We start from the raw sequence: 121,896 nt of genomic DNA, 5'->3' as shown, positions 1-121,896 counted from the left end.
CCGAAGCTTAACCTAGCTACAGAAATGAAACAGAATGAGTTTGGAGGTTTGCTCAGGGTGTGGAAGGCCCCACATGTTGACAATGTTTACAGTAAACGTGTTTTTTAGCTGTTTTCCCCACCCCCAAAGGTGGTGATTTTTGCTGAATAAAAGAAAGACTTGCATTTCTATAGTACCTTTCAGGATCTCAGGACGTCCCAAAACACATTACAGCCAATGAAGTACTTTTTTGAAGTGGAGTCACTGTTGTAATGTAGGGAAAGGTGGCAGCCAATTTGGGCACAGCAAGCTCCCACAAACAGCAATGTGATAATGACCAGATCATTTGTTTTTTTAGTGATGTTGGTTGAGGGATAAATATCGGCCAGGACACCGCGGAGAACTCCCCAGCTTTTCTTCAAAATAGTGGCTGTGGGATCTTTTACATCCACCTGAGAGGGCAGACGGGGCCTCGGTTTAGTGTCTCATCCCAAAGAGGGCACCTCTGACAGTGCAGCACTCCTTCAGTACTGCACTGGGAGTGTCATTCCTGGATTTTGTGCTCAGGTCTTGTGAGTGGGATTTTGAACCACACAACCTTCTAACTCAAGAAGCGAGGGTGCTACTCACTGAGCCACAGTGGCACTTTTGCAAACATTCTGGTAGCGTCCCCAAGTGGCCAGGCTGGCTATTTGACCAGGGTGTGCAGTCACACCCAACTTTGGCCTCACCCGACACCCGTCCACACCCACTATCCAGCAGGGGGCCTTTGGACTGTGATCAGGGCCAGGCAGGTCTGGCTGACTGTTCCTCTGCCTAGCCCAGAGGGTGGGGGGGCTGATAATTATCAAAAGAACCAGAGGGGAGATGAGAACATTTTTAACGCAGCGAGTTGTTGTGATCTGGAATGCACTGCCTGAAAGGGCGGTGGAAGCAGATTCAATCGTGACTTTCAAAAGGGAATTGGATAAAGACTTAAAGGGGAGAAAGTTGCAGGGCTCTGGGCAAAGAGCAGTGGGAGTGGGAATACTTGGATAGCCCATTTAAAAGAGCCGGCAAAGGCACAATGGGCTGAACGGCCTTCTTCTGTGCTGTATAATTCTATGAAGTTGACGTTATTGTCCCTAACCTGTAGGGCTCATTTAATCACTGGACAATATTTTGAACCAACTATCATCGCAAGTCACCTTTACAGTGTAAAAGTCACACCCTTGACACCCCGGTGCCGGTCTGAGTATTCTTTAGTTTTTTGCCCTGAGCTGGTTAAACACTCTTATTGGAGGTGCCATCTGGCTCTGCTCATGATGCAACTTCCTCCTCCTGATGTCACTTCCTGCCGTGAGCTGTCCCTGTTTGTAACTCTTCAAGGTTGGATGAGGAGCCAGTCATCCTGAGTCAGTGTTCCTCCATTTCAATGCTTGAGATTTGTGACCAGTTAGTCTCCCAGCCGAGCATCAAAAGGAGGAGCTCTGGAAGATTCTGGCACGGAACTGTTTCATGGAGACTGTTGCAGTGAAGTGAGTCTTTCTTTCCTTTTACACTACACCCTAGGAAAGGATAAACAGTTACATTTTGACTTAGGTTCGCAAGAGGGATTATCCAAGCCTAATTTTGCATCCAATGGATGAGACATTAAACCAAGGCGTGTCTGCCTCTGCCGGCAGATGTTGAAACCCGTAGGAAGGAACATAGGAACAGGAGGAGGCCATTCAGCCCCTCGAGCCTATTCCGCCATTCAATGAGATCCTGGCTGATCTGCATCTTAACGCCATCTACCCGCCTTGGTTCCGTAACTCATAATACCCTTGCCGAACAAAAAGATCTGACGCATCGCAGTCCTCCTTTAGCAGATCTACCAAATGCCCTTGGCTCAGTGGGCAGCACTCTCGCGTTTGAGTCAGAAAGTCGTGGGTTCAAATCCCACTCCAGAGACTTCAGAACAAAATTCATGCTGACTCTCCCAGGGCAGTGCTGAGGGAGCGCTGCACCGTCTGAGGTGCTGGCTTTCGGATGAATCGTTTAAACCGAGGCCCCGTCTGCTCTCTCGGGTGGACGTAAAAGATCCCATGGCAAACTTTCGAAGGAGAGCAGGGGAGTTATCCCCGGTGTCCTGGCCAATATTTATATCTCAACCAACATCATTAAAAACAGATTATCTGGTCATTATCACATTGCTGTTTGTGGGATCCTGCTGTGCGCAAATTGGCTGCTGTGTTTCCCACATTACAACAGTGACCACACTTCAAAAGTACTTCAATAAGTAACTGCAATCAAATCCAAATGTTTTTTATATTGTTTTAATTCAAATTAACATTCAGTTTCAGAGTAACTGTTAAGTCTGTGTGTCCCAGTTATGCTTATTATAAATCACTGGACACAGACCACAAGAATAACTTTTAACAGGTCTTTACTATTCGGAGGTCAGGGCTGAACTGCCCAGCAAATCCCTACACAACACTTATATACCGGTGTGGTCACCACCGGTATTACAGTATACAGCAGCCAAGAGAAAGTAGTACATCTCTTAAGGTAGTTCTCTTAAGGTGGAACAGGTTACATACACCACAATCCTCCCTTTTTAGCTTAACAGTTATATCCCCATTTAACATAACATAATAACATATATATATACAACTTCATTCAAAACAGTTCAAAGATTCAGTCTCTGAGGAGGCCTCCTGATTCGAGTTGGATAACGCCTTTCAGGGGTCTCTGATTCTCGTTGCTGGGGTGACTCATCTAGTTGGTCTCTTATGGATTGGACATCATCATTAGGTACATTCACTTCTGAGGTAGATGCTTCAGGTTCACTAACTTCTTCCACGGTTGTCTCTGCCATAACCATGGGTTCGACCCTTGTTCTCGATTCTACCAGTTGGTCAGCATGACGCCGTATTACATTTTCACCAATATCTACCGTGTACATCAGGGGTCCTTGTCTGGCCCGAATTGTTCCAGATTGCCATTTCTCGTTTTTATAGTCCCGGGCTGTCCTATTTCGAAACTCCGAGTGGTCTTGTTATTTATATGCTGGAACTGTTTGTTTTCAACTTCCCTCCGCACATTTGGTTTTAACAAGTCCAACCTGGACCGCAACCTCCTGTTATAGAACATCATGGCAGGACTTTGGTTTGCCACTGCATGAGTGGCATTTCGATATGCCAGTAGGAATTTGTCCACCTTGTGTTGTAGTGGAATCTGATCTTCGCTCATGGCCTTTATTGCTTTTTTGAACGTTTGTACAAATCTCTCGGCCAACCCGTTTGTAGCCGGATGATATGGGGCAGAGGTATAATGTTTCACCCCATTCTTCTTCATGAATTTCTGGAATTCTTCTGACATGAACTGCGGTCCGTTGTCTGAACATATTTGTTCTGGCAATCCATTTCTCGCAAATATCGTTCTTAGCACCGCGATCGTCTTTTCCGAGGTAGTGGTAGTCATCTTAATCACTTCTGGCCATTTAGAATGTGCGTCCACCGCAATTAAAAACATGGAGTCCATGAATGGACCAGCAAAGTCAATATGTACACATTGCCATGGGGTTGAAGGCCATTCCCATGGATGCAGCGGTGCAATCGGAGGTGCATTTTGCACTTTTTGGCACCCTGAGCAGCTTTTCGTCAGATCCTCTATCTGTTGGTCGATACCCGGCCACCACACATAAGCCCTAGCAAGGCTTTTCATCTTGACTCCCCCCAGATGACCTTCATGCAGTTCCTTTAGAACTCTCTCTCTTAACTTAGGAGGAATAATCACCCTTGTTCCATACATCAATGTTCCTTGACAGACGGACAGCTGTTCTCGTCTTGCTGAGAATGCCGATAACAGTGGATCACCATGTGCTGGCCATCCCTTCACTGTCACTTCGTAGACCCGGGACAGTGTCGGGTCGTTCCTGGTTTCTCTTTCAATACTTGCATTGGTGACTGGTAAACATTCGATGATGGTCGAGTGAAATAACTCAACAGGGTCAACCGTCGGTGCCTCCTCCTCTGTAGGTAGTGGCAGGCGCGACAGCCCATCAGCATTACCATGCTGCTTTGTACCTTTGAATTCGATCTGATATTGATGTGCCCCTAGGAAAAGGGACCATCTCTGGAGTCTCTGTGCTGTCATCACCGAAACACCCTTCTTAGGGTTAAAAATGGATACCAACGGCTGGTGGTCTGTCAGAAGCGTAAACTTTTGGCCCTGCAGGTAATGATTAAACTTCTTTACTCCCCACACAAGGCTGAGAGCCTCCCTATCTATCTGAGCATAGTTGCGCTCAGCGGAGGTCAATGATCTGGATGCGAACGCAACTGGCCTCTCCAGTGGAGAAGCATCACAAGCCAAACGAATAGGCAGCGTTGGGTTGAAGTGAGCCAACACTTCCTCTGAGGTGATCAATGCCTTGCTTTTGCGAAAGGCCCTCTTACAGTCCTCGCTCCACTTCCATGGTACTCCCTTCTGCAAAAGAGCGTTCAGCGGGTGCAGCACCGTGGATAAATTTGGCAGAAACTTATGGTAATAGTTAATCAACCCTAGGAACGACCTCAACTGGGATACATTATCCGGAGCGGGAGCCTTCACAACAGCTTCGATCTTGTCAGGAGACTTATGAAGCCCCTCCTGGTCAATGACATGACCACAGTACGAGATCCGCTTCTGAAAGAACTCACATTTCTGGCGATTAACTCGAAGTCCATATTCTTTCAATCTGGTGAGCACCAGTTCCAAATTTGCAAGGTGTTCCTCGTCATCATCTCCTGTAATCAGAATATCGTCCAGGTAACATTGTGTGCCTGGAATTCCCTGTAATACCTGCTCCATGGCCCTCTGCCAAATTGCTGGAGCCGATGCCACTCCAAAAACCAGTCTATTATACCGGTACAAGCCTCTATGCGTGTTGATCGTGAGATACTGGCGTGACTCTTCCTCAACTTCCATCTGTAAGTACGCCTGCGCCAGGTCTATCTTGGTGAAGTGTTTCCCGCCAGACAATGAAGCGAAGATATCCTCAATCCGCGGAAGCGGATACTGCACCATGTGAAGCACCGGATTAACAGTGATCTTGAAATCTCCACAGATGCGAACCTTCCCCGGTTCCCCCGGCTTGTTGCTCGATGAACGCTTCATGACGGGGACAATGGGCGTGGCCCACTCACTCCAGTCTACCTTAGAAAGTACTCCTGAACGTTCTAACCCTTCCAGCTCAGCTTCCACAGCAGGTCGTATCGCATAAGGTACCGGTCTGGCTTTGAAAAATTTCGGGTTTGCATGTTCTTCAACCTTGATGTTTGCCGTAATTCCTCTCAGTGTTCCCAGTCCCTGTTGGAACACCTCTTTAGCATCGTCCAATATTCTGGACAATCGTTTAGGTTTGACATCTTTTTTACCGGAATCTACCGTTAGTGCTTTTAAGGAATGCCAGTCCATATTTATTTTCCTAATCCACTCCCGTCCCAGTAGTGGTGGACCTCCCTCAGGTAGCACATATAAGTCCATTCCTCGGCTTTCTTTGCCCTTGTGGACCACCTTTACCTCTATCTTCCCGATGGGGTATACTCTTTGCCCCATGTATGTTTTCAATACAATCTCCGTATCCCGTAGGGGAATATGTGGGAATAACCTTTTGTAATCTTGCTTATTCATGACCGTCAATGCCGATCCAGTGTCCAATTCCATCTTCACTTGGACTCCTGCTATCTGAAGTGTGACCCAGATTGTTTGGAGGTCTGCTTCATTACCAACATTGTGTACTCTTAGACTACCCAGTTCATTACTGCTGGAGTCTGAATTTGACTTCTGTTCGTTCGAACTGTTCTCTGTCACCTTGTGTACCTTTCTGTACTTTTCCTGCGGTGACTTTTTGTTGCTGGTCTTCTTTCCTGACCGGCATACTTTAGCTATGTGACCAAGCCTGCCACATTTTCTGCATTCCTGATTTTTGAACCAGCACTGGTTCTGATCGTGCATTGTCTTTCCACAACGATAACATTTTACTGTACCCAAGACCATTTGATTGGTGCTGAGTTCCGGTGACCGTAGCTGCATTTCCGCAGTGCCTCTCGCTGCGGCTTCGTGCGATGCTGCAATAGTGACAGCTTTATCAAGCGTAAGATCATTCTCCTCAAGCAGTCGCTTTTGTGTTCCTTCTTTTAACAATCCACACACAAATTTATCTCTCAGTGCATCTGCTAGTCCTGTTCCAAACTGACAGTACTTTGATAGCTTACGCAGTTCAATTAAAAATTCAGCGTTGCTTTCGTCTTTCAGCTGCGTTCTTCTGTAAAATTTAAATCGTTCCGCTATCATCAGCAGCGTGGGGTTTAAATGATTTTTCAGGACAGTAACAATATTCGCGAAAGTCTGATCCGACGGTTTATCTGGTGACAGAAGGTGCTTCAATAGCCCGTATGTCTTCGCACCCATTGAGCTTAATAAGGTTAGTGCTTTCTCATCATCTGGTACCTTATTTGCTTTACAATAAACTTCCATGCGTTCTACATACGTGGTCCAATCTTCGATATCGCTATCAAAGGTATTAATGTTCCCATGTTTAGGCATCCTTGCAAGTTTTTAAATTTTTCTTTTTTCTCAAAATGGCGGCTTCCCGCGCTTGTCTTCTTCCCCCGCCTACTAAAATGGCGGCTTCCCGCACTTGGCGGTCTTTCCCGCGCTCGTCTTCTTCCCCCGCCGACTACAATGGCGGATTCCTGCGTTTGCCTTCTTCCCCCGCTGGCTGCAATGGCGATTGCCATGCTGCTGCCGTTCTCGCCTCCCCAGCGGTTCTCAATTCCCCGACGCTGCTTTTACTCCCCCGCGGTTCCTGTGGGCATTCACGCTTCCCCTGCTGTTGCGCCTCTCAGCCCCGCATGCAGGCCGGTCCTTTACACCGGCTGCGTTTGAGTTCTCCGCGGCTCTCGTGCCTTAAGCTGCCCCAGTCGCTGCGCCTCTCGGCCTCGATTGCAGCCCGGCCCTTTTCACCGGCCGTGGTCGAGTTCTCCGCCCTTTTTCCTCCGTTTTCCCTCCCCCACTCCACAGTCAACGCGGCCGACTTTCTGCTCGTGTCGCTGAACGGCTTACCCACCACCGTGGTAGAAGGGATAATCACTGCCTGTCGCTGATGGAGGGCTTCGTGGTCAGAATTTTTCTTTTTAACCCGGTTTCTCGATGCTTCCCGTGCGATGGTGCTCAGCAGGATGATGAGGGCGGATGCCTCTTCTCGACGCCCGTTCTGAGGACGAAGCTGCCTTGGATGTAAAACTGCCGCAGGGTAAGATCGGACTCGTCGCCACTGTTAAGTCTGTGTGTCCCAGTTATGCTTATTATAAATCACTGGACACAGACCACAAGAATAACTTTTAACAGGTCTTTACTATTCGGAGGTCAGGGCTGAACTGCCCAGCAAATCCCTACACAACACTTATATACCGGTGTGGTCACCACCGGTATTACAGTATACAGCAGCCAAGAGAAAGTAGTACATCTCTTAAGGTAGTTCTCTTAAGATGGAACAGGTTACATACACCACAGTAACAATTCCCAAAAAATTAGGAAGCAAGGTTTTACACATATTCTGAAAAATATATTTCCATTTATTAAAAAGACTTGCCTTTCTTTAGTGCTTTTCAGAACCACCAGACGTCCCAAAGTGCTTTACAGCCAATGAAGTATTTTTGAAGTGTAGTGACTGTTGTAATGTGGGAAACGCAGCAGCCAATTTGTGCACAGCAGGATCCCACAAACAGCAGTGTGATAATGACCAGATCATCTGTTTTTTTGATGTCGATTGAGGGATAGATATTGGCCAGGACACCGGGGAGAACTCCCCTGATCTTCTTCGAAATAGTGCCCTGGGATCTTTTACGTCCACCTGAGAGGTGATAATGACCAGATAATCTGCTTTTTAGTGATGTTGGTTGAGGGATAAATATTGGCCAGGACTCCCCGGCTTTTCTTCAAATCGTGGGATCCTTTACGTCCAATTGAGGGCAGACGGGGCCTTGGTTTGACATCTCATCCAAAGGACGGCACCTCTGACAGTGCCGCACTCCCTCAGTACTGCACTCCCTCAGTACTGCACTCCCTCAGTACTGCACTTTGGGAGGTCCTGAGGTCGTGAAAGGCTCTATGTAAAAGTAAGTTTGTTCTTTTTATCCAGTTGTTGGAACAAGGCGCTGTGTGGTAGACTGAGGGAGGTGCTGGGCTCGTGTCACAGTCTGTGACACACCATTTCGATTTTCCTACTCGATACTTCGCAACTCAATCCGCCACTCCCCGGGGTGTTGCCTCCTTGCAGCCACCCCAAAGCGCAGTCAGTTCCACGCCATGACACAGTGGCGGAGTGGCCAGCTCAGCATGGAAAGAGTCCATCTGAACTGTGAACTGTGCAGGTAGGTTAAGGTACAGGGGAAAACACCACCACCTTCTCAAGCCTGCCCCCCGAGACGTGAACTTTCAACCATTGTAACTGGGCTACAACTTATTGGTCTAATACAACAGTGTCTGTTCCGGCTGGCTTTTGGTTAGCTGGCTGATGAGTGTTCACACAATGATAAGCAGGACAGACAAATACAGAATGGAGAACGGTCTGAAAATGCATCTCCCAGTGATAATGACTTACAAGAAACTCTCGTTTAAATGGCACCTAAATATCTGGAATTCTCTATTAACTGGCAAAATTCTCACTCCGAAAACAACATCTCAATAACCGGAAATGTTGCCGAGTCCGAGTCCAAGTCTCCTGCCGTGGCCGAGTTAGTCAGTGGGGGTAGTTCTCCAAACTACCACTACTCGGCTTCTTGGCGCTGTCGGTAGTCGGAACGCCTCAATAACCCTGTAACAGGAGTCTGACTCTCCCGCGCTGCTGGTAGTCTCTTCTGATCCGCCATTTTACAGGGGTACTGTGTGTCTCCCACGCTGCTGGTAGTCATTGCATTGCATTACCCTCAACTGGCAGTACTGTACTTAATCAAACATCTTCCACCATCCATTTAACACAACATTCTGTAGGTGAGTACCCAATTACTGTATACTACACATTTCTCGATTTTTTAATTTTTCTTTGTTAAAAATAGCCTCGGTAGATAACCCTCTCTGTCATCCGGAATTTTTGATCAACCGGCAACACGCCGGTCCCGGATACCTAAGAGTTTCCTGTATATCCATGGTACTGGCCTCTTGTGGGCCTTGAATAATTAAGGCATTTTTTAAAAATTGTATAGCCATTCCTCAACAAGGAAGATCATATTCACTCACTAAAGGTGAGGTTTTCTGTTGAAAGGGTAATTGCTAAAATAAAAACAATCCCCCCCCAATAGCTTAATGGGGCAATGTTAGTGAGCAGGACGGCCCCAGATGTGATCCTCTGTCTGTGCCAGGCTAGGAGCACAAGAGGTGCTGCGGTGGACCTCAGTGCCTCTGGGCTCAGCCACGATGCCCAGTCCTGGTGAGGCGTTGGAGGGTGAAGCGGGGCAGGGGGAGGGTGAGGGTGCGGCAGAGAGAGCGAAGGCGAGGTGGGGGAGGGTGAGGGCAGGGTGGGTGAGGTGAGGGGGGTGCGAGGTAGAATGAGACAGGCGGGGGAGGGTGCGGCGGGGAGACCGAAGGGGTGTGGGTGTGACGGAGGACGCCAGGGAGGGCGAGTGTGCCTAGCACTGGGAGAACCGTACCCCGACAAGGTGCTGAAAAATGAACAGCAAGTAGTGCTATTAAGAAGCAAAGTCAGTGAGTGGAGGGTGGAGGCTGGGTCTAAATGATTCACTGTCACTGTGACTCCAATGATATCTCAGAGGTCAGGTGTAGCAGACTTAACACAGAACAATGACTTATATCCACGGCACTGGCCCTGTGTGGGCTATGGAATATTTATGGCTCCTTTTTTTAAATCAATTGTATATCCGTTCCTCAACAATGAAGCTCATATTCGCTCACCACAGTCTTAGTGCAAAAACACTTAAACATTTTTTATTTGGTTTAAATCCACAGATTTCCCTCATTGCAGTCCTGGCTTCCTGAAGATTCGGGTTCCGTTACCGCAACTGTGCTACCAGCTGGTGTTGAGCGGAGAAAGATTTCTTTGTGTGTGTGTACCTTTCAAAACGAGGGAAAGCAGAAGGGGCAAGTTAGGAGGGGGTGGTGAGGCTCTCGGGCCAGCTCGACACTCTTGCTCCGCGTGTTGGGAGCGATGTCTGTGGTCAGGAGTAACTCTGTGGGATGGCTACTGGATCACCTGTCGTACATCAACCAGTGGTACAGATGCTGCCACCGCAGTCCGCCTGACCCTCGCTGCCGCAGGTACGTTTTCAGGGCAGAATATTTCGACATCGAGAAGCCCCACATTGCCGACTCCGGGACTTTAGCAGTTCAGGAGCCCGGGGCCGAAGACGGCAGGCCGAAAGGCAGGAAACGCAAGAGGAAGAGTCGCGGACTGAACCGAGGAGAGGCCGAGGCGCGGGAGTACCACGAGAAGGTCAGCTTGGCGATTCGGGACGGCACCAGAAAGCTGGTGGAGCGACGCACGGAGGCGGGGGAGGGCCGCACCGAGGCGGGGGAGGGCCGCACCGAGGCGGGAGTGCCGGCCGGAGGAGACAGCGGGAAGAGAAGGATCGCCCCGGTGATTGCCGACTCCATGTTGGTGGAGCTCTGCTCCATGGCGAAGCAGATGGCGGAGGAACAACACCAGCCCGTGCAGGTGATAAGCGACGAGGCAGAGTTGGCGGCAGAGCCGGAACTGCTCGCCCGCCTGACCGAGAACGGCACGGACTGCGCCAGGATGGTGATGCTGATGGGGCAGAGGTACCTGCTCCCACCGCGTTCCAGCTTCCTCCTGTCCGACATCTCCGGCCTGGAGCCCCTCCTGGGCTACAAAAAGTACGACGTGATCGCTTTGGACCCGCCCTGGGAGAACAAGTCGGTCAAGAGGAGCAGCGGCTACAGCCACCTCTTCCCCTGGCAAATCCAAGAGCTCCCTGTGCCGGCACTCTCCGCTCCGGGCTGCCTGGTGGTGAGCTGGGTCACCAATCGGCAAAGGCACCGGCGCTTCGTCAGGGAGGAGCTGTACCCCGGCTGGTCGGTGGAGGTGCTCGCCGAGTGGCACTGGGTGAAGGTAACCCGGCGCGGAGAGTTTGTGGTTCCCTTGGACTCCGCCCACAAGAAGCCCTACGAGATCCTGGTACTGGGGAGGTATAAAGGAAGCCCAGACCGGCTGGCTGGGGATGGGGAACCCGTCCCCGAAAGCGTTCCCGTGCCCGACCGCAAGCTGATGGTCAGCGTGCCCTGCGCCCTTCACTCTCACAAGCCCCCGCTGGGCGAGGTGTTGAAGGGATTGGTCAGACCCCACGCCGAGTGCCTGGAGCTGTTTGCCCGCAACCTGCAGCCTGGATGGACCAGCTGGGGCAACGAGGTGCTCCGATTCCAGCACCTGGACTATTTCCAGGAGGTCGAGCTAGAGGAAGGAGAGGGTGGCTGCTGCTGCTCCCGGACATTGACCGTCTGATCCAATCGTTCCTCTCGTCAACTGGACCTGCGGGTCAATCGTAGGTTTTCCGAAAGTACTTTACAAAACGTGGCACTTCACGCTTTGGGGCAGAAAAGGAATTTTCACATCGACAGCTTGAAGGCCAATCGATTATTGAGGAAAAGAATAAAGTGTTTTTTTTTTTACCCCTGTTTATTTTCCCTCCCTTCCAGAGCTTTTGCAGGGAGGGAGATTTCTGTTTGAATTTTAACTTGGGCCAAAAAGATTTTTAAAAAGAGCTTGTATTTCTACAGCACCTTTCACGACCTCAGGCTGTCTGAGCATTTTACAGCCAATGAAACGCGGCAGCCAATTTACACACAGCAAGCTCCCACAAACAGCAATGTGATAATGACCAGATCATCTGTTTTAGTGATGTTGATTTGAGGGATAAATATTGGCCAGGACACCGGGGAGAACTCTCCTGCTCTTCTTCGAAATCCCATTGAGAAATAAAAACTCCACGGAAAAAGTGATCCATTGTGACTAACTAAAGCAGCTAAGGATAGTATTAGATTAAAAGAGGCTTATAATGTTGCAAAGAATAGTTGTAAGCCCGAGGATGGGGAGAGCTTTAGAAACCAGCAAAGGACGATCAAAAAATTGATTAAAAGGGAACAAAATAGAATGAGAGTAAACTAGCAAATATAAAAACAGATTGGAAGAGCTTCTACAAGTATATAAAACGAGAGTAGCAAAAGCTAGCATTCATCCCTTAGGAGACTGAGACAGGAGAAATTATATTAGGAAACAAAGAAATGGCAGAGACTTTAAACAAATATTTTGTATCTGTCTTCACAGAAGAAGACACAAAAAACATACCAAAAATAGTGGGGAGCCAAGGGGCTAATGAGAGTGAGGAACTTAAAGTAATTACTATCAGTAGAAAAAAAGTACTCGAGAAACTAATGGGACTAAAAGCCGACAAATCCCCTGGACCGGACGGCCTACATCCTAGCGTTCGAAGAGAGGTGGCTGAAGAGAGTGGATGCATTGGTTTTGATCGTTCAAAATTCTAGATTCTAGAACGGTCCCAGCGGATTGGAAGGTAGCAAATGTAACACTGCTATTCAAGAAAGGAGGGATAGAGAAAACAGGGAACTACAGGCCAGTTACCCAGACATTGGTCATCGGGAAAATGCTGGAATCCTTTATTAAGGAAGTGGTAACGGCGCACTTCGAACATCATAACATGGTTAGGCAGAGTCAACATGGTTTTATGAAAAGAAAATCGTGTTTGACAAATTTATTCAAGTTTTCTGAGGATGTAACTAGCAGGATAGATAAAGGGGAACCAGGGGATGTAGTATATTTGGAATTCCAAAAAGCATTCGATAAGATGCCACATAAAAGGTTGTTACGCAAGATAAGGGCTCATGGGGTTGGAGGTAATATAGTAGCATGGATAGATGATTGGTTAACGGACAGAAAACAGAGAGTCGGGATAAGCGGATCTTTTTCAGGTTGGCAGGCTGTAACTAGTGGGGTGCCGCAAGGATCAGTGTTGGGTTTCAGCTAATTACAATCTATATCTATGACTTAGATGAAGGGAGCGAGTGTAATGTATCCAAGTTTGCTGATGATACAAAGCTGGGGGGGACAGCAAGCTGTGAGGAGAACACCGTGTGTCTGCAAAGGGATATAGATAGACTAAGTGTGTGGGCAATAAGGTGGCAGATGGAGTATAATGTGGGGAAATGTCAGGTTATTCACTTTGGTAGGAAGAATAGAAAAACAGAATATTTTTAAATGGCGAGAAACTTAAATGTTGGTGTTCAGAGATTTAGGTGTCCTAGTACAAGAAACAGAGTTAGCATTCAGGTACAGCAAGCAATTAGGAAGGCAAATGGCATGTTGGCCTTTATTGCTAGAAGGTTGGAGTAGAAGCAGGGCTCTGGTGAGACCACACCTGGAGTACTGTGCAGTTTTGGTCTCCTTATTGAAAGAAGGATATACTTGCCTTAGAGATGGTGCAACGAAGGTTCACTCGATTGATTCCTGGGATGAGAGGATTGTCCTATGAGGAGAGATTAAGGAGCCTATACTCAATGGAGTTTAGAAGAATGAGAGGTGATCTCATTGAAACATACAAGATTCTGAGGGGGTTTGACAGGGTAGATGCTGAGAGATTGTTTCCCCTGGCTGGAGTGTTTAGAACCAGGGGGCATAGTCTCACGATAAGGGGCCAGCCTTTGAAGACTGAAATGAGGAGGAATTTTTCCACTCAGAGGGGTGTGAATCTTTGGAATTCTCTGCCCCAAAAAGCTGTGCATGCTCAGTCGTTGAGTATATTCAAGGCGGAGATCGATAGATTTTTGGACTCAAGGAATTAAGGGGTATGGGGATCAGGCGGGAAAGTGGAGTTGAGGTCAAGATCAGCCATGATCTTATTGAATGGCGGAGCAGGCTCGAGGGGCGGTATGGCCTACTCTTGCTCCTAATTCTTATGTTCTTATAGTGCCGTGGAATCTTTTATGTCCATCCGAGGGAGCAGAGGAGAGCCTTGGTTTTACGTCTCATTTGAAAGATGGCACCTCAGAGTGCAGCACTCCCTCAGCACGGCACTGGAGTGTCAGCCTAGATTTTTGTGCTCAGGTCTCCAGAGTGAGACTTGAACCCACAACCTTCTGACTCAGAGGCGAGAGAGACTACTGCCTACTGAGCCACGGCCGACACCGATACCACATACCAAGAGGGTATTTCTGCCGAGGAAGCAGGGCGGGGTTGATTTGTACTCCTAAGATGCATCACATTGCCTCCGCTCAGCAATCCCTGACCAGGGACTTGGGGAAACATCATCTGAAGCCCCTCCCTCTGGACACAAACCAGTGAGTTAACGATCGGGAGGGAAGCAGGATGTTGCTTGTGTATCTGGACTCTATGTCATGTACGTTAATTAACAAATTACATTTTTGCAAATAGCTACCCACCCCCCCGATAAACAATGATAAAATCAGTGCAGAATAGAGTTATTATCTGTTAACGAACCACATTAGGTTTAACCCTAACTTCACTCCACCCTTGCAGTAACCATGCTGTCCCATTGGAACAATGCAACTATCAAACAGCAGCAAAAGTCCCAGAACAGGGCAAGAAACAGAGGCAAAATAATTAAGATTTTATAAGATCCGGAGACAAGTTGCTTCATAACAGACAAGTCCTATAACTCGTAGCCCGACAGCAAGAGGTAGGGCTCAGCACACACGTTCATTGTTCCTTCCCTCCCCCACAAACATTTAATGCATTTTTGTGCTCATCTAAATTGTAACTACCCCAACTCCCTTAACCAACTTGCGCCAAGATGCTCTACTTCCTCATTCCAATGGGAATCATCAACACAATTTAAACTGCCTAGGGATCCTGAATCTGGTTCTCCAGCTGGCCATGAATCTGGTACTGAACCTGGGTCTCTATCTGCGATTTCCTATAAACGGATTATTGGCCTGAGGCGCCCAAGCGGCGCAAAGTTCGCCTGGGCGCTGGAATTTGCGCCGCGATCGCCACATTAGCAATCGCCGCAAATTCAGTTGAAGTGCCCCTAGAGGGAGACAGGGCACGGCTCGAGGCACGCGGCGTCCCTCTTAGGGCGCTGAAAGTGAATTTCGCAGCGCTACGTGCCACAGCGCCACACGCTGCAGTACTTCCTCCCACTGTTAAGGGGGAGGGGCCTGCAACAGTGCGAGCCCCGATTGCGAGTGCCGGCAAAAGAGCCCGGCACCAAGGAGAAGTGCTGGGCTCTCGGGAAACAGCTGGCAATGCCGCGGGGACGGAGGTGCTGGCAGGCGGCCGCCGAAAAAGCGGCCGCCCCGCACCTCCACCTTAACTTGCGCCTCTGCCGGCGCAGCAAGGCCCCGTGAACCGGGCGCGGGTAGCGAACGGCGCTACAGCAGCGTTCGCTACCAAATATCGCGATCGGGGCACGAATGGGGCGCTGCGCACACCGATGACATCATCGGTGGCGGCGCAGCGCAAAAGGCCAACGCCACCATTAGAGCCCCTGCTGAATATCGCGGGAGGCGCAGCCAGTGGCGCTACAGCCACTGACTGCCTCTTTAGGCGCCAACAGGTGGCGCTACTCACCCAATTTTTCCCCCATTGTCTCTTCTTGAAATGAAAGTAATTGTTGGCACACTCGAACTTCTTAATACACAAGGGGTGTCAGTTGTGACCAGGAGTCATCTTGTTCTCAGCATTTGCCTTTATTTAAGTTTTTGAATTTTGAGCATAGTATGAACACCTTCCATTCTGGACCCCCCCCCCCCCCCCCTCAATGTCAGCATCAAGCACTCCCAGTGTCAAACTGTACAGCACAGCAAGATCCCGCAATCTCTGAAGAGCATTCTTCGGCTGCAGACATCTCCCACACCAGTCGATCGGAGAGATTGTCAAATGAGGGTAAGCTTTATGCTGGGGTCATTGTCCATTATTGTGACTTGTCCAAATTCATTGCACAGACAGTGGAGAGTTCCATCCCATCAGACCGGCCTGGATTTGAACGCGGGTACCCCAAGCGGTGTCCAGTACCACGCACCTGCCTCCCCGTTTTAAGGCATTTAATTTTCTTGCCCTTCCGTACCCCCATCATGCAGCAGGAGGAGGGAGTGACAGGTGCATGGAGCCCATAATGGCACCAGTCTATGGGCATGGGGAAGATGGACATGCTGTAAATGGCATCTCTCAGCCGGGACAGCGTGGAGGGGAGGAGGTTGGGAGAGAAGAGCCAATTATGACAAGACGTTTCTAACAACTGACACTTTGTTACAACAAAGTTGACGGGCACTGCGTAGCTCCCGCATTAAAAAACATAAGGTATTTAGAAATTTTAATCGTGGTTTATCCTCCGCAGTGACTTTATGCAGAGTCTGGAGATAATCTCAGGGAAATTGAAACGCTAGCCTATACATTTTCACCGAGTGTGGGAAATTCTTTGGATGGATGATACATCAATGGGCAATCTGCGGGACTGACCGATCCGTGTGTGGGTGTGTGTTTGAGTGTGTGTATGTATGTACGTATAATTGTGTGTGTGCGCGTGCGTGTGTGTGTTTCAGGTTTACTCAGTGAAATTCCCAGGCTTTGCCCCGTTCTGCCTCCACACTCGGTTCTACGTTCAGAATTAGGAATCCCTTTCGAGTCAAAGCTGCTCGTGGAAAAAACCCCCCAAAGATCACATCCTGGTTCCCAGGAAACGGGGATGGGTGTGATTCCTGATTGGAACGCACGAGAAAGATTGGCCACTACCTCTCTCGGCATCTCATTCTTTTTTTTTAAACCCCAAAACACCAACTACACAAAGTCTAGAGCTCGTCCTCTGAGCTGATGAGGATAATCTTCTCGCCGGTCTTTCGGTGGCCCATAATGTGCGTGCGTGCGTGGGGCAAGACGTGCCCGTTGTGCCTGGGTGTCGCCTCGTCCTTGGTCGACTGCTGCGCGTACTGCTGATACGCCGGGGAGAAGTTGTGGATCGCATCTTGCACGATGTCGTTGGGGTTCATGGTCTCCTTCAGCCCGCTGGATATGCTCTGCATGGGAGCCGTGTTTCCTGCGGGCGAGAGAGAGAGAGAGAGACAGTCAAGCGAGATATTAAAAAAAAAAAAATCACAGGTTGACCAGTTACCGAGAGTCTCTCAGGTTTTCTTCGCCTTCCTGCTCCCTCAGAGGGTAGATATCAACACACGATGCCACACCAACCCAAATGGCCCCAGGGCCCCTTACACAATCACGAGCTGTGCCCAATTACATGGCATTAACAGCACAGAAACAGACCCAACTGGTCTAGGCTGGTGTTTATGCACCACACGAGCCTCCTCCCATCTTCATCTCACCCTGTCGGCATATCCTTCTACTCCTGTCTCCCTCGTGTATTTATCCAGCTTGCCCTTGAATGCTATTCGCTTCAACCACTCCCTGTGGTAGCGAATTCCACATTCTCACCACTCTCTGAATAAAGAAGTTTCTCCTGAATTCCCGATTGGATATTTTGGTGACTATCTTATATTTATGACCCCCTAGTTTTGGGTCGCCCCCACAAGTGGAAACATGTCTAATTTGCTGGTCTCAGCTGTGGTGGGGGGGGGAGGGAGAAAGAGGGGGTGGGGGGGGGGGGGAGGGAGAAAGAGGGGGTGGGGGGGAGGGAGAAAGAGGGGGTGGGGGGGAGGGAGAAAGAGGGGTGGGGGGGTGGGGGGGTGGGGGGGGAGAGGGGGGGGAGAAAGAGGGGGGGTAAGAAGAGGGGAGGGAAGGGGGGGGGGGGAGAGAAGAGGGGGGGGGCAGTCCATACAAGACTCCTGGAAGTACAGTGTTCCAGTGACTTCTCCAGCCAGTCCTACCCACCGAGGATAGAGGAATGAATGACAGACCACAGTATCTTGTCCTGAGGTTGTGAAAGGTGCTATAAAATGAAAGTTCTTCTTCTACCTTGTAAGCAACAATTCGGGTTCTTCTCTTCCTTTTCTCCTCTCTCAGAAGGCCTGGACTTGTGCTGGAGAGCACACTTCCTTGGGCACCTCTCTGGTATTTCAGCCAAGTGTTGCGATTCTCCGAGAGGGAGACTGGACCGTGAATGTTGGCAGGCATGTGAACAAATGTCAGCTGATCAGAGAGGAACCATGATGGACATCAAAGCCAAGCTCAATACCGTTCTCACCTGACATTGAATCTTTTTTTTCCCCCTTTCTCTCTATAAGAGAGAGAGGCAGAAATCAGAAGTGGTTGATTTTCCCCCCACATTGGCTGAGGAACAATCAGGCCAATGATAGCTGACAAATGCTGCCCCACATTGGGATCAGTTAACTAAATCTTGTGCCTTGAACTGAACCAGGTACCTTCTGCTCCGATTTCCTCATTTAGTCACCGACAAGCCAAACAGGTAACTTTCGCGCTACACATTCCTTCAGCTAGCTGCTGGAGCCGGGAGCAGTGGGCGTTCCTACCTTGTGCGGTCTCGCGCTTTTCCCTGTACACCTGGGAAGGATAGGCATAGCGAAGGGTGAAGGCCGCAAAGAGCATCTCGACGCAGATGATGAAATTCTGGTAGCCCGCAGCCACTGTCCCCGCCCTGACTTCATGGCCGTCAATAATCTGGACTTCTGGGATTACTCCACATTTCTCCAAGATCGCCAGCAGCATTCCTGAGGGAACATTGATCCAATCTACGTTAGCAGGCACAACAACTCGTGTGCCGCATTAACAGAATGAAAACATTCCTCGAACTCTAAATTTATTTCAAAACAACAGAATTTAGAGTCTCATCACATCTCTCAAACATCTCAAAGTGCTTCACATACAAGTTGCTTTGGAGTGCAGTAACCGTTATATCGGCCAACAACAGCCATTTTGTGCACAGTAATCCCCCACAAATAGCAGAAATGAGTGACCAATTAATCTGCATTTGGTTGAGGGAACGTTGACTAGGACATCTGAGGAATGTCCTGTTCTTCGAATATCCCTTTTCATCAGGTTCTTTTCTGTGGAACCTTATCAAATACCTTCTAGAAGTTCATATAGACAACATGCCCTATTCACCATACTAGTAACCGCCTCAAATAATTCAACTAGATTAGTCAGACATGATCACCCTTCACAAATCTATGCTGACTCTCTGATCAGCTGACATTTGTCCACGTGCACAGTCATTATGTCGCTAATGATAGATTCCACTAACTCCACCCCACAACTGATGTTAAACGGAGGAGGTCTATAGTTACTTAGTTTCTTCCTCCTGCCCTCCCTTCTTAAATAATAGAGTGGTATTTGCAATTTTCCAATCTAAAATGGCACAATTCCTAGATCTAGAGAACTTGGAAAAATTATGACATCTGCAATTTCCTGACTTAATTTTTTTTTTTTTTTATAAATACCCTGGGTTGGAAACCATCAGGTCATAGAGATTTGTCTATCTTAAGTCCCATTATTTTCTCCATTACTTTTTAATAAATCCACCAAGTTCCTCCCCGTCACTTATTTTTAGGTTCTCTTGTCCCTTATACCTTTTTAATCCTTCTTTACTCAACTGAGTAATTTAGTAAAGGTCTTACGGATGTTTATAATAGATATTTTGGATACCTACCTTGCCAAAAGGAGAGGAAAATTACGGATTTCACAGTCAGGAATTTCAGGACAGGATCAAATGAGCTGAGGAGTTCAGTGGTAGCGAAGTAGAAGAGGAACAATGCGTAGAGTGCAAGACTCACAGAGATATTATAAATAATGGTGATATATAGGTATCCACTTCTCACACTGTGGAATTGAAATGTGCACAATTAGCTCACAACAAGAGGATTCAATGCATCTCCAAGCATTTGCTTAATGAATTTTCAACCTAGCCCACTTTTTACTTTCTACACCCTTTTATTTAAGCTCTCGCTAGGGTGTGCTCTATTCCTCAGAGTCCAGACTTTTGTCAATGCCACTTGGAAGACAGATACTCTGAGATATGCATGGGATCTCCCTGGACAGACTCGTTCAGATTTTTCCACCCCTGGTCTCTGCTCTACAACAGGATGGCACAGATTGGGAAACTTTGCTTGAAGGGTTTTGCTTTTGTTTTCACGAAGATTTTTGTTGGGAAAGTGTAGTAAGGGTTACAGAACCAAAGCGGGTGGATGTAGTTAAGATACAGATCAGCCACGATCTAATTGAACAGGCTCGAGGGGCTGAATGGCCTACATCTGTTCCTATCTATATTAGAGGTTTGTAGAAATATCCCACAAACAGCTCAGCTGTAAAGCCTATTACCACAATGTTCTTACTCAACAGGCTGATTTGTTGAACAGTGTCCAATGGTAATCCTTATTTGGCTGACTAAAGACACTTGGAGTTATTATATTCTACCTGGATTCAGGTTGTTTCCAAGTCACAATGGCCAAACAATTGACTGAAGTTGTACTAATATTAAACATTAAATATATATAAACACACACACATACATAAATATTAGATATATAAACATATACATAAACACACATTATATATTTATTTATGCACTAGTTTTGCCTTCTGCCTTTTTTTCCCTCTCCCATCTCTCCAGGTCACGCATTGCCTGTGGCCGAGAGGGTTGGGAGGTCACCTTCTTCCAGCTTTCTTGACCATCATCACTCTTAACCAGACACCAATAGATGCGAAAAGAAAATACTGCAGATGCTGGAAATCTGAAATAAAAACAGAAAATGCTGGAGATACTCAGCAGGTCAGGCAGCATCTGTGAAGAGAGAAAGAGAGTCAACGTTTCAGGTCGATGACCCTTCGTCAGAACGGGCGGTCTTGGTTCACGACTTCTAGTGTTCTTGGATCAGTTGGCTTCGCGACAACAACCCCACCCAAGTGGCCAGGAAAATACTTGTTCTTCCACTTGTGTGGGTGTACGAGTCACCTAGTTTACAAATGTACACAAACAAGACAGAGAAGTTTGTGTAGCCCCAAATAAGAGTAGATGCCACCTTTTGCCCAGTCTGTGCTGTAGGAAAGGTTTCATAGAATCATAGAAAGTTACAGCACGGAAGGAGGCCATTTTGGCCCATCGTGTCCATGCCGGCCAACAAAGAGCTATCCAGCCTAATCCCACTTCCCAGCTCTTGGTCCATAGCCCTGCAGGTTAGAGCATCCCAAGTGCACATCCAAGTCCTTTTTAAATGTGGTTAGGATTCCTGCCTCTACCACCCTTTCAGGCAGTGAGTTCCAGACCCCCACAACCCTCTGGGTGAAGAAATTTCCCCTCTAAACTTTCCACCCATTACTTTAAATCTGTGCCCCCTGGTTTTTGACCCCTCTAAGGGAAATAGGTCCTTTCTATCCACTTTATCTAGGCCCCTCATAATTTTATACACCTCAATAAGGTCTCCCTTCAGCCTCCTCTGTTCCAAGGAAAACAGACCCAGCCTATCCAGTCTTTCCTCATAGCTAAGATTCTCTACTCCCAGCAACATCTTTGTAAATCTCCTCTGTACCCTCTCTAGTGCAATCACATCGTTCCTGTAATGTGGTGACCAGAACTGCACACAATACTCGAGCTGAGGCCTAACTAGTGTTTTATACAGTTGAAGCATAACCCCCCTGCTCTTGTATTCTATGCCACGGCTAATAAAGGCAAGCATTCCACATGCCTTCTTAACCACCTTATCTACCTGGCCTGCTACCTTCAGGGATCTATGGACATGCACTCCAAGGTCCCTTTGTTCCTCTACACTACTCAGTGTCCTACCATTTAATGTGTATTCCCTTTCCTTGTTAGCCCTCCCCAAATGCATTAAATCACACTTCTCCGAATTGAATTTCATTTGCCACTGTAATGCCCACCTGACCAATTTATTGATATCTTCCTGCAGTCTACAGCTTCTTTCTTCAGTATCAACCACACAGCCGATTTTAGTATAATCTGCAAGCTTCTTAATCATACCCCCTATATTCAAGTCTAGATCATTGATATATATCACAAAAAGCAAGGGACCTAGTACTGAGCCCTGCGGAACCCCACTGGAAACAGCCTTCCAGTCACAAAAACACCCATCAACCATTACCCTCTGCTTCCTGTCTCCGAGCCAGTTTTGAATCCAACTTGACACTTTGCCCTGGATCCCATGGGCTTTTAACTTTGTGACCAGTCTGCCATGTGGAACTTTATCAAAAGCCTTGCTAAAGTCCATATACACTACATCAAACGCAATACCCTCATCTACCCTCCTTGTTACCTCCTCAAAAAATTCAATCAAGTTTGTCAGACACAACCTTCCCTTAACAAATCCGTGCTGACTACCCTTGATTAATCCGTGTCTTTCTAAATGAAGATTTATCCTGTCCTTCAGAATTCTTTCCAATAATTTTCCCACCACCGAGGTCAGGCTGGCTGACCTGTAATTATTCGGTCTATCCTTTTCTCCCTTTTTAAACAAGGGTACCACATTAGCAGTCCTCCAGCACCACACCTGAAGCCAGAGAGGATTGAAAAATGATGGTCAGGGCCTCTGCTATTTCCTCTTTTGCTTCGCTTAACAGCCTGGGATACATTTCATCCGGGCCTGGGGATTTATCCACTTTTAAAGCTGCTAACCCCCTTAATATTTCCTCTCTCACTATGTTTATTTCATCTAATATTTCACACTCCTCCCCCGATAGCAATGTCTGCTTCGCCCCTCTCCTTTGTGAAAACAGACGCAAAGTATTGATTAAGAACCCTACCGACGTTTCCTGCCTCCACACACAGATACCCTCATGATCTCTACTCGACCATACCCTTTCTTTAGTTATCCTCTTAACTCTTAATATATTTGTAAAACATCTTTGGGTTTTCCTTCATTTTACTTGCTAAGAATTTTTCATGCTGTTTGCTTTCCTAATATCCTTTTTAATTGCACCCCTGCACTTTCTGTACTCCTCTAAAGATTCTGAAGTATTTAGCCCTCGGTATCTGTCATACGCCTCCCTTTTTTCCTTTATCCTACCCTGTATGTCCCTGGACATCCAGGGGGCTCTAGATTTGTTAGTCCCACCTTTTTTCTTTAAGGACACATTAGCAGTTTCATCAGTTACGATCTCCCAAGGGTATCTCTTGAGTAGAGGACGTCTTCTCTACGGCTCTGCAGTATCGGCCTCACCTTCTGCACAGCAGAGAACTAAGCTGCTTGGTATATAGGTAACTTAGCCAAGGAAGCTGAATTCAGCAGAGACAGTCGTTAACCCAAGAATGCTTTGACTCCCTCACTCCAGTTGACCTCAGCAAAGTACCTGAACCAGCTCCTCGCATTACAACCCCGAGGAAGGCTCACTTAAAACAAAGTTTTAACAGAACAGTACAAAGATTTAAAAGTTCCCAATAATAAAAGCTTACACTTGGAGGAGTGAAATTTTTTTTAAAAAGTAGTGCCAACTTACTCAAAGTCTCCATCGTGATATTTGCCATACACTTGCAGGATGATGGTGATGGTTGCCATGAGGGGTTTAATCACACAGAACTGCAGGGTGGCCTGGAGGAGACAGACAGCAGATTTATGGTAAGTAACAAGGATCAAACACAACAAAAACAATAGCAAAGCCATTGAAAGCCACTGCCAACATAAACCGACCGCCAATCTCCCCGTGCAAAAAGCATCCTTAAATTCACTGCAATGTAACTGACGTGGGAGGGTCAATTCCCTCCCATTCCCCCAAAGGCGGCGAGTTCTCAATCTCACGAGCACCATCAAGAAGGTAGCACCAAGCAGATGAAGGGCACTTCCCTACAAGGAATGAAGAACATCCTAGCAGGTAACTGGAGCTCCCTCCCTCAGTTGTACAGAGCCTTGGTCAGACCTGTCCCGGAGCGCCCCGTCCCGTCCCAGAAAGGATATATTGGCCTTGGAGGGTGTACAGTACAGATTCACCAGAATGATACTGGGACTTAGAGGGTTAAACGATCAGGACAGGTTGCATTAACTTGGCTCGTGTTTAGAAGTTTGAGCAGTGATCTAATCGAGGTGTTCAAACTGATTAAGAGATTCGATAGAGTAGATACAGAAAAGCTATTTCCATTTGTGGGGGAATCCAGAACAAGGGGCCACAATCTTAAAATTAGTGTTCGGCCATTCAGGGGTGAAATTAGGAAGCACTTTTTCCACACAAAGGGCAGTGGAAATCTGGAGCGCTCTCTCATAAAAGGTTGTGGATTCTGGGGGTCAATTGATATTTTCAAGACTGGGATAAGGGTATCAAGGGATGGGGAACACAGGTGCATAAATGGAGTTAAGGCACAGATCATCCATGATGTAACTGACTGCAGAACAGGCTCAAGGGGCTGAATGGCCTACCCCTGTTCCAATGTTCCAAAGGAAGTCAATGGAGGGAGGTACAATAGCAAAATACCGCGGGTGCTGGAAATCTGAAATAACAACAGAAAATGCTGCAAACACTCGGCAGGTCAGGCAGCATCTGTGGAGAGAGAAACAGAGTTAACGTTTCAGGTCGATGACCCTTCGTCAGAACTGGAAAAAGTTAGAGAAGTAACACGTTTTTAAGCAAGTGTAGGGGGGCAGGGAAAGGGAGGAGGGGAGGAAAAAACAAAAGGGAAGGTCTGTGATTGGCTGGAAGGTAGGAGAGATTAAGAGACAAAAAGGATGATGGCACGAGGCAAAAGGAGATGGTAACGGGACAAGTTAAGAAACAAAAGATGACTCTAGATGAGGTGTAAATGGCGATGGCAGAATGATCGACAGCCGCCATGTGAGAGAGAGAAAAGGGGGAAAAAAGAAAAAAATTATATAGGGGCCGAGGTTATGGTCTGAAATTGTTGAACTCGATGTTGAGTCCAGAGGCTGTAAAGTGCCTAATCGAAAGATGAGGTGCTGTTCCTCGAGCTTACGTTGAGCTTCGTTGGAACAATGCAAGAGGCCGAGGACAGAGAGATCAGAGTGGGAATGGAGCGGAGAATTAAAGTGACAGGCGACCGGAAGCTCGGGGTCACCCTTACGGACTGAACGGAGGTGTTCCGCAAAGAGGTCGCCCAATCTGCGTTTGGTCTCCCCAATGTAGAGGAGACCACATCGTGAGCAGCGAATACAGTATACTAAATTGCAAGTATAAGTAAATCGCTGTTTCACCTGGAAGGAGTGAGAGGTGATTGGCCAATTGGGCTGTTCAAAAGCAACTGATTGAAACGAAGTGGATAAGCCTTTTGTTGGGAATGAGGTTGGTGGTTGTGAAAGGTCATTGACCTGAAACATTAACTCTGTTTCTCACTCCACAGTTGTTGCTTGACCTGTTGAGTGATTCCAGCATTTTGATGTTTCCATTAGTATTTATAAGGATGTGTAGAGACGGAAATGATCAAATAGACCACAGAACACTATGCTCCTAGGGCATGAAGCAAATGTTGCCTGTGCAGGATGGCAGACTGAGGCTGAATAGTGGAGGTGTGACAATGGATTAATATTCTGCAGTCTTGTTCGATAATAGAACTTTCGCTCAATATTAAATGGGCAGGAATGAGTTAATGATAAGGTTGTCACAGTACAGTACGTTCGCCACTAGCCACATGTCGCTAATTGAGAAATGTAAATAAATAGTAAATAAAAAAATGATTAATAGACACAGTCATTGAACATGTGATCTCGATATATATTTGCACGCGTGTGAACTTTAACCATTTTATGCATTTGTTGGCAAGGCGAAAAGTTGAGTGGGTCTTGATCAGTGAGTGCTTCATTTCTTTGGCTACTGAATGGTGGTAGATGTTGGTTAAGTAAATATACACACATGATGTACATTTACCTGTATTGTGCACATGCTGTTTTCTACTAAAGGTTTTGCTAATTAATGTGGCTAAAACAGGTGTCGCCATAGCCACATTGGTGGCTAGTCAAGCGATTTCAATTGGACAATATTGAGTTGGCTCCCTTCCGACATCGTGTCGATTTAAAAATTTGCATCCTTGTGTTCAAATCCCTCAGTGACTTCGCCCCTCCGTATCTCTAAACTCCTCCAGCCCTACAACCCTCAAGAGATCTCTGCACTCCTTCAATTCTGGGCTCTTGCGCATCCCTGATGTTCATCACTCTACTACTGGCAGCCCTGCCTTGAGCTGCCTGGGCCCTAAGCTCTGGAAGTACCTCCTTAAACCACTACGCATCCCCGCCTCTCTCCTCCTTTAAGACGCTCCTTAAAAACCCACCTCTTCAACCAAGCTTTTGGTCACCTGTCCTAATATCTCCTTGTGGGGCTCGGTGTCGAATTTTGACTGTCCTGTGAAGCGCCTTGGGACGTTATACTACATTAAAGGCGCTATATTATTGCAAGTTGTTGTTGTAGACTGTCTGTGGAAGGATTGGGGTCGATGAACCGAACGGCCTTTTACCAGTTCACGGTTTAGGGGTACAGTTTTGTTGCTCCTTCACAGGCTCTTCACTGGGTTAAACCTGGCTGAACAAGCGACGCAGGTGACAATAGAGCTTAGAAACATAGAAGATAGGAGCAGGAGTAGGCCATTCGGCCCTTCGAGCCTGCTCCGCCATTCAATGAGATCATGGCTGATCATCCAAGTTCAGTACCCTGTCCCTGCCTTCTCCCCATATCCCTTGATCCCTTTAGCCTCAAGAAATATATCCAATTCTTTCTTAATATAATTAATGAACTGGCCTCCACCGCCCTCTGTGGCAGAGAATTCCACAGGTTCACCACTCTCTGGGTGAAGAAATTCCTCCTCATTTCAGTCCTAAATGGCTTACCCCTTATCCTTAGACTATGACCCCTGGTTCTGGACTCCCCAGCCATCAGAAACATCCTTCCTGCATCTAGTCTGTCCAGACCTGACAGAATTTTATAGGTTTCGATGAGATCCCCTCTCAATCTTCTAAACTCCAGTGAGTATAAGCCCAATTGACCCAATCTCTCCTCATACGTCATTCCTGCCATCCCAGGTAGCAGCCTGGTGAATCTTCGCTGCACTCCCTCCATGGCAAGAACGTCCTTCCTCAGGTAAGGTGACCAAAACTGCACACAATACTCAAGGTGCGGTCTCACCAAGGCCCTGTACAACTGTAGCAAGACATCCTTGTTCCTGTACTCGAACCCTCTTGCTACGAAGGCCAACATACCATTTGCCCTCTTAACCGCCTGCTGCACCTGCATGCTTACCTTCAGCGACTGGTGCACAATAACACCCAGGTCTCTTTGCACTTCCCCTTCTCCCAATCCATTGCCATTCAAATAATAATCTGCCTTCCTGTTTTTGCCACCAAAGTGGATAACCTCACATTTATCCACATTATAGTGCATTTGCCATGTTTCTGCCCAATCACCCAACCTGTCCAAATCGTACTGGAGTTTCACGACATCCTCCTCACAGCTTACCCTCCCACCCAGCTTTGTGTCGTCTGCAAATTTGGAGATATCACATCCAATTCCCTCGTCCAGATCATTAATATATATTGTGAACAGCTGGGGTCCTAGGACCGATCCTTGCGATACCCCACTAGTCACTGCCTGCCACTCGGAAAACGACCCGTTTGCTACCCAACCGTCACCAGAGGCACAAACCCGACGCTCAGACCTCTCGCAATCTCACCTGTTTACAAAACCGCAAAAATCCAATGGAGTAGGTCATACCCATCAGACAGCACGTTCCGTACATACAACTTGACCTGGGGGATAAGACAGAAACGTCAATAGAGGGAGCACTACAGCTGCAAGTAAATTATAATCCGAAAAAAAACTATGGATTTATGAGTTAATTATGTAGCTGCTTGTGCAAATAACTGTCATTTCAGAGTGCCAAAAGTGCAAATGGTTGGCATTGGATTACGACACTGTGGGAAAGAGCATATAAAACATATAATGAAGTAGTTATACAGTGAAATCCCCTTCTTGTGATCACCCAGTGTTTGGATAATACTTGACTACACCCATTTGCATTAACTCAATGTATTTCCCTTCAGTTGTCCTGCAATCCCCAACTTCAGATAGTTTCCAACCTATTGGCCAGTACTGTTGGGTGGAGTTCACTGGCACTTTAAACAGCAGAGCACTAAACTGTGCAAAGATGCCCCCAACAAACTGCTCGGCCTCCCCCCTCCAATGTGTTGGCTCAGCTGTTTCAGAAACATAGAAGATAGCAGGAGTAGGCCATTCGGCCCCTCGAGCCCGCTCCGCCATTCAATGCGATCATGGCTGATCATCCAAATTCAGTACCCGGTCCCTGCTTTCTCCCCATATCCCTTGATCCCCTTAGCCTTAAGAAATATATCCAACTCCTTCTTGAATATATTTAATGAATTGGCCTCAACTGCCTTCTGTGGTAGAGAATTCCACAGGTTCACCACTCTCTGGGTGAAGAAATTCCTCCTCATCTCAGTCCTAAATGACTTACCCCTTATTCTTAGACTGTGACCCCCTGGTTCTGGACTCCCCCGCCATTGGGAACATCCTTCTTGCATCTAGTCTGTCTAGTCCTGTTAGAATTTTATAAGTTTTAATGAGATCCCGTCTCATTCTTCTAAACTCTAGCGAATATAAGCCTAATCGACCCAATCTCTCTTCATACGTCATCAGTCTGGTGAATCTTCGCTACACTCTCTCCATGGCAAGAACATCCTACCTCAGATAAGCCGACCAAAACTGCACACAATACTCCAGATGTGGTCTCACCAAGGCCCTGTACAACTGCAGCAAGACATCCTTGCTCCTGTACTCGAATCCTCTCATTATGAAGGCCAGCATACCATTTGCCTTCTTAACTGCCTGCTGCACCTGTACGTTAATGGTTTTCTTAAAAAAAAAATGAATGGATTTTTGTTTTGATCGTTGGCTTTCAAACCGTCCTGTGCAGGATGCACTGAAAAGTCCAGCTAATGGTCAGTTCAGATCAGTGGTGTTTGGATAACGGCACCCTGTCGTAATTTAAATGTGAAGCCGTCGAAGTCTGTGACATTTGTGCAAATGTGTAGGTCGATGCGCATAAAAAGACAGAAACAACTCACTTAATGGGTTTCCCTCTGATTTCTGACATGATTGCACTTTCTCCGCCCAGGTACTCGTAGCACAAGCTGAGGAAGTTGTAAATCACGAAGGCTGCAAGGAAGACCACACAGATTAGTGCAAGTACTCTACAAACAATTGTCCTTTTTAACTACTTTTATTTGTTGTTTCTTCCTGCTTCAAACCTGTGGCATGCACCATGGCCATTCCTGCCATCCATCAGGAGATCCACTCCCCAGGTCAGTCGGTGTACGAGAGTACAGTGGGTATATGTACTACCAACGCACTCCCCTATTGTAGTGTATGTACCCGTCTACCTTTAAGGGAACTATTGAATGTAACCGTTCACCTTTAAGAGGACTACTTTTGGGTGGCACTATTTGTTTGGCTTCTGTATACTGTAATACCGATAGTGACCACACCAGTATATAAGTGTTGTGGCATGATTGCTGGGGCAGATTCGCCCGGACCTTCGAATAGTAAAGACCTGTTTGTTTGTTACTTCTGAAGTCTGTGTATTTATTAACTGCACAACCCACAGACTTTACAGTGGCGACGAGTCCGATCGTACCCTGCGGCAAGACTACCAAAAGCAACGAAGAGCGTCGAAGAGAGACAACCGCCCTCGTCGTGCTACCAAAAGAAAACACGAGGCTGCAACAACAGAAAGCAGGAAAACTAACAACAAAAGCTGTATCAGCAACAGGCACTGACTACCCTTCTGCCACGGTGCGGAGTGAGCCGACCAGCAAGAAACAAGGCGGCCGAAGAGACTGTGAGTAGGGGAAGGTGTAGAAGTATCCGGAGGATAAGGGCAGAGCACTCGACCTCGGTCGAGGGGGAGCTGTGCCGGCCAAAAGTCGGGTCCAACGGCGTCGGGTGACAGCTGGACCGCGATCGGCGGGAAAAATCCGGGCAGCGACCGCAGCCACGAAGCGCTGAGCCTGCGAGTAGGCGCGGGAAGAGAAACCCAGCCGCAGCCGGGGAGGGAAACACCGGTCTGCGAGAGGGCTGGGGAGGCGAACGGGAACCGTGCGGGTGAGAGCCGGGTGCGGAGAGAGAGACTGCGAGGAGCCAGTCCAGCGGCTGAGCTGTTCTCCACCAACGGGGTACTCAGAGCCGGCAAAACCGAACGTGCGGGAGTGGGAGAGAGACACAGCCGAAAACGGGGTGAGAGACTGCGCGAGAGCCAGTCCAGCGGCTGAACTGTCCTCCGTTAACGGGGTGTACCCAGCGCCGGTAGAGCCGTGCGGGCGGGAGGAAAAGACAGAGCCGAGTAAGGGGAGCTGTGCGGAAGCCAGCCCAGCGGCTGAACCTGTCCGCTGTGGGGAAAGCGTACCCCTTCCACCAGGGAAGAAACGCGGGAAGCCGCCATTAGGCGGGGAAGACGATTGAAGTGGGCGGGGCGAGAAGGAAAGAGCGGGAAACCGCCATTTTCGCGGGAAAACCGCCATCTTAGAAATAAACAAATAAATAAGAATACTTGAAGAAATACTTGTGTTGTACCCAAGGAAAGAAAGATGCCTAAGCGGGCGGACATCAACGAGTTCAATTCGGAGATAGAAGACTGGGCCACGTACGTAGAACGTATTGAGATACATTGTAAGGCTAACAAAATAGCTAAGGAGGAAAAAGCTTTAACCTTACTTAACATGATGGGTGCGAAAACATTCGGGGTGTTGAAGAATCTTCTCTCACCAGCTAAACCGGCAGATCAGACTTTCGATGATATTGTAGCAGTGCTGAAGGATCACTTGAACCCCACACCGTTGATGCTGGCTGAACGATTCAAATTCTACGCAAGAACGCAGAGGAAAGACGAAAGCAATGCGGAATACTTGGTCGAACTGCGTAGGCTAGCGAAATGCTGCCAGTTTGGAGGGAATCTGACAGAGGCACTGCGTGACAAGTTCGTATGCGGATTGACCAAAGAAGGAACGCAGAAGCGACTACTGGAAGAAAATGACCTCACACTGGACAGGGCTGTCCTCATAGCTGCATCGCATGAAGCCGCAGTGAAAGGAACGGCGGAAATGCAGCTAAAGGCGGCGGCACTAGGGGTGGACCAAATTACTTCGAGCACAACAAAATGCTACCGTTGTGGGAAGACAACACACGACCAGAATCAATGCTGGGGTAAAAACCAAGAATGCAGGAAATGTGGCAAGATCGGGCACATAGCTAAGGTATGCCGGTCAGGAGCAACGTACAACAATAAGAAGTCACCACAAAAATGGTACGGAAAGGTACAAGAGGTGACTAAGAAGAGTCTGAGGGAACAGAAGTCGGTCTCACACTCCAAATGCAAAGGACTGGACAGTCTGAGAATTCACAACGTGAGCAATGAAGCTGACCGACAAACTATCTGGATAACGCTACAGATTGCAAAGGTCCAAGTAAAAATGGAAGTGGACACCGGATCGGCGTTGACGGTCATGAATAAGCATGACTAAAAGAAATTTTTCAAGCATATTCCACTACGGGATACGGAACTAGTACTACAGACATACACGGGGCACAAAGTATTCCCCATCGGAATGATAGAAGTCAAGGTGAGATACAAGGATAAAGATCATCACCGGTTGGACCTGTATGTATTGCCTGAGGGAGGACCACCACTTCTGGGATGGGAGTGGATCCGAAAAATAAAATTGGACTGGCAGTCACTAAACACCATGACGGTGGATTCCGAAAAAGAGGATATCAAACAAGAACGGTTGTCCAGAATATTGGACGAAGCTAAGGAGGTATTCCAGCAAGGACTGGGAACACTGCGAGGTATTAAAGCAAAGGTTAAGATTGCAGAAAATGCAAGCCCAAAGTTTTTTAAGGCCAGATCAGTACCTTACGCAATACGACCAGCTGTGGAGGCAGAACTGGAAGAACTTGAACAATCAGGGGTTCTGTCAAAAGTGGACTGGAGTGAGTGGGCCACGCCCATTGTTCCCGTCATGAAGTCCTCACCGAGTAATAAGCCAGGGGGACCGGGGAAGGTCCGTATCTGCGGAGATTTCAAGATTACTGTGAATCCGGTGCTTCTCACGGTGCAATACCCGCTTCCGCGGATTGAAGATATCTTTGCTTCGTTGGCTGGAGGGAAACATTTCACAAAAATAGATCTGGCTCAAGCATATCTACAGATGGAGGTCGAGGAAGAGTCACGCCAGTACCTCACCATCAACACTCAGAGGCTTGTATCGCTACAATAGACTGGTCTTTGGGGTGGCTTCGGCGCCAGCAATTTGGCAGAGGGCCATGGAACAGGTGTTACAAGGACTTCCAAGCACGCAGTGCTACTTAGATGACATTTTAATCACGGGAAAAGATGAGGAAGAACACCTCACGAATTTGAAACTGGTACTCACCAGGTTGAAGGAGTATGGCCTTCGGGTTAATCGCAAGAAGTGAGAGTTCTTCCAAAAACGGATCTCATACTGCGGTCATGTCATTGACCGAGAGGGACTGCATAAGTCACCCGAAAAGATAGAAGCGGTTGTGAAGGCCCCCGCTCCAGGAAACGTATCACAGTTAAGATCATTCTTGGGGTTGATTAATTACTATCACAAGTTTCTGCCAAATTTATCCACGGTACTGCATCCGCTGAATGACCTGTTGCGGAAAGAAACACCATGGAAGTGGAGTGAAGAATGCAAAAAGGCTTTTCGCAGAAGCAAGGAGTTGATTACCTCTGAAGAAGTGTTGGCTCATTTCAACCCAGCATTACCCCTTCGTCTAGCTTGCGATGCTTCCCCGTATGGAATTGGGGCAGTACTCTCGCACAGGCTACCAAATGGCTCGGAAAGGCCAGTGGCTTTCGTGTCCCGATCATTGACACCCGCGGAGCGAAATTACGCCCAAATAGATAGGGAGGCCCTCAGTCTTGTGTGGGGCGTGAAGAAATTCAACCATTACCTACAATGTAAGAAGTTCACATTGCTGACAGACCACCAGCCGTTGGTGTCCATATTCAACCCAAATAAGGCCGTTTCCACCATGACAGCACAAAGGTGGTCCGTGTTGCTTGGGGCACACCAATACGAAATTGAGTACAAAAGGTCTAAACAGCATGGAAATGCTGATGGGTTGTCACGCTTGCCATTGCCGATGGTAGAAGAAGCGAGTATAGTGGACCCAGTAGAGTTGTTCCACTCATCCATAGTGGAGTGTCTACCGATAACAAACTCAATGATTGAGAATGAGACAAGGAATGACCCGACTCTTTCACGAGTCTATGATGTAACGGTGGAGGGATGGCCAGCACAGAGCAAACCAACACTGCAAGCATTTGCACAGAGGAAAGAACAACTGTCAGTGTGTCGAGGAACCCTGATGTGTGGATCTAGAGTGGTGATTCCACCCAAACTCCAAAAGAAGGTGCTAAAGGAGCTGCACGAAGGACATCTGGGGGGAGTAAAGATGAAAAATCTAGCAAGAGCGTTTGTGTGGTGGCCAGGCATTGATGGAGACATAGAAGAGATCATGAAGAACTGCCTAGGATGTCAGAGGGTTCAGAACGCGCCACCCCAGGCTCCTCTGCATCCATGGGAGTGGCCCTCATCGCTTTGGCAAAGAGTACACATCGACTTTGCTGGTCCATTTATGGACTCGATGTTTCTAATAGCGGTGGATGCCCACTCCAAGTGGCCGGAAGTAATTAAGATGACCACCACCACGACGGAAAAAACCATCGCAGTGTTAAGGACTATGTTTGCTCGGAATGGCCTGCCGGAACAGATCTGTCCTGATAATGGACCACAATTTGTGTCCGAAGAATTCAAGAAATTCTTAAAGAGCAATGGGGTTAAACATTACACGTCAGCCCCATACCATCCCGCCTCCAATGGATTGGCTGAAAGGTTTGTCCAGACCTTCAAGAAGGCCGTAAAGGCCATGAGTAATGAAAATATAAGTCTGCAACATAAGGTGGATAGCTTTTTGTTGGCATACCGAAATGCGACACATGCGGTCACAAATCAAACTCCCGCAATGATGTTCTGTAATAGACGCCTAAGATGCCGGCTGGATTTACTAAAACCAAACGTCAGAAGAGACGTAGAGAACTGGCAATTCCAGGGCATGAACGACAGGGTCACTAGATCTTTCCAGATCGGTCAACGAGTTTTGGCCCGGGACTACCGTACTGAGAAATGGCAGCCTGGAACTATTGGGAAAAGGCTGGGGCCATTGATGTACACCGTGGACATTGGAGACAATATAATAAGGCGCCATGTTGACCAAATCATAGGGTCCGCCACAAATAGGCCACCGACTTCACCACCTTATCCGGGTAATGTTGAAACTGAGATACCCAGAACACCTACTTCCGATCTAGTGATACTGGAGTCTGCTGAACCTGACACGGCTTTTCAAGCCGAATCGACCTTGCCAGAAGCACCTCCTAGCCCGCCTGAAATGACGACACCACTGCGGCGTTATCCTGACAGAATCCGGAAACCCCCGGAAAGACTGAATCTATGAACTGTCTTACATAAACCTGTATATATGTTAGAATGTATGTTCACCATGGACTTAGTAAGTAATAAGCTAAAAAGGGAGGATTGTAGTGTATGTACCCGTCTACCTTTAAGGGAACTATTGAATGTAACCGTTCACCTTTAAGAGGACTACTTTTGGGTGGCACTATTTGTTTGGCTTCTGTATACTGTAATACCGATAGTGACCACACCAGTATATAAGTGTTGTGGCAGGATTGCTGGGGCAGATTCGCCCGGACCTTCGAATAGTAAAGACCTGTTTGTTTGTTACTTCTGAAGTCTGTGTATTTATTAACTGCACAACCCACAGACTTTACACCTATAACAAAGGCAGGCACCTTACCTCCACTTAGCATATCTATCACCCATTAGCAGAAGGAAAAGCAATACTTAAAAAATAATTCAAGCACCCAGGTCAGTATTAAGCACAACTGCCTGTTATGGAACGTTCTTGCACATTCCCAATTTTAATCACGCCACCATTGGTGGCCATGCCTTCAGCTGCCTGGGCCCCAAGCTCTTTCATTCCCTCCCTGTACCTCTCCGCCGCTCTCTCCTCCTTTAAGACGCTTCTTAATACCTACCTCTTTGACCAAGCTTTTGGTCACCTGTCCTAATATCTCCTTGTGTGGCTCGGTGTCAAATTTTGACTGTCCTGTGAAGCGCCTTGGGACGTTTTACTACATTAAAAGGTGCTATATAAATGCAAGTTATTGTTGTAGACTATGTGTGGTCTGTGGAAGGATTGAGGTTGATGAACTGAATGGCCTTTTACCATTTCACAGTTCAGGAGTACAGTTTTGGTGCTATTTCACATGCTCTTCAATGGGTTAAACTTGGTGGCTCGGCGTCAAATTTTGTCTGATAACGGTCCTGTGACATGCCTTGGGACTATGTTAAAGGAGCTACATAAATGCAAGTTGCTGTTCCCTCTACTTGGTCCCAACATCATACTCAACCCCACCTGTTGCCGTGCAGATGCTGCAGCTCCGACACCACCTGTGCTTAGGGCCCCATCAGCGATATTGACAATTTAGTACGTGGCAAATTACAGGTAGCTGTGCGCCCTGGGCCCACGCAGAACTAGTTTGGGAATGCCCCAAGCTCATTTGATGCAAGAGCTTTATGGCTGCACATAGTGACACCACTATTCCCGGCCAGAATGGAGATGACTGGGTAATTCCCCCAGTCAATCATGCTTTTTAAATAGATTCTGTAGACTGTTTTCTGTAATACGCTTTTTAAATAGACTTTGTTTGCTGTAAAATAGACTGTTTGCTGGGAGTCCTGCTGTAAATCCCGCCCCACCTCCAACTCAGTGGGTAGCACTGTGGTGTCAATGGACACTCTGGAGCTTTATCGCCAACAGAGACACCTCAATAGTCTGAGCTGGGTTTGAACGCAGATGAAATAAGGACAGTGCGCTCACCCACACACAATGTTCCCCGTAAGCTGCGCTTGGCGCTGCGCAGCCTGTTTCTTTTAACGCACGGTCCCTTTAAATTTCTGTGCGCGCGGTGTTTACAATGTAAAAAGCCGGTGAGCGGCCTGCGCGGGACCTTTCCGATTACTGCGCGGCCCCACGCCCGTGCACCTTAGCGGAAGCATTGCCCACACCCCCAGTAAACCTCGAAGATCTGGCTCTCTTCTACACAATGGTCAAATCTCAAACACAAGAAATGAAACTGCAATGGGTCCACTTAGAAAGTAACTTTCCCGGTAAGACCGCCAGGACTACGGCTGGCAATTATGTATCCAAAATAAAACATGTCATGTAACATTTCTCAATTTCATTCAGAATGCTTCGAATCAAGAAAAGTTATGCAACTTCCAAAACCTCTGAAAGTAGTGAAAGGGAACTAAACTGAACATTCAAATCCGGTTCTCTCGAGGGACAGTAAAGCACACTTGTGTTCAGCAGGTACAAGGGAGCCACTCTCCTTGGCCCGCATCGGTGTATATTTTCCCCATCTTCCTGTGGTGCTTCAACAAGACTAAAGCACCTGTGGTACTAACAGGCAAAGCTCAACTTGATGAAGTTCCAAAAACCACTATCCTGATTGCAATCAAGTTGAGGGGTAGCAATGAAGAGTTGGCCAAAAGCAGCGTGCATTGGTTGATAAATCGCCATTTCTAGATTGGAAAGCAACTATGATTATTTGACCATTTCAGACAATTCTTTATGGCTTTTTAGATTACTCCAGCACATTATTTCCAGGAACTCTTACAGCCTCTGGGGTCCTGATCATTAGGATTGAGTTCTGGTTTTCTACACCGTCAGTCTGAAAGGTTGTGAATTCCTACAGGGCGAGACAGAGTGGGCGAGGCAGAGATGTACGTTTGTTTGGAGAAGACAATCTTACAGATTCACACCTACTATTGCTGGTCACAGAACAGAGAGAGTAGAGAGAGTATGGAATCGACTGGAATGGTTCTAATAGTGCCATGGAAAGTCCAAGTCATCTCATCTCATTCTTGGAGGGAAGGAAGGAAAGGAGAAAAGGAAAGAAAGGATAATATGCTTTGATTTTCTAATTGTACAGAAGCTGTAATATTTCTCTGCATCACTCAATACAATGATCACAGCATGTGCATTTGGTCCGAGCAACCAGTTAGCCATCACTGTCCACACACCCAAAAACTGTGCAAAATCATTAAGATTGCACACAGTACAGAGATCTCATGAGCCAACGAATATTACAAGACAGTAACATATTTTATGGTAGATATAATAAACCCACTTGAGGTTTGCGCTTTCAATTTGTGACTTTATCTCCATCTTGCAACGTACTACTGCCCAACTATATCTTGCTGATTATTTGTTGCTCGACAGACCGAGAAAAAACATAACGGATACACATCCATACATAATGCAAAGACAAACCCAGTGTTCGAAACCCAATCCAACAGGTGTCAGAAAGCAGGCTCCAGCTCGTTAAGGTTTCCAATTATGTTTGACGGCTAATGCAAATCAAGTAGTAACTGGATGCACCAGACAACATCACTTTTCCCTCCTGGTGATCTGTGAAGAGTTCCCACAGACAGCCCCATGTCGGATGTGGTGTTGAGCCCCAGCACGCAACTCGGGCAGGTATTAGCGCAGCGGGAAGAGGTACACGGGGGCACTGCGGTGCAAGAGAACTCGTAGGATATTAGCGTAATCTTGAGCTCATCCAAAACTCTGCTGCCCGTAACCTAATTTGCGCCAAGTCCTGTTCACCCATCACCCCTGTGCTCGCTGACTTACACTGGCTTCCAGTTCGGCAACGCCTCGAATGTAAGATTCTCATCCTCATGTTCAAATCCATCCACGGCTTCACCCCTCCCAATCGGTGACCTCCTCCAGACCTACAACCAATGTTCCCTCTAATTTATTTTTTGGTGCATGGTCCCTTTACGCTTGCCGCGTGGCCGGGCACGCGCAGTATCTTTTCCAGCGGCAGCAGCCGGTGCACAGCCTGCGCGGGACATCCCGATTGGTGCGTGGCCGTGCACCTTAAGGGGAACATTGCCTACAACCCTCCGCCATCTCTGCGCTCTTCCAATTCTGGCCTCTTGCGTATCCCCGAACTCCTTTGTCCCACCACTGGCGGTCGTGCCTTCGGCTGCCTGGGCCCCCAAGCTCTGGAATTCCCTCCCTAAACCTCTCCGCCTCTCTCTCCTCCTTTGAGATGCTCCTTAAAACCGATCTCTTTCACCAAGCTTTTGGTCACATGTCCTCACATCTCCTTATGTGGCTCGGTGTCAAATTTTGACTCTCCTGTGAAGCACCTTGGGACGTTTTACGACGTTAAAGGCGCTATATAAATGCAAGTTGTTGTTGTTAGCCATACACCAATCTCAACTCAGATTTTTGGGGGGGGGGGGGGAAATAACATCACTCTCCACCTTTCCTACCCCATGAAAATTGGCCTGTCACATGGTGAATGATGAACAGCAAGTTGGGTGGGAGGGTAAATGAACTCTCTCTCAAGAATACTTCACCACACAACTTCAAGAAATATTAAATAGGAGATTCAACTCCTTTCCCTCCACTCCCACCCCCCCAGTAAACAAACAGATCACTGCTTCAGTAATCTACAATCTGCTGCAGCTGCTATTTAAGAGTCATTTTGTTTTAATCCCCACTGTCGATAAGCATCCAGGCAACTAAGCCCCGACTAAAGTGACCTTATAAAGAGAACACTGCTGCAGTAAACAGCAACCCAGTGTGCAGTCGCCATGGGAGTGAGGAGCAGCATCTGTCCTAGATCCTAGCATCTCACTGCACACTATGTGGCTGCCTTTGGATTAATTTATCAAATCGAGAGAATCTTAGTCTCGACTGTCGTTCAAACTCAACTGCCCTCGATATGGACTTTTTTTTGGGGGGTTGGGGCGCGTGTGGGGTGCCGAGTTGTCAAGTTGGACTACGCTATTTTAAATGCTTCATATCTAGAAGAAATGCTACCTTACAGGAGCCATGCAATCGGTTGCTAATCACAATATCTATAAATGGAATCTTCCAAGATATCTCTACTCTGGGGAGGGAGGGAAGGAAGTACATTGCCCTACGGAATAATCTTGTTTTCTTTATCATGCAGAGACTGTACTGTTTCCCCAGTATCGGTCAAATGGAATAAATCCGATAACCATTGATTGCCAAGTCATTTGGTAAAATATTGTTGCTTGACAAATCACTCCGTTTATTCTGGGAGACTGCCATTCATCACTGTCGGCTCCAAATAAAGCCATCAATGGTATCAAACCACTAAATGTGCATGTAGTATTAGAGCCCCCCCTGCCCCACATGCTGGAGCACATTACAAGTCAGTAACGCACCTTGGGGTTGAGGTAACGCACTCAAGCTTTGCGCTTGCAAATTCTGGCTGTACCTCAGCCCCTCGATCTGCTACCGCATGCAACATGCTGCACAGTCTGTCCGTTGTCCCACAGGTTGGAAAGCAGAACAGATACATATTCATACATAATTCAGAGACACACCTAGCAGAAGAAATCCAATCTCGCAGTTCAGAAAACAAATCCCAGGTTGCGCAGGTTCCGACTGATTCGGTGATTAATATTTATAGAGCATCTATGCACCCAGTGATCTTGGAACGGTCAGACGACACAGCACTAGTCGAGATACCCCCACCTCTGTTTGGAGGAAAGGATGGGTCCCAGGAGATGGAGTTCATTTGAAAGGGTGCTCCTCTCCATATCCAAGGTCTTTTCTCAGCCGGGAGTGCCAGTCTGCCATTTCTACACTGGCGTGGCCTACGCTCCTGTGCAGAGACCCACGCCCTCGGATTTCCTCCCATGTTAGTGGAACTCATTTACCAACCTTGAAGGAACAGATGATGGATTGAATTTTCTTGGGATTCCAGCCTTGATCTTCCGGCGGCGAGCACAGCCTATGTCAGGTTCGCCACCTGGCCTGTCACCCGTGCATTCATTCATCTAAATGGCCTTGCATCATCAAAGAAACATCAGCTAGATCACTCGATGACCTCGGCCTCTTGCAAATCCCCCCTTTTCATCGCTCCACCATTGGTGGCCGTGCTTCCAGCTGCCTAGGCGCTCTCTTTCTCTCTCTCTCTCTCCTCCTTTAAGACGCTCCTTAAAAGCTACTTCTTTGATCAAGACCCGTCCTAATATCTCATGTGGCTCGGCGTCAAATTTTTTTTTTGATAACGCTCCTGTGACGCGCCTTGAGACGTTTTACTATGTTTACGGCGCTACGTAAATGCAACTTCTTGTTGCGGGGAGTAAAGTTATTGCCACGAGGTCGCAGGTTTGATTCCTGGTCTGTGCCGACTCAGCTGGTCTCAGTTGGGCTGTCACAATGCCCTTGGACTAAGTGACAGTGGCGAGAGCAGGATTAGGAGCATAGGAACATTAGGAAAGAAAACTCACAAAATAAAAAGAGCACCTTAGCACCCTCTCCATAGCCCTGCTGCCTGGAGACTAATTTACCCGCCTTGGAAACCCATAGCAGGTCAATCAGCAGCTGTGGAGGGAACCGGTTTGGGTGTAACCTTCCATTAGAACACCGGTGAAGGGTTATGCCCGAAACATCAAGGCGGAGGTTGACTGACCCGCTGTATGTTTCCAGCATTTTCATAGAGTCATAGAGTTTTACAGCACAGAAAGAGGCCCTTCGGCCCATCGTGTCTGCGCCGCCCATCCATCCCTGTCCAGTCTAATCCCATTTTCCAGCATTTGGTCCATAGTCTTGTATGCAATGGCATTTCAAGTGCTCATCCAAATGCTTCTTGAATGTTGTGAGGGTTCCTGCCTCCACCACCCTTTCAGGCATTGAGTTCCACATTCCAACCACCCTCTGGGTGAAAAAGTTCCTCCTCAAATCCCCTCTAAATCTCCTGCCCCTTACCCTGAATCTATGCCCCCTTGTTATTGACCCCCCCACTAAGGGGAAAAGTTCCTCTTTATCTACCCTATCTATGCCCCTCATCATTTTGTACACCTCAATCAGGTCCCCCCTCAGCCTTCTCTGCTCCAAGGAAAACAACTCCAGCCTGTCCAGCCTCTCTTCATAGCTGAGGCGCTCCATCCCAGGTAACATCCTGGTGAATCTTCTCTGCACCCTCTCCAAAGCAATCACATCCTTCCTATAGTGAGGCGACCAGAACTGCACACAGTACTCCAGCTGTGGCCTCACCAGCGTTTTGTACAGCTCCATCATAACCTCCCTGCTCTTATATTCTATGCCTCAGCTAATGAAGGCAAGTATCCCATATGCCTTTTTAACCACCTTATCTACCTGCTCCGCTGCCTTCAGGGATCTATGTACATGTACACCAAGGTCCCTCTGACCCTCTGTACTTCCTAGGGTCCTACCACTCATTGTGTATTCCCTTGCCTTATTTGTCCGTCCAAAATGCATCACCTCGCACTTTTCAGGGTTAAATTCCATTTGCCACTTTTCCGCCCATCTGACCAACCCGTTTATATCGTCCTGTAGCCGGAGGCTTTCCTCCTCGCAATTTACCACCCCACCAATTTTCGTGTCATCTGCGAACTTACTGATCATACCTTTTACATTTTCATCCAAATCATTTATGTAGATCACAAACAACAAGGGACCCAGCACCGATCCCTGAGGTACCCCACTGGACACAGGCTTCCAGTCACAAAAGCAACCTTCGACCATCACCCTCTGCCTCCTGCCACTCAGCCAGTTTAGGATCCAACGCGCCAAGGCACCCTGGATCCCATGGGCTCTTACCTTCTTGACCAGTCTCCTATGCGGGACTTTGTCAAAAGCTTTACTGAAGTCCATGTACACCACATCCACAGCATTTCCCTCATCCACCCCACTAGTCACCCCCTCGAAAAATTCGATCAGATTTGTTAGACATGATTTACCCTTGACAAAGCCATGCTGACTATCCCCGATTAATCCTTGCCTCTCCAAGTGGAGATTAATTTTGTCCCTCAGAATTTTTTCCAATAATTTCCCCACCACAGATGTTAGACTCACTGGCCTGTAATTCCCTGGTTTATCCCTGCTACCCTTCTTGAATAATGGTACTACGTTAGCTGTTCTCCAGTCCTCTGGTACATCCCCTGTGGCCAGAGAGGTTCTGAAAATTAGTGTCAGAGCCCCTGCAATCTCCTCCCTTGCCTCCCACAGCAGCCTGGGATACATCTCGTCCGGGCCTGGGGATTTATCCACTTTTTGGCCCGCTAAAACCGCTAGCACCTCCTCCCTCTCGATGCTAATATGTTCAAGTATGTCACAGTCCCCTTGCCCGATTTCTATGTCTGCATCGTCTTTCTCCATAGTGAACACAGATGCAAAAAATTCATTTAAAACCCCGCCTACATCCTCTGGCTCTACACACAGATTGCCACTTTGGTCCCTAATGGGCCCTACCCTTTCCCTGGTTATCCTCTTGCCCTTAATATACTTTTAAAACATCTTAGGATTTTCCTTTATTTTGCTCGCCAGTGTTACTTCATGGCCCCTCCTCGCCCTCCTAATTTCTTTTTTAAGTATGCCCCTGCACTTTTTATACTCCTCTAGGGCTTCTTCTGTCTTTAGTCTTTTGTAACTGCCAAAAGCCCCCCTCTTATTTCTAATGCATTTTTGTATATCCCTTGTCATCCAAGGTTCCCTTTGCTTGTTGGTCCCACCCTTGACCTTTACAGGAACATGTTGGCGTTGTACTCTCTCTATTTCCCTTCTGAAAGTCTCCCACTGTTTTGATGTGGATTTTCCTATAAGCAGCTGCTCCCAGTCCACTTTGGCCAGATCCTGCCTTATCATATTAAAATCGGCCTTCCCCCAATTTAGAACCCTTATTTCCGGGCCGTCTTTGTCTTTTTCCATGACCACCTTAAATCTCACCGAATTATGGTCACTGTCGCCAAAATGCTCTCCTACTGACACTTCCACCACTTGCCCAGCTACATTCCCCAGAATTAGGTCCAGTACCGCCCCCTCTCTTGTAGGACTTTCTACATGTTGGCTCAAAAAGCTCTCCTGGATGCACTTTAAGAATTCTGCACCCTCTAAGCCTTTCACACTCTGACTGTCCCAATTTATATTGGGGAAGTTGAAATCCCCCACTATTATTACCCTATTATTTTCGCACTTCTCGGAGATTTGCCTACATATCTGTTCCTCTATCTCCCCCTGACTGTTTGGGGGCCTATAGTACACTCCCAGCAAAGTGCTTGCCCCCTTTTTGTTTTTAAGTTCTACCCATATGGCCTCATTAGAGGAACCCGCTAATATATCATCCCTCCTTACAGCAGTAATTGACTCCTTAATTAATATTGCAACACCCCCTCCCCTTTTACACCCCCCTCTGTCTCGCCTGAAGATTCTATACCCCGGAATATTGAGCTGCCAGGGGAGGCTTTGTGTTTTAGATTTCCAGCATGGGCAAATTTTTATTTTGCTTTGTATTTGTGGCATCGATCGCACCTACTCTCCTGGTATAGATCAGCTAATGCAGCACCAGACCAGTAAAAAGGAAGGAAAGAAAAGACGAAAAGAAAAAGAAAAGACGAAAAGACGACGAAAAGAGGACGAAAAGAAGACGAAAGAATGAACTTGTAGTTATGCAGTGACAGCTGTGGTTCAGTGGGTAACACATTCGCCTCAGAGTCAGAATGGCCGTGGGTTCAAGTGCTGCGCTGAGGGAGTGCTGCATTGTCGGAGGTGCCATCTTTCGGATGAGACGTTAAACCCGTCTGCTCTCTCAGGTGGACATAAAAAGATCCCACGGCACTATTTCGATAAAGGGCAGGGGAGTTCTCCCCGGTGTCCTGGGGCCAATATTTATCCCTCAACCAACATCACTAAACAGATTATCTGGTCATTATCGCATTGCTGTTTGTGGGAGCTTGCTGTGTGCAAATTGGCTGCTGCGTTTCCTACATTACAACAGTGACTACACTTCAAAAGTACTTCATTGACTGTAAAGCGCTTTGGGACATCCGGTGGTAGTGAAAGGCGCTATAGAAATACAAGTCTTTCTTTATATCACGCTTTTCACAACCTCATGACGTCCCAAAGCGCTTTACAGCCAGTGAAGTACTTTAAAAAAAAATTTAAAAAAAATATTTTTTTAATAAAGTGTTTGAGAAAAATAATATCCAAGGGACATACTTTGCAGGCAAGCCAGATGTACAGCATAACCTGTAATTACTAGCAATCCTGTGTTCATTGGAATATAGAATCATTGAAACTTACAGCACAAAAGGAGGCCCATTCAGTCAATCGTGCTCTTTGAAAGAGCTATTCAATTAGTCCTACTCTCCCGCTCTATTCCCACAGGCCTGCAAATTTTTCCTTGGGAGGAAGAAAAACTTTCTCCCAACTTCAGGACATCCCAAAGAGCTTTACAGCCAATGAAGTACTTCTGGAGTGTAGACACTGTCGTAATGTAGGGAACCTTAGGCACACACTAAGATTTATTTATAAAGTGAGCTTGTGCTGGTCAATATTAATCCCGCAAACAACACGTAAAAAACAGATTAATCTGGTCATTATCACAATGCTGCTTATGGGAGCTTGTTGAGCGCACATTAGCTGCTGCGTTTCCTACATTACAACAGTGACTACTCTTCAGAAAGTACTCAATTGTAAAGCACTCCGGGGCGTCCCAAGATTGTGAAAGGCACTGTAGAAATGCAAGACTTTCTTTATTAATAAATAAGCCAAAGCCCGACCACTGTAGACTGATCAGAACACACATCTCCTGTGCTTGTGTAGGGCACACCCACAAAACAAACCTGCTCTTCCAGGTTATCAATCTTGTGACAGAATGGAATCAATTAAAGAATTTGAACCTCCAGTCTCTGACTGTGTCACACAAAGTTCATTTTTTGTTTACCGTTGAGCGAATGGCAGGAGCAAAGAGGCGAGCTGCCCATGACACAGACTTAGCGTAAGAGCGATGTAATCCTCTTAAGGCATTAGCTTTGTTTGAGTACGATAGCGGGGACTTGAACCCACAACCTTCTGACTCAAAGGCGAGGGTTTTTAGTGATGTTGATTGTTGTTTGAGTGTTGACCAAGATTGAATCCAGAGGCAATTCGGATTTTAAAATTCATTCAAATTTCAGGAGATATAAATGCAAACTTAGTGAAAAGCAAATTTTAAAAACCAGAGAGTAGGAAGAATTGCTTCACTTGGAAGAGTGATAACTGTTTGGAGTCATCTAACCGGAAGGGTAATGGAAGCAACAATATCGGAGAGGTTCAATATGTAGCTGAATGCCAAGATGAGATTTCGGATTCTAGACAGATGAGCTTCAATGGGCTAAATGACTGCGTTCAGTCCTTCACTTTCCTTGGGTTGCATCATATCTTGGGTTAGTTTCATTTAGTAAGGTGCAGTTCATTCAATCCGTATTAGATGCATTGAGGAGTGTCAGCTGTGGCTCAGTGGGTCGCACCATCGCCTCGGAGTCAGAAGGTTGTGGGTTCAAGTCCCCACTTGAGCACAGAAACCTAGGCCGACACTCCCAGTGCAGTGCTGAGAGAGAGCTACACTGTCAGAGGTGCCGTCTTTTGGATGAGAACGTTAAACCGAGGCCCCGTCTGCTCTTTCCGGTGGACAGGAAAGATCCCATGGCATGATTTTGAAGATGAGCAGGGGAGTTCTCCCCGGTGTCCTGGGCCAATATTTATCCCTCAATCAACATCACTAAAAACAGATTATCTGGTCATTATCACATTGCTGTTTGTGGGAGCTTGCTGTGCGCAAATTGGCTGTCGCTCTTCCTACACTACAACAGTGACTACATTGGCTGTAAAGCACTTTCCGTGGTCGTGAAAGGTATATAAATGCAAGTATTTTTTTATTTAAGGGGAAGCTAGAAAAACACATGAGGGAGAAAGGAACAGAAGGTTATGTTGATGGGGTGAGATGAAGAGGCTCATGTGGAGCATAAACACTGGCATGGACCAGATGGGCCAAATGGCTTGTTTCTGTGGTGTAAATTCTTCATAAATATTGGTGGAAATATTGCAGGGAAAGCAAAAAAAGTCAGTATATTTGGAATATATCCCCTGGCTGGAGAGTCTAGAACTAGGGGGCAGAGTCTCAGGATAAGGGGTCGGCCATTTAAGACTGAGATGAGGAGGAATTTCTTCACTCAGAGGGTTGTGAATCTTTGGAATCCTCGGCCCCAGAGGGCTGTGGATGCTCAGTCGTTGAGTATATTCAAGGTGGAGATCAATAGATTTTTGGACTCTAGGGGAATCAAGGGATAGGGGGGGGATCGGGCGGGAAAGTGGAGTTGAAACATAGAAACATAGAAACTAGGAGCAGGAGTAGGCCATTCGGCCCTTCGAGCCTGCTCCGCCATTCAACGAGATCATGGCTGATCATCCAAACCCTAGCACCCGGTCCCTACACCGACAGCCATCCCACCCAAGCCCTATCCCCATAACTCCGCATATTTAATCCCCCCTAACACTGAGTTCGAAGATCAGCCATGATCTTAGTGAATGGCGGAGCAGGCTTGAGGGGGCTGTGTGGCCTGGTCCAGCTCCTAATTCTTGTGTTATGTTCTTATGTGGACATTCTTTGAGATTACGTTTTCAATTTCACCTCACTGTCCCTACCCCTCAATACACATTTTTCTCTGTGAAAATTACAGGATGAATATGGGTGAGGAAGGACATTCGGCCTAGTTATATTTTTGGGTGTTTATGTTAGATAGTCTCTTCAGATTCAGCATCACTGGCACCTCTCCCAACTCCCTAAGCAGACTACATTTGAGAGGATGCCTTCACCTGCCCACTATCTAGGTAAATGTAGCGACACCTAGGGGTCAGAGAAATCATGCCACTGTACTCTCCCTCCCTGGAAGGTGATTGGATATATACCTGAAAAGGAAACAGCTTGCAGCCCAATGGGAAGCAGGGGAGGGGGACTAGTTGGATCGCTCGTTCAAAGAGCCGGCACAGGCACGATGGGCCGAAAGGCCTCCTACTGTTCTGTAAGATTCTATCTCACGTGCCACCACGTGACCTCTTCAACATCAGAAGATGGATGAATCTCCTAGACTGAAGCTCAGGCTGTACACCAAAATCTTTAGTTCACATCAAACAGGTAAATGAAAAATACTCAGTACAAACAGTAATTACACAATTTACTATACTATACTTGTCAAAGCAACATAGACGCTTCTCCTGTGCCAACTCTCAGCATCAACTTATCCTTAAGAAACTCGTTCACCTCGTTCATGGTGAAACATCACCATGGAGTATCTCTCCTGGCTTGCAGACTGAAAGAAAGTCAACCTCAACAGGAGTATTGCGTCCAGTTCTGGTCACCACACTTTAGGAAGGATGTGAAGGCCCTCGAGGGGGTGCAGAGGAGATTTACCAGAATGGTTCCGGGGATGGGGGATCTTAGCTACAAGGACAGGTTGGAGAAGCTGGATTTGTTTTCATTAGAGCAAAGGAGGTCGAGGGGTGATTTGATAGAGGTGTACAAGATTATGACGGGTTTGGATAGGCTAGACAGAGAAAGGCTGTTCCCACTAGTTGATGGTACAAGGACTGGGGGACACAGATTTAAGGTTTTGGGCAAGAGATACAGGGGGGACGTGAGGAAAAACTTTTTTTTAACGCAGCGAGTGGTGATGACCTGGAACTCGCTGCCAACGGAAGTGGTGGAAGCGGAGACACTCAGTGTTTTCAAGGGGAGACTGGATAGGCACTTGAGGGAAATAAACTTGCAGGGCTACAGGGATAGAGCGGGGGAATGGGACTGACTGGATTGCTCTACAGAGAGCCGGCACGGGCTCAATGGGCCGAATGGCCTCCTCCTGTGCCGTATGACTGTGACTGTGTAGCATTGAAAATTCTAGGAAGATAAGCCGAAACAGAGGGTGCGAAAAGGTCCATTTCTCTCAGTTACAGAGAATGCTCGTCAATTGCTGGAAATTAACACTTTGTCCAGCCAGGTACCAGAGAGAATGACTCTGCAGTCAGCCATTAGCCTCGTGTTTTTCAATAATAACCATCCTTCTGGAAGGAGGAGAAAGGAAGCAAGAGAATTCTTCACCCTTTCAAGAAAGTGACAATCATGGATGTTCTCCAAAGGAATCCCAACATAAATGAATTCAGCGACTGTATATTTACCTCACCTTACATGCATTCAGAATTAGAACTTGCAATTTATATAGCGCTGTTACCATCGTAAACATGCCAAAAGTTTTGCACAGTGTAAAGTGAATCCAGGAAATAATAACACGTGGTACAGGGCTTATAATCCAGGAGCCCATGAATTCAAATCCCACCATGGCAAGTTTCAAAACGGAATAAAGCTGATCATTTCTGGCACCAGAAACAAATGATCATGAAAGGCACCAGGTGGCTGGATAAACCCAACTGGTTCACCAAAATCTTTCAACTGGCCGTGGTTCACAATATGTGGTTGACTCTTAGAATGCCACTCAGATGTCACATCAATGTACGGTTGCCAACTCTGCTTGGAGGTATTCCTGGAGATTTAATCATATGCCTCGAACTGCCCCGCCCCCCACACTCCAGTCACTGGTCACCCGACACGTCCCTCCTCACAGCCCACCCACTTCCCAATGGAAAACAAACAGGCTCTTTGTTACCCCATTGGGTGATTGTTGACCGTCAGTCAAACAGCCTACCCCACCCCATCCCCAATCCCCAATATTTTTTTATAAATAATAAAGGAAAGTGATCAAAAGAAATGATAATAAACACAATGGCTTTTCTCCCGGGTGTTGCTCACAGCAGGGGTCCAGGAGATTCATTCCTGGAGACTCCAGGGCAATCCTGGAGCGTTGGCAACCCTACATCATCAACTAGTGCTGGACCGTTAAGCATTAGCCATATCCCAAGAACAGGGAGAGAGAACGAGCGAGCGAGGGGGAGAGCGTGGGAGGGAGGGAGGAAGAGAGAAAGAGGGAGAGATGCTCCGAGAGCTCGGTCAAAGATCAACGCCGATGAGGCTTTTATTGATTATTACGATGCTTCCTTCTCAGCGGGTCAAAATTTAACATAAAAAAAACCCAACTAATTTCCGGTTATCACGACGGTTGCTCACCTTCGTAACAATCTCGCATGGAGTCAAAGTAAACGTAGTACTGATCATTGCTGATGAAGAGCAGGCTGAGCCAGGAGTCGAAGGAATAGATAGGGACGATGAAAAGGATTCGGAGAATATAACGCTGCTCATTGGGGGTGCTGTAGTGTCGGAGATGTTGGTAAATCTGTTGAGAGAGGGGAATTAAAGAGATGATGGGAATTAAAAGATCATACACTCTGTACTTTAAATCAAAATGATTCTAACCTGAACGGTACATCTATAACCCACACAGTAACAAACCTTTCTGCTGCTCACGAATGCCGATTGTTATTGGGGTGACAGCACAGAAACATTCCTGGTTCTCAAATCACCAACGGGCAAGATTTACGTTTGCCTCTCCTTTCGGAATTCTACCAGACAGCGCCTCGTCCAAAATGGCCACCTTTCGCGCCAGTAAATAGAGCAGCCTATCCGGCCGTGGGGTGCGGCACCACGGCCACGGCAGATCCTCCGCTCACCCAGACACCCGTAAACAACTTGCATTCAGATAGAGCTTTAACATGGGAAAACATCCCATCTGGCCAAGGAATTACATTTTGCATGCAGTCACGGTTCTTATGTAAGCAAATTCAGCAGTTAATTTCCTCGCAGCGAGGACCCACAAATAGCAAATAAAATGCAACCAGGGCATCAGAAGAACCCCACCCCTCTTTAAAAGAGAGCCACGGAAATTAGGATAATTGGCAAAAGAACCAGAGGGGAGATGAGAATTTTTATTTACGCAGCGTGTTATGATGAGCCGGAATGTGCTGCCTGAAAGGGCGGTGGAAGCAGATTCAATAGTAACTTTTAAAAGGGAATTGGAGAAATACTTGAAAAAAGGAAAACAAAAAAAACAATGCCAACAGACTCATTTTGCATGACTGTCTGCTCCTGTAAATTCTCTGAGCAAAATATATAATTGCACTAACGTGTAAACAAGTGTAAAACACAACGCCAAACTTTTGTCCTGTACATTTAAGTTTAAAAGCAAATCGTCATGAAATTACGTGCAGCCGAATGCGTTTATCAAACAGTAATTCAATGCACCGCAGCTGACGTTTCTAGTGACACTCTGACTCGGGGCACTTTGGTCCCCAGGACTTGGAGCGGTCACATTCTTCCTGTACCAGGCATCACCTGCCTCCGCAGGTGGCAGATTACACATCCTGACCTGGACTGCAAACCTCATCAAGGCACAGCAAACAATGCAGCGCACACGTCCCCGGCAGGCACAGCCCCATGAGTTACTGATTAAAAAAAAAATCCAAATACGCAACCTTGAAGCCTCAGGAGATTCTAGTCATCGTCATCATCGTCACCGAGCAGGAGCTTCAGGTGGAGGTTACTAATTCATTGAAAAAAAAATAAACGCCCCGTTCAATTCCAAGTGATTGCAGATTAAGCAAGTGTAGAAGAGAACGTACTTAAATAAAAAAGGCACTTGGCAGCTTGTCCTTAATTTTAAATCCCTCCATGGCCTGGCCACTCCCCATCTCTGTAACCTCCTCCAGCCCTACAACCCTCAGATCTCTGCGCTCCACCAACTCCGGCTTCTTGCACATCCCCGATTTTCATCGCTCCATCATTGGCGGCCGTGACTTGAGTTACCTGGGCCCCAAGCTCTGGAATTCCCTCCCTAAACCTCTCCGGCACACTCTCCTCCTCCTCTAAGACGCTCCTTAGAACCTACCTCTTTTGACCAAGCTTTTGGTCGCCTGCCCTAATATCTCCTTATGTGGCTCGGTGTCAAATTTTGTTTGATAATCGCTCCTGTGAAGCGCCTTGGGACGTTTTTAACTACGTTAAAGGCGCTATATAAATGCAAGTTGTTGTTGTTGATGGCTCAACTGGTCAATTAAGTAGCCGAGTGATCCAGACCAGGATGGTCCCAGGTTTGATTCCCAGTCTGTGCTCAGTTAACGGATCTCAAGTGGTCAGGGTACTGCAGTTGGCCTCAGTGCCTCCACACTGGGGGGAGGGGGAAACAATGATAGTTATTTTGCCCCTGCCCCCCCTTCCCTTGCTGGGGGTTGTGCGCGAGCATTGAGCAAGAGCCTGCGTGTGAGGCCTCAGAGAGAATAGCTTGCCAATGCACACTTTTCATGCTTGCACATCATAGAAGTTTACGGCACAGAGAAACATCGAAGATAGGAGCAGGAGTAGGCCATTCGGCCCCTCGAGCCTGCTCCGCCATTCAATGAGATCATGGCTGATCATCCAAATTCAGTACCCTGTCCCTGCTTTCTCCCCATTGGCACAGAAGGAGGCCATTCGGCCCATCATGTCTGTGCCGGTCAAAAGAGAGCTATCCAGCCCAATCCCACTTTCCAGCTCTAGGTCCGTAGCCTTGTAGGTACGACGAAGTATTAGAAACATAGAAGATAGGAGCAGGAGTAGGCCATTCGGCCCCTCGAGCCTGTTCTGCCATTTAATGAGATCATGGCTGATCATCCAAATTCAGTACCCTGTCCCTGCCTTCTCCCCATATCCCTTGATCCCTTTAGCTTTAAGAAATATATCCAACTCCTTCTTGAATATATTTAATAAGTTGGCCTCAACTGTCTTTAGAGGGCACCATGGAATAGAACAGAGCAAGAAATCAACATGGAGAGAGAAAAGGGGGGCGGGGAAGAAACAGGAGAAACTTGGCCAAGAAAGGAGCGGGAGGAATGGAAGAAAATAGTTACAAATGCAGCGTTTGAAGGGATATGGGCCAAAGGCAGGTATATGGAGTTAGGTCGCAGATCAGCCATGATCTCACTGAATGGCGGAACAGGCTCGAGGGGCCGAATGGCCTCCTCCTGCTCCTATATTTTGGATTTTGGAAAGGAAAAAAAAAGAGCAAGGAAGGAGCAAGAACGGGGGTTCCACAATTAATAGCTAGAGAAAATAATATTTAAAACAAAAAAAATCAGTATTATAAAAAGTTAGGTGTGATTAGGCTTAGCCACGCAACAAGCCAGGCAGATTGGGAACACAAACAAAGTGCAATTAAAGCTGGAACATAAAAATCCAGAGCAAGAAACGGCCATCTGTCAACCGAGTTCTATTTGCACTTTACACCTTCGCTTGTCCTCTCTAAAGTTTGAGAGAATGGAAGTTTGAAAATGGCCGTTCCTAGCACTTCATAAGAAGTTAGCACAAAGCTCATAACCACCGCTCCCATTTTCTCGGACAGCAGGTGCTGGTAATGTTTCTGCTGTTGCCATTTACACCTCCTCTAGACCCATCTTTTGTTTCTTTACTTGTCCCCTTTTGCCTCGCATCATCACCCCTTTTCTCATTTAAATCTCTCCCGCCCGCCGCCCTACCACAGGCCTTCCCTTTTGTTCTTTCCTCTCCTCCCTTTCCCTGCCTCTGTACTTGCCAAGAACCTGTTATGTCTCGAACTTCTTCCAGTTCTGACGAAAGGTCATTGACCTGAAACGTTAACTCTCTGTTTCTCTCTCCACAGATGCTGCCTGACCTGCTGAGTATTTCCAGCATTTTCTGCTTTTATTTCAGATTTCCAACATCCACAGTATTTTGCTTTTGTTCCTAGCCTGATTGGTGGATAAATCCTACATCAGAACCATATGATCCACATTCAAATACCTTGAGCTGCTGATAGGAAGTTTAAATCGACGTTCCCATTGCTGTTACTATGTGGCCTCTATCGCTCCATGATATACACCCTCACAGCTCGAAGACGAGAAACTTGGACAGCCCTGCCCTCTTATAAAAGCATTCTACACCCCATAAGAGGCATGACCTGTAGTGTTTGGGGGGGGGGGGGGGGGGGGGGGAGGCAACAAAGAAAGTTTCAGGATTTGGAGTGGAGGAGAGGGGAAATGCAATCCGTGCAGAAAATAATTTGGGAGAGCACCGACATATCCTCCCCCAGTGGTTGCAACTAGCCAGCCACCCTCAGTCTCTCTCCAAAACGGTTCGACCAATTAGTATTAACGGACACTGAATTGTGGGGGTAATTTTATGGAGTGGAGACTGTAGGTAACTAGATTAGAGCAGAGGGCAAAAGTTAAGTGTCAAAGCCTTGCCAAACCGCAGTGTTGCACCCAAACCATGCCCACAGTCCTGGTTCAGTAAGTGATGCTTAACTGCACTTCTGCATACTAAAAAAGACTTGCATTTATATAGCGCCTTTCATGGCCTCGGCATGTCCGGGAAGAACTCCCCTACTCTTCTTCAAAATAATGCCACGGGATCTTTAACGTCCACCTGAGAAGGGAGATGGGGCCTCGGTTCAACATCTCATCCAAAATGACAGCTCCTCTGACAGTGCAGCCCTCCCTCAGGATTGCACTGGGAGTGTCAGCCTAGATTATGTGCTCAAGTCTCTGGAGTGGGACTCTCAACCTTGTGACTCAGTGCTACCACTGAGCCATGACTGATACCACTAGGGGTAGAAGTCCAGCTTACAACATTCTAGGAGATAGCACTGCAAGCAAAAGGTGTGTTATAAAGCTTTGCTACTTTCCCCCCAAACGTTCCCCCTTCTTACAATCTTTAGGCATTTAAAACCCAAGCATGGCATCGTTTAATCACCAATATCACTCTGAAGCCTTGTTGCTGCCCTACACTATGGGTTTTGACCCTTCACCTCGATTGTGCACTTTTTAAAACCATGCTGTGAATATTGCTCGTAAACCAGATTTACAGCAAGGAGCGACAGCTGCCGTTCTACTTTCACGGCCGGTACTATTATCTAATTTATTACTTAGGTTCTGACCAGTTTGTTGGTAGGTGCTCACTGGTGCGCTGCTAATGATTAACAGCCGCGCTGCAGATAAAGAGAGAAATTCACGGACACTTTGGACCCATTCTGATTTACCGATGTGATAGCGAGATTGCTCAATATTAACATTCAATCTTGACAAAGTTTTTCTTTTGGTCTCCCAGTTTTTTCCTCGATGTTCTTCCTCCTGAAGGTGCGGATTGTGGCAGTTCCACCAGCATCACCTGCCACCTTGCCAAGCGGCCCATTTTTCTGCTCCGAGTCTGGACAGTGAGTGTCGCCGGTCGATGCAACACGCGGAGGGCAAGCCTGCACTCCCTGGACACACATACTTCCCAGAGGGAGTTAATGATTGGAATGGGAATGCAGGCCAACTCCCCTCTCTACAGATACAACATCTACAGTGTGTTAGGGGCGTGGGGGGCGAAAGAGACCAAAACTAGGGGCCATATTCATTCACGGGATGAATTTATAGCCCATTCCTAGTCGAGAAGGTGGTGGTGAGTCGCTTCCTTTTATACAATGGAGTGCGCATTGCTGTGGGTAAGGACGGCAGATTTCCTTCCTGAAAGGGACATTAGTGAACCAGATGGGTTTTTACGACAATCCGGTAGTTTTATGGTCACCATTACTGATACTAGCTTTAATTCCAGATTTAATTAACTGAATTTAAATTCGCCAGCTGCCGTGGTGGGATTTGAACTCATATCTCCAGATCATTAGGCCAGGCTTCTGGGTTACTAGCCCAATAACATAACCACTATGCTACCATAACCGCAGGTCTAAACTAGGGACAATAAATATAAAATAGTCACCAATAAATCCAATAAGGAACACAGGAGAAACTTCTTTACCCAGAGAGTGATGAGAATGTGGAACTTGGTACCACAGGGACCAGTTGAGGCAAATAGCATTTAATGGGAAGCTAGATAAACACAAGGGAGAAAGTTGATGCAGATAGGGCGAGATGAAGAGGGGTGGGAGGAGGCTCGAGTGGAGCATAAACACCGGCCTAGACCAGTTGGGCCGAATGGCCTGTTTCGGTGCTGTAAATTCGATGTTATATGTAATCAGCGCAGACCATGGATTAAACCCAAGGCCTTCAATGGTCTGTAGGGCTCAGGGTCACATCAGGTGGCCCTGACCCATGGGGGGAGCTGCAATGCATAGTTTGTAGACTCATTAATTTCAATGTGTTAGCACCCTGGTGGACTGCAGCAACAGAGCAACAGGCTTAATCCTCTAGGCCCATCGTTCCCTGAAAAGGTCAGGTTGTGATCTTGGCCGGGGGCAGGGGAGATGCCGATTGGACCCCTCCTGAGAGAAGAATGGGAACCAGAGGCCCAGAGAACCCATGATGCCTCTGTGTCCAACACGTTGATTGATTCCAATGAAGCAACTTGGGCCCAGAAGATCACAGAGTTCCAGTACAACTGTTGCGTGGGGCTCATGTCAACTTTTTCCAGTAAAATTCATTGTACAAGTCACACCTTAAGGACGTCCTTTCTATTATCCTCTAATTGTGTTGGAGTGGCTCATTCGATTGGCGGAGTTAACAGGGATTTTTTAAAAACTAAAATGGCAAACATAAAACAGGGGAGTAATTTACACAGCAGATTATTGAGCGCTTTCTACGTGATCCAAGACATTTACTTCAGCTGAGCAAACAACCAATCAACACAATAGAAATATTGTAGCGACTCTGCCAGAGTTTGTACGCTACAGCAAGAGTTACTTACACAATCAACATCCTGAATAAGCTCACTAACACAAGATGGGGAGCAAGCCCGAAAACATTGCGAACCAGTGCACTTGCTCTTTGCTATTCCACTGCCGAATACGCCTGCCCTACATGGGAAAGGTCTACTCATGCCAAGAAGATGGATGCCGTTCTGAATGTAAGCTGCCGATTTATCACAGGTTGCTTAAAACCAACAAACACCAACAGCCTATATATCCTGGCGGGTATCGCTCCCCCTGATATAAGAAGAACGGTAGCCAGCAAGAGCGAGCAACTCCGTCAAACATCAGATGAGAGGCACCCTCTGCATTGTCATACACCTACACCCAGCCGCCTAAAGTCAAGGAAGAGCTTCATGAACAGTGTTGTTCCATTACAATCAACCTCATCTGAAGCCCGCATCGCCTTGTGGAAAGACCGGCTCGCCAGTCTTGAACAACCCCCAGCGATGGAAATTTTACCTGATGAAAGCCTTCCCCCAGGAGCTAATTGCAACTGGGCAACCTGGAAGTGCCTTAACAGACTTAGGACTGGTGTAGGTTGCTCAAAGGTGTCACTAAGCAAATGGGGATAGTCAACCAGCCCGACAACTTGTGAATGTGGAACTGAGGCACAGACTATGCAACATCTCCTGCAATGCCCATCGTTAGAGGAACCCTGCACTGTTGCAGATCTTGCCGAATTCAACAACAAGGCGCAAAAATGTGTCCAGTTCTGGCTGGGCTATGTATAGACTGTCCGTGGACACGATAAGAAGAACTTACACAATAGAAATGTAGTAGAGACTCTGCCCAGAGTTTGTACACTACAGCAAGAGTTACTTACACAATAGAAATGTTGTAGAGACTCTGCCCAGAGTTTGTACACTACGGCAAGAGTTACTTACACAATAGAAATGTTGTAGAGACTCTGCCCAGAGTTTGTACACTACGGCAAGAGTTACTTACACAATAGAAATGTAGTAGAGACTCTGCCCAGAGTTTGTACACTACAGCAAGAGTTACTTACACAATAGAAATGTAGTAGAGACTCTGCCCAGAGTTTGTACACTACAGCAAGAGTTACTTACACAATAGAAATGTAGTAGAGACTCTGCCCAGAGTTTGTACACTACGGCAAGAGTTACTTACACAATAGAAATGTTGTAGAGACTCTGCCCAGAGTTTGTACACTACGGCAAGAGTTACTTACACAATAGAAATGTTGTAGAGACTCTGCCCAGAGTTTGTACACTACGGCAAGAGTTACTTACACAATAGAAATGTTGTAGAGACTCTGCCCAGAGTTTGTACACTACGGCAAGAGTTACTTACACAATAGAAATGTAGTAGAGACTCTGCCCAGAGTTTGTACACTACAGCAAGAGTTACTTACACAATAGAAATGTAGTAGAGACTCTGCCCAGAGTTTGTACACTACAGCAAGAGTTACTTACACAATAGAAATGTTGTAGAGACTCTGCCCAGAGTTTGTACACTACGGCAAGAGTTACTTACACAATAGAAATGTTGTAGAGACTCTGCCCAGAGTTTGTACACTACGGCAAGAGTTACTTACACAATAGAAATGTTGTAGAGACTCTGCCCAGAGTTTGTACACTACAGCAAGAGTTACTTACACAATAGAAATGTAGTAGAGACTCTGCCCAGAGTTTGTACACTACAGCAAGAGTTACTTACACAATAGAAGCTTTGAAAGTATCCCTAGCAAGTGGTTACCTACATGTCTAGATAATTACCAACTACTGAATCACTCACTAATCCTCTATTGTGTCAGCTGTGGCTCAGTAGGTAGCACTCTTGCCGCTAAGAAAGAAAGACTTGCATTCCTATAGCGCCTTTCACGACCACCGGCTGTCTCAAAGCGCTTTACAGCCAATGAAGTACTTTTGAAGTGGAGTCACTGTTGTAATGTGGGAAACGCGGCAGCCAATTTGCGCACAGCAAGCTCCCACAAACAGCAATGTGATGATGACCAGATAATCTGTTTTAGTGATGTTGATTGAGGGATAAATATTGACCCAGGACACTGGGGCGAACTCCCCTGCTCTTCTTCAAAATAGTGCCGTGGGATCTTTTATGTCCACCTGAGAGAGTAGACGGGACCCCGGTTTAACGTCTCATTCAAAAGACGGCACCTCAGACAGTGCAGCGCTCCCTCAGTACTGCGCTGGGAGTGTCAGCCTAGCTTTATGTGCTCAAGTCCCTGGAGTGGGTTGTGGGTTTGAGCCCCACTCCAGAGGCTTGAGCATAAAATCCAGGCTGCAGTACCGCGGGAGTGCTTCAGTGTTGGAGGTGCCGTCTTTCGGATGAGACATTGAAAACAAGGTCTAGTCTGCCTTCTCGGGGTGATGTAAAAGATCCCGTGCACCACTTGACGAAGAGCAGGGGAGTTCGCCCCAGTGTTCTGGCCAACATTTATCCCTCGACCACCAACAGAAACAGCCGTGTCCGTTTTTTTGTTTCAGATCATCAGAAACAGATTAACTGGTCAATTATATCACGGCTTGTGGGACCTTGCTGTGTAAAAGTTGGCCACTGCCTTCTTCCTGCACAACAGTGACTACACTTCAAAAGTAATTTAACTGGCGGTGACGCACTTTGGAATGTCCTGAGCAACGTTCTCTTTAAGCTGCGCGATGGCCCAGCTGTCTGGAGCTCCCGCACAGGCCACTTGCCAGCTTTACAATAGGAAGAACCGCACGTAGGCAGGAATCTGAAGGGGCTGCGCACCCAAAAAAAATTAAAGGCAACATTGGTCCCGAGGATGTGAAAAGTGCTTTATAAAAGTTCATTTTTTCTATCTATCAGGTAAGCAGGCCAGCTTTATGCTTCTGGTCAAGCCCTGTTCAAGTCAGACTGCATTATGGTATGGTGTTGCACTAATCTGCCTCGCCAGAAACCAAGAGTTTACCTATTCTTAGCCGTCCATCATATGAACATAAGAAATAGGAGCAGGAGTCGGCCATTCGGCCCTTCAAGCCTGCTCCGCCATTCAATAAGATCATGGCTGATCTTCTACCTCATCTCCACTTTCCCGCCCGATCTCCATATCCCTTGATTTCCTTAATATTCAAAAATCTATCGATCTCTGTCTTGAATATGCTCAACGACTGAACCTCCACAGCCCTCTGGGGTAGAGAATTCCAAAGATTCACCACCCTCTGAGTGAAGAAATTTCTCCTCATCTCAGTCCTAAATGGCCGATCCCTTATTCTGAGACTGACCCCTGGTTCTAGACTCCCCAGCCAGGGGAAACATTCTTCCTGCATCTACCCTGTCAAGCCTTGTAAGAATTTTGTATGTTTCAATGAGATCACCTCTCATTCTTCTAAAATCTAGAGAATATAGGCCTAGTCTACTCAATCTCTCCTCATAGGACAATCCCCCCATCCCAGCAACCAGTCTGGTGAACCTTCGTTGAACTCCCTCTATGGCAAGTATATCCTTCCTTAGTAAGGAGAACAAAACTGTCCACAATACTCCAGGTGTGGTCTCACCAGGGCCCTCAGAGGGTGGAGGACGGAAGGCCAGTGAGGAGGGCATTGGAGTAATTGGGTCTGGAGGAGACAAAGGAATGAATGATGGTTCCAGCAGCAGATGGACTAAGGCAAGGGCGGAGGCAAGAAATGCTACCTAGTGGAAGTAGTTGGGCTTTGTGATGGAGAATATAGGGGTTAGAAGTTCAGCTCGAGATCGAATAAGGCATTGAGGATGCAAACAGTCTGGTTCAGCCTAACAGAGTGGCCAGAAAGGGGGGATGGAATCAATGACAAGAGTAGAGAGTTTGTGGTGGGGGATCTGAAGATGATGGCTTTTGTCAACCCGTTATTTCGCTGAAGGACGTTATGATTCATCCAAGTGTGGCAATACGCAAGCAGTGGAGGGGTTAAGAGAGGTGGTGGATAGGTAGAGGATAGGTAGAGCTGGATATCATCAGCTGACCTCATGTCTGTATTTCTGGTTAACAAGGACCAGCATGTAGACGAGGAGGAGGAGACAGCCAAGGGTTGATCGTCGGAGGAGACAGCCAAGGATTGATCGTCGGAGGATGCTGGAGGTGATGGTATGGATGTGGGAAGAGATGCTCTGGCTACAACTGGCTATGCAAGAGCAGAACCAAGCAAGGGCAGTCCCACCGACGTGAGGCGTTAGAGATACTTTTAAAAAATTCATTCACGGGATGTGGGCGTCGCCCATCCCTAATTGCCCTCGAGAAGCTTGATAGGCCATTTCAGAGGGCAGTTAAGAGACAACCACATTGCTGTGGGTCTGGAGTCACATCTCGGCCAGACCGGGTAAGGATGGTAGATTTCCTTCCCTAAAGGACATCAGTGAACCAGATGGGCTTTTACGACAATCCGGTAGTTTCATGTCACAATTACTGATACTAGCTTTTTATTTCAGATTCTCACCAATAAATCCGATAGAGAATTCGGGAGATACTTCTTTACCCAGAGAGTGGTTAGGACGTGGAACCCGCTGCCACAGGGAGTTGCTGAGGCGAATTGCATAGGTGCATTTAAGGGGCAGCTAGATAAACACGTGGGAGAAAGGAATAGAAGGATATGCTGATAGGGTGAGTTGAAGCAGGGTGGGAGGAGGCTCGTGTGGAGCAGAAACAGTAATGTGGACCAGTTGGGCCAAGTGGCCTGTTTTGGTGCTGTAATTTCAATGCAATTCGATGTAAAAGCAACCTCAATCTCACCTGGTGAAACGTCACGATCAGTGCCACCCAAACAAATATCCCAGAGATCGCCTGAGCCGCGGGAGTCTCCAAGAAAATCCTCTGCTCCTCTATACTCGAGTTTTTGACAGACATCTGCTGGGAGATGTTCACAATTCTGGATTTGCTTGCATTTGCAACGGTGGATTTGCTTGTACTTGCAACAGCCAAAGCAACAAACGTTGAGTGTGACTCGTCTGGAGTCACTCCTGTAAGTACCGAGCTTCCGGTGCCGTTCATCTGTGTGCATCGGGAAAAACAAAAATCAATCAGTCCTGTACTGAACACCTAAAAGCCCCTTTCAAATCAGGCACATTACATTACAACAACTTGCACTGATATAGCACCTATAACATAGTAAAACGTCCTGAGGTGCTTCAACAGGAGCGATTATCAGACAAAATTTGACACTGAGCCACATAAGGAGATATCAGACTGGTGGTCACAGAGGTAAGTTTTAAGGAGCGTTAAAAAGAGAGAGGTAGAGAGGCGGAGAGGTTTAGCGGAGGAATGTAGAGCTTGGGGCCTGGTAGAGCTGAAGGTACAGCCGTCAATGGTGGAGCGATTAAAATCTGGGATGCGCAAGAGGCCAGAATTGGAGGAGCGCGGAGATCTCGGGAGGGCTGTGGTGCTGCAGGTGCCAGAGGTGGGGAGGGGCTCACACATCAAGGATGGTACCATCTTTTGGCAGGTTTCAATGGCAGTGCCCAGTGTGGGTTATGAGGAGCGTGTGCCATCACTGAGCCAAGCTGGCACTATAACACAGCTCAGAGGTTCAAATGCTATCCCAAGCCACAGTAAGTTTAAAGTGCATCATCAGATCATTCCAACTGCTGGGTGAATGAATAAACAAAGCACACTCCACGTGGTTATCCATGTAATACGTATGGGTGAATGTGTGCCAGCAGGTTCAGTCCATTATTGATTGGGATGTGCAGGGACGGGACACTGGGTGTAGCAATGCTTCCCTTCATTGCACTGACTTGAACTGAAGCCAAATACTGTATTTGGTTCAAACCATGCACAATATCTGTTTAATTTTCCCACTTCAAGATGCACATGAACTCAAAAATGCAAGTGGTTTAAAACCATTTCATGAACCACAAAAGGAGATTGCAATATTTTATATTGCTGAAATATTTTCCAACGTTTGGCCATAAACCAGGCATGTTTGCTCAGTTCAGTTATGAACATGCCAAGACAAGTAAGCTGGAGAATTAGTGATTGATGCAATCACTAATTTATTGAGCAATAACCTACAGTTAATTACCAGGAAATGGAGAGTCAGTTAACGTGGAAATATTGTATTAGCCGTGGCTCAGTCTCGGAGTCAGAAGGTTGTGGGTTCAAGTCCCCACTCCGCAGACTCGAGCACAGAATCAAGGCTGACACTCCAGTGCAGTACTGAGGGAGTGCTGCGCTGTCGGAAGCAATGCTCGCTGTAAGCTGTGCTTTGTTTTGCGTGGCCTGTTGCTTTTAATGCACGGTCCCTTTAAATTTCTGCGCATGCGCAATATTTACAATAGAAAGGCCGAGGATCTTTCCCATTACTGCACAACCGCGCAGCTAAGAGGGAACATTGGTCGGAGGTGCCGTCTTTCGGATGAGACGTTAAACCGAGGCCCCGTCTGCCCTCTCAGGTGGACGTAAAAGATCCCACGGCCCTATTTGAAGTCCTCCCTCTGCTGTCCAATGATGTGCACTTTCCACAAGGGGTCATTGGATACTGGTCAGGACAATAGACCAGTCCGACTTTGCTTTCCCCTGCCCCTAGCTTGGAGGCCAAGGCCAGCTAGCTTGGCACAAGACAGGTATTGAACCTGGGACCCTCTAGACTTCACTATTCCAACACTCCCCTGACCAGTCTCCCACCTTCCCTCCTCCATAAAGTTGAGCTCATTCAAAACTACGCTGCCCGTGTCCTAACCCACACCAAGTCCCGTTCACCCGTCACCCCGTGCTCACTGCCCCGTATCCTAACCCACACCAAGTCCCGTTCACCCGTCACCCCTGTGCTCACTGCCCCGTGTCCTAACTCGCACCAAGTCCCGTTCACCCATCACCCCCTGTGCTCACTGCCCCGTGTCCTAACCCACACCAAGTCCCGTTCACCCATCACCCCTGTGCTCACTGCCCCGTGTCCTAACCCACACCAAGTCCTGTTCACCCATCACCCCTGTGCTCGCTGCCCGTGTCCTAACCCACGGCAAGTCCCGTTCACCCATCACCCCTGTGCTCGCTGCCCGTGTCCTAACCCACACCAAGTCCCGTTCACCCGTCACCCCCTGTGCTCACTGCCCCGTGTCCTAACTCGCACCAAGTCCCGTTCACCCATCACTCCTGTGCTCGCTGCCCGTGTCCTAACCCACACCCAGTCCCGTTCACCCATCACTCCCTGTGGTCACTGCCCCGTGTCCTAACCCACACCAAGTCCCGTTCACCCATCACCCCTGTGCTCACTGCCCCGTGTCCTAACTCACACCCAGTCCCGTTCACCCATCACCCCCTGTGCTCACTGCCCCGTGTCATAACTCACACCAAGTCCCGTTCACCCATCACCCCTGTGCTCGCTGCCCCGTGTCCTAACTCACACCCAGTCCCGTTCACCCATCACCCCCTGTGCTCACTGCCCCGTGTCCTAACTCACACCCAGTCCCGTTCACCCATCACCCCCTGTGCTCACTGCCCCGTGTCCTAACCCACACCAAGTCCCGTTCACCCATCACCCCTGTGCTCACTGCCCCATGTCCTAACCCACACCAAGTCCCGTTCACCCATCACCCCTGTGCTTGCTGACCTACATTGGCTCCCGGTCCACCAACACCTCAATTTTAAAATTCGCATCATTGTTTTCAAATCTCTCCATGGCCTTGCATTTACCGAACCAGCCCTACAACCCTCCGAGAGACCTGCATTCCTCCAATTCTGGCCTCTTGTGCATCCCCGATTTTAATCGCTCTGCCATTGGTGGCCGTGCCTTCAGCTGCCTGGGCCCTAGAGTGTGGAATTCCCTGCCTAAACCTCTCTACCGCTCTCTCCTCCTTTAAGACACTCCTTAAAACCTACCTCTTTGACCAAGCTCTGTCTTAATATCTCCTTATGTGGCTCTGTGTCAAATTTTGTCTGATAATCGCTCCAGTGAAGCGCCTTGGGATGTTTTACTACGTTAAAGGCGCTCTATAAATGCAAGCTGTTGTGTGGCTGAGTTCTGCTCTTGGCAGGTCCTTCGCATTCAAAGACATAAGGAGAGCTCTATTCAATATTTTTATATTATTGGATATTTTTGATGGTTGCAGTTGGAGGACGATGAATAATGTCACTTAACACCTTTTATTTTCAGATGAATTATAAAGGAATTCACTCGCCACCATTTGATACTGAGAGTTACTCTAACAAACTTATCTCTAAAGTTTTACTTCCGGCACTGACTTAGTTGCACTGTTTGTATTAGAAGCAAGATGTCTGGCGCACTGTTTCTCTCCAAGCTGAAAGAGTTGGGAAGGATGAAATGGTTAAAACCGGTTAAGGGAAGTCGTTTGCATAAAGCTCATTCACGAGCACCGTGATACTATCAAATGCTTGGGCTCGACCACTTTCCAGTTTGAACATTCAAATTTCACAGCAAAAGTGTGAGCGAGCCAGCTGGGTAAGAGAGATACCAGAACGGAGAGGTTATAACTAGGAGGGAAAACTGAACAGGCTGGGGCTCTTTTCTCTAGGAAAGAGGAGGCTGAGGGGTGGCCTGATAGAGGTCTTTAAAATTATGAAGGGGTTTCGATAGGGTAGACACAGAGAAGATGTTTCCACTTGTGGGGCAGACCAAAACTAGGGGGGCCATAAATACAAGATAGTCACCAATAAATCCAATAAGGAACTCAGGAGAACCCAGAGAATGGCAAGAATGTGGAACTCGCTACCACATGGAGTGGTTGAGGCAAATAGCAGCGATGCATTTAAGGGGAAGCGAGATAAACACAGGAGGGAGGAAGGAATTGAAGTATATGCTGAGAGGGTGAGATGAAGAGGGGTGGGAGGAGGCTCGTGTGGAGCGTAAATGTCAGCATGGACCAGTTGGGCTGAATGGCCTGTTCCTGTGCTGTACATTCTATGTCATTCGATGTATTGCAGTGAAGCTGTTTGATGTCTCAATGCACTGTGCTATGGAGTGGGTATATGCAGGTTTACATCCGTGATTGCTGGCACAGTCATGTTCCTAATCTAGTGCTACGAGAAGAGGTGGGGTGGGAGTGGTAAGTGGAAGTGCCCCATCGTCCCCAAGTGGAAAGTATGGGTGGTCCTCCTTGTACATTGTCACAGTGTTGCTCTACCAGATTTGGCACACGTGCTGGTGAGCAACTTAACCAGTTGCCTGAGAACAAGATTGAAGATGGGAGTAAGTGGTGAGAATGAGACTTAAAGAAAAGTTTTTTAAGGAAGCCTTGAATATGGAAATAGCTTCAACTCATAGTCCAATAGAAAACCCAATAGAGGGACATTGCTTCATCTTCGGTATATTTTAGACATTAGACTATAACCAGAGGTCATAGATTTAAAAGCATTGGCAAAAGATCTAGAGGGGAGAGGAGGAGAATTTTTTTCACTCAGCGAGTTGTCGAGATCGGGAACACTCGACCTGAAAAGGTGGCGGAAGGCGATTCCATCAATAATTTTAACAGGGAGTCGGACGGGTACTGGAGGATAAGGAACTGACAGGGTTACGGACAAGAAGCAGGGGGTGGGACTGAGCACGACGGCTCTTTCAAAGAGCCGGCACAGGCACGATGGGCCGAATGGCCTCCTCCTGCGCTGTTTAGTTTCTAGTGTGTCATTTCATGCTCCAGACACAACGCTTTGGGGATATTCCTCATCAGAGTGGTGAGTTTCAAGGAATTAAAAGAAACAGAAAATGCTGGAAACATTCAGCAGGTCAGGCAGCATCTGTGGAGCAAGAAACATGGGGTTAATGTTTCAGGCTGATGACCTGTCGCCGGATCTGAAAAATGACTTTATTGAGGTGTTCAAAATTATGAAGGGTTTTGATAAAGTAGATAGGGAGAAACTGTTTCCACTGGCAGGAGGACACAGAATTACAATAATTGGCACAAAAGCCAGGGTGGAGATGAGGATTTTTAAAATTATTTTTTTAATATAAACTCGGCGAGTTATAATGATCTGGAATGCACTGCCTAAAAAGGGCAGTGGAAGCAGAGTCAATAGTAACTTTCACAAGGGAATTGGATCTCTATTTAAAAAAGGAAACATTTGCAGGGCTGTGGGGAAAGAGCAGGGGAGTGGGACTAATTGGTAGCTCAGAGAGCCGGCACTGCCGTGGTCAGGCCGAATGGCCTCCTTCTGTGCTGTATCATTCTATGTTACAGATGAACTGCTGTCATCGACCTAAAACATTAACCCCACCTTCCTCTCTCTCTCTTTCAGATTTCCAGCATCGACACCATTTTGTCTCTTGTTATTTTCCAAGGCCAACAGGCTACTTTTCTAAATGATTTGTTTTCCCCTGAAAAATCGCAGAGCTAAGACAAATAATTTGCACTAGTTTTATCCAGTGATTAGAATCAAGCTTTACAGACCTGGAATATTCTTTGATTGTTCGGTTAAAAGAAATAACTATATTTCCAACTTGCATTTATATAGCGCCTTTAACGTAGTAATACGTCCCAAGGCGTTTCACAGGAGCGTGATCAAACAAAAATGTCGCCGAGCCACATAAGGCGATATTAGGACAGAAGCTTGGACAAAGAGGTAGGTTTTAAGGAGCATCTTAAAAAGGAGGGAGGGAGGGAGGGAATTCCAGAGCTTCAGGCCCAGATAGCTGAAGGCACGGCCGCCAATGGTGGGGTGATAAAAACTGGGGATGCGCAAGAGGCCAGAATTCGAGGAGCGCAGAGATCTCGGAGGGTTGTAGAGTTGCAGGAGGTTACAAAGATAAAGAAAGAACTTGTATTTATACAGTGCATGATCACATCTTCGAGAGGTCCCAATGCACATTAGAGCCAATAAATTGCTTTTCACGTTCAGTATGGACGGAGAAGCATTAACTCCCATAATATTGTTTTTTTTTAAATTTTAGGGTTTTGGGGAGGAATCTCAATGCTGGAGAATGGAACAGTTCAACATTTTATGGCACTTAATGCACTCCATGGACAAAGGTAGCATGGCTGGGTGCGGAGTAAAATATTCTTAAACTTTGCCTGCATGGATGTCATATTCCTACTCTCCCACCCCAACTGCCCTTTTTCCTGGCAAGAGCCAGATTGGCAAACTACAGCATTGTGCCGAATTGAGCTGCCAGCACATACTAGGTCAAAGCAAAACCTTTTCGGATAGGTCCTCTTGCAGAAAATGGAGGGAATAAACTCTCCATTCATCTGGGCTTGGTCAAAGATGGGTTCCAGAGGCGAAAGGAGAGCCAGTACCACCAATGTCCCCCCGTGTTTCAAAAAAAGGGAAAGACTTGCATTTCACCACTTCAGGGCGTCCCAAAGCGATTTACAGCCAATGAAGTAGTTTTTGAAGTGTAGTCACTGTTGTAATGTAGAAAACAGAGCAGCTAATTTGCACACAGCAAGCTCCCACAAACAGCAATGTGATAATGACCAGATAATACATTTTAGTGATGTTGGTTGAGGGATAAATATTGGTCAGGACACCGGAGAGAACTCCCCCGCTCTTCATCAAAATAGTGCCATGGGATCTTTTACGTCCACCCGAGGGGGGGGAAGACGGGGCCTCGGCTTAATGTCGCATCCGAAAGACGGCACCTCCGACAGTGCAGCACTCCCTCAACACTGCACTGAAGCATCAGCCTCCATTATGTGCTTTGAATTGGGGCTTGAACCCTCGACTTTCTGACTCGGAGGCAAGAGTGGTACCACTGAGCCAAAACTGACACTAGAGTAACGAAAGAAAACTTAACAAGCTCGATTGCAATTCTTCCCCTTCCCAACAGTAAATGGGGGCAATTAATCAATCATGTAAAATAATTAGCTTGCTGAGTTCTTTCTCCGCTCTTTCTCTTGTGCTCAAGAACTAACTCTTTTAAACAGTTTAAGTGCATCTAATCAGTCCTCAAAAAAAAAGCTACAAAATGCAACTCACGGCAACAGGGTACTCAGCCAAATACAATTAGATTATTTTCAAGGCAATGCACAAGCAAGGATATACTAGCTGGTACCATAGTGCAACTTCCCCTCCAGTTGTTCTGTTACACAGTCTTTACAAACAAAAGATGAAACATTCCCTAATCAATGTTACTTCCCAAAGTAAATTAAAGAAAGACAGACTTGCATTTCTATAGCGTTGTCCAACGACCTCAGGACATTGCAAAGCGCTTTAAAATGAAGTATTTTCTTTTTGAATGTTGTAATGTAGGAAAATTGGCAGCCAATTTGCACACAGCAAGATCCCACAAACAGCAATGTGATAATGACCGGATAATCTGTTTTAATGATGTTGATGAATAGATTTCAGCCTCTACGTCGGTTTATAAATACCTTGTGGTACTGTCCCAAAGAATGGTTAGGCTTCAACACAGGAGACAGGAAGGTGGAAGAAGGGGAATTTGTTTTTTAAAGGCATTGCAGCTAAATAGGAAACCTGGAACACTGGATTTTCCTGTCTGGATTGCACCCAAGAACAGTTTCACTTTACCTGAATCTCCAAACATTTACATTCTTACTGTCAGATTGGTTCCAGTGCCTAGGGATCTGATTTCTGTGCGTGGCAATTGTCAATTAAAAAGGACCAGGGAGGTGCTCATCCCTGAAATGAGCTCTGGCGTTTTGCCATCTAAAATCTATGCTGTAATAAGTGGAGTCCCTGCTCTCTTTTGTTGGGTTCCTGCATTTGAAAACTGGCAATAAAAAGTTACAACAAACGAACAAGAAACACTGGGAAGCAACCAGCCTACCTTCCAGGCGTTTAAATCCTCTCTCAGTCCAGAGTCAATATACAGTGAGGAAGGCGCTGCTGCCAATTGCTGTCAGCTTTAAGGTGGGACCCCCCAGAACATCCCACTGCTGAAAGGCGGCGGCTTCCTAGTCCCGGCTCATGGCTGGCCGGTCACTCAGGTGACAGGTGAGCAGGTAAACACACTCAGACACACACCGAAGGTAAAACAAAATTAAAACTTAATTTAAAAATAAACCATACATTTTTATTTTAAGGAAAAGCTTGCAGACGGCGAGCGATTTCGAGCTTCCTTTATCTTCTCTCAGGTGCGCTGCGCGGGGCCGCCCAGACTCACCTGAGCCGTCCCAGCTGCGCGCATGCGCTCCCGCTGATCCAGGTGGGCCCCTGGGCAGTGAGGTCATCGGGGCTCAATGCGCATGCTCTGCTCACTTGGGCCCTCCTGAATCCCACGCCTTCTGGTTGCAGGCAGTAGGAGTTACCTCGACTCAAATCCGTGTTTCCAGATTCAACAACGGCTATTATGTGGCTTTTTTTTTTGTTTACAACCAGTCCCCTTTGTTCTTCAGTTAAACCTGTTTTGTTGTTCACAACTCTTTCGGATGAGACATTAAGCCGAGGCCCCGTCTGCTCTCCTGGGTGGGCATAAAAGATCCCACGGCACTATTTCGAAGAAGAGCAGGGGAGTTCACTGTCCAGGGCCCCAAACACCCCTTCCAGGTGAAACAGCGATTTACTTGTACTTCTTGCAATCTAGTATACTGTATTCGCTGCTCACGATGCGGTCTCCTCTACATTGGGGAGACCAAACGCAGATTGGGTGACCGCTTTGCGGAACACCTCCGTTCAGTCCGTAAGGGTGACCCCGAGCTTCCAGTCGCCTGTCATTTTAATTCACCGCTCCATTCCCACTCGGACCTCACCGTCCTTGGCCTCTTGTATTGTTCCACGGAAGCTCAACGTAAACTCGAGGAACAGCACCTCATCTTCCGATTAGGCACTCTGCAACCTTCCGGACTCAATATCGAGTTCAACAATTTCAGATCATAACCTCGGCCCCTATTACACATTTTTTCTTGTAATTTTTCCACTCCTTTCCCCCCCCCACCTTTCCTTTTGTTTCTCCCTCACACCTGGCAGCTATCTCTTGCCCTGCCAGTACACTTTACACCTAATCTCAGCCTATTACCATCTCGTCTAGCTCTTTTGTTTCTTTCACTTCTTTTGTCCGATCGCAGCCCTGCCTTCGATCTATTTTCTTTCCAGTTTTGAAGAAGGGTTCGACCCGAAACATCAACTCAAATTTCTCTCCACAGATGTTGCCTGACCTGCTGAGTTTTTCCAGCATTTTCTGTTGTTATTTCGGATTTCCAACATCTGCAGTATTTTGCTATCGTCGTAGTTCTCCCTGGTGTCCTGGCCAATATTTATCCCTCAACCAACATCATGAATTTGGATGATCAGCCATGATCTCATTGGATGGCGGAGCAGGCTCGAGGGGCCGAATGGCCTACTCCTGCTCCTATCTTCTATGTTTCTATGTTTATTAAAAGCAGATTATCTGGTCATTATCACATTTTTGTGGGAGCTTGCTGTGCGCGAATTGGCTGCCGCGTTTCCTATATTGGCCCGTATTTTCTGATCGCAGGCCTCCCGCGGGCAGAGGCCCGCGATCTGGAAAAATCTGCGCCCTTACCTGAGGGCTCCCGGGACGCACACGCATCCGCCCCTGGGCCTCACCAAACTTGAAGTGCGCAGGGCCCACGTATCCCAGAGGCGCATGTAGTTCGCAGTGTCCCTGGGATCACGTGGGCCATGGGAAGCCAATCACAGAAGGGAATCTCCCTTCATACATTTGACAGGAAGACCTGTCAAATATATGAATGGAGATCACCCCCAAAACATAGTAAAACTTTAAATACATTTTTTTTTAAATCACATTTTTAAAATGGCTTGAAATTGCAATAAATAATTAATGTTTTTTACAGGGCTAAAAAATAAACTTACTTTTTTTTAAAGTATTTTTAAATGATAAATCAGTGAAAATTTTTTTTTTTTTTACTTTTTTGAACTCTTATCCTTTACCGGGCGTAATAATCGTAAGGGTTTTCTGCGGGCGGAGGGTCTCCAAAAAGCAGAACTATCCGCCCGCAGAGGCCCTTCTCCAGGGCAGCCGGAGGATCTGTCAAGAGCATTCTTGACAGATCGGAAATGCCGGTTTCCAGCGCATGTGCTGTGCATGCCTGAAACCGGCATTTCCGATGTCCCTACGGGTGGGTACGCGCTGTGTACCCACCCGTAGGGTTCGGAATATCTGGGCCAATATAGCAGTGATTACACTGCATTGGCTGTAAAGCAATTTGGGATGTCCTGAGGTCATGAAAGGCGCTATATGAATGCAAGTCTTTCTTTTTTCTTTAACTCTCCACGTCATTACATAGGAATAGGAGACCATTCAGCCCCTCGAGGCTGTTCCGCCATTCAATTAGACCACAGCTGATCTATATCTTAACTCCATCTACCCGACTTGGTTCTGTAACCCTTTATACCCTTACCGAACAAAAATTTATCAATCCAAGCTTTGAAATTTTCAATTGAACCCCAGCCTCAACAGCTTTTTGGGGGAGAGAGTTCCAGATTTCCACTCCCCTTTGTGTGAAGAAGTGTTTCCTGGTTTCACCCCTGAACGGCCAAGCTCTAATGTTAAGGTTCTGCCCCCTTATTCTGGCCCTCTCCCGCCAGAGGAAATAGTTTCTCTGTATTAAATCCTTTAATCATCTTAAACAACAACAACAACTTGGATTTATATAGCACCTTTAATGTAGTAAAACGTCCCAAGGCGCTGCACAGGAGTATTTTAAGACAACAAATTTGACACCGATCCGCATAAGGATAAATTAGTGCACGTGACCAAAAGCTTGGTCAAAGAGGTAGGTTTTAAGGAGCGTCTTAAAGGAGGTAGCGAGGCGGAGAGGTTTAGGGAGGGAATTCCAGAGCTTGGGGCCCAGGCAACAGCAGGCACGACCACCAATGGTTGAGCGATTATAATCAGGGATGCTCAAGAGGGCAGAATTAGAGGAGCGCGGATATCTCAGGGGGGTTGTGGGGCTGAAGGAGATGACAGAGATAGGGAGGGGTGAGGCCGTGGAGGGATTTGAAAACAAGGATGAGAATTTTGAAATCGAGGCGCTGCTTAACCGGGAGCCAATGTAGGTCAGCGAGCACAGGAGTGATGGGCGAACGGGACTTGGTGCGAGTTAGGACACGGGGCAGTGAGCACAGGGGTGATGGGCGAACGGGACTTGGTGCGAGTTAGGACACAAGCAGCCGAGTTTTGGATGGCCTCAAGTTTACGTAGGGTAGAACTAGGGAGGCCGGCCAGGAGTGCATTGGAATAGTCAAGTCTAGAGGTAACAAAGGCATGGATGAGGGTTTCAGCAGCGGATGAGCACCTCAATTAGATCGCTCCTTAATCTTCTAAATTCAACAACAATAACAACATGCACTTATATAGCGCCTTTAATATAGTAAAACATCCCAAGGTGCTCCACAGAAGCTTTATCAATCAAAATTTGACACTGAGCCACATAAGGAGGTATTAGGACAGGTGACTACAAGCTTGATCTAAGAGGTAGGTTTTAAGGAGCATCTTAAAGGTGAGTGAGTGATGTGGAGAGATTTAGGGAATGAATTCCAGAGCTTAGGGCCAAGGCAGCTGAAGACACGGCCACCAATAGTGGAGCGATTAAAATCGGGGATGCGCAAGAGGCCAGAATTGGAAGAGTGCAGAAATCTCGGAGGGTTGTGGGAGGTTACAAAGATAGGGAGCGGCACACCGTGGAGGGATTTGAAAACAAGGTGAGAATTTTAAATTTAAGGGAATACAAGCCTAGTCTTTGTCCTCATAGTTTAACCCTTTTGCCCCAGTATCATTCTGGTGAATCTGTGTTACACCCCCTCCAAGGCCAGTATGTGAGGTGCGGTGCCCAGAACTGAATACAGTACTCCGAATGGGGTCTCACCAGAGCTTTCTACAACTGAAACATCACTTCCACCCCTCTGTATTCCAGCCCTCTTGAGATAAAGGCCAACATGCCATTAGCGTTTTCAATTATTTTTTGTACCTGGATGATGATAACCTCGTAAATAGCAGCCACCACAGATTCAGAAGAGGAAGACCCTACCCGACCTCTCTCCTTGGCTATTTTGAGGAAGAGGCATTCTGAGTGGACAATGGAAAACCCTAAGGGCATGTGGTACCTTGACATCCAAAAGGTATTTGATAAAAGTGATGCGCTATCAATTACTCATAAAAGACTGAGAGTTAGAAGAGTAACTGAAGGCTTTTATTAACAACAGAATGGAGGTCTGCCTCGAGTGGTCGACCGGTCCAGGATACCAAGGGCTGGGGAGCAGCAGTCACCTTTATACTAGGACCTGTGGGAGGAGTCAGCCGAGGCATGTCCAGGCATGTACACAGTGGAATACAAACAGGACAAACAGGAATACAAACAGTGGTTTACCACATTCACCCCTTGTTTAAAATTGAGTCCGGCGGGGTGAAGTGTATTAAAAGTTAGTGTATTGGAGTCTCTCCGGAGGTCTTGTCTGCCGCTGTGATCGGCGTGGCGACGGCAGGGGTAGTGAAGCTTCCGGCGTCGAGTCCAGCGTAGGCTGTGGCACAGGCGTGTCGTCCTCGTAGATGTCGAGCGGGTCGCGGGGCCCAGGCCTGCCGTCTGCTGGGGCTGGATATCGGATCGTGGGGGGGGGTGGTAGTGGGTAGTGGGTTACTGTGGTCCCCGAGGGTGCAAGGTCTCTTATGGAGACTGTGTCCTCCCGCCCGTCCGGGTATGCGATGTAAGCATACTGGGGGTTGGCGTGGAGGAGGTCGACCCTCTCGACCAGGGGGTCCGTTTTATGGGTCCTCACGTGTCTTCTCAGTAGGACCGGCCCTGGGGACGTCAGCCATGGCGGTAGCGATGTCCCTGATGTGGACTTCCTTGGGAAGACAAACATTTTCTCATGAGGGGTGGCGTTAGTGGCAGTGCAGAGCAGTGACCGAATAGAGTGGAGCGCATCGGGGAGCACATCCTGCCAGCGGGAGGTTGGAAGGCCCCTAGACTTTAAGGCTAGCAGGACGGCCTTCCAAACTGTCGCATTTTCTCTTTCCACCTGTCCGTTCCCCCGGGGGTTGTAACTGGTGGTCCTGCTTGTGGCAATACCCCTAGTTAGCAGGTACTGACGGAGTTCGTCGCTCATAAACGATGAGCCCCGGTCGCTATGGATATAGCTGGGGAAGCCGAACAGGGTGAAGAGGTTGTTCAGACATTTAATGACCGTGGCACTGGTCATGTCCGGGCAGGGGAAGGCGAACGGGAAACGGGAGTACTCATCAATAATATTGAGGAAGTACACATTGCGGTCGGAGGAGGGGAGAGGCCCTTTAAAATCAACGCTCAGGCGCTCGAAGGGGCGAGTGGCTTTTATCAGGTGGGCCCTGTCTGGTCTATAAAAGTGTGGTTTGCACTCAGCGCAGACTTGGCAGTTCCTGGTCATGGTCCTGACCTCCTCAATAGAGTAAGGCAGGTTGCGGGCCTTGATGAGGTGGAAGAACCTGGTGACCCCCGGGTGGCAGAGGTCATTGTGGAGGACCCGTAGTCTATCGATCTGCGCGCTGGCGCAGGTGCCACGCGATAGCGCATCCGGGGGTTCATTTAGCTTCCCGGGCCGGTACAAGATCTCGTAGTTGTAGGTGGAAAGTTCGATTCTCCACCTCAAGATCTTGTCATTTTTGATTTTGCCCCTCTGCTTGTTGTTAAACATAAAAGCAACTGAACGCTGGTCAGTGAGCAGGGTAAATCGTTTTCCGGCCAGGTAGTGCCTCCAATGACGCACAGCCTCCACAATCGCCTGGGCCTCCTTCTCAACAGCGGAGTGTCTGGTCTCCGGGCCTTGGAGGGTTCGTGAAAAGAAGGCCACGGGTCTCCCCGCCTGATTGAGGGTAGCGGCCAGGGCAAAGTCGGACGCGTCGCTTTCCACCTGGAAGGGGATGGATTCGTCCACTGCGTGCATGGTGGCTTTGGCAATGTCCTCCTTGATACGGTGGAAGGCTAAGCGGGCCTCTGCCGTCAAGGGAAAAGAGGTGGACTTGATCAGCGGACGGGCCTTGTCCGCATAGTAGGGGACCCACTGGGCGTAATAGGAGAAAAACCCTAGGCACCTCTTCAGGGCCTTGAGGCAGTGGGGCAGTGGAAGTTCCATAAGGGGACGCATCCGGTCGGGGTCGGGGCCGATGACTCCGTGTTCCACAACACAGCCAAGGATGGCGAGGCGGTTTGTGCGGAATATGCACTTCTCCTTGTTATATGTCAGGTTTAGGAGTTGGGCGGTGCGGAGGAATTTTTCGAGGTTTGCGTCATGGTCCTGCAAGTCACGGCCGCAGATGGTCACATTGTCCAGATATGGGAAAGTGGCCTGCAACGCATTTTGATCTACCATCCGGTCCATCTCCCTTTGGAAGATGGAGACCCCGTTGGTGACGCCAAAGGGAACCCTAAGGAAGTGATAGAGGCGGCCGTTTGCCTCAAAGGCAGTGTACTGGCGGTCCTCAGGGCGGATGGGGAGCTGGTGGTACGCTGATTTCAGGTCAATGGTCGAGAAGACGCGGTACTGCGCGATCTGGTTGACCATATCAGCTATACGGGGGAGTGGGTAGGCGTCCAGCAGGGTGTAGCGATTTATTGTCTGGCTGTAGTCGATGACCAGGCGCTGCTTCTCGCTGGTCTTAACGACCACAACCTGGGCTCGCCAGGGGCTGGTGCTGCCCTCAATAATCCCTTCTTTCAGGAGCCGCTCCACTTCGGTTTTAATGAAAACCCTGTCCCCGGCACTGTATCGCCTGCTCTTTGTGGCGATGGGCTTACAGTCGGGGGTGAGGTTAGCAAACAGTGGTGGGGGGGTGACTCTGAGTGTGGAGAGGTTGCACCTGGTGCGCGGCGGGCAATTTGGAAGCTGCTGGCTGCGGACTGTGAGTGGGGGTAGGGGTCCACCGTACGCCATCGTAACACTTTTAAGGTGGCACTGAAAATCTAACCCCAGCAGGACGGCAGCGCAGAGGTCAGGCAGGACCAGAAGTTTAAAATGATCGTACACGGTCCCGTCTACTACGAGTGTCACCACGCAGTAGCCGCCGATGTCCGCCAACTGGGACTCGGAGGCCATAGAAATCCGCTGTTGCGCAGGCAGGACTGGGAGAGAGCAACGCCGCACCGTGTCGGGGTGGATGAAGCTCTCCGTGCTCCCAGAGTCAAAAAGGCAGATTGTATCGTGACCATTTACCTTAATGTCCATTGTGGAACTGGCCAGTTGGTGCGGTCTCGCTTGGTCCAGTGTAACGGATGCCAGCGTAGGGGTCGGTGTGTCGCTGCGGGTATCAGATGAGGCGGTGTCGGGGGCCTGCTGCGTCCCGGCTGTCGTCCAAGATGGCGGCGTCCATGATCCCCATGTGGCTGGAGGCGTCCAAAATGGCTGCTGTACCGGTGATTCGCACGCGGCCGGGGAGGTCCAAAATGGCGGCCCGCATGGCCCACACGCGGCGCTGCTGGGGTTCGGGGTGGCTTTGGCCCTGCAGACGCTAGCGTAGTGTCCCTTCTTCCCGCAGCCCGAGCAGATCGCGTTTTTCGCCGGGCAGCGCGCTCTGGGGTGTTTTGCCTGGCCACAGAAGTAGCATTTCTGGCCTTGGGGCACTGCTGTCTGGCCTTGGGACACTGCTGCGGTAGTTGGGCCGTTGTTGGGGTGTGGCTGGGGTGGCACGGCGCTATGAGGCGGTCCTACCGTGTCCCAGGCTGTCATTCCCCGCGGCGTCCACGGTGCAGAGGAGTAGGCATCCATGCCCTGGTAGGCTGCATCCAACGATAGTGCGAGTTCAGAGGCCTTGTTGAGGTCGAGGTTACTCTGCTCCAACAGTCGCTGTCGTGTGTAATTGGATCTGTGGCCCGCTACAAAAGCGTCCCGGATAAGTTCCTCTGTGTACACGGCGGCCTTTACATCCTTACAACCACAGGCCCGGCCAAGCACAGACAGTGCCTGAAGGTATTCCACGGTCGATTCCCCAGGTTGTTGTTTACGACTCCCCAGGAGGTGCCTGGCGTACACTTCGTTCACTGGGCGCGTGTACTGGTCCTTGAGGAGCTTGATAGCATCCGCGTACGAGGTCGCGTCTTGGATGACCGAGTACACTCGGTGGTTCACTTTGGAGGTCAGGACATCCAGTTTGTCCTCGTCCGATTTGATTGCTTCGGAGGCGGTCAGGAATTTTTCGAAACACTTAAGCCAGTGAGTAAACTTGGTGGATGAGTCCGCCTCCCGATGATCTAAGTCCAGGCATGCTGGTGTGAGGATCTTCTCCATTATAAAAATGTTGTTAATAAAATTGATGCGCTATCAATTACTCATAAAAGACTGAGAGTTAGAAGAGTAACTGAAGGCTTTTATTAACAACAGAATGGAGGTCTGCCTCGAGTGGTCGACCGGTCCAGGATACCAAGGGCTGGGGAGCAGCAGTCACCTTTATACTAGGACCTGTGGGAGGAGTCAGCCGAGGCATGTCCAGGCATGTACACAGTGGAATACAAACAGGACAAACAGGAATACAAACAGTGGTTTACCACAAAAAGTTAAGAGAAAAAGCACTTGCATTTACATAGTGCCTCAGGATGTCTCAAAGCACTTCACAGTCAATCAAGTACTTTTTTAAGTGTAGTCACTGTTGTAATGCAGGAAACGTGCCAGCCAAATTGTGCACAGCAAGCTCCCACAAACAACAATGGAACGTCAGCCTAGATTGTGTGCTCAAGCCTCTGAAGTGGGACCCCTTGCAAATGTTTACACACTCCTGGGAATCCCATGCTAATACTGACATATATCTAGGGACCCCATGCAAATATTGACGCACTCTTGGGGACCCTGTGCAATTGTTGACACACTCCTGGGGACCCCCTGTGAAAATGGTGACACACTCCTGGGGACCCCGTGCAATTGTTGACACACTCCTGGGGACCCCGTGCAATTGTTGACACAATCCCGGGGACCCCGTGCAATTGTTGACACACTCCCGGGGACCCCGTGCAATTGTTGACACACTCCCGGGGACCCCGTGCAATTGTTGACACACTCCTGGGGACCCCCGTGCAATTGTTGACACACTCCTGCGGACCCCGTGCAATTGTTGACACACTCCTGCGGACCCCGTGCAATTGTTGACACACTCCTGGGGACCCCGTGCAATTGTTGACACTCCTGGGGACCCCGTGCAATTGTTGACACACTCCTGGGGACCCCCGTGCAATTGTTGACACACTCCTGCGGACCCCGTGCAATTGTTGACACACTCCTGCGGACCCCGTGCAATTGTTGACACACTCCTGGGGACCCCGTGCAATTGTTGACACTCCTGGGGACCCCGTGCAATTGTTGACACACTCCTGGGGACCCCGTGCAATTGTTGACACACTCCTGGGGACCCCGTGCAATTGTTGACACACTCCTGGGGACCCCCCTCCTACTGTCAAAAGACACTTCCACCTACCCAGAAAAAACCAGTGCCATCTTTGCAGAAAACATTTTGATTAGTATGCTGCAATAGGAGTCATGTGCTAGTAACTTAACAGATACAGAAAAAAACCACAATCCGAATTCTAAATACATTGTGCTTGGAGGACGCAGTATGTCCTGGCAGACACCAGACGAGCTTGCAGATTTCCTTAGAGATTCGTAGATGTCTGAGAACTGCTTCCTTCTACCTATGATTTAGGATACAAGAAGGTAGATTCATTATTAAGTTTGCCTTTTAAAAAATTGTCAGTTTCTCTTTGGCAGCATATCTTGTCACACACGTTGGTTTCGAAACTTCCCAAGTCTTATTTCACTCAGGACCCCTAGAGGCAGAAAGAACTTTTATCCCATTCGTCTGTAATGGATTCAGACTTGGGTCCCAGTAGCATAAGAATAGTGTATTACCAATCATGCCACCTAATCCACTAAATAAGCTTTTTTAATTGACGGCTGCGGTAATTAATTAAATGACGTGATGCCGGAGAGATGATCAGTGATGGGGATCCTGTTAGGTTTTAATTACTGTACATCGACTCGGTGATGAATAAATGAGATGTTTGATGAGCAATCTCTTTGTCAACTGTTGTTTATATAGTGGTAATAAAATGCAAGGGCTTTGATGGAAATACTTAATTTTAATTAATCAACTGCAAACAGAGCAGGTTGTTCTAAATCAGACACAATGTATGAGCATTCCCTGGTGTTCCTATCATCCTAAACAAAGATGTCAGGCGTATTAGCACGAGCAAGCTGCTCGGTTCCAGAAATTAAGTTGTCATCGAGTTTATTCGTCAGGGGGAGCTGGGTGTTGCAGTGAGTTAGACTCTGGCCATTTCACTTTCTAAAATTAAGTCTCGAGATGTGATTGTCGCTGGCAAAGCCGACATTTATTGCCCATCCCCAGTTGCCCCCGAGAAGCTGGCGGTAGGTGTTCTTGAACCGCTGGTAGCGGTTTTGATACGACTGAGTGGCTCGCTCGCTAGGCCACTTCAGAGGGCAGTTAATAGTCAACCACGTTGGTGTGGGACTGGAGTCACGTATAGGCCCAGATCGGGTAAGGACCAATGCTTCCTGTAATTTTTTGGGGGGGCTGTGCGGCCCGTTCAAAAGTCCGCGCATGCGCTGTTTTTTAAATTCAAAAGCCGGCTCACCGGCTGCGCGGGACCCCTGGAACGCTGCACGACTGCGCAGCTTAAAGGGAGCACTGGTAAGGACGGCAGGTTTCCTTCCCTAAAGAACATTAATGAAGATGTTGGGTTTTTACGACAATCCGACGGCTTCATGGTCACTTTTACTGAAGCCAGCTTTTTATTTCCAGATTTTTAAAAAACTAAATTCAAATTTGCCAGGATTCGAATTCACGTTCTCTGGATTATTAATCCAGGCCTCTGAATGACTTGTCCCATAACATAACCACTACACCACCGTACCCCTAAACTTGAATCAAGCTCAAGCTAAGGGGATAAAGGTCTCCGCTGTCTGAAGACCTGAAGGGTCTTGTGCATAGTGAGTTTGTGCAGCCTTAAGCAGTTCCGATTGGGCAAGGACCCACTGCACAAAAACTGGTACTGGTGCATACAGACCGAGCAGGCCCCACATTGTATCCTTGGGCTGTACTGAGTTAGCTGGGAAGGTGGTCGTAGCACTGTAACCGGTCTCAGAAAACTGCCCCAGATCGCCATCCTGTAGCTTCAGTTAGAAAATGCACTTGTGCAAATGCTGGATCGGGGGCTGGGGCGTGGGTGTTCAGTTATGATGCACTACATGGTCAAATAGCCTAACACTCTCACTCAAAGCTCCCACATGAAGAATCTCTACTGGGGTGAAGTATGAGATGGCACCTGAAGGCATTGAATCCAGCAAAGAGTCAGTGTCTTTAGGAGAGGGAGGCAAGATAATAAAGACGCATAAAGTAACCGCTAATAGATGATGAACTGTTAAAAATCGATCACAAAAAAGATCACACCGTACAGCATGAATTTTGATGACTTCCATTACAGAACAGCATTGCTTAGAAAATGTTCTACACCATTTTAATCTTTCTTAAGTGGACATCTATATATAATAGTCATAAGAGTATGAACATGATCCTTTTGCTTGTGAATCTCCCCAATAATGTACTGAAACTGTTTTACTGTCCCCATAATCACATAAATGCTCCCTGGTGACAGATTTCATGACATGAATGAGAAGCATTTTGTTCAAAAAACCCTGAAAAACCTCGAATGTAGTTTGCGAAGACAATTAAAAAGAGTTAATACTATATATTTGCGTGGTATAATGACTAAGTGTTTGTGCAGGATTGCCGTTCTTTAAGAGGCTGAGAAAAGTTCCCAGGGAGGAGGGTGGAGGTAAGTCGCCGTTTAGAAGTTGGGAGGCGTGCGAGGTGCGAAGCCAGCCTCGAAACACCAGCAGGGAAAGTAAACAGGGTTGGGTTGGCTGCAACTCTAGGCTTGAAGTTGGGTGGGCCAGGCCTGGCCTGCAAAAAAAAGACAGGTGGGCCCCAGGTGCCTCATTTATAGGGTGAAAACCCCACTAAAATGACATTTTAATAACCATTAAAAGTTTTTTTTTTTTAATTTCAAAAATAAATTCCCTATTTTTTCGGTTAGCGACTTGATTAAAAAAATTGATTTCTTCCTGCGTTTGAGAAAAGGCACCCCTGAAATTTGCCGGTGTTTTATCATCAGATATCAGGTGCAAAGATTCAAGTGCATCACATTCGTGACGTCAGCGGGCAAGCTCTGTGCACTACGGGTCGTGCTGACACCACAGATACGGCGCACGCGCCTCTTTTATTTTTTAAACCGAGAAAGTAGCAACGGTGGTGGCAGAGGCGAGGTAAAGCTTAGTGCCATTGGCATCCTTGTGGAAGCTGACTCCCTGCCTACATCTGTGATGTGGAGAGGATGTTTCCTCTTGTGGGAGAATCTAGAACTAGGGGGGTCACTGTTTAAAAATAAGAGGTCGCCCATTTAAGGCAGAGACGAGGAGCAATTTTTTCACAGAGGGTCGTGAGTCTTTGGAACTCTCTTCCTCTGAGGGCGGTGGAAGCAGAGTCTTTGAATATTTTTAAGGCAGAGGTAGATAGATTCTTGGTAAGCAAGGGGGTGAAAAGTTATCGGGGGGTAGACGGGAATGTGGAGTAATCAGATCAGCCATGATCTTACTGAATGGCGGAGCAGGCTCGAAGGGCCGACTCCTGCTCCTAATTCCTATGTTCTTATCTGACGTCACCAAAGGTCAGCCATCGGAAAGGTGAAGGAAAGGATCAAGCCCTGGAACTGACCATTCAAGCAGTGGAGATGGGATTAACTGAATACATTTAATTGTAGATTTCTGTTAAGCACCTATGTTGTACCCAGATTGTGGCTTCACCTTATTTATAGACAAAATTATGTATTTTTATTTACATCTCATCCCAAATACTTCTGCCAACGCAGCACTCCCTCAGGGCTGCACTGTGGTGTCAGCCGAGATTGTGCACTCAAATCCCGGTGCGGGGCTTGAACCCAGAACCATTTGAAGATGTGGAGAGAGCAGTGTAACGCAGCCAGGCTAAGCAGAGCTCCAAGCCGGGAAGTCTTGCAGCCTTTTTCTTCGAATGACAGTCCAAGGACAGGAAGCAACTAAGCAAGACCTCGAGGTGGACCACTGATGACGCACTCCACACAGAATAAAACCAGCTCGGACATCAGGAGAAAGCACTACTCGTTTAATAGCAGTTAAACGACACAGATTGAAAAGCACGACAAACACCAGGCTGGAACCACGGCCACTGCTGACCCCAATGATGAATCTTTTTCATACACTTTTATTGCAATCCATTCTTGCAATTTGTATTTCCCCAATCTCTCTATTAGTTCTCTGCCTCTGTTCATCCTGAACACTGGAAAAGGGAATGCAAAAGCCACTTGGTTTCATCTTGACTAGTGTCCCATCTGGACCTTCTATATCCAGTTACAGCAAGCCATACTTCAGCTTTAATTATCAGGAGGGTACATATTGCCTTGGAGTGTGCATAGTCTTAAAATATGCTGCAACGGTGTTCCTCAACTGAGTAGAGAGACTAGCACGTCATCATTGAACTGGAAAATATCAAAAATACTGGAGAGAGTAAAGCTGCTCCTCTATTTCCATTCAGCGACATCTCTGCTCTAGTTACAAAGTCGGATTTTGCATTGGTAAAATGCATTCTGTTGTGATATCCTTGCACATGTGGAATGAAGAAAAGTCACATTGTTCTTTTACTAGTGTTTATTAGTTAGTTTCAGCTCGGATATCTGGTTAGCAGATTTCACCAGAGCCGGCAACTCTGAATCAACTGTTTGATAGACTTAATACTGTCCACGTTCGCATCTTTCAGGGCCAGCGCAAGTAGCACCGGTTTGTTCCCAGACTCCTCAGACACGAAGGTTACAAGGTGCTTTGCGTAGACATGGACGAGAGGCTGTAAAGAAAAGGACAGACATTAAAACTATTGCAAATACCTGCAGTACAATTATCTGAACGACAAGCAAGACACAAATTAAAATAAAAGCACGTGGCGGAGACAATTCTACATTCAACTGGGAAACAACTGAAGTGTGAGAAAATAGCCAAGTGCGCTGATCATAAGATACATAATGGTAATACTCAACAAGGTCACAGTATACGAGCGAGGCTCCCGAGTGGTCTCCATCGGAACTGAAAACTGGAAAACAGGTGAGTTGTGAACGAGTGAGGAACAGAAGAGTAAAGGACGTGGGAGTGGAAGGGAAAGGGAGAGAGATAATTGATTGAAAGGCCGATCAGCTTTTGTTGGAAAGCTGGAAAGATGCAAAAAGTGCTCGAGGACGTTTGAAGATCATCTACAACAGAAAGGTTCTTTTAGTGCCTTTCCATTGCCTCACTGAGATGATCGCTACCAATTTCTCCAATCAAACCCGTTTGGGCTTTTAACCAATGATCTCTCTTTATGTTTTGTCCAGTTTCATTAAATGGCTCAGTTGTCTTCCAGTTTTCAGTTCTGACACCCAAAAAGTTAACCAATCTTTTCTCTTTATAGGTTTCTAGCATTTTCACTGAGGTTCGAATGCTGCATTGGGTTACTGCAATGTCACCACGCTAGGACACGGATTCAAATCCAGCTCAGACTGACTAAGTGTCTTAGTCCATCAGGCTTCTCCCAGAGTTCAGATTCTGAATACACAAAGTTCCCATCTACATCCCACAGCTGATCGCGACACATGCCTTTCCAGGCAACATGCACAAGCCTGAATACTGGTATAGAAAAGAATCAGTGAGGTTATATTGTAAGATTAAATGAGCTCTACACTGGACACAGGTATAACTAAAATATAAGGTAAAAGTCAAGTACAGATACACAGCATATGTAGGTTATGGTGTTCAATCAGGGAGAGCATAAAATGACATAGAATGTAAAGCACAGAAACAGCCCCACAGGTCCATGCCGGTGTTTATGCTCCACACGAGCCTCCTTCCACTCCTCTTCATCCAACCCTATCAGCATAACCTTCTATACCTTTCTCCCTCATGTGTTTATCTAGCTTCCCCTTTAATGCATCTATGCGATTTGCCACAACTACTCCCTGTGGTAGCGAGTTCCTCATTTTAACCACTCCCTGGGTAAAGAAGTTTCTCCTGAACTCCCTACTGGATTTATTCGTGACTAATTTATATTTATGGCCCTTAGTTAGGTCTCCCCCACAAGTGGAAATATCCTCTCTACAGCTACCCCATCAAACCCACTCAATCTTAAAGACCTCGATCAGGTCACCCCTCAGTCTTCTCTTTTCTAGAGAAAAGAGCCCCAGCCTGATCAGTCTTTCATAAGAACATAAGAAATAGGAGCAGGAGTCGGCCATTCGGCCCCTCGAGCCTGCTCCGCCATTCAATGAGATCATGGCTGATCTTCTGCCTCAACTCCATTCACCAGCCCTATCGCCATATCCCTTGATGCCCTTACTAGTCAGAAATCTATCGACTTCTGTTTTGAATACACCCAATGACTGAGCCTCCACAGCCTTCTGGGGTAGAGAATTCCAAAGATTCACCACCCTCTGTGTGAAGAAATTTCTTCTCATCCCAGTCCTGAATGGCCTACCCTTTATCCTGAGGCTGTGGCCCCTGGTTCTAGACTCCCCAGCCAAGGGAAACATTCTCCCAGCATCCACCCTATCAAGCCCTGTAATAATTTTGTATGCTTCAATGAGATCCCCTCTCATTCTTCGGAATTCAAGAGAATACAGGCCTAGTTTACTCAATCTCTTCTCATACGACAGTCCTGCTATCCCAGGAATCAATCTCGTGAACCTTCGTTGCACTCCCTCTATGGCAAGTATATCCTTCCTTAGGAAAGGAGACCAAAATTGTACACAGTACTCCAGGTGTGGTCTCACCAAGGCCCTATATAATTGGAGTAAGACTTCTTTACTCCTGTACGCAAATCCTTAAGAACATAAGAACTAGGAGCAGGAATAGGCCACTTGGCCCCTCAAGCCTGCTCCGCCATTCAATAAGACCATGGCTGATCTGGGGCTCAAAGCCACTTCCCAGCCCGCTCCCCATAACCCTTCACTCCCTTATCTTGCAAAAATTTGTCTATCTCCACTTTAAATGTATTTAATGACCCAGCCTCCCCAGCTCTCTGGGGCAGAGGATTCCACAAATATACAACCCTCAGAGAAGATCCTCCTCATCTCAGTTCTAAAAGGGCGACCCTTTATTCTGAGACTGTGCCCCCGAGTTCTAGATTTCCCCATGAGGGAAATCCTCTTGTAATGAAGGCCAGCATACCATTTGCCTTCCTAATGGCTTGCTGCACCTGCACATTCACTGTACAAGGACACCCAGGTCCCTTTGAGCATCTGCATTCCCCAATCTTTCGCCATTTAGGAAATACTCTGCCTTTCTGTTTTTTCTACCAAAGTGGATAACTTCACATTTATCCAATTATATTCCATCTGCCATGTCCTCGCCCACTCACTGATCCTGTCGAGATCCCCTTGAAGCCTCTTCACATCCTCTTCACAACTGACACTGCCACCTAGCTTTGTATCATCAGCAAATTTGGAAATGTTATTTAGTCTCCTCATCCAAATCATTGATATAGATAGATTCGCACCCGTACGACCAGATTTAGGAACAGCTTTCCCAGGGCTGTCATCCTACTGAACTCCACAAATAAACTCTAAAGCCTGCACATCTGCCAATGCACTTTATTATGGTTATGTTTATGTTAATGTATTACAAGCCAAATGTATGTTGAATGTTTAAATGTCTTAATCTAAATGTACACTCTCGGGAGCCGCAAGCCTACATTTCGTTGTACTGCACTTGTGCACTAACAATGACAATAAAAGTTGATTTGATTTGATTTGATTTGAATAGCGGCACCCCACTAGTCACAGCCTGCCATCCTGAAAAAGACCCGTTTATCCCTACTCTTTGTTTTCTGTCTGTTAACCAATTCTCAATCCATGCTAGTATATTACCCCCAATTCCATGTGCCCTAATTTTGTTCACCAACCTCGTGTGGGACCTTATCGAAGGCCTTCTGAAAATCCAAATACACCACATCTACCGGTTCCCCTTTGTCTACTCCACGAGTTACATCCTCGAAGAACTCCAATAGGGAGAGAGATGTCTGGAAAGATTTAACGCTGTCCTAAGGAGTTTTGGCCCTCAGCACCACCTTTGAGGTTCCTAAGCGCCGAGCTCTTTCCCTGGGCCTATCCATTAGTGCTTCCAACACAATTGCTTTTGAGGTCTCTCCAGGCCGAGATTCAAGGTTGCAGTGAGCAGGAAGTGGCTGGCCAGCAAGATGCCCCCTCCCCTTTAAGAACTGGACGGCACCAGTCTGTCTGGCTTCCATGGTAACGGACATCGCCTGAGCTTTGGTAGCGTTCTGAGGTAGCGCCTCGCTCCCCGACGTTAGCGCCTTAAGAGAGGTGTGCAACGCCTGATTTAGCGCTCAAATCACCTCCAGGGGCGATAGAGGCCAATTGTGCAGTCGGAGGCGATAATTAGCACTGGGTGCTAAACTTTGGGCCCGGCCAATATTAGCGCCCCAAAATGGGCGATCCCCAATTCACCCCCCCACCGCCCCCCCTCCCCCTATTCTTTAGTGCAGTCTAGCTGATTACACCTAAAGGCTGATGTTAATCTGGAGCTCATCTTGCAAACTCTCTGGGCGCAAATTCGCTTACACCCCATTTGGGGGCAGTAACCGAGTTAAGGCTGGACATTTAGCGCCCGGCGCGGAAGTACCGTCCCGGCCGCTAAATTCAGCTTACCGCCCCGCACAGGAAGTGGAGTGCAATCTAGGGCGCTCCACTTCCTGGTGGGGCGGTTACCGAGGCGATGTTGGGGCGCGATCAGCAGCGCTCCGCTGTGCACTCTGCAGGGCCTCTGATGGCTCACACTAGGCCACCAGGGCGGTGTGTTGCCGTGGCCGCAGCCTGGTGCCGAGTCAGGTGCCGGGCTGCACGATGGCGGCCAGGACCATGCCACGGCCCACCACGGAGAGCTGACCTCGAGGTCGGCCAACAAAAAGAAAATGGCGGCGTGGGTCGCGGCCGCACCTTCCCTTTAAAAACCGCCTTGCGAGCAGAGGTTAGCCCAGTTTGCGACCCTGGTGCTGACATCGCCTGCTGCAGCCTCGCGGGACGCAGCAGAATTTCTGCACTGGGTGCTAAGGGGTCGCAGTGCATGGCGATGACGTTAGAGGCGCTACCGGCGGGGGCGCGGCACTATCGGGTAGCGCCTCAGCAACACCCCGCCAAATTTCTTGGGAGGCGCTTTTTTCGACCCCCTCCCCCGGGCAATGGCCCTGAAATTAGGATCGGGAGCTTGCCGCGCGTGCAAGCCCCCGATGTGCACTCACCCGGCGCGCCGACATCTGAAGCCCGGGCCTGCTTGCATTTCCTGTCACTGGCCCGGTTCAGATGTCGGCGCGATGTGCTTACCTGATCCTGCGGCGTAGTTAGTGCGATGTGCCGGCTGGGATCAGGTGAGCACTGTGCAGCCAATCAGGGGAGGGGAAACTTCATTCATGAGTTTGAGAGTAAGAACTGTCAAACTCATGAAAAGTATGGGCTGCCAAAACACTACTTAAACTTTAAATAAAATTTTAAAAAACATCCCACTGATTATATTAACTATAAATAAGTTTAAAAAAAATATTTTAAACAATCAAATTTTTGAAAAAAATAAATTTTTTAAATAGGGTCTAAAACTAAACTTACCTTACTGTAAATTCTTTAAAAATAATAAACCTGTGGAAAAAAAAATTCTAAATTGTACTAAAAGATCACTTACCTGTAAAACTAAATATACGTCTGGTTTTTCCATGCGTAAAAACCAGAGGCCTTTACACTCGGGCAACTCTGAAAAAAAAAAAGGAATTTCAACACGCACGCGCTGCCTGTGCAGTCGCACGCGTTCTGCCTCTTAACCCCTTGGGTCAGAGGACAGGAAATGCCGGTTTTCAGCGCATGCGCTGTGCATGCTGAAAACCGGCAATTCCTCCGGGCACACGCGAGTACCCCGTCCGTACTCACGCGCTGTGACAGGAATTACTGGGCCAATAAGCCCTTTGCGCTAACAGCAGGCACAAAGGAGCCAAATTTTCTAGCCCTCTGATTCTTAACATTTGTCTTACCTCATCCTTTCCCATTAGGATCTTTGTGGTAAACGTGGGCTTGCTGATCTCATTTGGCACACTATGTGGTGTCACAGAGATCAATGTCCCCATTTTGCCGTACTGCGTGACCACCACAAAGATGTGATCACTGAACACCGTGCACACGACCTCAGTCAGGATTCCGCCAACGGCTTCTGCAGCCTGCTTGGACCGAATAATGCTTTCCGCTGCCATAGGAGTCCTCTCAGCTTGACACGATGGCTGATTCCAATCCAAATACACAGACTCAAGAGTCACAGTACTCAATCTGGTCTTTACCTAAATTTAAAATAAAATAAATGCATTTCCAAGAGGTCAAATAGCTCCTAATTCAGTCATATTTCACCCCCCATTTACTCATACTGAGTAACACCATGAACAGATTCTCATGAAAAATGCAGAAAGTTTGCACATTTTAAATCTGAAATAATCACAGGCTACACCCTTGCTGAGTGGCAACATCACAATCCCACAAAGAAATAAGTGGAAATAAAATATACTTTTCTGCAAGCCAAGCTTCTATCATCAGGCTTGTATTTTACAAAGAAGATTGTGGGTTCAAGTCCCTCTCCAGAGATTTGAAAGAAATAAAGACTTACATTTATATAGCACCTTTCACGACCACTGGACGTCCCAAAGAGCTTTACAGCCAATGAAGTACTTTTTGAAGTGCAGTCACTGTTGTAATGTAGGAAACATGGCAGCCAACCGGGCCTCGGTTTAACATCTGATCCGAAAGATGGCACCTCCCTCAGTACTGCACTGGAGTGTCAGCCTGGATGATGTGCTTAGATGTGTCAGCTGTGCCTCAGTTGGTAGCACCCTCAGAAGGTTGTGGGTTCAATTTCCATTCCAGGGACTCAAGCACACAAAAATCTAGGCTGACACTTCAGTGCAGTACCGAGGGAATGCTGCACTGTCGGAGGTGCCGTCTTTCGGACTTCTGCCCTCTCAGGTGGACGTAAAGGATCCCACGGCAGCATTTCAAAGAAGAACCGATAGTTCTCCCCCGGTGCCCTAGGCTAATATTTAACCCTCAATCAACATCACTAAAAAAACAGATGATCTGGTCATTATCACATTGCTCTCTGCGGGAGCTTGCTGTGCACAAATTGGCTGCCGAGTTTCCTACATTACAACAGTGACTGCACTTCAAATAGTGCTTCATTGGCTGTGAAGTACTTTGGGACGTCCTGAGGATGCTGAGGCGCTATAGGAATGCAAATTCTTTCTTTCTATACGTATATATTAAAAAAGCAGAAACTGCTGGAGAGTTCTGAAGCGCCCCACTTGAAAAATGAATCCGGTTTTTCCTCTTTCTGAAGCCGACAGGCAGACTGTCCTGTTTGAGCTCCTCTCTGCTCACTGGGTGAGGGACCCAACCGTGAATGCTGAGCCTGGGCGCTGCAACCAGCCCCAAAGCTCTTTAAACCCCCCAACTCTCTGCTCGCAGCGACCCATCGTCACCCACCTACCCGGGACTAAGCGCGGCCATTCCCGGCTGGGGTTCGACGCAAGCTCCCAGGTCTCAAGGCGCGGCCCGCTCTCGGCGCTGATTGGCGGAAGCTCCCAAAGCCAATCAGCGGCTCGGCGAGCTGCGCATGCTCAGTATAACCCCTCCGGGCGCCTCGCCTACTCCGCGCATGCTCGAAGGTCAAGCCGGCGCCAACCCGCGCTGTGCGCATGGTCAAAGATCAAGCCGGCGCCAACCCGCGCTCTGCGCATGCTCAAAGATCAAGCCGGCGCCTGCCCGCGCTCTGCGCATGCTCAAAGATCAAGCCGGCGCCAACCCGCGCTCTGCGCATGCTCAAAGATCAAGCCGGCGCCAACCTGCGCTCTGCGCATGCTCAAAGATCAAGCCGGCGCCAACCCGCGCTCTGCGCATGCTCAAAGATCAAACTGCGCTCAACTGTCAACGGGGCCTCGTGCACTCTGCGCATGCTCCGTCCTCATTTCCCACCTCCTCGGCCTGGTCATTCTCAACAACAACAACTTGCATTTATATAACACCTTTAACTTAGTAAAACCTCCCAAGTTGCTTCACAGATGTGTTATCAAACAAAATTTGAGCCACATAAGGAGCTATCAGGGCAGATGAGCAAAAGCTTGGTCTAAGAGGTAGGTTTTAAAGAGCGTCTTAAAGGAGGAGAGAGAGGCGACGAGGTTTAGGGAGGGAATTCCAGAGCTTGGGGCCCAGGCGGCTGAAGGCACGGCTGCCAATGGTGGGTGATTATAATCGGGGATGCTCAAGAGGCCATAATTAGAGGAGTGCACAGATCTCGGAGGGTTGTAGGGCTGGAGGAGTTTACAGAGATAGGGAGGAGCGAGGCCATGGAGGGATTTGAAAACAAGGATGAGAATTTTAAAATCGAGGCGTTGCCGGAGCGGGAGCCAATGTAGGGGCAGTGAGCACAGGGGAGTGATGGGTGAACGGGACTGGGTGCGAGTTAGGACACGGGGCAGTGACCACAGGGAGTGATGGGTGAACGGGCCTGGGTGCGAGTTAGGACACGGGGCAGTGAGCACAGGGGGTGATGGGTGAACAGGACTGGGTGCGAGTTAGGACACGGGGCAGTGAGCACAGGGGGTGATGGGTGAACGGGACTGGGTGTGAGGACACGGGGCAGTGAGCACAGGGAGTGATGGGTGGATGGGACTGGGTGTGAGTTAGGACACGGGGCAGTGAGCACAGGGGGGTGATGGGTGAACGGGACTGGGTGTGAGTTAGGACACGGGGCAGTGAGCACAGGGGGTGATGGGTGAACGGGACTGGGTGCGAGTTAGGACACGGGGCAGTGAGCACAGGGGGCGATGGGTGAACGGGACTGGGTGCGAGTTAGGACACGGGGCAGTGAGCACAGGGGGTGATGGGTGAACGGGACTGGGTGTGAGTTAGGACACGGGGCAGTGAGCACAGGGGGTGATGGGTGAACGAGACTGGGGGTGAGTTAGGACACGGGGCAGTGAGCACAGGGAGTGATGGGTGAACGGGACTGGGTGCGAGTTAGGACACGGGGCAGTGAGCACAGGGAGTGATGGGTGAACGGGACTGGGTGCGAGTTAGGACACGGGGCAGTGAGCACAGGGAGTGATGGGTGAACGGGACTGGGTGTGAGTTAGGACATGGGGCAGTGAGCACAGGGAGTGATGGGTGAACGGGACTGGGTGTGAGTTAGGACACGGGGCAGTGAGCACAGGGCGTGATGGGTGAACGGGACTGGGTGTGAGTTAGGACACGGGGCAGTGAGCACAGGGGTGATGGGTGAACGGGACTGGGTGCGAGTTAGGACACGGGGCAGTGAGCACAGGGAGTGATGGGTGAACGGGACTGGGTGTGAGTTAGGACATGGGGCAGTGAGCACAGGGAGTGATGGGTGAACGGGACTGGGTGTGAGTTAGGACACGGGGCAGTGAGCACAGGGCGTGATGGGTGAACGGGACTGGGTGTGAGTTAGGACACGGGGCAGTGAGCACAGGGGGTGATGGGTGAATGGGACTGGGTGTGAGTTAGGACATGGGGCAGTGAGCACAGGGGTGATGGGTGAACGGGACTGGGTGCGAGTTAGGACACGGGGCAGTGAGCACAGGGGGTGATGGGTGAACGGGACTGGGTGTGAGTTAGGACACGGGGCAGTGAGCACAGGGGGTGATGGGTGAACGGGACTGGGTGTGAGTTAGGACACGGGGCAGTGAGCACAGGGCGTGAAGGCTGAACGGGACTGGGTGTGAGTTAGGACACGGGGCAGTGAGCACAGGGGGTGATGGGTGAACGGGACTGGGTGCGAGTTAGGTCACGGGGCAGTGAGCACAGGGGAGTGATGGGTGAACGGGACTGGGTGCGAGTTAGGACACGGGGCAGTGAGCACAGGGAGTGATGGGTGAACGAGACTGGGGGTGAGTTAGGACACGGGGCAGTGAGCACAGGGAGTGATGGGTGAACGGGACTGGGTGCGAGTTAGGACACGGGGCAGTGAGCACAGGGAGTGATGGGTGAACGGGACTGGGTGTGAGTTAGGACACGGGGCAGTGAGCACAGGGCGTGATGGGTGAACGGGACTGGGTGCGAGTTAGGTCACGGGGCAGTGAGCACAGGGGAGTGATGGGTGAACGGGACTGGGTGCGAGTTAGGACACGGGGCAGTGAGCACAGGGGGTGATGGGTGAACGGGACTGGGTGCAAGTTAGGACACGGGGCAGTGAGCACAGGGTGATGGGTGAACGGGACTGGGTGCAAGTTAGGACACGGGGCAGTGAGCACAGGGGGTGATGGGTGAACGGGACTGGGTGTGAGTTAGGACACGGGGCAGTGAGCACAGGGGTGATGGGTGAACGGGACTGGGTGCAAGTTAGGACACGGGGCAGTGAGCACAGGGAGTGAGGGGTGAACGGGACTGGGTGAGAGTTAGGACACGGGGCAGTGAGCACAGGGGGTGATGGGTGAACGGGACTGGGTGTGAGTTAGGACACGGGGCAGTGAGCACAGGGAGTGATGGGTGAACGGGACTGGGTGTGAGTTAGGACACGGGGCAGTGAGCACAGGGAGTGATGGGTGAACGGGACTGGGTGTGAGTTAGGACACGGGGCAGTGAGCACAGGGGGTGATGGGTGAACGGGACTGGGTGTGAGTTAGGACACGGGGCAGTGAGCACAGGGGTTGATGGGTGAACGGGACTGGGTGTGAGTTAGGACACGGGGCAGTGAGCACAGGGAGTGATGGGTGAACGGGACTGGGTGCGAGTTAGGTCACGGGGCAGTGAGCACAGGGGAGTGATGGGTGAACGGGACTGGGTGCGAGTTAGGACACGGGGCAGTGAGCACAGGGGAGTGATGGGTGAACGGGACTGGGTGCGAGTTAGGACACGGGGCAGTGAGCACAGGGAGTGATGGGTGAACGGGACTGGGTGCGAGTTAGGTCACGGGGCAGTGAGCACAGGGGAGTGATGGGTGAACGGGACTGGGTGCGAGTTAGGACACGGGGCAGTGAGCACAGGGAGTGATGGGTAAACGGGACTGGGTGCGAGTTAGGACACGGGGCAGTGAGCACAGGGGGTGATGGGTGAACGGGACTGGGTGCGAGTTAGGACACGGGCAGGTCATTGAGTGAGCTCATGTTTACGGAGGGTGCGGGGTGGAAGGCCGGCCGGGGGAGCATCAAATAGGCGAGTCTAGAGCTAACAGCGGCTTGTTACCCCTCTATCCTCATTCTCCAACTTGTCATTTTTATTGTTCCCCCCATCTATTTTCTTTCAGTCTTCTTTCCAGATGTTTGTGACTCAGGTGGCATGGCCCATTCTGCAGACATCTCTCTGGATATTTGCCTGGACCACTTGACAAGTGCAGCATTGATGCCCAGATCTGAGATTTCCATCCGTCCCCTAAGGGGGATGGGTGCTTGAGAGCAACAGCGGACAACTAACGGAAGTCGAAATGCTGCTTGTACCAGTCAAGTGAGCAACACTGGGGCAAGTAATGGAGGTGAGACCGTTGCTTGACTAATAACAAAGCTCAAGTAAAAGTTCGTCAAAATAAGAGAATAAGATTGGTAATTGTAAGCATGGGAGGTGTTGCCAGGATCTGGTAGCAGGGAGAAAATTGTGGGGAGGAGGAGGGTCCTGGTGCCTCGCAGGACTGTGGAGGGCTCTGAGAGCAGGATTGGGACCAAAATCTGACAATATAATAATAATAATAATAATCAACTTTATTGTCATTGTTAGTGCACAAGTGCAGTACAACGAAATGTAGGTTTGCGGCTCCCGAGAGTGTACTTTTAGATTAAGACATTTAACATTCAACATTAATTTGGCTTGTAATACATTAACATAAACATAATAAAGTGCATTGGCAGATGTGCAGGCTTTAGAGTTTATTTGTGGAGTTCAGTAGGATGACAGCCCTGGGAAAGAAGCTGTTCCTAAATCTGGTCGTTCGGGTACGAATGCATCTGTAGCGTCTCCCAGATGGCAGGGGGGCGAACAAACTGTGGCTGGGGTGGGTAGGGTCTTTGATGATATTGAGGATCTGCCAGGGGTCTGAGAATATATATTTTTTTATTTTAAAATTCATTTTATGGAATATGGGCGTCGCTGGCAAAGCCAGCATTTATTGCCCATCCCTAGTTGCCCTCGAGAAGGTGGTGGTGAACCGCTGCAGTCCGTGTGGTGAAGGTACTCCCACAGTGCTGTTAGGTAGGGAGTTCCAGGATTTTGACCCAGCGACGATGAAGGATCGGCGATATACTTCTAAGTCAGGATGGTGTGTGACTTGGAGGGGAACTTGGAGATGATGGTGTTCCCATGCGCCTGCTGCCCTTGTCCTTCTAGGTGGAAGAGGTGGCGGGTTTGGGAGGTGCTGCCGAAGAAGCCTTGGTGAGTTGCTGCAGTGCATCTTGTAGATGGTACACACTGCAGCCACGGTGCGCCGGTGGTGGAGGGAGTGAATGTTTAAGGTGGTGGATGGGGTGACAATCAAGCAGGCTGCTTTGTCCTGGATGGTGTCGAGCTTCTTGAGTGTTGTTGGAGCTGCACTCATCCAGGCAAGTGGAGAGTATTCCATCACACTCCTGACTTGTGCCTTGTAGATGGTGGAAAGGCTTTGGGGAGTCAGGAGGTGAGACACTCGCCACAGAATACCTAGCCTCTGACCTGCTCTTGTTGCCACAGTATTTATGTGGCAATATTGGAGGAGACAGGGTCTAGAAACCTTGTGAGGGAACGGGGCCCAGGTATATGGGATCAAACTATTTTGCAGCATTGATCGTGCAATGTTTTTGCCTGTTTGCTGCTGTTTTTTTGAATTCAGGATTTCTTTGGTGCATATCTCAAACATAGCATTCCTGCTGCCACTAGTTACTGAACTCTGGCTACAAGCACTGCCAATGCCTGTCCTGGATTTGCTGGAGGAATCATAGAATCATAGAATGGTTACAGCACAGAAGGGGGCCATTCGGCCCATCGAGCCCGTGCCGGCTCTCTGCAAAAGCACTTCAGCTAGTCCCACTCCCCGCCCTTTCCCCGTAGCCCTGCAAATGTTTTTCCTTTCAGGTACTTATCCAACTCCCTTTTGAAAGCCGTGATTGAGTCTGCCTCCACCACCCTTTCAGGCAGTGCATTCCAGGTCCTAACCACTCACTGAGTAAAAACGTTTTTTCTTATGTCGCCTTTGGTTCTTTTGCCAATCACCTTAAATCTGTGTCCTCTGGTTCTCGACCCTTCTGCCAATGGGAACAGTTTCTCTCTATCTACTCTGTCCAGACCCCTCGTGATTTTGAACACCTCTATCAAATCTCCTCTCAATTTTCTCTGCTCTAAGGAGAATAACCCCAGCTTCTCCAGTCTATCTACATAACTGAAGTCCCTCATCCCTCATTCTAGTAAATCTTTTCTGCACCCTCTCTAAGGCCTTCACGTCCTTCCTAAAGTGTGATGCCTAGAATTGGACACAATACTCCAGTTGAGGCCGAACCAGTGTTTTACACATGTTCATCATAATTTCCACACATTTGTACTCTATACCTCTATTCATGAAGCCCAGGATCCCATAAGCTTTTTTAACAGCTATCTCAACCTGCCCCGCCACCTTCAACGATTTGTGCACATACACCCCTAGGTCTCTCTGTTCCTGCACCCCCTTTAGGATTGTACCCTTTCGTTTATATTTCCTCTCCTCATTCTACCAAAATCTATCATTTTTCTGCGTTAAATTTCATCTGACGCTTGTCCACCCATTCTGCCCATTTTGAAATTGTACCCTGTACACCCACATCCAAGTCATTAATATATATCCAGAAAAGCAGTGGTCCTAGAACCGACTCCTGGGGAACACCACTGTAGACCTTCCTCCAGTCTGAAAAACAACCATTCACCACTAGGCTCTGTTTCCTGTCACTTGGCCAATTCTGTATCCATGCTGCCACTGTCCCTTTTATTCCATGGGCTTCAACTTTGCTGGCAAGCCTATTATGTGGCACTTTGTCGAACGTCTTTTGGAAATCCATGTACACTACGTCAACCGCATTATCCTCATCAACCCTCTCTGTTACCTCATCAAAAACCTCGATCAAGTTGGTTAAACATGATTTGCCTTTAACAACTCCATGCTGGCTTTCCTTAATTAATCCACACTTGTCCAAGTGATTGTTAATTTTGTCCCTGATTATTGTTTCTAAAAGCTTCCCCACTACTAAGGTTAAACTGACTGGCCTGTAGTTGCTGGGTTTAGCTTTACACCCTTTTTTAAGCAAGAGTGTAACATTTGCAATTCTCCAGTCCTCTGGCACCACCCCCGTATCTAAGGAGGATTGGAAGATTATGGCCAGTACCTCCGTGATTTCTTCCTTCACTTCCCTCAGCGTCCTAGGATCCTATCAGGTATCTCCTCTACCTCCTCCTTCACTATGTCTATGGCAGCATCTTCTTCCTTGGCGAAGACAGATGCAAAGTACTCATTTAGTACCTCAGCCATGCCCTCTGCCTCCATGCGTAGGTCTCCTTTTTGGTCCCTAATCGGCCCCAACCCTCTTACTACCCATTTACTATTTATATGCCTATAGAAGACTTTCGGGGGGCGATTTTGTCAACGGGGGCGCGGTTGGAGGCGGGACAGCTGCTTGTCAGGTTTTAGTCCCGCCTCCATCGACTTCTGGCCAACCCACGCTATTTTCCCTTGCTTGACCTTGTTAAGCTCGCCCAGTGGGCTTAGCAGGCCAATTAAGGGAAAGCCGGTTATAGAGAACGTCAGCGCATGATGTTTCATCTGTCAAAAAATTTTGACAGATGAATTGTCATCATGTGACAGCTCTGTGAAGCTGTCAAACACTGACGTTCTATGTTGTTTGATGAGTCCTTGAATTCAAGACTCATCAAACCTCTTTTGTGAGCAGAAATTAGATGGTTGTTGCATCGGAGAATGCAGCAGCCATCTGTCATCTCTGCTGCATTCTCCACATCCCCAACTGTTGAAGCCTGCAGGAAGAAACAAAGGTAAGTAAACATTTTCTATCACTTTCCACTCACCTCACATACCTCTCCACACTTGCACCCATCACTTACCTTCACAGCGCACTTTTGCACCCCTCCGTCCCCCGCAGACCCACTACTCACCTTGGTGAACCTGGCGGGGTTTCCTGATGTTGGGAAGCCTGCGCCACTGTTGGAAAAATGGGGACAATCCTCTTAACTGCCTGTTAACTACCTGTTAACAGGCAGTTAAGTGGCTGTAATCCCCTTCCCGCCTCCAGGAGATGAGACCCGGCGCGGGTCGGCTACCCGCCTCCTGGGAAGATGGCACGGAGGTGGGTTGAAAGCGACACCCGCCCCCAGATTCTGCCATTTTCCCGGCAGTCCCGCCTCCAAACCCGCCTCCCCAGGGCTGGCAAGATCGCACCCTTAGATTACCTTTTATGTTAGGTAACATTCTATTCTCATACCCTCTCTTTGCCCTGCTTATTTTCTTTTTCATTTCTTAAATCTCAGAGCTGAATAGAAATGTGATAGTGATAGGGGACTCTATAATCAGAGGGATAGATAGCGTCTTCTGCAGCCAAGAACGAGAATCCCGAAGGGTGAGTTGCCTACCTGGTGCCAGGGTAAGGGATATCTCATGGCGGCTGGAAAGTATTATGTCCGTGTATAATTGAGACACGGACAGCAGGAGTTGATTATAACAAGTCTTAACTGAATGGAGACAATTGGGAAACTGAAACTACAGAAGGCTGCTAGTGCCTTTTATACAGGGGTGGTCACTGCCGGTACTGCAGTCTGAGACCAGTTATTCCCTTAAAGGTACATACACAACAATTCCTCCCCTTTTAGATAAACAGTACATAACATTCATTTAACAACTAAATAATAACTAATTACAATTACAATTACAGTTGCTAGATACATTGGTTGAGGTTAAGCAATTATAAGTTCAGTCTTTGAGGAGGCTTCCTGATTCTGTCTGGATAACGCCTCTTTGGGGTATCAGGTTCTTCTGGCGAGGTTGAGTCGGGATCAATGTCATTGTTTGGTTCGTCTGCTTCCAATATCACCGATTCTGCGGTAGATGCAATTGGTACTTCGGTTTCATCGCCAGGTGTATCAGATCGTGGTGTGGAGTTGACGTTTTCCAGTGACTCTAGAATCTGGTCAGCATGGCGTCTTACAATGCTCTCTCCAACGTCCACGGTATACATTAGAGGTCCTTGCCGTGTACAGATCGTTCCTGGCTGCCATTTCTCTGTGCGGTAGTCCCGGGCCAAAACTGGTTGACCTATCTTAAAACTCCTGGTTGGCCTTTCATTCATATTCTGAAACTGCCTGTTTGCCACATCTCTTCGGACGTTTGGCTTAACCAAATCCAAGCGGCATCGTAGTCTTCGATTGAAGAACATCATGGCTGGAGTTTGGTTGGTAACCGCATGTGTCGCATTCCGGTAGGCAAACAAGAAGTTATCCACCTTGTGTTGTAGGGGTATATCTTCATTACACATTGCCTTGATAGCCTTCTTGAGTGTTTGAACAAACCTCTCGGCCAATCCATTAGTGGCTGGATGATATGGGGCGGATGTGTAATGCTTAACACCATTGTTCTTTAAGGACCTCCGGAACTCTTCAGACACAAACTGTGGTCCATTGTCAGAGCAAATCTGTTCAGGCAGCCCATTTCTGGCGAATGTGGTTCGTAAGACTGTGATAGTTTTTTCTGTGGTGGTTGAGGACATTTTTATTACCTCTGGCCACTTTGAATGTGCATCCACCGCAATTAAAAACATCGAGTCCATAAAGGGACCAGCAAAATCAATGTGCACCCTTTGCCATGGAGATGAGGGCCACTCCCATGGATGTAGAGGAGCTTGTGGTGGGGCGTTTTGGACCTTCTTGCATCCTGTACAGCTCTTGGTCATCTCTTCGATTTCTCTATCGATTCCCGGCCACCACACAAACGCTCTGGCTAAGTTCTTCATTTTTACCCCACCCAGATGACCCTCATGAAGCTCATTGAGCACTCTATCCGTCAATTTGGGTGGAATTACTACTCTGGATCCACACATCAAGGTCCCTCTGCACACTGACAGCTGTTCTCTTCTCGGCGAGAATGCTGGCAGCAGTGGTTCGCCATGTGCTGGCCATCCCTTCACCGTTAAATCATAGACCCAGGAGAGTGTCGGGTCATTTCGTGTTTCCTTTTCTATGTTTGCATTCGTCACAGGGAGACATTCGACTATAGCCGAGTGGAATAACTCCACTGGATCCACTGCCAGTTCTTCTTCCACCGTCGGTAACGGTAGGCGCGACAATCCATCAGCATTCCCATGCTGTTTAGTTCCCTTGTACTCAATGTCATATTGGTGTGCCCCTAGGAAAAGGGACCACCTCTGCAGCCGTTGTGCCGTCATTATCGGTACGCCCTTCTGAGGGTTGAAAATGGAGACGAGAGGTTGATGATCAGATAGTAGAGTAAATTTCTGACCGTGCAGGTAGTGATTGAACTTCTTCACCCCCCACATCAGGCTGAGGGCCTCTCTGTCAATCTGAGCGTAGTTACGCTCGGCTGAAGTTAACGAGTGTGACGCAAAAGCTATTGGCCTCTCTGAACCATCACGGAATTTATGTGACAGTACCGCCCCAATGCCGTAGGGAGACGCATCACACGCCAGTCTTATCGGTAGTGATGGGTTGTAGTGAGCTAATACTTCTCTTGAAGTGATTAGGTCCTTACTCTTCTGAAAGGCCCACTTACATTCATCGCTTCATTTCCATGCTACTCTCGTTCGTAGTAGGGCGTTCAGTGGATGCAGAATTGTGGACAAATTCGGCAAAAACTTATGGTAGTAATTCACCAATCCGAGGAATGACCTCAGTTGCGACACATTTTCAGGCGCCGGAGCCATAACTACCGCTTCAATTTTGTCAGGGGACTTATGCAACCCCTCTTCATCAATCACGTGGCCACAATACGATATCTGTTTCTTAAAAAACTCACACTTGGGGCGATTGGCTTGTAGCCCATGTTCACGTAGTCTAGTGAGCACCTGCTCTAGGTTGGCAAGGTGTTCACTGTCATCTTCACCTGTCACTAGGATGTCGTCTAAGTAACACTGAGTCCCCGGAATCCCTTGCAGGACTTGTTCCATCGCTCTTTGCCATATCGCCGGAGCTGATGGTACTCCGAAGACCAGTCGATTATACTGGTAAAGACCTTTGTGAGTGTTTATCGTGAGATACTTCCTAGAGGATTCTTCAACCTCCACCTGCAAATATGCTTGTGCTAGGTCAATTTTTGTAAAATGCTTCCCTCCAGATAGTGAGGCGAAGATATCTTCTATCCTTGGAAGAGGATATTGTACTGTGTGAAGGACTGGGTTCACCGTCACCTTGAAGTCCCCACAGATGTGAACCTTCCTTGGCTCCTCAGACTTATTGTTTAACGTTTTCTTCATGACAGGAACGATGGGTGTCACCCACTCGCTCCAGTCTACCTTAGATAACACGCCTGCATTCTCCAGATTCTCCAGCTCTACCTCGACGGCTGGGCGAATTGCATATGGTACCGGTCTTGCTTTGAAAAACTTGGGAATTGCATTCTCTTCTATTTTTATCGTGAGGGTGACCCAAATGGTTCGGTGATCCTCTTTTGCGATTACATTGTGAAGTTTGAGACAGCTTAGTCTCTTGTTCCCGGATTCACTATCACTCATCTGGTCTTTGGAACTACTGTCCGTCATCTTTTGTACTTTCTTGTACGGTTCCTTAGTAGCCTTTTTGTTGTCGTTGGTCTTCTTCCCAGACCTGCAAACTCGTGCAATGTGTCCCATCTTTCCGCATTGCCTGCATATTTTGTCCTTGGACCAGCTGTCCTTCTGGTCATGGTTTGTTCTGCCGCAGCGATAACATTTTGCCAATCCCCGTGTCATTTCGTGGGTGCCGTATTCCTGTGGCTTTTGTTGTATTTCCGCAGCTCCCCTGGCTGCTGCTTTGTACGATACTGCCACGCTGAAAGCCTTATCTAACGTCAGCTCTTTCTCTGAGAGTAACATCTTCTGGGTTCCTTCACTCAGGAGTCCACAGACAAATTTGTCCCGTAGGGTATCTGCCAGTCCTGCTCCGAACTGGCAGTGCTTTGATAGCTTGCGTAGTTCCGTAAGGTACTCAGCATTGCTCTCATCTTTATGCTGAGTTCTCCTGTGGAATTTAAATCTTTCTGCTATCAGCAGCGGTGCAGGGTTTAGGTGTTCCTGTAGGATAGCAACAATTTCATTAAAACTCTTCGCCTTCGGTTTGGCTGGAGTAATCAGGTCCCGCAATAGGCCGTACGTTCTTGCGCCCATTAAGTTTAGCAGTACCGATGCCTTTTTCTCATCGGCTATTTCGTTTGCCTCGCAATATACCTCGACTCTTTCCACATACGTGGTCCAGTCTTCTATTGCATTATCAAAGGCAGTGATACAGCCAGTCTTCGGCATCTTGGAAATCTAAAATGGTGCCTCCCGCGCTTTGCCTTCTTCCCCGATTTAACAAAATGGCGCCTCCCGCGCTTTGCCTTCTTCCCCGCTGGATTAAGATGGCGCCTCCCGCGCTTTGCCTTCTTCCCCGCTGTTGCTAGCGCTGCTTTCCGCGGTTTCCGTGGCAACCTGCAGCTCCTCGCGGCTTTCTGCGCATTTAATATTTTTATTTTTTATTTTATTATTTTCCCGTCGTGGAACAACCCTGTGGGACTCTTGCCTCCCTCTTCTCAGGTCTGTACGCTGCCCGGCTTCGTAGCACCGGCCGCGCCCTGTGTGATCCACCCTCTCTCTCTCTCCTCTTCCCGACAACGCTGCTCGGCCCCTTTGCAAGCCACCTGCTCGAGTTCTAGACCGCCGCAGCCCAGGAAGGATCAGTGTACTACCTGCCACCAGCCCAATTAGCTGAAGCACCGTCGACAGGAACCAAGCCCCACTCTCGACAGCCTCTCCTGCAAATCTTCAACTCCGCTGACTCAGGGGCGGATGCCCACGGTCGACGTCCGTTTCTACTGTTTCTTTCTTCTTTCTGGCCTCGACCTCTGCTCACTTCGCTTCAGGGATGGATCCCATGAGGTGGTGCAGACTGTAGGTAAGTTCGTATCTGCTTGTCGCCAATATTATGTCCGTGTATAATTGAGACACAGACAGCAGGAGTTGATTATAACAAGTCTTTACTGAATGGAGACAATTGGGAAACTGAAACTACAGAAGGCTGCTAGTGCCTTTTATGCAGGGGTGGTCACTGCCGGTACTGCAGTCTGAGACCAGTTATTCCATTAAAGGTACATACACAACAGAAAGGAACTTGGAAAGGGAAGGTGGAAATGTAGTTGTCATGGTCCATGTTGGAACAAATGACATAGGTAGGAACAGGGAGGCGGTCTTGCTGAAAGAATATCAGGAGTTACGATCTAAATTAAAAAGCAGGACCTCGAGGGTAATAATCTCTGGATTATTGCCCAAGCCACGTGCAAATTGGCATAGAAGCAGACAGATCAGGAGAATTAACACGTGGCTAAAGGGCTAGAGTGGGAAAGAGGGGTTCCTTTTCATGGGACACTGGCACTAGTTCTGGGACGGGAAGGAACTGTACTGATGGGACGGGCTCCACCTGAACCGGGATGGGACCCGTGTCTGAGTGGAAAGGGTAAATAGGGAGGTAGAAAAGGCTTTAAACTAGTAAGATGGTGGGGAGGGATCTACAAGAAACGTAACCAGCCTAAATATAAACAAAACAGGAAAAGAGAGCATAGGAAAAAATAAAATAAGGGAGGACATTGATGGCAAGGGAATAAATAGAGTTATAGAACAGGAGTCTAAAAAGATGGTTAAACATAAAGTGAGAGGAAATCCTATTAAAAATCAGTTAAACTGTCTGTACAGCAATACACACAGTGTACATAATAAAACAGGGGAGCTGGAGGCAATCATGCGTTGCGAGGAACCAGACATAGTAGGGATTACTGAGACATGGCTACAGAAAAATTAGGACTGGGAATTAAACTTTGCAGGGTATAACATATTTCGAAAAGATAGGGAAGGAAAAAGGGGAGGTGGAGTAGCTGTACTTATTAGGGATAACATAATGGCGGTAGAAAAAAGTGACGCAGATATCAGCAAGACAAAAATAAAATCCATATGGATAGAGATAAAAGATAATAAAGGATCAATCACACTAATAGGTGTAGTCTATAGACCACCTAATAGTGGAAGGGAGGTGGAGGAAGAAATATGCAGATAAATTAGTAAAAAACATAAAATAATAAGCATGGGGGATTTCAACGACCCCGATATTAATTGGACAGAAGAGGCACCACCAAAATCACCTCATACTGGATTCGTACTGGTTTTTCCCATGCTCTGTTACCTACAAAACACAATTATTACAGTTACACGTTAAATTCAGTCTTACAATCATTTCAAGCGACATTACAGTTTAACATCATGGACTTAAAAGATTCTCCAGATCTCTCTTTTATTCGTATCCATCTTGTGGATAATTCTTCCTAAACATGATTTCTCCTTAGCCCTCAATTGTCCCAATCCGAATTTCATGTAACTCTCCATTTCAACTTCAATTTCAATCCCTCTAACATGTACCAGTGTATTTAACTCTATTCTGATTGTTTCATTAATTAGATAGTTTCTCGATGGAGTACATGTCAATGCTTTAAAAGTTATCTCACTCTCCTGAGCCACATTAACCATTTCATGTCTTGCTGTTGTCAAGTAACTGAGCATGTCAGAGACCCGTCCTTTAGTGAAAATTCACCGTGCATTTCCAGATGGTAATTGCTTCATACCTAACAAATCACATTTGCACACTCGTTTTTATTTGTATCTCAATATCATGCCACACGTGCCATCCGATACAAGCCATTCTCGGGCTTTCAGGTGATCCTATCAAAAGATTGTAGTCGTCTGGAGATCTTTGCTCATCTTCCTCTGCATGGTCCCGATGTCTTGGGTAGTGGCCAGACTATCAAATTCAGTTTTCTTAAAAGGCTCATTATAGACAGGGACACAAATGTCTCAAGCTCCCTATCTTCTTTTGCAATGTTGCTGAATTTCTTGTTCCCCACTATCTCCTTTACCTAACAGACTATTTTACAGAATTACATCAAATTGGCATAATTTACCATCATGCTTTGCTTCTCAGCCTTGTGTCTTTTTAACTAAGGTTATACATATTGTAACAGAGGTTTTATGCTTCTAACGTACATTATTATATATCATAGTAATTTTAAGAAAAGCATTGCATTTAAAACATTATCAAATCATACAGATAAGCTCTATCCTACAAGGGAGGATTCACTATTGGATCTAGAATTGGGGAATGAACCAGAGCAGATAAGAGAAGTAAAAGTAGGGGAACATCTAGGCAATAGTGACCATAATATAATATGCTTTAAGATGATAATTGAGAAGGACATAAGTATGATGAAAGCCAGGTTAATAGATTGGAGAAAAGCTGATTTTGAGGGGCTGAGAATAGAACTTGGGAAAAAAAGGGCAATAATATTGGCAAACAACGATGTAGAACAGCAATGGGAAACATTTGAAACGGTGTTCAGCAGAGGGCAGGAAAAATATATTTTGCTGAAAGGAAAGAACAGATTAAACACTAATGAGACTCCATGGATGAATAAAGCCATAAGGGAACAATTGAGGGTAAGGAAAGAGGCATACATTAAGTACATAGACAGCAGGGGAGTGCATGATAAGCGAGAATACGAAAAGATTAGGAGAGAAGTTTAAAAAAATCCCATATAGGGAAGCAAAGAGGAACTATGAAATTAAATTATCAAGGAACATAAAACAAAATAGTAAAATATTTTACAGCCACATCAATAAAAAAAGGAAAGTTGGGATGGGAATAAGGCCATTAGGGGATAGACAGGACATTACCACAGGTAACGATAGAGAGATGACAGAAATATTAAATAATTATTTCACTTCAGTATTTACCAGGGAGATCGAACAGGTGGACCTGACATTGGCTGAGGGGTGACCTAATAGAGGTCTTTAAAATTATGAAAAATTTTGATAGAGTGGATACAGAGAGAATGTTTCCACTTGTGGGGAAGAGCATAACTAGAGACCATCAATATAAGATAGTCACCAAGAAATCAAATAGGGAATTCAGAAGAAACTTCTTTACCCAGAGAGTGGTGAGAATGTGCAACTCGCTACCACAGGGAGTGGTTGAAGTGAATAGTATAGATGCATTTAAGGGGAGGCTAGACAAGCATATGAGGGAAAAGGGAATAGAGGGTTATGCTGATAGATATAAATGAGGAAAGATGGGAGGAGGCTCGTGTGGAGCATAAACGCCGGCATGGACGGGTTGGGCCGAATGGCCTGTTTCTGTGCTGTATCTATATATATAAATCGGTCGATCTGTCTGTCCTTCTGTCTGTCTGTCCTTCTGTCTGTCCTTCTGTCTGTCTGTCTGTCCTCACGTGTGCGTCTGTCGGGCTATGCGCTCGAAAGTTACAGAGCGTACCTACGCGTGCGTTACGTTGAAAGAAAGCTTACCTTTCCAAAACGGTCTTAAGCGTATTTACGTTTCGGCCGGGCTAAAATTGCGCCCGCAGTATCCGAAAAACCTTCAACATTCCGCTCATTAGCATCTCATTATCCGCTGATTAGCGACAGAGTGACCTCGAGGTCGACCAATCGTACGCCGGGTTGCTGCCGCGTGTGGCCGGGCCCTCCTACGGTCAAGTGACGGGACGATTGACCAATCCTATGCTTTGGTCACCTGACGGTCGACCAATTGGTGCGTGTGTGGGCGGGCCTTATCGTTCTGAACTGAGGTGAGTAGCCGCCATCTTGCTTCCATTCTTTTTCCTGCTTTCTGCGTCTTTCTTTTCAAATATACATTTCCAGCAAAATAAAATTGAATTTATTAAATTGTTTAAAAAAATTTTCATTCATTTTTAAATATTTTCTCTAACCTGAAGATTCTTTTTCCTACCTTTCCCCGTTTTTGTTAGGCTTGAAAGCCTGGGTGTTTCTTGCCCAGCCAGGCCCGACCTAGGTAATTCTCCCACGGCTTCTGCTAAGCTCCTCACCCCCCCCCCGTGTCACGTTACCCGGGGCAACGGCATCAGCCACGAGGGTCAGGGTGCGCGCGCAGCAGGAGCAGCTGAGACACGGCGTCTCTGTTCCGCGCTCGGCTCGGGCGGGGGGGGGCAGGGCTCTTGGGAGTGCGGATCTCGGCCGGGGCTTGGTGAGCGGGAAGGGTTACCCCGGCAACCGGGCCCGCCGGCCGTCTCGCACAGCCGCAATCGGCGGACTTCAAGCCGGCTCGGCCGGGGGGGGGCGAGGCTCGGAGAGCGGGGCTCTCGGGAGTGCGGGGCGGGGCGGGGTGGGGCTCGGAGAGCGGGGCTCTCGGGACTGTGGGGCGGGCGGGGCTCGGAGAGCGGGGCTCTCGGGAGTGGAGTGCGGGGCGGGGCGACGCGGCCGGTGCTTGGGAGGACGGGGGCTCGGAAGGGGGGGAAGGGTTACCCCGGCAACCGGGCGTGGCCGTCTCTCAGCCTCAAGCCGGCTCACGCCTGTTCTCGGGGCTTGGCTCCATTTGCGGCCACGGGCCACTCGCCCTCTCTCTCTCCTTCCCTCTGTCTCTCTCCCCCCCTCCTCACCCCCCTCCTCTCCCCCCCTCCTCCCCTCCCCCCTACCCCCCTCCCCGCCCTCTGCCCCCCCCGCCCCTCCTCCCCTCCCTCCCCCCTCCTCCCCCCTCCCCGCCCCTCCCCTCCCCGCCCTCCCCCCTCCCCGCCCCTCCCCCCCTCCCCTCCCCGCCCTCCCCCCTCCCCGCCCTCCCCCCTCCCCTCCCCGCCCTCCCCCCTCCCCTCCCCTCCCCCCTCCCCCCCTCCCTCCCTCCCCTCCCCCCCTCCCCTCCCCCCCTCCCTCTCCCTCCCCGCCCTCTCTTCCCCCCAGTCGCTCTCTCTCTTCCCCCCAGTCGCTCTCTCTCTTCCCCCCGTCGCTCTCTCTCTTCCCCCCAGTCGCTCTCTCTCTTCCCCCCAGTCGCTCTCTCTCTCTCTTCCAACAACAACATGCCCTCGAAAAAGCCTCGGCACCGCCAGGCACTCCAGCTAGTATCCTATGTAATTCTCTGAACTTTCTATATTTAGCCTGATTCTCAGATGTATTCTCGACCTGACATCTGTCCTATGTGTTCTTTTTCTGCTTCATCTTACTCTCTATCTCTTTCATCATCCAGGGAGCTCTGACTTTAGTTGCCCTACCTTTCCCTCTAGTGGGAATGTACCTCGACTGCACCCAAACTATTTCTTCTTTAAAGGCAGCCCATTGTTCCATTACAGTTTTGCCTGCCAATCTTTGATTCCAATTTACCCAGGCCAGATCCGTTCTCATCCCACTGAAATTGGCCTTCCTCCAATTAAGTATTTTTACTCTAGATTGCTCCCTGTCCTTTTCCATAGCTAAGCTAAACTTCATGATACTATGATCACTGTTCCCTAAATGTTCACCTACTGACACTTGCTCCACTTGACCTACCTCATTCCCCAGAACCTGATCCAGCAATGCCTCCTCCCTCATTGGGCTGGAGCCATACTGATCAAGAAAGTTCTTCTAAACACACTTCAGAAAATCTTCCCCCTCTCTGCCCTTTACACTATTACTATCCCAGTCTATATTAGGATAGTTGAAGTCCCCCATCATCACTACTCTATAGTTCTTGCATCTCTCTGTAATTTCTCTGCAAATTTGCTCCTCCATATTTTTCCCACTAGTTGGCGGCCTATAGAATACACCTGGTAGTGTAATGGCACCTCTATTATTTCTTAACTCTAGCTTAACTACCGATTCTATCCTTGACTCCTCCAGGAAATCCTCTCTTTTCTAACGAATGCAGATATAATCTGCCAGTAGAACATAGTAAGTGTGATAGCAACTTGACCCTGTATGTATCACAAAACTGAATGTTGCTACTTCAGTGAGGGAAAAAAAGCAAATAATTTGCTTGAAAGGAATTGATTCATTCTAGTTGATGGCAGTAAAGGTGTTTTGCCAGAAGATGGCAGTTTTACACAGCATTTTAAAGGAGTGTCCAATATTGCACTGTTTCCAGAGTTCAGTTTTTTCCCCTAAAGTACACACTCCAATTCACACTTCAAACAAACAGCCTAGTGTACTAAAACCCCAGTTTGATCTCTGAGAATATCAACATTTTATTTACTTGTTTCGTGTCCAGGGACCTGTAATGCAGGTTTTCACTGATTTTCACTGGTAAATACGCACATTTGTTTTGGAGGGTGAATCGTTTCAACTGATTTCCTTCCAAATTTGATTCTAAAAAAAACCCTGAAATGTCCTATTGCTTGCTTACCAAATGTCAGGTCTGGAGATGTACACATATTGTATCTGTAATTTCAGGCTACACACTTGATGCTGATTCCAGCGATGTTGTTAACAAAATGGATACACTGAGTACAGTGATCACAAAATGGATACACTGGATACAGTGGTCACAAAATGGATACACTGGGCACAGTGGTCACAAAATGGATACACTAAATACAGTGGTCGCAAAATGGATACACTGGGTACAGTGGTCACAAAATGGATACACTGAGTACAGTGATCACAAAATGGATACACTGGGTACAGTGGTCACAAAATGGATACACTGGGCACAGTGGTCACAAAATGGATACACGGGTACAGTGGTCACAAAATGGATACACTGGGTACAGTGGTCACAAAATGGATACACTGGGCACAGTGGTCACAAAATGGATACACTGAGTACAGTGGTCACAAAATGGATACACTGAGTACAGTGGTCACAAAATGGATACACTGGGTACAGTGGTCACAAAATGGATACACTGGGTACAGTGGTCACAAAATGGATACATGGGTACAGCGGTCACAAAATGGATACATGGGTACAGTGGTCACAAAATGGATACATGGGTACAGTGGTCACAAAATGGATACACTGGGCACAGTGGTCACAAAATGGATACATGGGTACAGTGGTCACAAAATGGATACATGGGTACAGTGGTCACAAAATGGATACATGGGTACAGTGGTCACAAAATGGATACACTGGGTACAGTGGTCACAAAATGGATACATGGGTACAGTGGTCTCAAAATGGATACACTGGGCACAGTGGTCACAAAATGGATACACTGGGTACAGTGGTCACAAAATGGATACATGGGTACAGTGGTCACAAAATGGATACATGGGTACAGTGGTCACAAAATGGATACATGGGTACAGTGGTCACAAAATGGATACACTGGGTACAGTGGTCACAAAATGGATACATGGGTACAGTGGTCTCAAAATGGATACACTGGGCACAGTGGTCACAAAATGGATACACTGGGCACAGTGGTCACAAAATGGATACACTGGGTACAGCGGTCACAAAATGGATACACTGGGTACAGTGGTCACAAAATGGATACACTGGGTACAGTGGTCACAAAATGGATACACTGAGTACAGTGGTCACAAAATGGATACACTGAGTACAGTGGTCACAAAATGGATACACTGAGTACAGTGGTCACAAAATGGATACACTGGACACAGTGGTCTCAAAATGGATACACTGGTCAAAATGTAAAAATACTTTTCAAAGCACCTACTGCAAAATTAAAATTTAGCATCAACTATTTCATATTTCAGTCAGACCTGAAAAATATTAGTGCTTCGCAATACTGTGGAAGTGAGGTGCTAATTTGAACATTAATTTTAGTGTACAGTTCATGCATAAATATTAATATATTTTGCTGGTAAAATGACAGGATATTATGATCAGGGAACTTTGCATTACATCACTTTTGGAACCGCCATTGAGACCTATAAAAGTGATCTATGAACTGTAAATAATTGTGTGTTGTCATTTAGCTTAACTATGCCTTGTTGGTCTCTTGCTTGCTTGGTTTAATGATGTTCAAAATTAACACTGATTTTCTCTGAGTTTACCCTGTTCTTTTTGGGCTCTATCTTTCGCCCCGATATTCTACATTCAAGCGAGGGGTTAGCCATATACAAGGGGTTTCTATGTGTAGTGCTCCCCCACTCCTAAGGCCCAGCATCCCCCTTTCAGCAGTGTAAGCATTCAATTATCATGAGTAACGCCATGGGAGATCTGCTGATGAAGGCGAAAAATTAGAGACCCAATCTGGGTGGTATCTCATGCTTTTAGCATCTGGTGAACACTGGGTAATATTAAAGCACTAAAAGCTTCATGCTCAAACCTTGATAGGGACAATGTTCCAAGAACCTGCTGCCAGCGAGAAATCATGCCCACTGGACGTGAATATCAAGAAATTGTAGGCTACACACTTGCCAATTTTCCGATATTACAAGGTGATGATATTGTTGATGAGTGATATCATTGCAGTGTGATAACCATCAAAAGCGGCCCCAAAGCATTGGGCAATTTCCGGGAAGGTTCAACTCCAGTGACAGGCTGCTCCATTGCCATGTTCAAGGCCACATTGAGCTTGCACTGCACAAACTATTGTAATGCTTCTTTTCTTAGTAAAAAAACCCTTAGCATTTCATTAAACTGAAGGTAATATATTTATAGCTTCCAGCTCTTAGCTAAAATGTCCCTGCATAGCTTTAAGTATCGAGGGTGAACGTCTATCTCTGGAACACCTTTCAGCCCTCCCATTTCAGCATCGACTTCAACTTTATATCTTAGCCGTCGCCCCAGGTTTTCTTACTGATTTCCCTAATCACATTCTGTTGGTTTTCTTTCTATTCTGGGGTAACGGTGAGTGACTCGTTCCTTTGTCTTTTAAATGCATAGCTGGCTGCAGCTTGAGGCAGGCTTTGTATAGTGAACAGCACTCAACATCTCTAGCATTTTTGAATCTATTTAATTAATAGGAACATTAAAGCCTTTAGTTGGCCTTGGAGAGGATGCAGCACAGATTCACTCGATTGATACCGGGGCTAAAAGGGTTAAATTATGAGGACAGGTTGCATAGACTAAACTTGCATTCCCTCAAGTATAGAAGATTAATTAAGGGGCGATTTAATTGAGGTCTGTAAGATGATTAAAGGAGTTGATCGGGTAGATCGAGAGAAACTATGTCCTCTGGTGGGGAGAGTCCAGAACAAGGGGGCAGAACCTTAAAATTAGAGCCAGGCGGTTCAGGGGTGAAGTCAGGAAGCACTTCTTCACACAAAGGGGAGTGGAAATCTGGCACTCTCTCACCCAAAAAGCTGTTGAGACTGGGGTTCAATTGAAAATTTCAAAACTGAGATTGATAGATTTTTTTTAGGCAAGGGTATTGAGGGTTACGGAACCAAGGTGGGTAGATGGAGTTAAGGTACAGATCAGCCATGCTCTAATTGAATGGCAGAACAGGCTTGAGGGCTGAATGGCCTCATCTTGTTCTTCTGTTCATAAAGCCTTTAGCTGCTTCTTTGTGAATTCTGCTCCTCTTTCTTTTGGCCACTCCTGTCAGCAGCTTGTCCAACCTGACTGTGCCAGGTCAGATGAAGTGATCCACCCGCAATGCTAATCTGCCTTCCTCTTTCAGATACTGTGCACCGCCAGCATTTTAGCTGGAATCATCTTGTGTACTGTCAAAAACTAAATACAGCTTGGACGAGCCTGAAAGCATTGCGCTTGTGCTATTTTTTAAATAATAGCCTTGGCTCAGTGGCTAGCACTCTCGCCTCTGAGTCAGAAGGTTGTGGCTGCAAGACCCACTCCAGAGACTTGAGCACAAAAATCTAGGCTGACACTCCAGTGCAGTACTGAGGGAGTGCGGCACTGTCGGAGGTGCCGTATTTGGGATGAGATGTTTAAACTGAGGCCCCGTCTGCCCCCTCAGGCGGATGTAAAAGATCCTATGCCACTCTTTGGAAAAGGAGTAGGGGAGTTCTGGCCAATATTTATTCTTCAACCAACATCACTCAAAAAAAACAGATGATCTGGTCATTATCACATTGCTGTTTGTGGGAGCTTGCTGTGCACAGATTGGCTGTCATGTTTCCTACATTACAACAGTGACTACACTTCAAAATGAATTTGTTGACTGGGAAGCACCTTGGGACTTCCTGGGGACATGGACAGCCCTATATAAATGCAATATTTCTTTAATTTGGTGGGAAGGATCATTTCCCACTTATTATGGGATGTAACCCAGCCAGGGTCGCTCTAGGGTCGACATTACCGTGTTTCGTACATTGCAACAGTGATTACACTTCAAAAGTGCTTCATTGGCTGTAAAGCGCTTTGGGACTTTCCGAGGTCCTGAATAATATTGTTACAAAGCTGGGTGGGAATGTAAGTTGTGAGGAGAATGCAAAGGAGGCTTCAAGGGGATACAGACAGGCTAAGTGAGTGGGCAAGAACATGGCAAATGGCATATAATGTGGAGAAATGTGAAGTTATCCACTTTGGTAGGAAAACTAGAAAAGCAGAGTATTTTTTAAATGGTGAGAGATTGGGAAATGTTGGTGTTCAGAGGGACCTGGGTGTCCTTGTACACGAATCACTGAAAGTTAACATGCAGGTACAGCAAGCAATTAGGAAAGCAAATGGTATGTTGGCCTTTTTTACAAGAGGATTTGAGTATAAGAGTAAAGACGTCTTACTGCAATTATATAGGGCTCTGGTGAGACCACACCTGGCGTATTGTGTACAGTTTTGGTCTCCTTACCTAAGGAAGGATATACTTGCCATAGAGGGAGTGCAACAAAGGTTCACCAGACTGGTTCCTGGGATGGGGGGATTGTCCTACGAGGACAGATTGAGTAGACTAGGCCTATGTTCTCTAGAGTTTAGAAGAATGGGAGGTGATCTCATTGAAACATACAAAATTCTCACAGGACTTGACAGGGTAGATGCAGGGAGGATGTTTCCCCTGACTGGGAAGTCTAGAACCAGGGCTCACAGTCTCAGAGTAAGGGGTCGGCCATTTAGGACTGAGATGAGGAGAAATTTCTTCACTTAGTGGGTGGTGAATCTTTGGAATTCTCTACCCCAGAGGGCCGTGGAGGCTCAGTCGTTGAGTATATTCAAGACAGAGAGCAATAGATTTTTGGGAACTAAGGGAATCAAGGGATATGGGGATAGTGTGGGAAGGTGGAGATGAGGTAGAAGATCAGCCATGATCTTATTGAATGGCGGAGCAGGCTCGAAGGGCCAGATGGCCGACTCCTGCTCCTATTTCTTATGTTCTTATGTTTCTAAAAGAGCCCATGCACTCTAGAGCATGTTATTACTCGCAACTGATGCACATTGACAAAACAACATCCTTCTGGTGAGTTGGTAACTAGAGGGCATCAATTTAAGATCATCACCAGAAAAACAAAGGTAGAGGTAGGAAATTTTTTTTAAGCAGAGGGTTATTAGGACATGGAGTGCCCGAGCAGAAATAGTGAGAGATAGCAGAATCCAGAATAGCTCTTAAAAGGGAAGGGGATAAATATTTGATAAAGAAGCATTTCAACAGCTACGGGGCAAGAGCAGTGGAATGGTCTTTCAGAGAGCCGGCACAGGCATGATGGGCCGAATGCACTCCTTCTGTGCTCTAAAGTTCTATGGAAGGCCCAACGCATCCAAGTTGGAAGGCTTGCAGGGATTGAGAGAAGACGAACTCGGGCTGGTGGTTCGAGGATTTGTCCTTGTACTGATCAGACTTTAAACAGGAATTAAAAACATAAATTGCTGGAAAGGCACCGCCGCTCAGTTAGCAACTGAAATATTCATCTATATTTCTCCTTCAGATGTCGATGGACCAGCTCTGTATTTCCAGCTAAGCAGGGTTTTCCTGTACCTACAGAAATCCCTGTTTGCATCTGGGAGTCCTGTATATAAGTAGTAGATAAAAACAGACTGCAATGACATTGCCCTCCTGTGTTCGCAAACGTGGGAAAAAAAGTGGAGCTGTTGAGGTGCTACGCCTTTAACAGTTCCCTTTGAAACCAGCCTGAGGAGTTGTCAAAACTGAAGGGGTATGGTGTGAGTCTGGGGATGTGCGGAACACCAGCAGTTTCTTCCTGAGCATTGCTTTTTATAGCATCGTCTGTGTCCTTTCCTGACTCTCAATGAGCCGGACTATCCAAGCAGATTTCCCTGGTGTCGCTAAACACTCCAGATTGTTGTTGGATGCATATCAAGGTTGTTTGATTTGCTTTGTTGTTCTTTCCTCCTCTAACTGAAGCAGGTTTCGAGTAACCTTCAGACCACACACACACACAGTAACCTGATCAAATCTGCAGTCTGTAAAACTCAGGGACGCATTTTCAACAAGCCTAGTCTGAAAGCTCATGGTACTGATCATTGCAGTAAGTTTATGCTGCAGGTTAAAAAAAGAAAGACTTGTATTTATATAGCGCCTTTCACAACCTCAGGACATCCCAAAGCGCTTTTGAAGTGTAGTCGCTGTTGTAATGTTGGGAAACATGGCAGCCAATTTGCGCACAGCAAGCTCCCACAAACAGCAATGAGATATTGACCAGATAATCTGTTCTAATGATGTTGGTTTGAGGGATAAACACTGGCTAGGACAGAGGGGAGATCTGCCCTGCTCTTCTTCGAATAGTGCCATGGTATCTTTCACATCCAAAAGACAGCACCTCTGACAGTGCAACACTCCCTCGGTATCGCACTGGGAGTGTCAGCCCAGATTTTGTGCTCAAGTCTCTGGACTTTTTATTCATTCACTGGATGTTGGCATCGCTGGCAAGGCCAGCATTTATTGCCCATCTCTAACTGTCCTTGAGAAGGTGGTGGTGAGCTGCCTTCTTGAACCGCTGCAGTCCGTGTGGTGAGGGTACTCCCACAGTGCTGTTAGGGAGGGAGTTCCAGGATTGTGTCCCAGCGCCAATGAAGGAACGACGATATATTTCCAAGTCAGGATGGTGCGTGACTTAGAGGGGAACTTTGAGGTGGTGGTGTTCCCATGCACCTGCTGCCCTTATCCTTCTAGGTGGTAGAGGTCGCAGGTATGGGAGGTGTTGTTGAAGAAGCCTTAGCGAGTTGAGGCTTGAACCCACGACCTTCTGACTCAGAGGCAAGAGTGCTACCCACTGAACAACAGCTGACACCATGGGCTAGAAATTCTGTACTGTCCCATTTGGGGCGCTAAATTTTCAAAAGTTGAAAATTTAGCGCCAGGCGCTAATCCTTCTCTCCTGCCGGGATCTTTGGCATTAGCGCTCCAAGCGCTACCACTTCTCTTGGGGCGCTAAAGTGTGTGAGAGGGGCGGTAGCGGCAGAGCGCTGACGAGTGTTCAGTGCAGTGCTGCTGGCATCAGAGGCTTTTCCCTCGCTGAAAGGGAAAGGCCAATGATGGGATGCAAGATTCTTCCTCGTATTTCTGTGGGGCCACCGGGACCTACGTGCCTTGCATTACAGCGCCAAGCACTCTAAGAGAGTGGAGGGCTGAGTAATCGCGTATCAATCAGACGTGAAAAACATTCAGCAGGCACCAGACTGGTGCGAAGAATAAAGTTTGCCCTGCCTGACCACCACTGCCTTTAAATATCGCCCCCCAAGCGGCCAGCCGAGGTGACAACGCCTCCTGCTGCTGCCGTTGTTGACGCCTGGCGATGCAGCAGGGGGCGGGAGTGAATATCAGATCCGGAGTGGTAACAGGGCACTGCGCACCTGATGACGTCACGATCTAAGGGGCGCAACAGAGTGAGGCAGTGTTAGCGCCAGCGCAAAACCGCCAGGGAAGTTCGCGGGCGTCGGTAAATTAGCCGCACCCGGTTGGTAACCCCTTAGCGCCCTGTTAACGCCCCCCGCAGGTGCTAATGGGAGGCGCTAATCAGCCGAATTTCTTTATACGTTATATCTACAGTATGAACTTTTAATGTGCTTCTTTCAAAAAAAATTCACCCAAGTTGGTGCACTGGTAACTAGAAGGCATAAGATCATCACCAAAAGCACAAAGGGAGAGGTTAGGGATTTTCTTATGCAGAGGGTTGTCAGCAAAGCTGAAGAGGGCACTGAGTAGCGCCAGGGCAGGCCTGGGATCTGGAAGAGGGATCCTGAGATCATGAGGTACTTGGGAGAGAGTTATCAGAGTTTGGGAGCAATGGGGGTAGTTATGGGTTAAGGGAGCACTGGGAATGTGGTCACGAGTTTTGTGAGCATTGAGGGGGAGTTGCTGGATCTGGGAGTCGGGGGAGGTGGATAGAGACTGAGGAGGGAGATTCTTGAGGTCCAGCAGGACTGAGGAGAGGGTTTTGGAGGTTTGGAGGTTAGCTGAGATCTGGCAGTATTGAGTGGAGCAGGGTCTAACACCCATGTGGGGGAGGACCACCCAGAAATATGGGTCCCAAAACTGCCATTGGCCCCTTTTGAACCATTAGCATCTCAACCCCCCTGTGCTCCTGCGTGTCAGGTATCTCCACCTCCACAACCTCCTCATTAGTCAGTTCTTTATGTTCTTTCTTTGCAAGCATTTAAGCACAAATTCTCTGCTTGTTAAAATTAATGAACGGGTTGGAGGTGTGGTTGTCCCTGATAGACTCTGCCGGTAGCAGTGTACCGGTAGAGAATGTGCCGACAACAGAAAATATGATTTGTGGACAGGAAGCGGAGCACAGGTGCTGAGAGTTTTAATAGAATCGTAGAAATTTACAGCACAGAAGGAGGCCATTCGCCCCATCCTGTCTGTGCCAGCCAAAAAAAGAGCTATCCAATCTAATCCCACTTTCCAGCACTTGGTCCGTAGCCCTGTCGGTTACGGCGCTTCAAGTGCATGTCCAAGTACTTTTTAAATGTGACGAGGGTTTCTGCCTCTACCATCCTTTCAGGCAGTGAGTTCCAGACCCCCACCACCCTCTGGGTGAAAAAAAGGTCTCAACTCCCCTCTAAACCTTCTACCAATTACTTTAATACATAGATAGCTTACATTAAAAAAAAAACCTTCGCATCACACAACCGTTTGACAAGCGATTGTTTTTATTTGCAGAGTGAGAACAGCCATGTGCTATTTTAGTCTCGATGGGGTGCGATGACGATGCATTTCGACATGATACACGTGTGGTATCTCTGGAAACAAGCAGAGACAAGGTTAGCCGAAACATTTTTCCCATGCAGGTCCTGCCCCTTTAAGACAGAACGCAAGTCCATTTTGGGGTTCAGGGCGTGAACAAGAATTCCATTTCCTTTTGGTTGAGGGGTTGATTCACTGGCATATGATTTTGTAACGATATATAATGAATTAAAATGAAGTGTCCTGATACATTTTTACAATTCCATGCGTGATCAGCTTCTCTCCACATGACCTGCTGGTACAGATAGTTATCTTATTCTGCCTACAGCAGATTGAAATTGACTGGCCTCTGCTTTCCCATTCTCTTTAATTATTCTTATTTCTTTTCCCTCCCACCGTTACTGCCCTGTACAAGACGTTTGAATACGTTACTGGGAAATGATCTCATAAATTCATTGTGTGGGCGACTTTTAACGACATGGTGGGCACCATAAAAGGTTTCAGAGGAACACTCTGCAGTCTTTGTTATGGTGCCGGGGAATGGAATGCTCTTCTGCTCTTTCTCAGCCTCACGTGGCACAGTATGACTTTGCCATTTTCCTTCCTTTCCTCTTTTTTTTTTCATCTCAAGACTACTGTGCACAGTTCTGGTCTCCGGATTATAAAAAGGATACAGAAACACTGGAGAAGGTGGAAAAAAAAGATTTACAACGATGATACCAGAAGTGAGAGGATATAATTATCAGGAAAAACTGAATAGGCTGGGGCTCTTTTCTCGAGTCAAAAATGACATCCTCTGTGACTGTGGTGCACTGTCCCTCCTCATCCAGGAGCTGGCCATTCAGTCCCTGGAGCCTGCTCCGACATTCAGTCAGATCATGGCTGATCTGCACCTCAACACCATTTGCCCGCCTTCGCTCCATATCCCTTGATCCTCTTACCCAACAAGAATCTATCGAGCTCAGTCTTGAAAGTTTTAACAGTTATTGTCTCCATATTACAAACATGATAAAGAGGCCTGGAGAAGGTGCATAAAAGATTTACAAAGTTAATACCAGAACTGAGAGGCTGTAACTATCAGGAAAGACTGCTCTATTTGTCAGAGAATTGTTATTTACAAGGAAGCCCTGGATCAAGCAGGAACAGTAAAGTTCCTCTGCACTCAACTGAGAGAATGAGGTTGGTGGGAAACAAAGTGATTTACAGGACGGCACAGAAACAGGCCATTCAGCCCAACAGGTCCATACTGGTGCTTATGCTCCCCATGAACCTCCTCTCACCCCACTTCATCTCACCGTAACAGCATATCCTTCTATTCCTTTCTCCCTCATGTGTTTATCTAGTTTTCCCTTAAATGCATCTTTGCTATTCGCCTCAGCGAGTTCCACATTCTCACTACTCTCTGGGTAAAGAAGGTCCTCCTGAATTCTCTATTGGATTTATTAGTGACTATCTTTTTGGATTCGTTTTGGATTCCCCCCACAAATGGAAACATCTTCTCTATGTCTACCCTATTGCACCCTTCATAATCTTAAAGACCTCTATCAGGTCACCTCTCAGCCAACTCTTTTCTAGAGAAAAGAGCACCAGTCTGTTTAGTTTTTCCTGATATTTATAACCTCTCAGTTCTGGTATCATCCTTGTAAAAAACTTTTGCACCTTCTCCAGTGCCTCTATATCCTTTTTGCAATATGGAGACCAGAACTGTGCACAGTACTCCAAGTGTTGTCTAACCAAGATTCTGTACAAGTTTAACATAACTTCTCTGTTTTGGGCCAGCCCCTGCCCCTGCGAACCTCAGGGCACCCCTAGTTTGGAATTTCTGAATTGAGCCATTGGGGGAATTACTCAAAATGCCCATTCTTAATATGTGAGGCAGGGTATTTTATAATGATGGGCATCACAGTCAAGCTTGATCTACTCATCTGTCACCCACATATATGCAAACTTGCAGCAGAACATAAGAATTAGAGCAGGAGTAGGCCATACGGCCCCTCGAGCCTGCTCCACCATTCAATAAGATCACGGCTGATCTTCAACCTCAACTCCACTTTCCCGCCAGATCTCCATATCCCTTGATTCCCCTAGAGTCCAAAAATCTATCGATCTCTGTCTTGAATATACTCAACGACTGAGCCTCCACAGCCCTCTGGGGTAGAGAATTCCAACGATTCACAACCCTCTGAGTGAAGAAATTCCTTCTCATCTCAGTCCTAAAAGGCTGACCCCTTATCCTGAGACTGTGCCCTGTAGTTCTAGACTCTCCAGCCAGGGGAAACAACCTCTCAGCATCTACCCTATCAATCCAGTTGTTACTGGATAATGCACGGAATTAGGAACCCTGATGAATTTTCCCCCTCCTTACCCTCAACCACCACCCAGTTGAGATCAGCTAGCTCAGCACAGACCAGAGATTGAGCCTAGGATCTTCCTTGTTCCCGTGGATTATTATGAGCCGTTTAGAAGGAGCATAACTCTGCATCTTGGCCTGGGAGTTTTGATGGGGCAGTGTGGAGGGAACTTTATACCGCATCTAACCTATGCTAAACCTGATATGGGAGTTATCTATAGGACAAGATAGAAAGTGCTTTACTCTGCGTTGATCTCATTGCGTACCTGACTTGAGGGTGCTCACAGGGTACGACAGAAGGAACCGTACCATGCATCTGACACAATGCTATATCTATCCTGGGAGTGCTAGGTACTGACACTGGATGATAGAGTGAAAAATTGTTCTGTTCTGTTTAATGACATTGTACTACTCAATGAAAACAAACAGCCCACTCACGAGTGAGTTATCACAGTATGCTTAAATATCCAATCAAAACCATATCTCAGCCTGGATCACTGGAGAGGTTGTTTGGACCGTGAGATGTATTGTTTTAATAAGTGATTGTTAGAATAACTTGCTAATTTGTTAGTGTTTAATGGCATGTGAAGTGAAGAATAATTTACTGATGACAATGCCAAAGATTAGCACTAATACCACAGACTAATGAGGGATAGTGTTCCAGCAGCCTGAGACAATGCAATGACTCGGTGTAAAATTAACTCCACTCATCAGATCTGGAGATATGTGAAAAGGAAAGATTTGCTGGGCTATGAGGAGAGAGCAGGGGGAGTGGGACTAATTGGATCGCTCTTTCAAAGAGCCGGCACAGGCACGACGGGCCGATTGGCCTCCTGTGGTGTATGATTCTCTGATATTGTCTCCCTCTTCTCCTTCCGTGGTATCTCTGCGCCATACACACGGAGCTGTCAATATCAGGCAAGTTCCGTGTGTGAGATTTTCATGAGCCGTATACCACACGCCATGACACAGGCTGCGTCCATCTCAACGCCTGCAGGGGATAGCCACTGGCATTAATGAATTCTTCTCTCCTCCTCTTTCCTATCCATTTCCCCCCATCTTTCTCTTTTTCTCTCTTTCATTGTCTCCCTTTTTTCTGTTTTGCTCTTTCTCTCTTGACTGCCAGCAAGGATTTGCAAGTTTTTCTCTTGCTGGAGAAAAAAAATAAGAACTTGCATTTCTATAGCACCTTTCACGGCCTCAGAACCTCCCAAAGTGCTTCACAGCCAATAAAGTACTTTTGAAGTGTAGTCACTGTAGGAAACGAGGCAGCCAATTTGCGCACAGCAAGCTCCCACAAACAACAATGCAATACTGACCAGATAACCTGTTTTAGTGATGTTGATTGAGGGATAAATATTGGCCCAGGACACCGGGGAGAACTCCGCTGCTCTTCATTGAATGGGATCAGTCCAGAGTGGAATCTTTCAGAGACTTGAGCACAAAAGACATAAAAGATTCCATGGCACTATTCAAAGAAGAGCAGGGGTGGGGAGTTCTCCCCGCTGCCCTGGGCCAATATTTATCCCTCAACCAGCATCATCAGAAACAGATGATCTGGTCATTATCACATTGCTGTTTGTGGGAGCTTGCTGTGCGCAAATTGGTTGCCATGTTTCCTACATTACAACAGTGACTACACTTCCAAAGTACATCGTTGGCTGTAAAGCGCTTTGGGATGTCCTGAGGTCATGGAAGGCGCTATGTAAATGCCAGTCTTTATGTCATGTCTCAAGTTACTCATATACTGAGTCGCAAAATGCTGTTTCCAATTCCCACACCTGCTATCCTACGGCCCCTCAGTGTGATTGCCAGTTTAGTGCCAATTTAGGGGCAGCTTTGTTTTGCTGACACTATCACAAATTGAAGAGACTGCAATTTAAACACAAGGATTTGGCTGGTTTTGAACCCAAGTCCCAGAGCAGAACGGCTAGTGTATAATCATTGTAACGCCCAGTTCCCTTCTGCATTTAGTTTTTTACAAACCAGGAGAGTCACAGTATGAATTATTCACCACTACCAACTTTGCCTGAGGCACTGTACTGCTTTAGAAACATTTGTGGGACAGTGTAGAGGCAGTTTTAATCTGAATCCAACTTGTGCTTTTGTATGACCTGGAAGAATTCAACGGGCGCAGAAAATTATTTAATGGCATTCTCGATGAGTACAATCAGTCCCCAAAACAATTCAACTAAAGTGTTTGATAGATGCCATTAGAGCTCATGTCTGTGTATTTGAGACAAAGGCTTGCTTCACTTAAACAGCAGTGCAATTTACCAGGAGTTAGTAGTAATTAGGAAACCAACCGGAGGCATAACTGCGGGAGCATAAGGAAATATGCAGCAAGGGAAAGCTCTTTGGTTCATTCAGCTCATGCTAATGGCTATTAGTCACAGGCTGTGCTTTGGTATGGAAAACAAGTTCACACCAATTGTCCTGGATTTATTCCCTCAGTATTATGTCCGTGTATAATTGAGACACGGACTGCAGGAGTTGATTATAACAAGTCTTTACTGAATGGAGACAACCTGGAAACTGAAACTACAGAAGCCTGCTAGGGCCTTTTATACAGGGGTGGTCACTGCCGGTACTGCAGTCTGAGACCAGTTATTCCCTTAAAGGTACATACACAACAATTCCTCCCCTTTTAGATAAACAGTACATAACATTCATTTAACAACTAAATAATAACTAATTACAATTACAATTACGGTTGCTAGATACATTGGTTGAAGTTAAGCAATTATAAGTTCAGTCTTTGAGGAGGCTTCCTGATTCTGTCTGGATAACGTCTCTTTGGGATATCAGGTTCTTCTGGCAAGGTTGAGTCGGGATCAGTGTCGTTGTTTGGTTCGTCTGCTTCCAATATCACCGATTCTGCGGTAGATGCAATTGGTACTTCGGTTTCATCGCCAGGTGTATCAGATCGTGGTGTGGAGTTGACATTTTCCAGTGACTCTAGAATCTGGTCAGCATGGCGTCTTACAATGCTCTCTCCAACATCCACGGTATACATTAGAGGTCCTTGCCATGTACAGATCGTTCCTGGCTGCCATTTCTCTGTGCGGTAGTCCCAGGCCAAAACTGGTTGACCTATCTTAAAACTCCTGGTCGGCCTTTCATTCATATTCTGAAACTGCCTGTTCTCCACATCTCTTCTGACGTTTGGCTT

The 121,896-nt window shown here is 47.6% G+C and overlaps 3 protein-coding genes across 5 annotated transcripts; 1 reads left to right on the top strand and 2 right to left on the bottom strand.

Moving 5' to 3' along the window:
- Positions 1 to 9,774: 9,774 nt before the first annotated feature.
- On the top strand, positions 9,775 to 11,628 carry mettl4 (methyltransferase 4, N6-adenosine). Its single transcript, XM_086000222.1, has one exon. The coding sequence runs from the start codon at positions 10,151 to 10,153 to the stop codon at positions 11,459 to 11,461; it is 1,311 nt and encodes a 436-aa protein (XP_085856348.1). The 5' UTR covers positions 9,775 to 10,150; the 3' UTR covers positions 11,462 to 11,628.
- A 2,957-nt stretch (positions 11,629 to 14,585) lies between these two features.
- tmem184a (transmembrane protein 184a) lies at positions 14,586 to 68,520 on the bottom strand. 2 transcript variants are annotated; one of them, XM_086000224.1, is made up of 9 exons: positions 68,363 to 68,520; positions 60,176 to 60,433; positions 48,969 to 49,134; positions 28,918 to 29,008; positions 27,507 to 27,582; positions 23,345 to 23,436; positions 19,548 to 19,717; positions 18,412 to 18,609; positions 14,586 to 17,024 (listed from the first exon to the last, which is right to left on the bottom strand). In XM_086000224.1, exons 2-9 carry the CDS (start codon positions 60,431 to 60,433, stop codon positions 16,780 to 16,782), a joined length of 1,296 nt encoding a protein of 431 aa, XP_085856350.1. In that variant the 5' UTR covers positions 68,363 to 68,520; the 3' UTR covers positions 14,586 to 16,779. The 2 variants fall into 2 exon arrangements, with proteins under 2 accessions (XP_085856350.1, XP_085856349.1); XM_086000223.1 differs by having other exon boundaries at positions 68,121 to 68,519.
- A 12,911-nt stretch (positions 68,521 to 81,431) lies between these two features.
- On the bottom strand, positions 81,432 to 89,030 carry psmg3 (proteasome (prosome, macropain) assembly chaperone 3). Of its 2 annotated transcripts, none has more exons than XM_086000220.1 (3): positions 88,892 to 89,030; positions 87,396 to 87,695; positions 81,432 to 82,181 (listed from the first exon to the last, which is right to left on the bottom strand). In XM_086000220.1, the coding sequence occupies exons 2-3, from the start codon at positions 87,609 to 87,611 to the stop codon at positions 82,029 to 82,031; spliced, it is 369 nt and encodes a 122-aa protein (XP_085856346.1). In that variant the 5' UTR covers positions 87,612 to 87,695; positions 88,892 to 89,030; the 3' UTR covers positions 81,432 to 82,028. The 2 variants fall into 2 exon arrangements, with proteins under 2 accessions (XP_085856346.1, XP_085856347.1); XM_086000221.1 differs by having other exon boundaries at positions 88,888 to 88,978.
- Between the last annotated feature and the right edge of the window lie 32,866 nt (positions 89,031 to 121,896).

Source organism: Somniosus microcephalus, chromosome 11 (genome assembly GCF_052327205.1).
Source record: "Somniosus microcephalus isolate GS21.2 chromosome 11, FLI_Smic_1.0, whole genome shotgun sequence".
In the NCBI taxonomy this organism is placed as follows: domain Eukaryota; kingdom Metazoa; phylum Chordata; class Chondrichthyes; order Squaliformes; family Somniosidae; genus Somniosus; species Somniosus microcephalus.
This window is presented reverse-complemented; position numbering and strand designations above follow the sequence as displayed.

Coding starts and splice junctions, on each gene's coding strand:
- mettl4 (XM_086000222.1), top strand. CDS start 10,151: ATGTCTGTGGTCAGGAGTAACTCTGTGGGATGGCTACTGGATCACCTG.
- tmem184a (XM_086000224.1), bottom strand. CDS start 60,433: ATGAACGGCACCGGAAGCTCGGTACTTACAGGAGTGACTCCAGACGAG. Junction 29,009..48,968: donor CATGCGAGATTGTTACGAAG/GTGAGCAACCGT, acceptor TCTTCCTTGCAG/CCTTCGTGATTTACAACTTC. Junction 23,437..27,506: donor TTTTGCGGTTTTGTAAACAG/GTGAGATTGCGA, acceptor TGTCTCCTCCAG/GCCACCCTGCAGTTCTGTGT.
- psmg3 (XM_086000220.1), bottom strand. CDS start 87,611: ATGGCAGCGGAAAGCATTATTCGGTCCAAGCAGGCTGCAGAAGCCGTT. Junction 82,182..87,395: donor TCCTAATGGGAAAGGATGAG/GTAAGACAAATG, acceptor TTTTCTTTACAG/CCTCTCGTCCATGTCTACGC.